This window comes from Vipera ursinii (genome assembly GCF_947247035.1).
Source record: "Vipera ursinii genome assembly, chromosome: 2".
NCBI lineage: Eukaryota > Metazoa > Chordata > Lepidosauria > Squamata > Viperidae > Vipera > Vipera ursinii.
The window spans coordinates 267,072,535-267,176,114 of NC_139513.1; the positions used below are offsets into that span (position 1 = coordinate 267,072,535).

Below are 103,580 nucleotides of genomic sequence, written 5' to 3' on the forward strand. Positions count from 1 at the left end.
CATCACAATTTTCAAACTGAGGAGAGACTTTGAGGCTTAATTTAATGCTTTATCCTCAGCTGTCCTGGAAAGAAGATATAAGTGCCATACGCTCTTTAATTATGTCCATATGATACAGTAGAAACTACTGTTCATTGGTTAATGTATTGTTGATTTTATAGGGACATTACAGCTGGTTAGAGCAGGCATCAAGGGAGATATCCATGAATCCCATGCTTGAAGCCTGTCTTAGAGCGCTTGTTTCTTTTCTGTTGGTCCAACTGTTCCATGTAAATTGTCAGCTATATATCATGTATGTACATAGATCAATGTTTCTGGATGAACAGTTATTTAGCATGATCTTCATATATTGATTAGACAGGCTAATGAATAGGCCAAAACTGCTCTTCTCTTAAAGGTCTTGACAGGAAGGCAAAACCCACTAATCCTACCAAGATGATGAACACAGTTTATTTAAGTACACACAGTTGCCCTGTGACACCAACAAAAGAGGAATTGCTTAATTATCAAAATTAATGTTGGCAGTCTTACACTCTGTACTATAGATGGCAGCTATTTCATCATTTCCATTTCAGCAATAGATGCTGAGGAACATACTCAAATTAATTACTCAATTAACTTTGTCCAGAGATGGAAAATCACAGGAAACCTTTAATAACCTCTCAGAATACTGCTCTGACAATAAAGTATAGAAATCTCAGGAGTGGAATCGGGCATGCTGAACCTATGGGCCTTAGAAGAAAACTATTGAAGACTGATGATTATTAAACTTGCATTGCTTAACCATGTATATAAAAAAATCTAAAGCATAGATTTCCATTGCTTCTTGGGCTTTTATTTATTGACTCTTGACAAGATATAATGAAAAACTTGTGAACTGTTTTAGAATGAAAGTTCTGCATTTAAAGTGGCATTGGGTTATATTCATTCTTTATTTCTATTTATATGGCATTAATTTCTTAAGCTAATTAGATTGATTAGGTTAAACAGTATGTTCATATATGTATACTTGTTCCTTCGAGTCAATGTTGACTTCATAAGTACCTACAGTTTTCTTGGTAAGATTTCAGTGGTTTTTCATTGCCTCCTTCCTAGGGCTAAGAGAGAGTGATTGGCCCAAAAGGTCACCCAGCTGACTTTGTGCCTATAGCAGAACTAGAAGTCATGGTCTCCCAGTTTCTTAGCCTGATATGCCTTAACCACTGCTCCCCACTGGCTCTCACCAAAGGTATAGTATTATAATATAGTGTTGTCATAAGGCACTCCAAGGCATTGCCTGAGGAACAAAAAGCAGAAAAGATGGTCAAAATCTTAAACTGGACTACCTACAGAAAATGTTTTTAAATTAGATATTTCAGCTTATCCCTAAATCAATTAATATTTTTTCTCTTAAAATTATCGCAACAGAATCAACTTCAATTTTGTATGCTCTTTTCCTGAAGATTGTATAATTGGAGATGATCCCTCTCTAAGACTGTTTAAAGCCTGTTTATGTAGTAACTGTGAGAGGGATCTTGGAATCCCAGTTGACAATTACTTCAACATGAGCCAGCAGAGTGCTGCAGCTGCCCAAAAAAAAAAAAAAAGCCAATGCAGATCCCTAGGCTGCATTAACAGAGAGATAGGATCAAGATCATGTGAAGTGTTAATACCACTTTATAATGGTTTGGTAAGATCATACTAGAAATATTGCATTCAGTTTTGGTCGCCACGATAGAAAAAAGATGTTGAGACTATAGAAAGAGAAGAGCAACAAAGATTATTAGGAGACTGGAGGCTAAAATATACAAAGAACAATTGCAGGAATGGGGTGTGTCTAGTTTAATGAAAAGAAGGACTAGGGATAATATGATAGCTGTGTTCCAATATCTAAGGGGCTGCCACAAAGAAGAAGGGGTTAATCTATTCTCCAAAGCATCTGAAGGCAGGACAAGAAGCAATGGATGGAAACTACAGTAATCAAGGAGTGAAGCAAGCTAGAACAAAGGAGAAATTTCCTGACAATTGGAACAATTAATCAGTGGAACAATTTGCCTCTAGAAGTTGTGGGTGCTTCAACAGTGGAGGTTTTTGAGAAGAGATTGAATAACAATTTGTCTAAAATGGTATAGGGTTTCCTGCTTGAGTAGGGGGTTGAACTAGAATATCTCCAAGGCCTTCTAATCCTGTTATTCTGTTATTGTATTTCACATACTGTATATCTCTGAAAAAAAGCTTTAAGTTCATTCATGTGAATTGAGATGGTTGAAAGAAAGGAAAAAGCAAATTTCTTCATACATGTTTTACCTCCAGTTTATTTTAGTTTACAGAAATTTGTCTAAAGTTACATTCAACTCATTATCCTGCAAGTAGATCAACCTTATCTCCAATTAACTTCATCATTCAATCAAAATCTCAGTCTGGTTCATTCTCATCTTAATTCTGTAACACGACCACTTCCAACTTTCTAATAAAGATAAAGGTAAAGGTTCCCCCGCACATGCATGCTAGTCGTTTCCAACTCTAGGGGCCGGTGCTCATCTCCGTTTCAAAGCCGAAGAGCCAGCGCTTGTCCGAGGATGTCTCCGTGGTCATGTGGCCGGCATGACTAGACGCCAAAGGCGCACGGAACACTGTTACCTTCCCACCGTAGTGGTCCTTATTTTTCTACTTGCATTTTGACGGGCTTTCGAACTGCTAGGTTGGCAGAAGCTGGGACGAGTAACAGGCGCTCACTCTGCTACGTGGCACTCGGGATTCAACCCGCCAAACTGCCGACCTTCTGATCGACAAGCTCAGTGTCCTAACCCACTGAGCCACCGCATCCCTTTCTAATACAATCCAACAAATGGACATTGAGCAGTTTTTTTTCTTATAAATTCTCTGGTAATAGTCAGTGATAAACACAGCATACTCCTGGAACTACTGCTAATTAAAAGAAAGAGGTAACTGAGTGGAAAGAGAAACTTGCCTCATTATCCTGAAACAACCACTACATAATTCTATCCCAATAAACCTTTGTTGATTATGATACCTAATCAACAGCTGAACTTAATTCTTGCTTTGTGATTATGAACACTGCTTAGTAGACATCTATTCTGCTTTCCACCAAATTATGATTTCTTTAGGAGGAGAACTGTATTAATCTTTGATGGCAAAAATCAGGACTCTGGTAGGATCTTTTTCAAGTAACACATTTTATTAAAAAGCATACACTTTCATGAAACTTAGTGAAGTTCACAGAAACTTATGCTTTTCATAAAATTCATTAGTTGAAAAAGCTGCTACTAGATTCCAGATTTAATGAATCTGTATATGCCTCACAGGATAGAAGCAGATATTTATTGTCAATTTTTACTGTGGGCACATTGGCACCCATTAAAAATGAAATTTAGTTGCTTGCTCTCAAAGTGTACACATACATAAGTCACATTTAAACATGCTATATACAACATATGTATAAACCTACAGTCTTACTTAGAAATAAGAGATAAATATTATTCACTGTCCATCTTGAATACATAATGGAAAGAGGAAGCTTTAGAGTTCACAAGGTTAACACTGTATGGAATGAAACTATGATTGAATATGGATGTTCTGCTTTGGATACCATGAAGCCTCCTCCTAAAAGGTTGTGAAGAGGGTGTGCAGTGTCCCAAACAATCTTGTGGACCCTGCTCAAGCATCACTTATATGCTACAGTATGTCCTGGATGGAAGGGAGGGAACTGCCAATAATTTTTTCTGCCATCCTCACCACTCTCTGCACCGCCTTTCTGTCCGAAGCAGTGATGCTTCCAAACCAGACAGTAAAGCCATATGATAGGATGCTCTCGATCGTCCCTCTGTAGAAAGTGGTAAGGACAGGGGAAGGAAGATGTACTTTTCTCATGTGACACAGAAATTGCAGGTGCTGCTGTGCCCTTTTTACCAGTGTCCTGCTGTTGAGCGACCAAGCCAGCCTACTCATTAACTGCACACACAGGAATCTGCTGCTTGTAACCATTTCCACAGGTGAGATGAGTCTGTCAGCTTTTACATCACTAGATTTTACCCAGGTGGCTTCAGAAAACGGATACCCTTGCCATTGCACTAAGTACTGTAGCTTCCCTTTAAAAAGTCTAGAATCAAGAAATTCTGTAGCCAAGATAATCTAGTCATGTCTGGTGAAACTCACACTTTGATAGTTTAACATAAAGTTTGGCATTCAGCAGTTTCTTTAGTACTTCTCTCACTAGTTTTACGTGGTCAGCCATATTTGTGCTGTATATCAGGATATCATCAAAATACACCAAAACCCCTTTGTATAAATGGTCATGTAGTACCTGACTGATCAGCTGCATGAAAACAGCCAGAGTTCCCTGTAGTCCAAACGGCATGACTTTAAATTGATAGCTCCCCATGGGACAGTTAAAAGCAATCTTCCACTCATCTCCCTCTTTTATCTTCACTGAGTAATATGCCTCTTTCAGATCCAATTTAGTGAAGACCCTCTTTGCCAGGTGGCTTAGTAAGTCCTTCAGGAGGGGGAGGGGGTATTTGTTTTCCATGCTCACAGCATTTAACCCTTTATGTCCATGCAGAGATGAAGCGACCCATTTTTTTTTCTTGAAATAATACCGGAGCTCCCACCTGAGATTTGGCTCATTCAATAAATCCTCTCGCTAGGTTCTTGTTCACATACTGCTGTAATTCCTACATCTCAATGGGGGTCATGGCGTACATCCTTGGTCATGGGAGTTTAGCTCTCACTAACCGTTCAATGGAGCAATCATTAAGCCGGTGGGGAGGCAGGGTGTCTCATTCTTTCTCACTAAACACCTCAGATAGGTCCGGGTACTTGCTGAGGATGGGTGGCTCACCTGGTTGAAACAGAGAAGCTATCTTTGCTAGCTCGTTAGATGGGTTACTAAACTCTCTGGTAATGTCAGTCGAGTTAAGGGGGGGCTTGGTCCTATAGGTAATCTCACAGTTCTCATTCCCTTCTCCCACCAGATAAACAGCTTACATTTGTCTAACCAGGCTAGTCCCAGGATCATGGCCTCAGTCATTTTCAGAGCCACCAAGAAATAAATGAACTCCCAGTGTTCACCTATTTCTAAGTGTATGGGTTCAGTTAATTGCGTGACTAAAGTTCCTCCCATTAGGGAGCCATTGGCTTGCTCAAACCTCATGGGTTTGGAGAACAGCCTTGCTCGTATGCCCATTTTCAGGCAAGCTAATAATGCACCGGGAGCATCCTGAGTCCCCTAGTACTTTCAGATCTACCTGTGGATGGGGAAGCCGCTTGCCCTGCACTTGTGGGACTGGGGCTTTCCCTTGGCAGGAGTTGGTGACTGCCCCATTGATCATCATGATTGCTTGTATGGTGAATGGGAAGGTTGTTCCCCACTTCTCATCTCTATCCCCTAGAATCTCTCCACCAACTTCTCCACTGATTGACTACCGACTGCGGACAGGTACTTCCATTCACCAGAGTCCTCAGCAGTAGTTGATTTTGCGACTCTCTATTGGTCCAGGGAACGTGACTTGCAAGAAGGCCCTCATTGCAGCTCAATTTCATCTGCCTTTGAAGCACTTGATTGTGGCAAAGCCGCCTCGAGGTGTCTGAAGTCTCTACTGAGTAGGGTCCAGTCCGATGACCAGATCAGTTGTCCTTGTGGCTAGGGTCTTGCCCCCATCTGGGAGACTTGAAAAGACTCCTGCCAGCATGCTGGCCTGTGGTCCCTCCTCTGAGGCAGCAGCCATGGCCAGGTTGCTGGTCTCAGGTGCCCCTTCCTTTTCCATGTTGAAATCATCTCCGAATCTTTGTCAGTCTATCCCTTAACTTTAGGGACAGTGACTGGAGCTCGGGACCCCAGGATGGATAGGTAAAAATTGTAGTTTTGGGGTTAATGTCATGGTTCTGACAGATGAAACCCTTCAAAAGAATTTTGAGGCATTGTTTACCTTAAAGAATCTTTTATTCGGGGGACAAAGTATTGGCACTGTTAGGCATATGATTAAGCCTACCTGGTTGGGTTGGAAATATATAAGCCATGATGTATGATATCACTTTAAATGTGATGATTGGCCAAGGGTGTGTTTGCCTCCCAATGGCCATAAGAGGGAGCTAGGGACGTAGTTTCTCTCTCTCTGCTCTCACTGTTTTTTCACTGTTACTCTGTTACTGCTATTGTTGGTTTGCTACTGTGTTAAACCTGAACAACTGTGCTTTGATCTTTGGACCGGTAAGAAGACTTTGTATTTGGAATACACCTTGGACTGTTACTATCGTTTAACTGTTCTTTACACGTGTATGACCTGGACTGTTTATTTTTGACTGTGCTTTGTATTACACCACAAAGTAAGGTATTCTGTTTTTCACACCTCAGTGTATCTGTGTGGTTACTGTGTGAACTTTGCTGCTCTCAGTACCCTTTTTTGTCTGTGCAACTTCTTGTTAGCTCAAGGAGAGCTCTGTACAATTCCTGACAGGCACTACATAGTTGAACCCCAAAATTAAACTCCCCTCCCCTGGACACAAAGTAACTAAGTACAATTCCCACCCCCAATAAACAGTCATAAATCACATTCCCCAATTAGCATGAAATGCGGGGTTTCTTCCCAGCTCTCCAGCCCACCAAATGTTATCAGCTCTGGACCCAGTTTCTCCTTGGTTACCCATGGCAGAGTTATTATTATTATGGCTAACTGAACTCTCATCCCAATCCCCCTCCTAGCACCAACTGATTCTTAAAGCACAGAGAAAATAGCTGCATTTTCATCTGTTGTCAAAGCAAGAACATCCAATGTTAGTAGCATTGACACAATGATCTCTTTGATTTTCCAGTATTTAAAATAGGCTGTTTTTCTTATACCAGTTCACCAAACCATTCCTTGCCCCAGTTCCTGCTCACCCAGCAATTTGAAAGCATGTAAATGTGAGTAGACTAATGGGTACCATTTCAGTGGGAAGATAACAGTGTTCCATGCAACTTGGGTGTATAGCCATGATGGCCACATGACCACAGAAAATTTCTTCAAACTATGCTTGTTCCCTTGGCCAAGAAACAGAGATGAGCACTGCGCCCTAGAGTTGGACACAACGGGGCAAGGAAAACTTCACCTTTTTTGTATCAATTGTATGCAATGAGTATCCAATAGATATTTGTCTTGAAAAGACAAGTTAGGATATACAATATGGTATTCTAAAGAAACTTTGTAGTTCTCCAATCAAATCCCAGTCAGCGTGACCAGTATCCACAGATTCCTAGTTGTGTCTCCAAAATCTTGGATGGCAATAATTTGCGCTTCCTGAATATAAACAATAACTTCATGCTATCTTGAAATTCAGCTAAAAGCATCTTATTAGGAGCTAGGGGAATTTGCAAGGGGAACTAACTGTGACTATGATCAAAACTCTAACCCATTTTTAATCCACATTGCAAGCTCCTGTTAGAATCTATCAAGTTCTTAATTCCTCCAAAAATGCTTTAAGTGAACTGGCATGTGATGACAAATGTACTACAAAAATACTAAAGTGAGAATTGAGGAATTAGATGATGGGGTGTATCAGAGGGAATATTTAAAAAATAAATACTTGTTTAAATATGGCTGAAGAAATAGAAAGATTTTAGTTTAAGAGGGATCAACCCTCCAAGTAAGACAGTATTTTTTCTTTTCTCTTTTTTCGTTTTTTGATATGAGAAATGTAAAAATGTTTGGGATGATCAATATAAAGAAATGTTTTAGATATTTAAATGCAATTGATTTTAAGAAAATTCCAATGGATAACTAAAAAGAGGAAAATGTTCTGAATAGAATTAAAAGATTAGATGATTGGATTTATTAAATGGGACATTTAAAAATTAAACATACGGTAGGTTTAATTATGGGTAAAAAAACAAAAAAATATGGAAATAATGGAAATAATGGAAACAACAACAATCATCATCATCATCATCATCATCTTTATTGTCACTTTGAATGTACACCAATTGGCATACATCAAAAGAAATTGCATACAGCTCTCAAAGGGTCACCTCCGATATATACTCCTTTGTGGCCAGCTCAAGTTTCAAATCGTCCATTTTAGTCTCTGGGGAACAAATGATGGCAAACAGGACACATAGAAATGGAGCTCCATGTGGATTAGCCCTCAAATTAGCTGGTATTCCTGCACAACAACCTTGCCTCCTTTGCTTTTTCTGATCCTGTCTTTTCCGCCTTTTCCTTAAAGATGCCTTGCTTCTTTTTGCCCCTGGAGAACACTGCTGCTGCTGCCACCGCCTCCAAAAGCCTCTCTCTCTTCTTCTGGGCCTGCTGACAGCCTCATCCAGTTCTTTTACTCCATAAGCCCCGGGAACTCTCCTCCTCTGCCTCCTTTGGAAATAGCCCTGATTTGCAATAGAATCCGTCACTGGGCCAGCAGTCAGATCTTGCTACCGGCAGCACAATTGCAAACAACACCAATGACTTTAAACAGTCTCACCAACAGTCCCGAAACAGTTAGAAACTCACCATGCCAGCAAAGATTGTCGGTCGTATGGTACCTTAGTTCCACCATGTTGCTCAAACACATTTAAACCTTCCCAATCATGTGGCCTATATCCCTTATATCCCTCCCAAAACTTTTCACCTTCGAGAGCCAATGCAGCCGCTGCCGATCCAGGTGCTGCCATCTTAGAACACTTAGAAATAAGTGTATACTAGTTCAAGAGGGAAATGTATTTTAAGTAGTATATTATTTTCTTTTTTTCTCCTTTTTTCTTTTTCTCTCTCACATCTTTTCTTTTTCTATGTTTTTCTTTTGTGTCTTTTTCCTACTTATTTTTTAAGACATGAAAATAGATTTAAATACTTTAAGTTAATTAACTCTGGGAAAATTTTAATCAGTAGAAATGTTTTGAACATTGTAGGGAAAATAAATTTAATTAAGAATTGTAAACAGGATTCATGATGAGGCAACCAAGATGACCAAATAGAAAAGAAGCATGATATTGATGTGATTATTATTGGTAGAAATTTTAGAAAAATCTTTATATTTAATTGTTACCTATCAAATTAATAAGAATTGTATTAATTTAAGGTTGCAAACAGAATATTATTAGAAGAAGAAAAAATCAAGCAAAGCTATTATGTTGACTTTGGAATATAGAAACTAACTGTTAGTGTTTACTTTGTAAACATAAACCCAGAAAACATGCTGTTTACCAAATATCAAGGTGTTTATGTTAAAAAATCAAAATATATTTTTTAAAAATGCTATCGGCTTTATCATATAAAAATATACAAACTAATGCAGTTACAAAATAGTAATAACTACTAGTAGTAACATGATCATCAACAAGCAAAACTGAATTATATGCTAGCTGGACAAGGGTATTCAAAATTCCAAAGAAGCTTGTCTGCTTTTGTTGTACATCATAGTCTCACACGTCTTTAATTGTTCAATGGCAGCTTAAGACCATTATATAGTTTTATAAAAACAGTTATATATTTTTAAAAGTAATAATAAATAAGATGCTTGAGAAGCTATATAACAATAATTTGCTCAGAATCACATCAGGACCTACTTCTTTCGGCCTTTTGTAGATAATCTATAATGGGGATGTCAAACTCGCAACATCATGTGATATTGCCAGCAATGTGGTGGGCACGGTTTCGCCATGACTCATCCGACCTGCGGGCTGGCAATTTGACACCCCTGATCTACAATATCTTTTTTCATCCTGACATTTTGAGGAAGTATTGCTGCCAAAGAATATTAAAAAATGATATATTTTAGAAACACTCAGCAATCATAATAGTAATTAAGACAAGTATAATGGAGTGTATGCTTCCACAAAGACATATAGTGAGTTGGCTACTCTAGCACCCTTAAGCAGGATATTAAGATTACAAGAATAAACAGGAATTGAAAATAACAGGAGAAAAAGAAAAGTTAATGAATCCTGCAACTTTATTCAGAGGCTACTCTTCTGGACATTATAGGTAGAAAAAAATAGATCACAATCTACAAGATCTATGATCTAATTAGTATCAGTACATATTTTTGTGGCTATTTTCTCCAGATTCTCCGATCCTTTTGCAGGTTGGTAGTGGAGTTGGTGGGTTGTATCCGATTGAAGCTTCTCTGTCATCTCCCTATGATTGAAGGCAAAGAGACAAAGGCCAATCAGTTTCCCCATCCACTTTATAAAGCCCACTCAAGTGTTGAATTTTCTTGCTACTGATTGGCTGTTCAGAGTTTGATTTTCCAGATAGTCACTGCCCATTATCTAGCTTGATAGGTTTAAGTCTGATTAGTTCTTTCATGTTTGAATCTTTTGGAGTGGAATTTTCCTCCATCCTTTACTACAGGAATTACAGTGATTGATACAGAAAAGGTCTCAGAATGTGGACAGAAGAAAGCAATCCTTGGAGGTAGAAACATACAAGCATAGCACTGAAAGAGGCTTTCCACTTTATTCTTTAGCGATCCACCCCAATTGCATACTGTTCCCATTCTAGGTTCTACACTTTAAGAAAGAAACTAAGTCCTGTGATGAGAAATTGAGAAAAAAAGATTGAATAAGAATATGAGAGCACTCTCAAAATATCTGAAAGGATGTCACATAAATTTCTTCTCTTACATGCTCTAATGGCTTTAAATTATAAGAAGACAAATTTTCCCTGAATGCTAGAAAGTTTCCTAACAGTTAGAAGGGTTTGACAATGCAATTAATTATCCAGGTAAGTTATAGTTTCTTATTTTTTAAGTTATATTCTAGTGGAGGCTAGACAGCCATCTCCATGGAATAACTTGTTTTATATTACTGCATAGTGCAGAAGATTGAATTTAAACGTGTGAAGTGACTTCCAGCTACATAATGTTGTATTATTTTAAACAAAAAGGCTAGAATTGCACAGCACACTAAGCTTTAAAAATATTTAGGAAAGGTTAAGACTGAAATTTCTGAAACATGGTGCCCTGATCCCAAAGCCCTTTGTTAGTTCCATGAGGATACGGCGATTGATGGGTGTTCAAAACCATTGAGAGGTCTCCAAGAAACATGGAGGATGCACTCCCTACATCCAGGTCTGAGAGGGGCCATCTACTGGAATGATCAATGCCATTTCTGCTTTTTGACTGGGACTGAATTTAGAGTAAAATCACTTCCTTGAAAGTGCTCTGTATCGGATAACACACTGCTTTCTCAACAAGAGTCAGTAATCCAAAACTTCTTCTTCTTAAGAAACCAGCCTTATTATGATGGTCTCAACATTAATGGAAAGTTCCAGCAAGGCATATCTCAGCAGTCCATTTTGATTTTCCTAATAGTTTGCTTCCATGCTTTCCTACAGCCATCACTGTTGCTATTGATATCCACCCATGCTTTTCTCCCTTTTCACTTCTGCCCAGATCACGCTCTGGTTCTTGTCTGAAACACTCTATATCAGGGCTTTTCAACCTTTTCACCCATTGTACCACTTTTAGGATATGGCAACATCCGAGTACCACTAGTCGCCTAGCAAGGTGTCAAAAACTTGATGACCAAAAAAAAAAAAATGAAAAGAAAAAAGTGATGAAATACAGGTAGTCCTCGACTTACAACAGTTCGCTTGGTGACTGTTTGAAGTTACAATGGCACTGAAAAAAGTGCCCAAGCCACAGCTGAGCAAGGCACCTTCCTGCCTGCCCAGCGGCGCTCTTCCTCCCCAGGTTTTCATTGTGAGCATTTCTGTTGAGGATTGGCAGTGGGGGTGGGGGGTGTTTGGTTTTTATTCCCCCCATCTGCTAGGTAGTTGCAGCAGGTTTTGGTCACTTCACCTGACCCTGGGACACTGTGACCATCATAAATATAAATCAGTTGCCAAGCATCTGATTGTAAATCAAAAGACCCTGGAGATGCTGCAACATTCCAGCTGATCAGCGCTTCTTCTGGGTTCAGCAGAAACGCCAGCATCAGCGTCGAGCTAAAGCTGGAGCCTGGCACTGATCCTAGCGCTTCCACTGAGCCCTGACAGCCCTGAAGAAGCGCTGATCCTGGTGCTTCCACTGAGCCCTGACAGCCCTGTAGCTCCAGCCATCTCTTGCCCAGGCTTGTGCGGTGCTGCCACTGGTTCAGCTAATTCCCCTCCTCCACTACTTTTCTAGGATGGTCGTGTACCACCTGCCAGGTGCCAATGCACAGGTGGTACCTGTACCACTGGTTGAAAAGCCCTGCTCTATATGTTATAGAATCAGTGTTTGTTGAAATAAGTGAATATGCCTTACAGAATAGCATCTATCTGTTATATGGAATTCAAAGCTGTGTGTATCAGTAGGAACATAAAAGGGTAAATAGAACAAAAAACTAAAATGAATAAGTGTAAAATAGATTTGCGTTCCTTCACTCCTAAGGTTTGCCCCTATTCAGACCTTGATATTTTTCTCCTTTTTTCATTTTAATATATTTAATTATTATTCACTTAAAAAGCATTATTTGTGGTGACTTGATTCATTATTCTCTTTCTACTCAATTGGAGCATTCAAGATGGCTAGAAAGCAATAAAATGCAAATACAAAATATAAAAATTCATGTACACACAAATTAATGCTGAATGCATTAGTTGCAGGATGAGTGCCTGGAGTTTAGCAAAAATAATAAACTTCCATAGAAAAAATAGCAACTACACTTATTGTTCTTAACCCACCTAGTGAATTTAGTGAGACCTATTTGGTCAAGAATTGAACACACATAGTCTGTGCTTTCAGTGTGTGGTATTTATTATCTAATCATATGAATTTCTCTAATTTAATGAAGAACATTAACTATAAAGTAGATATGGCATGGAATAAGTTTCAATAAATTACTTCACCAGTTAGCTTTCAGACCAATGGCAGCCACTTTCTCTCCATTGTACCCATTTTTTAAGAGCATCTATGTTATAGCCACTATGTTGAAGACTCAAAAATGTTGAAGACTCAAAATGTTGAAGACTCTCTAGATCAAAGAATGCACCTGTTTCTGTCCTACATTCATTCAATAGTAGTTTCTCACTGAAGCAATTTTCAGGATCAGAGATGTTCAGGTACATCAGTAGCAATCTTCAAATAGTTCTCTTAACAGACCGCAGGCTTTCTTCTCATGTGTTTTCCTCTAGTTTTCAGATGTATATTACAGTATTAACACTCTAAGGCATACAGTGAATTAATGACAAATTATGTTTCAAAATAGTTTAGACAGAAAAATTTTTCATTAGAAGCTGTGATTGTGCTAAATAACTTATTCAGTACAGACATTTCAGATAACACTGATATATTATCACTACATTGGCTTTTCTCCCTTTAGCATTTAAAAACGGTTAGAATCATTTTTCTGAAGTGGTTATCTATGCAGTCACAAATCAGGGTTGTATTTCTGTAAAGTAGAATTATTTTAGCCTTTTCTTAGTTGAAAGTAGTTGCATTTTCAATATGCATGACTGAAATATGTTCTTTAGCTTCTGAAAAGCATGCAGTGAACATCCCTAGTTAAAAGAAAGAAAAAGGAGATTGGCTGTATAACTATACTGACTACCACTAAAAACAAATCCTCTTCATGGACTCAACTTCAAGATAACAACAAGGGGAGGTGACTACATGTCAGAAACATAGAAATATCATCTATAGCTCCCTGCTTGTGTATTGGATAATACAACCCAGTCAATTTTTAGCACAGCAACAAAGCTGGGATGAGACTGGATGGCACTGCTTTGAACATTAGCAATATATGCAATATCTGAATATAAAAAAGGTAGGCCATTCAGTTAACACAAAAGAGAACCCAATCAACATTTAGAAAATGAATCATATTGATATACTCTAGAAGAACGATAATGCCATGATAAACTCAGAACTCAGACATCTTTTTTTTTAAAAAAATATCCAGTCCATGTACTGAGTAATATTTAGGTCTATACAGACAATACAAAGATTATTGATATCATCTGAAGCTATAATATTAAGGTCTGGTCTAAAATATTAGCAATATTTTAGATTTTATTGATTTGGAATACAATACATCATTATGGTCTTAATCCTGCAATATTTTCACAGACATATCCAAGGTGATGGGATTTGTAATACAAAATACTGAATGACAATTTTACTATTTAAATATGCATTGCACTGCCATTCTTTATATCTGCAACAAGTGTATTAAATGAAGCACTGATTCTCAATTACTGATATGCCCTTTGTGTGTTTAGAAAAGAACACAAAATGAATCAAAAGATATTTGTTTCTGGAAAATTTAATTGAAATGTTTAGTTTTATAATTTGAAAATGTTAGAATTTAGTATACTACTTAACCTGCAGTTTACAGATCTTCACTTCTTCAATAAGCAATCTTCAATTACTTATAGTTGTCATATTGTATTATACAATCTTATTAGTATTTTTTTAAATGTACCTTAAAAAATCCTTACAACGAAAGTTAGACAGGCATAAGAAGCCTTGCCTAAAAATAAAAAAGTGCCTCTCCTTAAAATAGGAAACATGAGAGAAACATGTGAAATGGGGCAGGGAACATATAGAAAGAGAAAGTTGCATATTTTATTCATTTTTATTTTATTTTTTTACAATATTTCAACTCAAAATCTTTTTCAACCTGCCTCATTGATCTGCAATCTTTATGTTCTTTTCTGAAATTTTTAATATTTTAGCTTTAGCATTATCCTAGAATAATTCAGTAAGACATAAAAATAGTACAGGTTCGCTATTCTTAACCTTTTGAAGAGAACATCTTTATACAATAAAAATTTTATTCAAATCATATTGTAAATTCATCTTGCAAAGAGATCAGAGATCAATTGGGTTATCAAAGGAAAAAAGCATTGATCAAAACAGTTCTTGGATCTAAAATCAAATCAAACCAAATTAATTTCTTGTAAATGGTTCAGCAAAGTAATTTTAAAACAACAGAATGACTTCATTACTTCTTTTCATGCAAAAGACTAGTATTCAACTCCCCATAGAGGAAATCACAGTAATACTTTCCACTATTTATACAGCTGAATTGCTTGTGGAGCATATGTCTGTTAGACTGCTTGACATCCTTTCCTACTACAAAATTTAATTTAAAATCTTACAATTTATTGCAGTTTTAACAGTTAGCAATAGTATAAGGCAACCTAAGTAAGCTAACATCCTTACAGAAAAATATGTGTAGATATTATTAAGAAGAATTCATAATTCTGAGTTCAAAGTCATCATCATTCCGCTAATGGTAAATTAAAAACCTAGTTTTAGAGAATCTGTTTTTGCAAGTTTTTAAATTATAGGTTACTGTATGTAGGAAAAAGACAGTAAAACTATCAGAAATAGTATATATTATCTCAACTGTGTTTTAATTTATAAAAGCTGAGCCATCTCTTAGTTTCAAACTCTCTAAGCGATTTTGTAATGAGGTGGAAAGCTGCTCAGTTTGCTTCTATGTTGAAGATACAGGCTTTGTCTCCACTTATTCAGAATCCTTGTAAGAAGTCTTGTAGTTGAGCAACTATTTCTGTATCTACAGTTTCCATAAGAGCTTGAAAGCTTTGTTCTCCCAGCAATTCCTGCTGTGCTTTTAGTTTCTCATATACAAATTGCTGCAGTGACACAGAGTGTACTGGATCCTTTAGTGCAAGCTGCAGGAAAAAGATAAGAAAAATATATAATTTAACAAAACAGGCAAACCTGTAATGATCAGTCTTACAATCTTAATGGCAGTGAAAAGGGCTTTTGTTTCCTGTACTGCTTACACTGAAAACATACTTTACCAGTTGAATCCTTGAAAAGGAAATTTCTGCTAGTTCATCAATTGAAATGAATACGCTTAGCTTCAGTGCCTATTGTGTAACGTAATTATGTACTGTGAACTTCATTTCTGTATTTTTTGTCATTAGTTATTCAAGGCAGATGTTAACAGTTTAACAGACCAATAAACATTTGCGATGTTTTTACTCATATACAAAAATATTTGTAACATTATCTTTAAGCTTTATGATACTATATATTTTATAGGAAATTCCTTCTTAGTAATGCTATTAAAAAATTAGGTTATAGGAGTCTTGTGCCCTTGGAGGCAGCAGTCCTCAAAGAGTTATCCATTCTTACTCTGTTTTAAAAACAACAAAAATTATAAGAGACGAAAATGATCTTTTTATTTAGCCCATGAACAAGTATACCTAGATAGCAAATTGAAAATTCTTGTATGCAGGTTATCATCCTTCCCTATAGTGATATGACGAATGTCAATTTAGCTTACTTTATTTCTTAAATTTGTCAGTAAAAGAGTGCCCCCTCTCTGTAATTACTCTTTTTTGATAACATACAAGTAAGCAATTTATTTGCTAATAACATCAAGACCTCAGCTATGTATCCAATTTTCTATGAAAAATGAACAAAAATGAGCTCCACAATTGTCAGAAAAGTATCTTTAACCCAAAGCAAAAAAACAAAACTAGGCAATACCTCACCCCCACAGTCTACTGCAAAAAGGTTTTCTGAGAAATTTATGGTGACATTTGTAGAATGAACAAAGAACTGAAACTGAAAATTAAAAATAGACAAGAGTTCCTGATAATAATATTGTAAGTGCTAATGTTGAGTTTTTTAAAGTTGCATCTTTAACAAAAGTATATATTTTACAAAAAATAAAATTATATACAGCTCAGGATGACATAAAAAAAACTAAAGCAGTAATTTATACCTACAAACAGAATCTCTATAAAGTGGCTAAGTACAGGTAGTCCTCAATTTAGCCTGCCCCTTACAGTTCTAAGTTGTGATGGTCATAAAACAGATCACTCATGTGACTAATCTGATTTTACAACTTTTTTGTGGCAGTCATTAAGTGAACATGTGACTGTTAAGGGAACCAATGGTTTGCTATTGGCTAGTTTTGTTGAGAACTGTAAGTAAATGCTGGTTTTTGGCAAAATGTTGAAAATGTGGTCAAACAACTGAAGGACACTGCAAACAGCCATAAATGTGGGCCAGTTGCTAAGCTCCCAATATGTAGCTAGGAGGGCCCAGTTCATTGGAACTTCAGAATCTGGTCATAAGTACCTCCAGAGAAATCCGTTGTAACTTTGACTAACTGCTAATAACTGGTCATTAAGTCAAGGGCTATCAGTATATTATTATATATCCAATTCCTGAGCTTAAAATAGTGAAAGAAAAGTCTTCTTTGCAAAGACATTAATTTCATATGTGGGAATTTCCTATTCAAATACTGTTTTTAATTTCAGGCTTTTTACCTTATTCTACCCTACCATTTAACTCAGTGCCTTCAGATATATTGATTTATACTCAAATTAGTATTGGCATATTGAAATAGTAAGCAGTCTTTGAACTTTTCTTCCATGAATCTTTATGGGTGAAAAAACCTGAATTATGTTCATCTCATTGTTAATTTATAGCTAATACGGTGTAAGAGTGAACTCTGTGATAATATGATTCTTGAAGAGCATTGAAGAATTACTGTACAACTTGCTAAATTCTCCACTTTTCTCCCTCAAATTACTTTAACAATTCAGTGCTGTATGCCTGCCATAGTATTGTTATTTGAACAAAGACATATAAAGGGATAACACATTACGTACTGTTTAACTGTCAAATTATTAATAGCATCAAATCTCCTTAGGCAACAATAAGAAGCCACTTTTTCTGTCAAATTAATTTATTCACTGTCAGCAATTTTGTAATTATCAGTTTCTCTAAAATATTTCTAGATTGCCATCACTTTTACAGAATATTTTAAAAGCATGTGGAATAGACGCTAATAATATGGATGTTTTTTTAAAAAAATATTGGTAGATATAAAAAGTCCCAAATTAAAGATCTGATTTAGCTAAAAGCAGTCATTTTTAATTATGCAAAGAAGTACATTGGATACATGAGTTTACACAATTTGTAAACTGAGAAGAAAGTAATACCACTGTCTCTGCAAGAACTATCTTGGCCCTCTCTCAACTGGTATCCAGCAACTACCACTTCATCAGTCTATTGAACGGCTTCCAACCCAGCTGGTTCTTATTGAATTCTCAGTATCTGTGCTGAGCTTGCTTTTATCTTCCCTTTACCATCACACTTGTTTTGCTATCTAATGAGTTTTAGATTGTAATCCTGGAGGCAAGTATTGTATTATCACAGATTTGTATAAGGTCCTATGAAAAATGCTTTAAGTAGCATTTTGAATAATTAGGAGAAAAAACAACCTTCTTTATGGGAGAGATTTTCTGTCATGGAGACAGCAGTAGAAAGCAACAGGGCACCTCAGAATTAAGGTAAAATAGTGTTCCACAGGTGTTTCAGATTACATTTCTCAATACCTTGACAATGACTAAGACTTGTAAGTCTGGGACATGGCAGAAATAGTCCAAAACATTTGGAAATCACGAAATTGCTTAGCTTTAAATCAATGGATTCCAATTGATAGACTGTATATGCTTTTCTGCCAAAGTAAGAGTTTATGGGTGAATAGAAAAGCTTATAGTAATTTTAACCTATTGCATTTGTGCGTGGTTTGCTTGCTGCAGAGTAGCAGATAGGAAAGTGCTCCAGAGGGTCATTATCATCACCCACAGAATTATTGGCTGCCCTCTCCTCCCCCCCCAGACGAACTGTACAGTTCCTGTTTTCTTAGGAAAGCTCAAAATATTCTTAAAGACTCATCACATCCCGGAGATTCTTTTTTGAAACTATTACCATCTGGCAGATGGTACAGGATAATAAAAACAAAGACAAATAGGCTGAAAAATAGTTTTCATTCTAGAGCTGTAACCATATTCAATAGCACAGTATAGTGCAACACTGAAGTGCAATATTAGGGGCAGTGCAATGGTGAATAGAATGTGAAGGATGTGTGTATATAATGTATGTATTTGTTTTCTGAGGTTTTCGCGGGTGCCTGTATGTGGATCCTTGGTTTTTCGGGTTTTTCCCCGCGTAGAATTAAAGGAATTCTAATTCATATAAAGAATTAGAAGCCACATGCTTCTCCCAGAAGAAGGAAGCAGAAGCCTGATGATGATGGATGGGATTCCGTCGAAACGTTGCGCCTACACCTTTAATTCTACGCGGGGAAAAACCCGAAAAACCAAGGATCCAATGTATGTATTTATTTGTGGTTTTTGCTTGTGTATAATATGCACTGTGGACAGCACTTAATTTTGTTGTGAGTTACACAATGACAATAAAGATATTCTATTCTATTCTATTCTATTCTATTCTATTCTATTCTATTCTATTCTATTCTATTCTATTCTATTCTATTCTATTCTATTCTATTCTATTCTATTCCATTCCATTCCATTCCATTCCATAGGAATTTGGAATGCTCAGGCATACATCTATAGGTACGTACAAAATATTTTAAGACTAAAATATTCTGATCCAAAACTGTTCCATTTTGACCTCATTGAAAGTGTTTTGCTGTTGGAAGTCAGCCATTCTGTGGTCAGAATGAAAAGGGACTTTTTGGATTGGAAAGCTTCAACTTTGGAATGATTTGCACCTCTCTTTATATTAGTACCAAAAAGTACTAAATAGCCTAGCATTATCAGATGAAATTAGTGTTGTTTCTCATTTGATTTTTCAAAATGAGATGAACCAGTAACTGCATATTATTGATCTACAGATGTAAAATACTTAAGAGAAGTACAATCTCAACAGAAACTTCTAGAACAATATGAAGAAACACTGCTCCCATCTATACTATTAAGTAATAATATTTTTGCATAGAAAACTAATGTGCATATCAGCGTATTTTTCCTTGGATTTTACAATAAAATATCTTTTACAACATATTTTTCTGCTTCCCAGTTTAGCTTATAGTCAGGTTTTCCCACTCAAAATAAAAGTCCAATCCTGCTTAGCTTCATCCTGATCCTGTCTCCTTCTGAAACTTTAAATATATACTTGTTAAATATGGAAATATTTTTTAAAAACCCACATAACTCTATACAGCTTATATAAATTAATGAAACACGATTTTATATTCTAACAACTTTACTGCTAAGTAGTAAAGTAGTATAACATCCTATAGTGTAAAGAAATTGAACTGATATTTTAATTGTTTCTGTTATATAATCGGTTAAAATCTTATGTGAAAATGTTGCCAACATTTTAGAATTTACCTTTCATAGTATCTGAATAGAGTTTTAGATTATAGTTGTACTGTGCAATGAGAGTCTATTGTTTTCCAGAGTGAAACCTGACCTTCTGGAGATCTGCTTCTGGTTGGGGATGGATAGAATTTTCCTATTTTTATTTTCATATAACTCTTTTATCACAACACAACTACAGATTAAGAGTCAGTTTAGTGTAGTAATTAAAAGACAGACTAGAATCCCTAGTCTCATCTTAGCCATAAGTCCAACTGAGTGATCTTGGGTCAGTCACTTCTTTCAGCTCTCAAGACAATGGCAAGCCACTTCTAAAAAATGCTGCCAAGAAAACTGCAGGAGAATTTACCAGGAGTAAAAATCAACTTAAAAGTACAAATTTGAATTTTGAACCACAGATTATTTTTCTCTTATTATTTTCCTTGCTGATTTTTTATTATTTTCCTTGTTTGATTTGCTTGTTGATTTTAATGTGCAATTATTATTTTGTCTATTTTAATATCTCCCCCTATCTCAAAATTCCATGTCCGCGGGGTTCAATATTTCATCAACTGTTTCTCTGAGAATAATTATACAACTGAGGGGAGGAAAAACTTAACTTACAAACTGCTGAAATTTAATTAAAATTATTTAATATAGTTGAATTTGACTGTACCATCTTTTTTCTTTTGTCCTGTTCTGTGGGTGGCTCTTCTTCTTCTATCACTTTTGGTTCTTCAAAACTAGACATCAACATGCAACTAAAAAAAAACCCCAAAATGCAAATATATTAACTTCCAATCATCCTAAGAAGGATTTTAAGGAATTGTATAACTGTATGTTGTTCAGAGCTAAAGACTTATACAGAAGTATGCATAGAGTATTTTGCAAAATGAACAATAATTAAAACTTGAAATAAAAAACTTGCAAATGCATTTAAAATATTATCTATCTTTATTAGCCAATCTAAGAATAATATATAATCACATTTACTATTTCCATATAAGAATATCAAAACACATCTACTCCCTCTAGTGACAAACTAGGCTAAAATGAGTTACTTATTCTGGTAGCTTCATTGCAGTATGCATATGCAAAGTAATATTCTACTTACTCTTTGAATGTTCTTGTTTCTATATCTTCAGTCATAACATCATGCAACCCTTCAACTGAAATATTTATGATACCACAAAATTTATCTTGGACAATACTAGAAAAGACATGGAAATTATTTAAATCATTTTGTTAAATACAAAACAAGTTTAGCATTGCTTTTACTATATCTTTTGAGTTTTCTTTTTTTTTTGTTTAATGCTTAGCTGATCACTCATGTTTATCCCAAAACTAAGAATATTCTGATTTCAAAATATTGTGTAACAACTAATGTTATATACTGTAGTTTCTACATGGAAGACAGTAGCAAATCAGAGAGAAAGAGAGGTAGAGCACACATGCTAGTTAGACTACAATCTAAGTATGCAATTGTTTCCTTGTTATACAAGTGTAATACAATCTATCTTGACAACCGAGTCACATTGGTGTTCGTATGTTTAATAACATTTTTTGTTTAACCAGTGAATGTGACCCTGTTCAATTCTTCCCTATGCAACCCATAAAGCTAAGGACTTCCCAAGTCTCAAATATATATTCCATTTTGACAGCATAACCTGACAATACTTAGGAATATTAAAATTTAAATCAGTGTATAAACACAGCAACAGACATTTACCAGAAGTTATTTGCCATCTCTCTATGACTCCTGAACGTCCTTTACCTTTACAATTTACCAATTTTTTTTGTTCTTGGAATAGGAGCACACTTTTAAATCATTAAGATGCAATATGAATCCTTTTATTTTCTAAAAATTTATAACTAGGACTATATAGAGCCAAGTCACTGTAGTATTTAAAGATGCTTGCTTTGCACCATGAAAGCTAGTTCTTTTGTTTTCTAAATTAAGCATCTTTTAAAAGGAGAAAAAATGAAACCTAGTGGCCTAAGGGAAGATTCCTTGGACATATTAGTGCTCTCCAAAAGAGCTAGTGAGGCGTGCAGCTTCAAAGTTAAATGTAACTCATCTGTTATATAACTAATATCAGAATGGATTCACAGGTTGGCAACACATTTCCAGCCAGAAACTATAATGCTTAGTTAGAAAGATCCTGGGTTTATGAAAAGCAAACTATGAATTGTACTTAATAACGTTAATAAAATGTGTGGCATTTTAAAATCTCTCACTCCAGTATTTACTAGCAATATTTCCTACAAAACAGGACACCAAAAGCAGAGGAAATACAATGTGGTTCATATACATTGTCCGGACTGTATATATTATGCATATATTAGTAGATGTATACACATTATTATACATTTTATTTTCAAAAAAGATATTAGTAGAGTTCCTAGAACATTATAATTATCCCATGTACCACATCTAGATTTCCCCCCACTTCTTTGAGTCAGATGCTTCTTTATGTGCTTTGAAAAAGGCTGAAATTCAAACTAAACCTATTTTCTCTTTCTGCTTTCTGCAGTTCTGATGCCATACATTACACTCCTATCACACCACACTGACAGGGCAAGTCACATGTATATAAAAAGATAACAAATCCCACTTCCTTCTAACTCTGATGTTGAGTAATAAAAAGTCTGCAAGAAAACAAGCTCAAAGAGCACCAAGAAGTCCACAACCCCCAGTCCATGGACCAGTACCAGGCTGTGGAATGCCAGCAACCGATCCGCACAAAAAAGCAAAGCTCCATCTGCGAGATACAGGCAGCACACAAAACTATGCACACTCTGGTCCACGGAAACACCTTTCTCCACAGAACTGGTCCCTAGTGCCCAAAAGGTTGGGAACCTCTGCCCAAAAGGCTGGCCTCCACCACCAGAGTGTTTTTTCAAAGGGCAAACCCCTACCCCTATATCAGAATAAATTGGTAAAATCTGCTTCTCTAGCAGAAGTGCTATGCACTATTGTTTTTGTTTTTTAAAAAAGCCTCCAAAATACAAAGTGCTTCCATTGGAACTTCTATCATGGGGAAATGGGGATTGAAACCAAATAAATTTTCTTGTAAATGCTCTCTTTAATTATTCTAGTTAATGTAATTATTATCTATGAATTAAAACCGATATGCAATCTCTTTAAAACTGTCCTTTGCTACAGTGCTAATGTTTTCATGCAATAATTTCATAATAAAAGCTGTTTTATCCAACAAATATTACAGAGCTTCATGATGGTGTCCAAAATAGCTGGTAGCATGAAAATAACAGAAATTATTTCTAGGAATTTATCAACAGTAATGAGCAGTTAAACAATCCTGTTCTTATTAATATAACATCAAATTTATGCAGAATACCAAACATAAAATAACATTAATGATATATAATTGCTACAGGCAAGTCAAATAAAATTGAATAATTATAGCTAAAATATAGTTAAAATCAATAAAATGCAGATATTAAAATTAGAACAAAATGTAAATGTTAAAAAAAAATATTAGCTGCATTTCAACCTCCCACCCCAACCTCAGTGGTTAAACTTGCATTTATAAGTCACATAGTGTTGCCTTTTATAGACATGAAAAGTGTGTTGAACGTATTACAGTGCTGAATGTTCAAATAAGATAACCTGTGCTTGGTTTTCAAGGGCTGTTGATTTAGAAAGTTCAGCAGGACCCAATTCAGAACTTCCCAGTGGGTTCTGAGGTACGGTAACATTGTAACTACCAGCCTGATAAAAGCCATAGTATTCTATTGTATTGTCAGAGTTCTTTTGTAGATTGTACTTCTGCTTCAATTTAATGATTTTGTAGAACAAAAAGAAGATCATAGCACAGGCCAAAATGAAAAAGGTTAATAAAATGTCAAAAGCCTGCTTTAGTTTCTCTACTTGCTGTGTACAAATTAGTGATGTTTTAAACGATACAGAAACAGCTTCCGGAGATAGTACTTTGTTTTCTTTCATGGTCAAATTAGCAGGTATCTTCTGTGTTCCTATTTGTTCCTGTTTTGAATTCCTACTAGAATTTTCATCACTGAGATTTTGATAAGCAGATGTATAAGATACTTTTACCAATGATGTAACTGTATTTGCATTAAAGTTCAACTGTTCTTTAACTGTATTACTTGTGAGGTACATATTCTGTGCCACTAATGAACTAGTAAAGCTCTGCTGGATTCCTGCAGATTTACTGTTCTTGAAAATTTCGGGACTTGTACTGTTGAAACAATTTTTGAACAAATGCAAGCTAGCATAATTCATATATCTTCCGTGCAGACTGGAAGGACTTTGGCAAAGGAGTTTCACGGAGACAGAAGAAGAAGCTAGCCAATTCATCAATCTGTGTAATTTGCAGCTACAATCCCAAGGATTGTAATTTGCCTGTAAGTGAGTTAAAAAAACCAAAGGCTTGAGCACAATAGGCTGTAAAAATGTAAGATTATTGAAAGATAGATCAAGTATTTTCAAAGCGGATCCCATTCCTTCAAAAGTATTACCTGCAATATCAATTATTTTGTTTCTGTCAAGATGCAAAAACTTTAAATGATCCAACAATGAGAAAGTATGGGAATTGATGTTCACTAAATTATTATCGCTCAAAACTAGCTTTTTAAGATTAACTAAACCTGAAAATCCGTTTGCATTAATAGTGTTTATTTTAGCACTTTTTAAAAATAGATATTCAAGCTTGCTAAGTCCTTTAAATGCAAAAGGAGGAATTGACCCAACAGGGTTTCGTGACAATGAAAGTTTTTGAAGTTTGCTCAGTACTAGAAACGCAGTGGATGGCACACATGTTAAATTATTTCCTTCGAGGTGCAAGCCTGTAAGATTATCAAGGTGCTGGAATGCTCTGTCTGATATTTGTGAAATCTTATTGTTTGCTAGGTTAAGAATTCGAAGATCAATCATGCCAAAGAAAACGCGGCTACCAAGGATCCTGAGGCGATTGTTTTGCAGCATTAGATAATGAACTGAAGTGAGGTTACCAAATAATCCTTCAGAAACAAAGTCAATTTCATTATTCTGAAGATATAAAGAATGAAGATTTGAAAGTCCTTCAAATGTTCCAGGATACAAATGTTTTATATGATTATTATTCAGCTGTAGATAGCATAATTTTTTCAATTCAGCAAATATATTTGGATATACATATAAAATGCCAGAATTGTCCAAGTGTAGTACAATAAGCTGCTGGAGACTTATCAGTGTATTTGGAGTTATGTGTGATATATTGTTGCCACTTAAGTAGAGAAATAAAGTATTCTGTGGAAAATTGTTTGGAATAAAAGAAAGACTTGAATTACGGCAGTCAACTTGTCTGCCTATACACTGCTGGCAAACTGATGGACAACAAAATATATCCTTTTGGATCATCATCAGCAGAAGACAATTAAAAATATGTTGAAATGACTCAAAGTGATGAAGTTGATACATATCCCAGGCTTTGACTGTCCAAGTCACCTTTGACTGCGCTATCAGGAAAAAAGTTAAAAAAAAAATGTTTATTCAAAATTCTTGTAGCTCACTATTTTTATCAGTATTACCTATACAGTTATTTAGAAGTGCTTTATAGATAGTCCTCAATTTACGACCACAAATGACCCAAAATTTCTGTTGCTAAGTGACACATTTATCAAGTGAGTTTTGCCACACTTTAACGACCTTTCTTGCTACATTTGTTAACTGAATCCCTGCAGTTAATAAATTAGTAACTTGGTTAAGTGAATTTGGCTTCCCCCATTGACTTTGCTTGTCAGAAGGTCGCAAAAGGGGATCACATGACCCTGGGACACTGCAGTCACTTTTTTCAGTTGCATTTTAACTTGGAACAGTCACTAAACAAACTGTTGTAGGTCAAGGAATACCTGTATCTATTTTATTCCAACATTTATAGTTAAAATTAAATTTACATTTACTATATTGGAAGATTGTTAACGATAAAAAATAAATGCTTACATTATTTAAACAGAATGTAAAAGTTCTGTTACAAAATTGCCAGGTAAATTATATTTTAAGCTATAAATTACATTCTTCAACCTTTAATGGCTCATCCTGTATAGCTGCACATAGCTTATATTAACAACATTTCTACTGTTCTAAGTTTAAAATATATTAAAATTGTTCTCACCCAGAACATGAAGCTCATTTTATCAGTTAAATGTTTTCCTTCTGTTGAAGTTTCTCACACTTTGCCTACCAGTTCTGCAACTGTTCCTACAGGAAACACTACTCTTCCCATCGGCTCCTCTACAATGACTGGCTGAAATCAAGTTACCATGGATACAGGAAACTGAGAGACAGGAAGTCATTTTATCTGCAGTTCTGAAATGCTGATGGAAAAAATCTCTCACTTGATTTAAACTAACCTTGATTTATTTTTCTTCTCTAACTACTGAATATGTTGAAGCAAATCTAAATATAAGAGCAATTTAATATGTAAGGTGCTTGTAAATGGTGAAAGCAATTGCTTATAAGCAGAGAAGGAAATATTTCACTGTATTCAAACTTAAAAATTCCCCAATCAAATTACCATTAAAATTAGTGTTATGGTCCATACAGAACGCCTGAGTGCACATAGAAGGAAGTTATAGGTGGCAAAAATGATAGTATATGGTTATAAAAGAATCAGTTGCTAATTTGTGGCCACTTCCATAATGCCCTTGTCTTTGCTTCACTGCCACCAGATTTTTTTTGTAAAGCTGGCTTTTTTTCCCCCTTCAGCCAGCCAGCACACCTTCTATTTGGCCACTATGACAGCATTATAAACCACAGAGGCTTTCCACTTTTCCTTATTCTTTGTTTGCTGCATTTGCTTTTTCACAGCAAGGGAGAATGAAGTAAAAATAAATAAGTGTCCACTTTCTGGAGGCACAGCAAAGCACTTCCCCAAGGCATCCAGAAAATAATTACACTGCTTTAGAAGAAGGCAGAATTTTCCACTAAGAAAAGCATGCCAACATAACTATAAACGATCAGAGCTGTCTCCAATGTGTTTCCTCTGGAGCAACAGAACTAAATAACTTCAGAAGTTAACTGCTTGAAGTTCCACAAGACTAGTGGTACTGATCTCAGACTGGTGCTATTTTTGAATATGAAGTAGTCCTAACAAATGCTACTGAATAGATAAGACATCTGATTTCTCAAAGTTCTCTTTTAAGAGAAAACGTTGTGCTTCAATAGGAAAAAAGGGTCCTCTAATTGGCCTGATCTAGTCAATTATCACTCAATGTATTAACATTTATTTTATATATAAAGAGTCCCATCTTCTGAAAGGAGGTGCTTCCAAGACCCTTGCTTAAGAAGTCATCTTTGGTTGGACAATTTTAACAAATGCTCTGATGCCAATAATTTATTTTCATTTCATTTTCATTGAAACTTATCATAATGGTTGCCTTTCCAAATTCTTTTGATATCTATACTGGGTATAAAACAAAAAATGGCTGTGGCTGTTCTGACAAGATGCTTATTACCAAGAGAAAGACAAGGGAAATAAAATCTTCCTGATATTCCTGGATGTAGTGATATTGTTGACCATGGTATCTTGATGGTATTAAACCACCTATCATGTTTAATATCATTTAGCATGTTGTTTTAATTAGAAGATTTAGATCTGGATTTGGTTTATAGGTACCACTTTAAAATATTTCCACTCCCCTTTTCCTGCACCATTATTAAAGATCTTGAGAGGCATCTATTAAACCTTCTAGGAGTTTTCCTAAGGAGTCTAGCAAGGCTTTTCTTCACTCTTCTTTGTGTTATTTTCTATCTATATGAAGGTTCATTCACAGATTAGGAACATGTTACCAATATGTTGAATAGAATCCTTTCCTTGAAGTTGGGTAAATTCAGGGTTTCTAAATGGGTCCAAACAGTAAAGAATGGAAATAGATATGGAAGAACAATCTAAAACTAAATATGGGCAAAATATTACTGATTCCAGGACAGGATTTTAGGATTCAGGAAATATAAATGTTCTGGTTGGGGGTGTACTTAGACAATAGAGAGACACAGAAAGATGACCAATGAGGCATTAAATCCAGGATTAAATCTAATCAGAACAGGAATCCAAATTAAAGCGCAGACAGAGCTGTTTACACTTCATTTGAATGCATCCCATCACTTCATGGAGGGGGAAAGTGAAACACTCTTTTTTTTCTAGCGTTTAGTCAGACTTTACCTCCTATGGTTAAGTTAATTATTCCATTGATTCTGGAATAAGAGAGAACATACCTTTATTTCATTTTCTTGACATGTTTTCTAATATTTGAAAAGTGCTATTGTATTTCTTTTCAGCTGACTTTTTAAAAGGCTAAATATAACTAGATCAGTCATTCTCTTTTCGCTGATAATTTCCTAATCTGCTGATCATCCTTGTTGCTGTTCTCTGAAGTTGTTCCAATTTCTCTGACTTCTTCTTGTAGCGTGGCCTTCAGAACTGGATTTAGTAATTGAAATGGGGTGTGGCCAAAATAGAGTACGAACAATTATTTCCTGTGATTTGTCAATTATGATGTTGATGCAGTCCAAAACTTCATTTGCCTTTCTGGCAGTAATATTATGCTGATGGCTCATATTCAGTTTGCAATCAACTGCTATTCTGAGTGGTTTTTTTTCCTCAAGCGTCATTACCAACCAGATATTCCCACCCCTACCCATACATTTGATTTTTGCTTCCTAAGTAACTTCTCTATTAAATTTTATTTTGTTACTTTCAGTGCAGTTCTGCACCATACCAACATATTTTGAATGTTATTTCCCTCTTTTAGGATATTAGTTATCTAATTATAGGGATTCATGATGATGATCTTGGAGAAAGTAAAGCAACAACAGGCAGAGAAGCATGCATTAAGCTCAGGGAGATGAGAGAATATTTAATACTTAATATTAACTCTTTTTAATGTTTCTTGTTTTTTATGAAGCTTTAATTTTTTACTGTATTTTTCTAAGTTACCCAGAGCTGTTAATTAAGTTGGAAGCACATTTTCTAAATTTTTAAAAAATGAAATTAGACATTTACTAAACTTTTTTGGAGGGTTGATCAGTTTTCTTATTTGTACCAATTGCCATTATTTATATAAATCCAGTAAATTAAACTTTGGGTTTAACTGACCAAATCTCATAACTACTATTCAATCTGTAAAATCTGAGAATATGAAGAGGATCCTTAAATAGCTGCCCATATGGGACTATTCTGCCTGCCAGCCCTGGAATGCAGTCGTCTTCTCCAGTTGGGTCTAAGATTTGTTCTGAAGGCCTTCTCAGAAAAAATATTAAATCTATTAACCTTTAAATCATGAAATTTTTATTTATTTTTGATTTACATTAATTTTTTTTCCAGGTTTGCCTCTTCCTCAGTAGCTGCTTAAGCCCTCCAACATTTTATTTATTTATTTCAATTTATATACCGCCCTTTTCCTGAGGGACTCAGGGCGGTTTACAGGGCAAATTAAAACAGTACAATATATACAGGTTAAAATAAAATTTAATTAAACAGCCCCAAAATAATTAAAATTAAAACCTTAACCCAAAACCCTCAGTCCAGGCTGGCAAGCTCGAATAGCCAAGTTTTTAGGTCCCGGCGAAACGAGCAAAGGTCGGGGGTCATCCGGAGTTCCACAGGCAGCTGATTCCAAAGGGCAGGCGCACCCACCGAGAACACTCTCCCCCTGGGGGCCACCAGCCGGCACTCCCTGACTGGCGGCACCCTGAGGAGGCCCTCCCTGTGGGAGCGCACAGGACGATGGGAAGTTGATGCTGGCAGCAGGTGCTCCCGAAGATAGTCCAGACCCATGTCATTTAGGGCTCTATAGGTCATCACCAGCACCTTGAATCTCACCCGGAGGGCAACTGGAAGCCAATGCAGCTCACAGAGAAGAGGCGTTACATGGGAGTATCGGGAAACCCCCATCACAACTCGCGTGGCCGCATTCTGCACCAGCTGAAGCCTCCGAGTGGTCCTCAAGGGCAGCCCCATGTAGAGAGCATTGCAGTAGTCTATCCGGGAGGTCACAAGTGCATGAGTGACTGTATGTAGGGCGTCTCGGTCCAGATAGGGGCGCAACTGGCGCACCAGGCGAACTTGGGCAAAAGCCCCCCTGGCCACGGCTCCTATATTATCTTCCAAACTGAGCCGTGAGTCCAGGAGGACGCCCAAGTTGCGGGCCCTATCTACGGGAGGTAACACCTCACCCCCCCATAATTAACGATGGAATAGACTGGTTAATCCGAGATGCCGGTATGCACAGCCACTCAGTCTTGGCGGGATTAAGTCGAAGCCTGTTTCTCCCCATCCAGACCCGGACCGCCTCCAGGCAACGGGACATCACGTCGAGGGCATCACTGGGTTGGTTCGGGGTGGAGAGAAAAAGCTGGGTATCATCAGCGTACTGATGATAACCCACCCGAAAACCACGGCTTCATATAGATGTTGAACAAGTGGGGAGAAAGGACTGACCCCTGAGGAACTCCACAAACGAGAGGACTCGGGGCCAACCTCTGCCCTCCTGCCAACACCAAGTGCGAGCGGCCCAGGAGGTAGGAGAACCACGCCCCCCCACTCCCAACCCCGAGACGCTGCAGCAAGATACCATGGTCGATGGTATCGAAAGCCGCTGAGAGGTCTAATAGGACTAGGACAGAGGAACAACCCCTGTCCCGAGCCTGCCAGAGATCATTCACCAGCGTGACCAATGCCATCTCTGTGCTGTACCCAGGCCTGAAGCCTGATTGGTACGGGTCCAGATAGTCAGTTTCCTCCAGGAACAGAGGGAGCTGATGTGCCACCACGTTCTCAACAACCTTCGCTACAAAGCAAAGGTTGGAGACAGGACGATAGTTGTTCAAAACAGCTGGATCCAGGGCAGGCTTCTTGAGGAGGGGCCTCACCACCGCCTCCTTCAAGGGGGCAGGGAAGCTACCCTCCCTCAAGGAAGCAGTTATTACTGCATGGATCCAGCCTCGTGTCCCCTCCCAAGCTGCATACACCAGCCAGGAGGGGCACAGGTCCAACAAACACGTGGTGGAACTCAGCCTCCCCATGATCCTGTCCACCTCTTCCGGAGTCACAGGATCAAATTCATCCCAGATAATATTTCCAAGACCGCTCGTCTCCCCCCCGTCCAACTCTGCCCAGTCGGAGTCCAGACCGGCCCAGATCTGAGCGATTTTATCCGTCAGATGCTGACTAAGCTCCTTAGCCCGCCCCCTGCAAGGGCTTCTCCCTCACCTCCTGATTAAGGAGGGAGCGAGTCACACTAAACAGGGCGGCCGGGCGATTATCTGCAGAAGCGATGAGGGCAGCGAAGTAGTTAGACCGCCGCCTCCATTGTGGCGAGATAAGACCTCGTTGAGGTTCTTAACCGCAATCGATCAGATTCAGACCGGCTGGATCTCCAACAGCTCTCCAGACCCCATCTCCGGCGCTTCATCTCCCGGAGCTCCACAGAAAACCATGGAGCCCAATGGGATCTGTGCTGGGTCAGAGGTCGCAAGGGTACAACACGGTCGAGCCCCTCGGTGGCCGCCCTTTCCCAGGCATCCACCAAGGTGTCGGCCAGGCTGTGAGTGAGATAGGTATAGACCCAAGCGCCGTCTGGAACCGTTCCAGATCCATTAGGTGCCTGGGGCGGAACCACCTGGTCGGCTCCGCAGCCCAGCGGCGAAGGGTGGCAAAGCGGAAGACCAACCACAGGAGATAATGATCGGTCCATGACGGGGACAATAGTTGGCGAACCCCCTCCCAGATCATCAAACCACTGTCCAGATAAGAAGACAAGGTAGAGTGTGTGACCCCCTCCATGAGTCGGACCCTGAATTACTTGGGTCAGGTCCATGGCCGTCATGAACTCCCGAGCCAACTCTGATGCCCCCCCCAGGGAAGGCAGGTTAAAGTCCCCCAGAACTATAAGTCTGGGAAACGCAACCGCCAACCCTGAGAGGGCGTCAAGAAGCTCGGGCAAGGCTGTTGCCATGCAGCTGGGCGCCTGGTACGTTAGCAACAGGCCCAACTGAGCCCCAGGGCCGCACCTCAGGAGTGACTCACACCCAACTATCTGTACGACAGTGGCCTCCCGCGGACATAAGGTCTCCCGTATAACCACCGCCACACCCCCGCCCCTGCCCTGAGCCCGAGGCCGGTGAAGCACACGGAAACCTTGAGGGCAAAGTTCAGTCAGAGGGACACCTCCCTCTGGGCCCAACCAGGTTTCCGTAATGCATGCCAGGTCCGCACATTCCTCCTCGATCAGATCCCGAACAAGGGGAGCCTTATTCACAACGGACCTGGCATTAAAGTACACTAGCCTGAGCTCAGGGGCCTTGATCTGGAAGGATGGGTATATCTCTTGAGCAAAAGTATATCTCCTTTATTTCCACCAGAATGTCTGTACTAGATGAAACATCTTTATGGATGAAAAAATGATGTATCTGGGTTCAACGCTATTGCTGGTATCCAATACTACAATAATCAAACTGACTTTCATAGTTAAGAAGTTGTTTTCCTTAAGCTCAACAGAAGCATCCATAATGTCAATGAATTCAGTAGTTTTCATTTTGTTTTGTATTATCTTGTTTAACTGTTTATTCCTATGGCCAACAAATAAAAGATGAAACTAAAACATTCACATATTATCAGTCAGGAGCCAGAATCCAAAGCACTGTGCAAATAACTATACGTAGAGGATGTATATTTAAATTCATAGAACAAATTTGTGAGGATTTGAATCAAAGAAAATTCAAAAATGAAAGTTGCACTTTGACAAGGCTAACTGCTCACTGTATTTTGTAGCCAATAAATCTAAAGTGTTGCTTACCTATTGTCTGATGGCAGTAATGAAAGCAAAGCCAAAGCTGAAAGCTTTCTTCTCTCTGGCTGTGTTATATTATCCATGCGATCAACCCACATTTCAATTATGTGTCCAAGGAGATGGTCTGGCTAGATAAAAACAATGTTAGTTAAAATCTCATTCATAAACATGATAAACAACCTAGCTATTTGCAGCACAAAATTTTTTTTTACATGTTATAGGTTTTGTTATTCTGCCAATAGAATAATCAATTAATTTGGACTCCAAAATACAAAACAATAATTTTGAACACTATAAAGAAAACATGCATATGGCTGCGGACAAAACTATGTATGGCATATGTGAAAATAAACTACATAAGAGATCTAAATTCAAGATAAAAATGAATGTGTCAACATACATTTCATGAAGCTACATATTACCGTAATCCTTTCTAAAATTATTTGTGAAATCTCTTAAAAACAAAGCCTGATATCTGATGCTGTTTCTTTAATCATAATTGCTAAGCAGGATTTATCTTCTAAAGTATCCTTGCTGAATAAAGTGAATTTCCCTTGATAGAAACATTAAATAAATTAAATAGTTTGTTATTATTTAATGACTGAACATTATACAGAAAATGACTGCTTTGAGACAATTTTTTATGTATTCAATTAATTTAAGCCCACTGGGAAATACAAACTGGAAGGTGGATAATTAAAAGATAGCTCAATGAATATTTGAGGCAGAATAAACAAATTGTAATTACTTATGAACATATAAAAGAATGAATACAGATACCAATATTACTAGCAAATGTAAGACCTCAAAACATAGTAAATGATAAGAAACTCAGATAACAATAGCAAATATAGCAGCTGATATGAACTACAGATAACATAGAAGACGTAATAACAACAAAAACCCAGCAAAAGGGGCAACACCAAGAAATTATAGGCCAATGACAAGCTTATCTATGTTTAAATTACACATGGGAATAATAGCAGACTATATCCAAGACTATTTATAAGAAAAACCATCCTTCCAGCAGAACAGAAAGGAAATAAAAGGAAAATCAGAGGTACAAAATATCAACATCTAATTGACAAAGGAGTTCTGAAGAATTACAAACATCAATCTTCATATAGTTTTGATTGACTATAAAAAAGGTGTTTGATTCAATACTGCATAGTTGGATCATCAAATATTTGGAAACAACTGCTGTCAGTAAAAACATTTCACTGTTTATAGAAAAAAATAATGAAACAGTGAAAGACAGAATTAATGATAGGAAATAAAAAATATTGGCTTGTCAGCATTAGGAGAGGGTGACTCATTGTCATCCTTATCATTTGTCATTGCTATGATTCCACTTTCAGTGATTTTGAAGAAACAACATCTTTACTACCAAACAGCAAAAAGTTGCTAATAAAATCTCACATTTGCTTTATAGTGATGATCTGAAGCTTTTGGAAAATCAGAAATCGAATTACAGACATTGACAAAAAATGTAAGAATTTATAGCACATATATACAACTGGAGTTTGGCCTACAGAAACGTCCTATATTAGCAATCAACCAACCAATCAATTTGGTCAAACAATAATGAAATTTAAATACAAATGGCCAAATCATCAGGAATATAGGATGAAGCCTATGAATATATTTTTACAGTTGGATAATATCAAGCATGGACAAGTTAAAAATATGATTAGTAAAAATACATCCAAAGAGTGACAAAATTGTTAAAAACAAAATTGATCTGTGGAAATGCCATCAATACCTGGGCTACAGCTGTGATACGATACATTGCTGAAATTAACTGGACACAAGTTGAAATGGACCAAAAAATTTAAAAAAGTGATGTATAAATCAAAAAATAAAAAAGTGATTAATGTTCACTATGCATTACATCCTCATAGAGATATTGATAGATTATACTCTGCCCAAATAGAAGCAGGGGTTTATTGTTTAAGAAAAGCATATGTTGGCTGATTGTGTAAAAGACAGCCAAGGACAAGCACTGATTCAATTACAAATTGGAATTTACTAAATGTAAAGGAAAAACAAAGTAAATATCAAAAATAATGTAGTAAAAACACAGAAAGAATGCTGACAAGGAAAAACATTACACGGTAAATTTCTACCAAAGACTAAGGGGAAAGTGGATAAAGATAAAATGGCGTACAACATTAAAACTATGGATTGACTTTGGGTATGAAGGAGCAAGTTATCTGAACTAATGCAATCAAGAGCATTATTGAAAAAAATCATCAAATGATTCAAAGTTCAGATTTGTGCAAAGGAGCAGAAAAAACAGCACATCATAGATTCAGTTCATGCAAGATCACACAAATTGATTATAAGTGAAATAATACAGTGGCTTAAATGATTTATCATGAGCCAGTAATGAAAAATTAATGAAAGATTTTTGAAATGAGATACTGAAGTTGTTCATTAACAAATCAGCTGAGGCAAATGGTCTTCAATCTGGACCAATGCCAGAACTGCAACTACTGTGACAATATTTTTTTAAAAAATGTGCTGATTCAGTTCCTCACTAATTTCCTCTGGCCCTAAATAAATAGATAATTAGCTAATAGGTCATGCTATCCAAGATCAACACCATGCCTTTTTATGAATTGAATGAAAAGCCAATGAATAAAGCAAAGAAGTCAAAAATCCTCTGAAAAGGTATACACACGGATACACACACACACATACACATTTTTAAAAAAATATTATAGTAGTAATATCTAATATAAACTAAACTTAAAAAAGAATAAAAGTGAAAAGTGCAAAAGAAAAAAAGAGAAGGCAATGTATCATATGTATGACTAAGACAACAAACATTAAAGTGAACAAAAAAGAAAATGAATCAGTGAAGATAATAAATTGATCTGCTCGAAACTGCTACTATAATTTCAACTAACAAGCTAAATGTTAGCTCAAATGCACTATAATGAAGAAAAAGATTTCCAGTGACAAAAAATTTGCTCTGACAGGAATATTTTAAATGTTGGTCAATTTATGTCTTTCATAAACAAAAGGCGTAAAATATAAATCACTTACTTCTTGGTTAAATTCACAAGCCATCTGGTTTAGAAGCAATGAGAAAAAACTTTTATTTTGCAACAAGACTCTACCAATGACTCCCAAGTAAGTTGACATTACAACTGGGTATCTCTGAAATGAAAAAGGTCATTTTAGCTTTTTATCAGAGGGAGCATGACAAAAGCATGCTGGACTGATTAAATTAGGTTATTCCATATGTCCTACTGTATTACCAATTTTGCAGTACTATATATTTACTATATGTGGGCATTTGGAAGGTGTACTTATAAGAATATCAAGAAGAAATGAATCTTATTTTTTCTCTGGCTCCCATTCTTTCCAAGGATTTACAGTAATAATTCTATGAATGTCTGCTCAAAATAAGTGCCACTGAGTTCAATTTGCGAGCAAAGGAGCCAAAGATTGTACAACAATTCTTAAAAAGCAAGTTAATACATATAAGGTTACATGACGTGGAGGGATTTGCTTTAAAATGTGCTATTAATCTAGAAACAAGTAGCTCATTGTTGTAATTCCCAATGGCAACACTCTTCAGTGCAAAGATTTAATGGTACATTATTGTGAAATGATACAAGTGGATGAATAAGTGTTAAATATTGTTATTGTAACACTTCGCATTATAAAACACCAGCTATTTGAAGTAAAAAAAACTTTTAAAAGATCTATGAAATTTAATAAAATAATGAATTCTTCTACATTCAAAATAAAATAAATGCTAGAACATAATCTCTGGGATGCTCTAATCAGTTTCTGCACCTGAGGCAAACAGGAGAAACCAATGAATTTGGAATTGATCTTGTCTCCCACAAGGCAGAGGTGTATTTTGAAAGTGTCAATTTTCACTATCCTACTCCACAGCAAAAAACATATGTGGTTAATTGAAAATCTTGGGTTCAGGATATCATTTTATCAAGATATTAATATTGTATCTCATGCATCCCCCAGTGTCTTAAGTAGGTGATTTGAAACTGAAGAATTTGAGAGGGATTGAAAGATAATAGTCAATTTCTAGGGGGAAAATATTAAAATTTCCAACAATAAAACTGTATAATTAATTATCTAAATAATTCACTATTCTGAGAAGTAATATAGAAATGGCAATATACTCGTTCTATAAATGTGCACTACATATTTAACTCTGATTTTAAAAGTCATAAAAAAGTATTATAATACCAGTATACAGAGCCATTCTATAAACTGCATTAACTCACTTTGTCATAGTATTAGAAAAGAAAAAAAATGGAGCTAGCAGTAATTAACACTGAAGACAAATTTATACAGGAAGCATTTAAAATTTTTCAGTAGTTCCCTATTAAGGTTTTTTTAATTCCTGACTAAGTAACACATTATGGCTAAGAAGCCCTTACTTCCCCCTGTACAATTCCACGAACCACAGATGGCAAAAGAGATTGAAACATTTCAGGACCCAGCACTGGATTCACTTTGAAAACATTTTCAACAACCTGAAAGATATTAATCAGATTAATTATTCAAACAGTCTCTTTGTTTCAATCAGCAGAGAAGTGTACTATAATATATATGGCATAAAACAATACTGATACACTTGAGTTAAGCTTGACTTCTGGTGACTAGATAAACTTGCTGTATTCTTGGCAACACTACTATCTATCTATCTATCTATCTATCTATCTATCTATCTATCTATCTATCTATCTATCTATCTATCTATTTATTTTTGGGACTTATATGCCGCCCTATCTCCCGAAGGACTCAGGGTAGCTAACAACAATAAAAATAAAATAATACAAAAGTTAAAAAAGAATTAAACTAGCAGCCCCAATAATAAGTTAAAAACATTTTAAAAATCCCTGTCAGTCCAGGTCAGCCTGATGGAAAAGGAATGTTTTAAGGCCGCGGCGAAAGGACCGGAGATCCAGGGCCATCTGGAGCTCAAGGGGAAGTTGGTTCCACAGGGCTGGTGCTCCCACAGAGAATGCCCTCCCCCTGGGGGTCGCCAGCCGACATTGTCTAGCCGACGGCACCCTAAGGAGGCCCTCCCTGTGTGAGCGCACTGGGCGATGGGAAGTCGTTCCCGGCAGTAGACGGTCCTGCAAATATCCCGGGCCTAGGCCATGTAGGGCTTTAAAGGTAAGAACCAACACCTTAAATCTCACCCGGAGGGCAACCGGTAACCAATGCAGCTCACGCAGGAGGGGTGTAATATGGGAGTATCGGGATGCTCCCATCACTACCCGCGTGGCCGCATTCTGCACCAGCTGGAGCCTCCGGGTGGTCTTCAAGGGCAGCACCATGTAGAGAGCATTGCAGTAATCTATACGGGAGGTAACGAGTGTGTGAGTGACCATACGTCGGGCATCTCGGTCCAGATAGGGGCGCAACTGGCGCACCAGGCGAACCTGGGCAAATGCCCCCCTGGCCACAACTCCTATATGATCTTCAAAACTGAGTTGTGTATCCAGGAGGACGCCTAAGTTGCGCGCCCTATCAACGGGAGGTAACACCTCTCCTCCCATAACCAAAGATGGAACCTCTTGGTCTAAACGAGATGCCGGTACGTAAAACCACTCAGTCTTGGCCGGGTTGAGCTGGAGCCTGTTCTTCTCCATCCAGATCCGTACCACTTCCAAGGCAACAAGACATCACGTCGAGGGCATCGCTGGAGTAATTGCCATTACTTTCCTTGATCATTCTTTTCATTTCCCTGTGTAGCCTACAAATTTGGTATTCTCTAATGTTCTATATCAGGGGTGTCAAACTGCCAGCCAGAGGGCAGGATGCGTCATGAAGAAACTGCCTACTCCATTGCCAGCAATAGGGAAAAAGCTCTGATATGTCGTGCGACGCCACAAGACATCACGAGTTTGACATGTCTGTTCTATATTATGCTTTTATTCATTTGAACATATTGGTATTTTTTCAACTACTGTGTTGAGCTTTGTCTCTTGTTCCCATTTACCAAGTTTAATGCTGTTATGTTAGAATTAGAACCAAAAAATCCGGCTTTCTTATAAAGTGGAGAGACATTACAGCAATACTCATTTTCGATGCCTTGAACCAAAAGATGGATTGATTGAATGTCATTGATGTTATATATTCTTTATGATCACTTCATGGGAAGCAATTCTCTCTCACAACAAATATTATAAAGATTTTTTAAAAAAACAGATTGCTGAAATGATATCAGTAAGGTTATAACAAGTGGTGTGTGGCATTATTCAAACAAAACGTTTAGTTCAGGTAACTGAATGTTAAATGATAATTTGTCTCTCCTTCAATTTTCAAAAGTAAGAATAAAGAAAGATTCAAAAAAATGTTTGACAACAATTCCTGAAAACTGCTTACTGATATAATTGTTTCTACTGCAATGCTCTCTACATGGGGCTGCCCTTGAGGACCACTCGGAGGCTTCAGCTGGTGCAGAATGCGGCCGCGCGAGTTGTGATGGGGGTTTCCCGATACTCCCATGTAACGCCTCTTCTCCGTGAGCTGCATTGGCTTCCAGTTGCCCTCCGGGTGAGATTCAAGGTGCTGGTGATGACCTATAGAGCCCTAAATGGCATGGGTCTGGACTATCTTCGGGAGCACCTGCTGCCAGCATCAACTTCCCATCGTCCTGTGCGCTCCCACAGGGAGGGCCTCCTCAGGGTGCCGCCGGTCAGGGAGCGCCAGCTGGCGGCCCCCAGGGGAACAGCGTTCTTGGTGGGCGCGCCTGCCCTTTGGAATAAGCTGCCTGTGGAACTCTGGATGGCCCCCAACCTTCACTCGTTTCGCCGGGACCTAAAAACTTGGCTATTTGAGCTTGCCAGCCTGGACCGAGGGTTTTGGGTTAAGGTTTTAATTTTTAATTATTTTGGGGCTATTTAATTTTATTTTATTTTAACCTGTATATATTGTACTGTTTTAATTTGCCCTGTAAACCGCCCTGAGTCCCTCGGGAAAAGGGCGGTATATAAATCTACATAGATAGATAGATAGATAGATAGATAGATAGATAGATAGATAGATAGATAGATAGATAGATAAATATCATCAATTCCCTTATGTATTTTATGAAGGGCATTTTAAATGATATGGTTAATCTAAGATATATAACTACAATTTTCTAAATTTTTGCTTTCTTATTCAAAATGCCAACTTCCTAAAAAAACAAGCTTGTCTATACGTTTTATATACTCTTTTCATCTATTTCTCTTCAACTTCATCTCTTCCTATTATTCAATCGCACATTTGTTTCTCTGGAATTTTCTTCAAAAGTTCCACTCTTCAATAAATCTTTTCCTACTACCCTTGATTTGAAATTAAATTGTTTCAGTACACAAACTATTTCAAACTATCATATATTATTTTAAAGGACAGATAAAAATAGTAAAATGCCTTTTAAGTGCTTTATTTATAAACTATATTTAATAAAATAAATTTGATTGGAAGTGAAGAGAGTGTAATATTTATCAGCAATGTTTATTTATTTTCAATTTCACAGTACAACAACACTTTGGAGATTATGAGTTCTAGTTCTGCTTTAGGCATGAAAGCCAGGTGGATGACTTTGGGATAGTAATTCTCAGCCCAACCAATTTCACAGATTTGTTGTTGGAGGGAAAATAGAAGGAGGAAGATTATGTATGTTTGCCACCTGAGTTATTTATGAAAATAATAAAGCCAGGATACAAATAAATAAATATAATCTAGTAATAATAATAATTTGACTAAGTAGTTAATTGAATAAGGAGTGTTAGTACCATTTTACAAAATCTGCAATGCTTGTTTGATAACAGACAATGAAATGCAAGCAAGTTTATAACTGCATTTAATTTAAAAATCTAGACATTAATAAATTAAATTAACAATAAATTAAAGATCAATTCTTTACCTTCAGAACTTGAACTTGACCTTCAGTAGTTACATCTTTTAAGATCTGGCAAAATGATCTGCAGAGATCAGATGAATAGATCTAGAATAAAAATTAATGTATAATTCCATTGTCAATTTGCTTATAAAAATTTATTGAAAGTCATGACATAATTTGCAAAGATGTGCATTAAACCAATAATTATAATTTTTAATATCATTCTATATAGCTGAAGCTGTTTTGTTTTCTAGCTTTAATGTCCAATATAAGCTTATAATATAATCTTTACTTTCATTAGCTTTAAAAGAATTATTTTTAAATTGTTCCTCCTCCAACATTTCTCTGCCTGTAACAGGTGGATACAATAAAACTAGGCTTATGCATTGCTGCATATGAACTCATTGAAAGACCATTCATTCATTATCACTTCAACTGCATCCAGAAACAACTTTTCCAAAAAGGCAAAAGCCCAGGGAAGAAACAGGGACATAAAATTCATAGTCAAAATTCTAATTTGTCTCATCTATTCTAATAATGCTAACAGGACAGGCAATGAGGCATACATAAGCAAAAATAAGATAGTAAGAAGTTCTATTATAACTGTTAAAATGACTTTCAGTTTTTACTTTGGAGGTGAGTACATGAGATTGTCATTAGCACTTACAGTAATTTGCATACAAAAATTAAGTAGGTTAAAAGCCTTATATTTCACTTTTAATTTTGCTAAATGAAGCTAGTTTATGAACCTGAAAGGTGTCACCCATAAAACCAAAACATTTAACTGATTCTTAGCCACAGTGTACTATAATAAAAGAAACAAATCCAAATACTAAGAATGCTGAAACTGAAGGTACAGAGACCTTAATAATAAAAAAATCCACTTTCAAGTTAACACAGTAATAACACAAAAAAAGATATTAACTATAATCAGTGCCCAGAAATTTAATTATATAATTGACTAAACTGTACAGTGCTATCCTTTTTTACTGACTTCGTTTTTTTAAATCACATGTATATCTCAAGGACTGTATTCAAAATGTATCTACACATAATCCTTGTAAGGCATGTAAGCAGCTGTGAGGTTCGTCATAATTTAACAGTTACTAAGAAACTAGTCATAAGCTGAAGACTACTTGTGCTTTGAATCAAGAACTGTTGAGGGAAGCAGATGCAATAAAACAATTTTGATCACATTTGATTTGCTTTTTCCAATATACTCTCCAATATATAGGACTGGCTACAAATTTGCTAAGTAAGCCATTTATCCATGCAAAGTAGAACTGTAAAAAAACTTGCTGCTCTAATTAACCACCAATAGGTAGAATTTGAGGAAGATAGCAATTGGCTATCATAATGGATAAATTTATTTATTTATTTTTGATGTTTATTCTTTATCATATTTCTACAATAAAATATTGGCACAAAGTTATTTCTCATCCTGTTACCGTAAAGCACACAAAGAAAAAAGTAGAGCCAATTAATTATTACAATGCTACATGAACTAATTATTCATAGAATGGACAAAAGATTAACTCAAGAAAATTCAAGCTTCATGAAATATATAATATTGAATTTGATTTGATACATACCTGAAGAAATTCAGATGAAGATAAAAAAAGATAAGCGTTGATGATCTTAAAGCAAGTTCGCAGGTTTTCTGAACTTAATTCTAGAAAATGAGCATCAGATGATTTTAGCTTTTTTGCTACAGTTTAATACCACTTAAGTAAACCGAATTCTAGGTAATATTCTGTAACACAGATAGTTCTTGACGTACAACCACAAGGAAGCCCAAAATTTCTGTTGCTAAGTGAGACACTTGTTAAGTGAGCTTGCCCAATTTTATAAAATTTCTTGCCATAGTTATTAAGTGAATCACACTGCAATTGTTAAGTTAGTAACATGTTTGTTAAATGAATCTGGCTTCCCCATTGACTTTGCTTGTCAGGTCACAAAAGGTGATCACATGACCCCAGGAGACTGCAAAGATCATAAATATGAGTCAGTTGTCAAGCACTGAATTTTGGTTATGTGAACATGGGGTTGCTGCAATAGCCATAAGTGTGAAAAGCAGTCATAAGTCCCTTTTTTCAGTCCTTTTCAGTTCAGTGTAAGTTTGAACAGTCACTAAATGAACTATTTTAAGTCAAGTACTACCTGTATATCCATTTTTTTCTTATAAATTATTGTAAAATCATCTAAATATCCATTTATACTATCTGGAAATTACTCCTGAAAACCATGGTTTTAATTTCTGATTACTGATTATTGAGAAGGCTATTACAATGTCATTAGAAGTACAATGGAATCTGTATGTTTGCATATATAATTCATTCAAACATTTATATACTGCCCATTTCAAAAGTCAGTTACTTCTCATTTTAGATAAAACCACCTCCATAGCAAAATATTGGTTCGCTTAATGACTGTAGCATTCATTTTATAACCATGGTGTTCACTCAATGACTGCCATAAAAAAAAATAATGTAAAATCGACTGTTGGGTTCAGATTGGAATTGGATTTGTTGAGATTCAGTGTTTTGTTTTTAATTTAAAATAAAACTTTTTTTTCATTTTTGGGACACTCTTATACTAGAAACTTCCTCATATAGTTCTACACAGACAAAGATTGCAGTATGATTCACAGATGGGGAAGAAATGGAGGTAGTGACAGATTTTATTTTCCTGGGTTCCAAGATCACCACAGACGGGGACTGCAGCCAAGAAATTAAAAGACTCTTGCTCCTAGGGAGGAAAGCCATGGCAAACCTAGACAGCACACTAAAAAGCAGAGACATCACCCTGCCAACAAAAGTGCAGGCTATGGTCTTCCCAGTTGCAATGTATGGCTGTGAAAGTTGGACCATAAGAAAGGCTGAGCGCCAAAGAATTGAGGCCTTTGAACTATAGTGCTGGAGAAGACTCCTGCGAGTCCTTTGGACTGCAAGGCGATCAAACCGTTCAGTCCTGGTAAATGTAAAAACAGTGAATTTCTTTCGGCTTTCGATAAAGAATATTATAAGAATAAAGTATATTAAAAATAAAAGAATTGAGGCCTTTGAACTCTGGTGCTGGAGAAGATTCCTGCGAGTCCCTTGGACTGCAAGGCGTTCAAACCGGTCAGTCCTAGAGGAGATCAACCCTGACTGCTCTTTAGAAGGCCAGATCCTGAAGTTGAAACTCAGATACTTTGGCCACCTAATGAGAAGGACGGACTCACTGTAGATGAGCCTAATGCTGGGAAAGATTGAGGGCAATAGAAGAAGGGGACGACGGAGAATGAGGTGGCTGGATGGAGTCACTGAAGCAGTAGACATGAGCTTAAATGGACTTCTAGAAGATGGTAGAGAACAGGAAGGCCTGGAGGAACGTTGTCCATGGGGTCGCGATGGGTCGGACACGACTTCACAATTAACAACAACAATTACAAAATCAACGTTCCAAAGTTGTCACTGTTCAATCACATTTTGCACCCTAAAGTGTCTTAATCACATACAATTACACAAGAAAATAATTTTCCTTTCAATTTGAGATTTGATAGAAAAGGACTACAGGTAGTCCTTGATTTATGACTACAACTGAGTCCACCATTTTCTGTTGTTAAGCAAGGTAGTTGTTACATGAACTTTGCTCCATTTTATGACTTTCCTGCCACAGTTGTTAAGTGAATCACTGCAATTGCAGTTGTTAAGTTAGTAGCACAGTCATTAAGTGAATCTGGCTTCACCTTGACTTTGTCAGAAATTCGCAAAAGGTGATCATATGACTCCAGGATGCTGCACCTGTCATAAATACATGCCAGTTGCCAAAAGTCCATATTTTAATCACATGACCATGGGGATGCTGCAATGGTCATAAGTATGAAAACTCGTAAGTCATTTTTTCAGTGTTGTTGTAAATCGAGTGATTGCTAAATGAATGGTTGTAAGTCGAGGATTATTGTGTAAAGATACAATATTGAATTGTAGTAATCAGAAGCCAAAATAAAAAATATTATGCTAATCTCCTGGCAAACCCTGCTTTATCTGCAGGAACTTGTGATGAAAGCAAATCACATTTCTCCTTAACTAGAAACATGGAACCCAAATAATCTAGCTATAACTGCATATACAAGTAGAGTGGTTTTTAAAATATTATCTATGAAAGAAGATAAATTACACACAAGACTAAAAAAATGACATCTTAAAAAGGTCAAAGATATACATACATTCTGGAAAAAAATCTCCAAAATACTTTTTATTTAATATTTATAAGATAAGAACAGAGATCACAGCTCAATAATGCTTATAGAACAAGTGATCACATTTAAGGTAACTTATCAACAACTCTACCTGGTAAATATAAAAACAGTGAATATACCACTCCTCTTGATAAATCTACATATTGTAGTGAATGGAGTATTTATTGTACAATTAGACACTCTGCAATAACAGATGCAATGGAACATGCAACATAAACAGAATTTAAATTTTTCAGAAGGATTGGTTTACAATATCTTATATCATTCATTCTTCAGTTATTTAGATGAATTTTTTTTAAAAAACCCAATTTTGTATAGAAGAAAAATATTATACAATTTTTGAATCCGAATACATTAAATTCAAATACTGATGGCTTACCAAGAAGAGCTGACATGTTCTGGAATATTCGCAACAGCTCTGCAGTTAGGCAAGGACTATTCTCTAACGTTACTAGCCTAGACAAACAAATAAAATAACATTAAATAATAGAATATTTCCTAGAAACTAGAGTATGTCACAATATTTTGAACAGTTTTTAAGTTCACATACTAATGTGGTAATGTGAATAGATAAAAGGAAGTGAGATATTTTCTTTTACAAATATAGTGTTTTAGTAATTTGGTAACATATTACTTTATACTGTAACTTAAAATTTTTTATATAGGTAGTCCTTGAATTGTGACCATTCATTCAGTGACCATTCAAAGTTACTATGGCACTGAATGAATGTGGTTAAGACTAGCCCCTGGAGTTCTGACCATCCCAGAACCAGTGGTCATGTAATGGCAATCTGGGTGCTTGGCAACCCATTTCCACTGACAACTGCTTGACATGTAATCATGATCACCATTTGCAATCTTCCAGGCTAGCTTCCCCACTCAGTCAAAGGGAAGCTAGAAGGAAAGATTGAAGTTGCAGTGCTCTTCTCCACCCACATACCTCCCCCCAGCCATTGCACTCATGTCTTGTCAGCCACTCATGCATTACTGCATACTCTGCCTGACCCTCTTCCATTCTCCACCCATCTCTTCACTGCTTTCCTCACTCAGCAGCAGTAGCTACTTACCTGACTGTGTGCATGGGAATTACAACTTCCTGCCGGCTTCCCCACTGATTGGTTGCAAAAAGACAGCAGGAAGTTGCCTTTTCTAACAGCCAGGGGATTCAGTTAACAACAATATCCCCAGACTGCAGAAATTGCTGTTGTAAGAGATGTGATAATGTTTTAAGATTGCATTGCTTTGTTATGCAAATTCTGTAAAACAAGATGTATATGGTAGTAATGAAGAGAGAAACTAATAATAGAATGAGATGCAGAAACCATAGAAAGTAAAGGTATATCTATAGTTTCTGTCTCTCATTCTAATATTAGTATCCCTTTTCACTGCTACCATATACATCTTAAGAAAACTGTGAGACTTTGGATCTGTATATCAATTTACAAAAACAGATATTGAATAGTACAGTTGCAAGAAAAAGTATGTGAACCCTTTGGGATTACGTGGAGTTTTGCATGAATTGGCCATAAAATGCGCTCTAAATGTCATGTAAGTCACAACAATAGAAAAACAGTCTGCTTAAAATAATACTACACAAACATTAGCTGTTGTCATGTTTTAATTGAACATAACATGTAAACATTCACAGTGCAGGATGGAAAAAGTATGTGAACCCCTAGCCTAATGACTTCTCCAAGAGCTAATTGGAGCCAGGAGTGAGCCAACCTTGACTCCAATCAGTGTGATGATATTGGATGTGTTGCTGACAGCTGTCCTGGACCTGATCTTTCTGGACCTGACTGTGTATGTGTATATATATGTGTGTGTGTGTGTATATATATATGTATATGTACATATATATGTATGTATATGTATATATATATGTATGTATGTATGTATATATGTATATATGTGTATATATGTATATATGTATATATGTATATATGTATATATGTATATATGTATGTATGTATGTATATATATATAAGCATATATCATATATACATGAAATCAAGTATATGCAAGGATATAAATGATCTAAAACCTCAACATAGATTCATATCACTCAGTTTTGTCCCCAAATACAAATAACCTTCAAGTTACATGCTTACTACTGTGGGTTGTATAAAAACACTTTTCACACAGGCTTGTAGCACAGTGTTTCTGCTGCCTCCTTGTGCCTCCTTCTTTTATTAATCTGACTGTACATGACAGAGGGTACCTTTTATACTCAAGACCGGAACAGGTTAGCTCCAAGCTCTTCTACCCAAAGGTTACTCAAATGTAGTCTGTGCTGTGGTTTCTAAATTAATCCATCACTCTGGATTTTTCTATACCCATTTCTTTATGCTCTAGCTGGGCAGCTCACTGAGCAGTGATACATTGTTTCTGTCCCCTTTGGTTTCCTGCTGTATTTCCCTTATGGCCATATCCTTCTCATTTCATTTTGCTCTTGTTCTCAGCTGCTAAACTTCCTGTTTATTCCTTTTCATGCAAAAGCAAGGAAGGAAAGAGCTAGGCAGACTTTTTAATGGCAAACAGGTTATACTGGAACAATGAGTGTCATACCAGCCAAATCCCAATATAAAACAATCTGGTTTTTTTTCCTGGTAATAACACAAAAGGAAGATAGACCTGCACATGTTCTTACGTGGAAAACAATAAGTTGTTTTAAAAATACTAAAATCAGTAAGTAAAAACAATATTAAGTTCTTGATTCTCTCCCACTGAACCCAAATGGTGATTGCATCAAATTATTTATAAACTTTAAGACTACTACTGGTACATCAAATATTTTCTCCTTAAAACTGTACTCTAGGTCAGGGGTCCCCAACCCCTGGGGTGTGCAAGCAACAGGCAAGCGTGCGGAACTCCATTTATGCAAATGAAGCTTTGTGGGCTCGGCTGCTTTTGCAGAACCATCCCCTGCCCACTGCTGTTGCTAGCCCACAGAACCAGAAAGGTTGAGGACCGCTGCTCTACGCATCCAAGCTCTCCAGGTTGACTCAGCCTTCCATCCTTCCGAGGTAGGTAAAATGAGGACCCAGATTGTTGGGGGCAATTAAGCTGACTTTGTAATAATGCCGCTTGGTGTGTGTGTGAAAGCCCTAATAAGCAGGCATATACATAGAATGAAGGCTACTGCTAAGCTTGTAAGCCGCCCTGAGTCTTTGGAAAAGGGCGGGATATAAATGGAATTAAAATAAAAAATAAAAATAAAAACATTTATTCTGGGTATATACTGTTAATTTGCCATTGCTGCGTATTCCCCAAACGACTGATATAGGCCATTAACTATCACTTTTCTATTATTGGGCCAAATTTGTCCTTGTAACGATTAGCATATATCTTAATAGATTATGATATTTTTATTTACTTGTTTTGAAAAGATTTCTAATAGAAAAAACAGATTTCAATTTAAGTTTTGTTTATAGTGACAGTGGTGGTATCAATATAAATAGTAATGTTTAGAATTTCACAGTGTTATAATTTCCCAAAATGATGTTTAGTTTTATATATTCAATTAATTATTTAATCAATGAAAAATGAAATAGCGAATTTTATACTTTATGGCAATTGTATGTTCTTTTTATTTACTGATATTTTGTATTGCATCTACTACATCTTTTCTCATTTTCTTCTTTTTATTTAATCATTTATGGCACGAGTGCCAAACTCGCGACATCATGTGACCTGTCGTGATGTATCGTGACTTTTTTCCCACTGCTGGCAATGGGGTGGGCGCAGTTTTGGCATGACACATCCGGTCCGCGAGCTGGCAGTTTGACACCCGATTTATGCTCTTCATGTATTATATTCTGTAAATGTTTTGAAAAGGAATAAAACTTACCATAATTCTAATCCATCTTCTAGGAGATACACATGAGGAGGCTGGCTAACATCAGTACTTAGCTGAATAACTGGCAGCAGAAAACTGTAAAGATTCTTGCTTTCTGCTCCTAGACCCTGCATAAAAAAATAATCAAAAGAAACAAAAAACTCCTATGGTCAAATTATGCATGTAATTGTTCCTATTTCGTTTGTAACAATGTGAAGTGATGGACTACCTACACCAGACATGTCAAACTCGCGACGTCACATGATGTTGCGCGATGTATCGGAACTTTTTCCCCATTGCCGGCAATGGGGTGGGTGCGTTTTCTTGTGACGTGTCCATTCTGTGGGCCGGCAGTTTGACACCCCTGACCTACGCTATATGGCTCTTCTTATGTTTTGGTGTCTGAACTTTAGCATGGGCAAGCTTCTGTCTCAGTGTGTTAGTGCAGCAGTCCCCAATCTTTGCGGCTTGATGGCCCGGATTGGGGGGGGGGAGGAGAGGGAAAGTGGCCACATGAACAGCAGCTCAACACATGCACATGCATGCATGTGCATGCAGCTCTACTCATGCAGGAGAGAAGAAAATCCTTTGGGGCACGGTTGAGGAGTGTTCAGAACTCTACACTGGAGAAACCAAGCAGAGAAACTTTACACAAAAGGAGGGCCCAGCACAGGAAAAGCAGCACTACAGGACCAGAATCAGGATATAGAGTACCTTCATTTTAAAGAAAAAGGACACTGTTTTGAGGACAATAATGTTCATATTTTGGACAGGCAGATGCTTTGAGAGAGGAGTAAAGTATCCACTTATGCCAAATAAATAATGATAAATAATAAAATGTGTTAGCAAGTTATTGGAGAAGAATCAACTAATAGGCTGATTCTAATGGAATACAAGTTCCATTAAAATGCTCCCAATTAAATTGTTATCAAATGAATTAACTATTATTAAGGGATGCAGCATCATTACCTTTAAACTTTAGATAGCAGAACATATCTTCCACTGATCAAGAACTAGAAATATTAAGTAGTTCAGATTTTATTCTGTTTATAATGATCTACATTTTTCCATAATAGAGATCAACTCTTCTACTTCAGAATAAAAAAGGCAGCCTTTTCTATCAAGATTATATCAAATATGCATTGAGATAAATGTAGAAAGCTTAGCAATGGAGGATTTATGAAAGAATTCAAAATTGCTCTCATCTTGCAGGATGAACCTTGTTGAGATTAAGAAGAGTTGAAATACAAGGCATAAGAATGTGAAGTGAAAGCAAAAGAAAAAAACCCTACAGAATAAGAAAAAAGGTGAAGTAGTTTGCAGAATCCTCCAAAATATGTATATAAAGAGGGAAGTAAGACTAGGGAGGAAATAAGAGGTGAAGTTAAAACAAATTCCCTTCTCTGAATTATAAACAACATTTTAAGAGCAACAAAAGGGAATCTTTCCACCATTTCTTTTTTCAAAACAAAGGTTTTAGCCATGATTTGGCCAGTAAAGATATTCTAGACATGTTGTATTGCTTTTTTGTTTCTTGTTAAAGTAATCTGTATAGTCTTGAGGAATTCCTGAGTTTTCATCTTGAACAAGGGTGCACAATCTGCATGTGATCCGAGAGATTCTTTTCTCTGCCTTTGTGGCCTTCTATCATGTATGCTAAAATTCACAGCACGTTTTCCTAGGATTTTAGTGTGGGAAACTCATAAACTATAGTGCACTCCCTAGGAGATTATCACAATTAAAAACAATTCAAATGTCTCTTTAAATGCCAATCACTACCCATATATGAACTAACCTTACCTACTTAATGACCTTCTGACCTTATCCACTCATTACTTATGTTCCTTTGCCACAGAAATGTTGCCTGTGCCTATTATAATGTAATAAAATGTGCATAGTAATATTTAATATGGTATTAAATTTTACTAGGATACAATATTATGTGAGTTAAAAATTCATGGAGAAAAAAAGAGAAGAATTTACCTGAATAAGATGAATTAGGGTAGTAAGAATAGCACATCTCAGCATATTGTGTTTTTCACTTTGTTTCCAAAGTAGAGGTAAATACTGAACCAAGCATGCTACATAAGGTTTTATCTGTAATCAAAAGCAATGTAATATTATTTTTAAGAGTGAAGTAAATCTCAACAGTTACATCTATAAAAATAAGAAATGAGCTAACTTATTGTATTAACATATCTATGTCTTAATTCCATGACTGCATATGTTCACAAAAATAAACACATTCATACTTTTTTTAAAAAAAATTACAAAATCAAGTGATAACAAAATATAGATGCAAACAGCTTTGATGAAGAATTAGCACCATTATTACAACAAGCCTTGGTGGAGCAGTGGGCTAATGCCTCCTTAAGTAACACCAGCTGCCTGCAATTAGTGCAGGTTCACACCCCACCAGGCTCAAGGTTGACTCAGCCTTCCATCCTTCCGAGGTGGGTAAAATGAGGACCCAGATTGTTGGGGGCAATAAGCTGACTTTGTAATAATGCCGCTTGGGGGGCCCCCGAAAGCCCTAATAAGCAGGCATATACATAGAATGAAGGCTATTGCTAAGCACATTGGTTTGTGCTTAAATTGTAAGCCGCCCTGAGTCTTCAGAGAAGGGCGGGATATAAATGGGATTAAAAAAACCAAACTACAGTATAAGAGAAGTTCTAGAAAAAAAAATCATATTTTCTTTCAGGTTCTAAATTATGTTATAAATACTATACGTGAATTATGTATAAAACAAATCAGTGCTGGATTTTATTACTGAGAATTAAGTACTGTTTTGAGGATGGTTAACAGGCATAGGAGGGACGCGGTGGCTCAGTGGGTTAGGACGCTGAGCTTGTCAATCAGAAGGTCGGCAGTTTGGCGGGTCGAATCCCAAGTGAGCGCCTGTTACTCATCCCAGCTTCTGCCAACCTAGCAGTTCGAAAGCACATAAAAATGCAAGTAGAAAAATAGGGACCACTATGGTGGGAAGGTAACAGCGTTCCGTGCGCCTTTGGCGTCTAGTCATGCCGGCCACATGACCACGGAGACGTCCTCGGACAAGCGCTGGCTCTTCGGCTTTGAAACGGAGATGAGCACTGGCCCCTAGAGTTGGAAACGACTAGCACGCATGTGCGGGGGAACCTTTACCTTTTACCTAACAGGCATAGATATCTATTAGGAAATATTTCAGGCAAGGCAATTATTTCCAGTGGTACTTTCTTCAGACAACAACAGCAAGGTAGAGGGTGTTCCTGACAGAAAACATTTAAACCAATTATCTATCATAACTCCTATTCAACAGCTCTTTAAAGAACAGGAAAGGAGTTCCGGATAAATCCACAGGAAGCATATGATATTATAAAGCATGTATTCAATCCTTAGACTAGAAGTTTCTTATCCTAAGTTATGTACTGTATTTGTAAGACAGAATTGTATCCTTTTAACTTGAGGCTGGCAGATCTTGGAAATGGTACTTGGAAATGGTTCTGCCATGAAAGCTGGGTAAAATACCTGGAGATTTGGACTGGAATGCCATTAAAGTTTTGCAGATATTCCAGGATCTTATTCTATGTTTTGTCAGAGGTTAAGGGAGCAATGAAAATTCAGTCTATGGAACTCGAGCTCATGAACATCCAAATACAGGTTTTCAACCCAAATAGGAATAGCATATCCTTTAGGATATTTGAATATTTTTAATGTAGTGTGGCTACTAATATATAGTAATCCTTTGGTTCCCCAATTTGCTAATATATTTTTGAAGAAATTTATTTTTATTGCATTTTATTTTTAATGTATTAGCTTAGCAATTTTATAAAGCAGGCTAAAATAGAAAGTGGCATACTATTTTAGTGAAAAAAACACACAAACCAAATTCGGCATTAGCATTAATGTGCTCAAATAAGTTGTAAACCTCAAACTTATTTTTTGGAAATCACTCAAAACCTGGCTTTGTCATCAGACCTAGGAATCTTAGAGGACCAGTGAGATCCATTGGTGATGTGGTTCCATTGCTGATCGAATCTCCTGCATATGTTCCATTTTAAAAAATGACTGTTTGACATCTTGTTTTTATACATTTTTGCTGTACTATTTTCTCATTCAATAACTTTTTGTGAAATGGGCAGTCATATAAACTTGATAAATAAATAAATAGCTTGATATAACTTCTTTTGTTTACTTATTTAGGAAAGAGAACAGAAGTCATAATTATGAAAAAATTCTAACAGTTACAGAACTTTAATGGCTGGATAATGCTTTTTTATTTAAAAATTCAACAAATTAAAATAATATGTAGTTCAACATGTTCAAGGAAATGTACTCCAATTTCTTTTTTAAAGTTTTATATGAATTTAAAAGTGAGATAAAAATGAAATTTACCTGCATATTGACTCTTTCAATTACACAGGAGAGAACATGGAGGACATGCATCTTTGTATCACATTCTCTAACTTCTTGAAGAAGTTTAAAGAGCAATGTAAACATAGATTCCAAGTACTACAGGAAAAAAAAGGTGTTAATAAGAATTGTTTTGGTTACTGATCCAAAATATTTAATAAGAGTAAATTTTACATCTGAAATATCTGGTCTATCTTTGCCTCGAACCCATTCCAATAAATCTTATTAAGCACTACTAAGATTCATTCAGTCCCTTCCTATTTCCAAATGAGTTTTTCTCCTTTTCTTTTTTATTCTCTATCCCTCATACATTTTCTATGAATCATATTTCCTCATACTCAGTTTTAAGATACCTGAAATGATAACAGCTCATTAAATATACTATATCTTATCAGAAATAACACAGGCCTGGCCTGATGGGATGGGGTGGGTTTGTTATTATGACTTTAATTTTAAATTTGTACTATGGGCATTGTTTAATCATGTTTTAATAATTTTAACTTTTGTATCTGTCTTTTACGTATTGCCCTGTTAACCGCCCTGAGTCTCTTGAGAGAAGGGCGGTATATAAATTAAATAAATAAATAAAATAAATAAACTAAAATATGTTTCTTTTATGAATCAGCAAGATAGAAACTCTAAAAAACATAGAAGTTGAGGACAACAAAAGGACTTTTAAATATTCCAAATGACAATTTTGCTAACATTTCATAATAATTACATAGTGATAATGAATTAATACAGTTTGCTGCAAGTTAATCTGCAGTTTGTTGCAGAATAAGAGCACTCTTTGGAGAATAATTGGATTGTTCACTGAACAATCTGGAAGATAATTATCATAAATAGCTTGCGAAATATTAAATACTAATTTTAACTTATTTCTTTTATAAAGCACTCTTTACATTTTAACTATGCCATAAGGAAGGATTGTTTTCCAAATTACATTTTTTCCCCTTGCTTTTCATTTATACACATTGCATACTACTACATCAACTTTTATAATTAAAATACCCCCACATTTCAACTGAAACATTACATATAAAATACTTACTGGTAAGAACTGGTCAGTCCTAAATTCAAAATCATCCACTGGTAAAATTGAGTTAAGAAAAACCAAACCCTGTATCTTATGATTTAAAACAAAACCCAAACCCAATCCAATCATTTTCAGCATTCTGTTATATCACAATGATTTACACAAAGAAAAGGATATCAAGTTTTAATGTTGTTGCTGTTTCAATACGGACCTGAGTGAAAACAATTGAATCAAAACATGTATTGCCCTGAGTGTTTATAAAATAATTTTAAAACATTATATTCCAATTCTTCTACTTAAGTTGATGCTAAACAACAGATTATAAATACAAATCATTTATTTATAGTCCCAGGCCAATAATACACAAATATAAATTTTAAAATGCAGGAAAACCAAACATGAAACATTTAAAAATGAGAAGAAATATCAAGGAATTTTTGAAAGCTATAGCTATTCCTAGAAACTTGCCAACCTTTATATACTGGCTACTCAAGATGGGTCTTACAGAAGCAAGACTGTAGTTTCTTGATCATAGAGGAATTAATGTTCCTAACATTTGGGATTATGAATGCCAGGTGAAATGGATGGTACAATGGGAAGCCTTAATAATACATAGTTAACTGACAATGTCTATAACTGATCAGACTTACTCATTTGTCTATAATTTCCATAAAAGGTACTGTGCCAATTCAAGACAACATTTCCTATACAGGGAGTGCAGAATTATTAGGCAAATGAGTATTTTGACCACATCATCCTCTTTATGCATGTTGTCTTACTCCAAGCTGTATAGGCTCGAAAGCCTACTACCAATTAAGCATATTAGGTGATGTGCATCTCTGTAATGAGAAGGGGTGTGGTCTAATGACATCAACACCCTGTATCAGGTGTGCATAATTATTAGGCAACTTCCTTTCCTTTGGCAAAATGGGTCAAAAGAAGGACTTGACAGGCTCAGAAAAGTCAAAAATAGTGAGATATCTTGCAGAGGGATGCAGCACTCTTAAAATTGCAAAGCTTCTGAAGCGTGATCATCGAACAATCAAGCGTTTCATTCAAAATAGTCAACAGGGTCGCAAGAAGCGTGTGGAGAAACCAAGGCGCAAAATAACTGCCCATGAACTGAGAAAAGTCAAGCGTGCAGCTGCCAAGATGCCACTTGCCACCAGTTTGGCCATATTTCAGAGCTGCAACATCACTGGAGTGCCCAAAAGCACAAGGTGTGCAATACTCAGAGACATGGCCAAGGTAAGAAAGGCTGAAAGACGACCACCACTGAACAAGACACACAAGCTGAAACGGCAAGACTGGGCCAAGAAATATCTCAAGACTGATTTTTCTAAGGTTTTATGGACTGATGAAATGAGAGTGAGTCTTGATGGGCCAGATGGATGGGCCCGTGGCTGGATTGGTAAAGGGCAGAGAGCTCCAGTCCGACTCAGACGCCAGCAAGGTGGAGGTGGAGTACTGGTTTGGGCTGGAATCATCAAAGATGAGCTTGTGGGGCCTTTTCGGGTTGAGGATGGAGTCAAGCTCAACTCCCAGTCCTACTGCCAGTTTCTGGAAGACACCTTCTTCAAGCAGTGGTACAGGAAGACGTCTGCATCCTTCAAGAAAAACATGATTTTTATGCAGGACAATGCTCCATCACACGCGTCCAAGTACTCCACAGCGTGGCTGGCAAGAAAGGGTATAAAAGCAGGAAATCTAATGACATGGCCTCCTTGTTCACCTGATCTGAACCCCATTGAGAACCTGTGGTCCATCATCAAATGTGAGATTTACAAGATGGGAAAACAGTACACCTCTCTGAACAGTGTCTGGGAGGCTGTGGTTGCTGCTGCACGCAATGTTGATGGTGAACAGATCAAAACACTGACAGAATCCATGGATGGCAGGCTTTTGAGTGTCCTTGCAAAGAAAGGTGGCTGATTTGTTTTTGTTGGTCACTGATTTGTTTTTGTTATGTTTTTGAATGTCAGAAATGTATATTTGTGAATGTTGAGATGTTATATTGGTTTCACTGGTAACAATAAATAATTGAAATGGGTATATATTTGTTTTTTGTTAAGTTGCCTAATAATTATGCACAGTAATAGTCACCTGCACACACAGATATCCCCCTAAAATAGCTATAACTAAAAACAAACTAAAAACTACTTCCAAAAATATTCAGCTTTGATATTAATGAGTTTTTTGGGTTCATTGAGAACATGGTTGTTGTTCAATAATAAAATTAATCCTCAAAAATACAACTTGCCTAATAATTCTGCACTCCCTGTATGAAATATACAGAATCTTATAAAGATATATAGGAATCATTCATGGCATATGCAGCTATGCCATAATTGGGATGGATAATTTTGGCGTTCTCACTTTGAGGTTCTAAATCCCAAATATTTTGTGTAAGTTTGATTAAGATTTTAACCAGGTCAAGTGATAATATTTCCGCAAGGTGAATCAGAGAGGGACAGGAAATATGACTTTAAGAAATTTAGACTGAAGAGCTTCTAAAGCAGGGCTATCCTTATAAACAGAGTTGTGCACTAGAACCTTAGTTGTTGCATAACTGAGGGAACTTAAAGAACTAAGAATTTCTCTAGAACAACAGGGCAATAAAAAAGAAGGGCCTTCTCCATGGTAGCTCCCTCCCTGTGGAACATCATCCATTTCAAAAGGCCCTGAAGGTATGATTTTGCTAGCTGGCCTCAGGACCCCAGGGCGATACAGGGCCCATCAAGTGGTTTCTTTGATTATCACTGGGGGGGAGATTTGGTTTGTTATTTGGAGGGTTTTTTTTTCCTCTAAGCCACTTGGAGTTGCGATGAGTTGCATAACTACTTAAATTTTCTTAATAAATGAAGTAAAATTAAAAAATTAAAAATTGAAATTAACTCTGAATAGTTGGCACGATTTTGCTATCACCTTTCTTGTGTATGGGGAAAGTGACAGAATTAAGCCACTCTTTCAGAAATGACAGTCTTATTAATCATAGTAGTATCTAACACAGAAGTCTGGCAATAAGGATTTATTTTCAGTAATTCTGACAAAATCATCTTTACCTGAGGTTTTGCCACTTTTAAATGAGAAATTAGTTTTTTGACTTCTAATTCTAAAATTGGGACCAAGCAGGGTAAGGATCAAAATCATCATCATCATTATTATATTCCCTTTTTTAGTAAATAGAAAATTTCACAAAAGAGAGATTCATTATAAAAATGAGAACAGCAGATTTAAATGTCATGATTACTTTAAAAATTGTATATTTAAAAAAATCTACAGAACAGTTTTCAATAAATATTTTATAAGAAAGTAAAAGTCTTTGAAAAAATCCTCCTAGGCTAATATATTTTTCGTACTTGCAAGGATCTGAAATGATACAATATAAATTAATAACATTCACATTTGAGAATAACTTTTGAGGTTGAAGACAAGAGGAAAGAGTGTACAAACTTTATTTTCTTTCTTTGTTATTGACAATATTCTCAATGAGAATATATAAAAAAATAATATTCTGCAAGGAGTCTGAACTAGAAACTACTATATGGAATATTGGTTTGCTGCAGACTGGCATGCCTGACACTGTCTTATCTTTTTTATTAAAAATGTTAGCTTTCTGCAAGGTTTTTCTTCCTGCTACCTGAATTCTCTGCCAGTCAGAATTATCAATGAATCTGAATTATACTCCATTAAGAGAAAAAAACACGTGAAGGTAGGATGCCCACACATAAATCCTATTGAATATTGAATAAATAAATCAATAACTACAGTCTAAAAATGATGGATAACTAGTGCAAATACATCTTCAGACTTTCTCTGTGATAGATACACTGTTCCATTACCCACAGCAAATTTTTGGATCAAAGACTTCCTTGATATCGTACAAAGCAAACACACCTTTGGGACATACAAAGTCGACCTCCTTAAGGTTTTCTATGATAGGTTTGCTGTATTTTGCAGCATATCCGTACTGAGGTTTTTGACAATCAAAGAGGAATGTAGTTCACATGAGATGTACTCAGGGCAAAGAAGCTGCATTTTAATTTAGGTAAGAGAGAGGCACTCCCAGAAAGAGAACCAGATAAAATTGACAAAGGCTTACAAATGAGTTACAACTGTTATAGTTAGGAGTACTTTGCATGAAATCCTAACTAAAACTGGGGAAAGAGATTTTGCTTAGTCAATGACATTCTGTTTAAACTACCATAATATGGGATAGTTAGAGCCACCTTAATGATTATTAAAAACAACTGAAGCAAAAAAACCCAGATGTCTGTATATAGATGGAACCAGAAGACAGAGCATTTGATTTTTATAGCTTAGCAGCTGCTGTTATTAATGCAAGCAGTACTTGTCTAGCGACCACAATTAGTACTGGCACACTGGCTGTTAAGTGGAGTACTCAGTAAATGAAATCAAGGCTATACTTATATCTTACTACACCTTTGCTTTGCTTTAGATTTGCAAAAGTCATATATATAAGGATTGGTTTCAAAGTTACTTTTTTATCAGTCGCAACTTAGAACTACTTACTAAATGAAGTAGTCATTAAATGAAGACTATATATACAGTCATGTGAAAAAGTAAGTATGTATCAATGTTTTATCTTTATTAAAACAGTATATGAAGATAAAGATGATATACAGATATCTATCCCATTAACGCAATACTAAAACTAGACAACTGGATTAAGAGAACTGTCGGTGACTCACTTAGAAAGGCCAAACTACCAAAGATAAACAGTGGCAGATAAGAAGCAGCGGATCCATCCTTCCACAATTCTACCGACGCCCCCAAATGCCTGAGATACCTCTCTGTCAAATCATATCATTATCAAGGACCCTTACCTACAACTTCGCAAAAGAATTAACAAAAAAGCTTGGCACTTCACAAGATGAAGCAAATACTCCATCAACTCTTCAATATAGGGTTTTCAAACAATCAGAGACCTGACTACAGAGGACGAAATCATGGTCTCATTTGATGCCACAGCTGTGTTCACATCCATAGATCTGGAGTTAGCCAAGGAATCCATGACCACATTGCTCCCCTCAGGACTATGGATTTCACCATACGCTTCCATTTTGATGGACAAACTTACCAAAAAATTAAAGGCACACCTATGGGATCACCACTTTCAGGACTTATAGTGGAGGTTGTTATGCAACGTCTAGAGACATAACACTTCCACAGTTACAACCCAAAAGCGATATGCAGACAACACCTTTACCATAATAAACAAGGAACAATTAGAAAACACCCACAGAACCATCAACAACATTTTCAAAGGAATCCAGTTTACCAGAAAAGAAGAAAAAAAACAACTCATTACTCATCGTGGACATCCTGATAAGCAGAGACCACAATGGCAAACTAAAAATACAAGTATATAGGAAAATCACCCACACCTATCAAGTGTTCCAATACCAAAGCAGCAACCAGCCTCCAACAAGGAGAGCTGCATAAGAACGTTATTATGCAAGGACAAACTCACTGCAGGAAGCCTGGCACTCTGATAAATTAGCCATCAGTAGACACATAGACATAAACAATATCTATATACTATGCAAAAAAGATAACCAACAAGACAAAAAGGGAACAAAAAGATCAAAGCACCTCCCCATCAGCATCCAGATGAGCACCGATTTAACTCCAAGACTAACATCAGACAAACAGTGAAGTAAACAATACCCCAATCAAGGAACTGCCAAACAAGTTAACAGTAAACAGCCCAACCTCTAAGACCACTCCCACCAATACTGACAGGGAAAGCCACTAGAATATAAACTGAGAGCAAACTCCATTCTTTCCTAGCACTGATAATGTTACCTAGTTTGGGTAATGAAACATCTGCAAGAAAACAACTAAGCTCAGAGAACAAGAAGAATGTCTCACAGATATCTTTGGCATTTGATCAATTGCTTAATGACCATTTGAAACTATGACGGGTCCAAAACAGGGGCTTTATAATCTGTAAAGCACATCTGGGCATCATAACATGTTGTGCCACCTTTCCCCTGATCATGTGACTTCATTTCTGGTTATTGGCAACCATGTTGCCTTTAAGATTGGTTGCAATGATTTGTGATCATATGACTGTGATTTGTGACTTTTTTACCGGATTGTGGCACTTTTTGCCAGTTTCCAGAAAAATGTTCCCATTTGGGAAAAATGGGTTTGCATTTAAGACTGTGAGTTTGCTTAATGACTGTGATTCTCTTAATGACTGCCACAAAAAGATGTAACATTGGGTCCAGTCATGTGAATGCCTTGATTTATGACCGTAAAGATTTATGGCCTGAAATCCAGTCCCAATTGCAGCTGAAAGTCAAGGGCTATCTGTAACTGAACAACAAAGGAAAGGGTATTAAAAACTGACTTTGAAATCTTTTTAATTAAATAGATATGCTACTTCCTTCTGTGGAAAAAATAAGTATGCTGTCAGCTTGAAAAAATTCTGGGGGTTTTAGAGACCTCTTTCACCATCTTGTGTCCTGCTCTGAGGCTGAACTTGCTGGGACAGCCTAGCCTAGGCTAGTTGACAGTTGTTTGAAATTCTTTTCACTTGTAGACGATCTTTCCAGACTCTATCAACCATCATTCTAAATGCCTCAGAGAGCTCTTTTAATCTAGGCATCATGATACACACAGTTTAAAAACAAAGAGCAAATCAAACTAAAATCTGAGATTTAAAATAGACAGGTGCCTTCCAGATACTCCTTAATGATGTTCTAATCATTTGAACCTGATTTGGTGCACCTGATTCTAATTTTAGGTATATCTAGAGTGGCAAATGAGGGGTATGCTTACTTTTTCCACATGCAAAATTTACATTTATGTTTATTTAAATTACACAATGGAGAACAAAATGTAAATGGTGCATGATTACTCTGAGATCAAACCACTGATCTGGCTTGGATCTAAAATAGATTATTTTAATTGGCTTAGCATAGATATGTTGTTCTGAACACTGAATACATCTTCACTTAGATATGATACTGGGGGGAAAAACTTTTTCAGATTTTCTGAATTATATAAAGAACATTTCAAAATCCATAGAGACATCCCTAACAAAAGAATGTGACAAGAAGCAAATATCAGTAAACTGAACATGAAAGGCTAGAAATATGACAAAGAAAAGCTACTTGTTAAAAAAAATCTAGACATACCACTAAATCTTCATCTTGAAGCAAATTACAGATTGTTTCATACAATATAGGTCTCAAATCAGACTTGAATTTCACAGAAATCCATTGTCCAATTAGCCAGATCACTCGCCGCCGTATTGGTTTATACCTATAAACAGAAAAAATATTTTTTGAAGTCACGGTTATTAAAATTGGTTACTAAAAGGCTCAATATCAAAACATTTTCAGTAATTTTATTCTGCCTACAATGTCTGAACATTTGCAGGGTTTTTTTAAACAATATTTGAATCTGGTGTTAGTTGATTGCAATTACTGTGTTTCCCCGAAAATAAGACCCGGTCTTATAATTTTTTTGCCTCCAAAAGAGGCATCAGTCTTATTTTCAGGGGATGTCTTTTGCACTGTCTCATCTTGTGGCGGCAGCACCAACAGGCCCATCCAGAAGGAGCCCGCATGGCCACCAGCCCACTTCTTCTGCAACTGCTTGCCACTGCTCGTGTGCGTCGTACCCCCAGCCTCCGTTTTGCCAGCACAGGCCTTCAGGAAAGACCTCTGCAGCTGAAAATGGAGCTCTGGGATGATGCCCACCCCTCTGTTCTAGCTTGATTTTTATGCGTATGCCTCGGCTTACCTCATGCAACCAGATGGTGGGACTGAGTGAGTGGGGTCTTAACTAGGGCTTATTTTGGGGGTAGGGCTTATATTAGGCACAAACGTAAAAATCAAGCTAGGGCTTATTTTCGGGATAGATCTTATTTTCGGGGAAACACTTTATTTAATTTTCTATAAAAATAAATAAAAATGAGTTGACAGTAATTTCAAAGAAAAAGGATTACAATAAAATATTTAATATTGAATACAGACATTCAAGGAGTAAAGTTAATTGACTTTTTTCTTTTTACAACCCTGAAATCCCTTTTATTGGGGTGGAATCAGAGTGATTGGAGCTGAGCGTTTACTGGTCAGATGCCCTTCCTGATACCTACACAGAGTTCACAGCAAGATATTTTCTCTTTGTGCTCTGATAGAGAAATATCTGTCACTGCCTAGGATTATACTTTCAACTTTCCAAGTGGGAGGCTCAGTAAAGTTAACTATTTCAGCGATATATCTTTTTTGTAATCTCTGTATCTCCAGTGCATTTGGAATCTACAAGAACCACAATTCATAATATTTATTATTTCCAATGAATACCATTCTGACTGGGAACAGACAATTTTTTTCCAGATACTGATAAATTATAATTTTCAGTAGGAAGACTAGAGGTTTCATGAAGAATGTCATTGCTTTTCTGACAGTTTTTTTAAATTCAAAACATATCTATGATATGACTGGTTCCAATAATGTTTCAAGAATTATATTAAAGAAAAATGAAGTCTTCCTTCAGTTCAGTTCAAATTCTAGTAAAAATACTGAAGTGATTTGCTATCATCTTTTTCTGGGTTCTGTCTAGGTTGCACCCTGAGATTTCCCACTAATCACTTACCATTTGCTTTTTTCCCCCTCAAGATCAACTATGGTTGCTAAGTGTTCTCACAACATGTTAAGGCAAACTACCTTATAATGCAAAATACAAACTATACAAAATATTTAGTGTCCTGTATTACTATAATCCAAAGAGTATTAAGATCCAAATTGCAGCCTATGTATGGAGTTGCCACTGTAGCAATTCTTTATTTTCTAATGTTATCAAAACTTTATGTAGCTATTGTAGAAGTATGGAAAAAAGTAACAGTGGCTTGACCAGTCCAATGCCAGCAATTGTGTCAGATTCCAAGTTTAGTACAAGGGAAGAAAGCAACAGAGATTGATAAAATTCAACATCTGCATACTTATATTTGCCAATAATCTATAGTACCTACAATATTTTTAATTGAATGCAGAGAGAACAACTTTGCAAAAATTGCATTATTTATACTGAATTTGCATGAACAGCTAGCTAAAAATAGTACATACCTGTTATGAGTAACTTGCAATTCTGCTAGTAGCTGGGTTTTAAACCACTGATCAAAATCCACACTATCAAAGAGTTCATATGCCGCTAGTCCAACTGCATTGTACACTGAACAAAAAAAATTTAAATGTGGGAATTTAAAAAAAGCTATAAAATGTACTGGTTTACAAGGAATACAATTTACAAAACATATTAACATGTAAGATTATTAAAATGGTCATTTTGAGCTGTAACACAAAAGGGACACTGCTGGGTCACATCAAAGATTTACCTAATCTATTATTCTGCACACAAAGTAAGAGATTGTGGAATGCCTTTGGGATCCCCACAGAATGATACAAGCAATCCAACTCTCCATATAAAAAAGTGTAAGTAGATCTATCATTATCTTTCATGGATGTCTAAAGATAAAAAGATAATCTAGCTCTTTCTAGGAAACTTAAAATTTCTTGCTTTACATATATATCTATATCTGCCTATCAATCTAATACATGCCTAATTATAATTCTTCTGAATTCAATGTAAGCTCATTTGTCCTTTATGGTCTGTGTATATACAGCATTTATTAGAGAAGCTGTTTAAATGCAAAACTGTGCATGTCCATGTCAGAGATTTCCATTTAATTTTTCCTTTTATCTGATATGGATATTTCTTAAAAAAATATCCTCCTGGCCACTTTTTTTGTATGTTGTATGGTAGTCTGGCTTTGGCATCAAATAATCTTTTTCTCTGACCCTAGGACTTAAATGAATGAAGGGATTTTGTTTCCCATGACATTCCAAAATTTCAAAAATGTTCTGCTGGAAATATCTAAATCAAGAAGAATTGGAAATGTTCCATATCAAGTTCAGAATACATTTTTAATTCATTCCTGTGCAGAACCTAATTTTTTAAACTCTATATTAATTACCCGCATTGTTTATTCTGATAATTGTTTTTAAAACTTCTGACAATGTTATACTGTCATTTATTAAAAGACATTAGAAAACAAGCAACATCCCACATGTTAATTTAAGGTATATATATATTTAAAAAACTGAATTTACCAGCATCTTTAATCAGAAGAGCATGAGTATCATCCACGTTGGTGGGCCCTGAAGTAATAAATGTAACAGAAAAACAAGAGTTAGAAATTCTTCTTATTCGTTGACATATGAAGAAATAAATTGTTTTTGTGTGAAGTAGAGAAATATTGAGTTATTTATAAAAAAATAATAAAGGCAGGATAGAAATAAATATGCATTTGTTTGACAGTTATAATCCCATCTAAATTGGAAGTAGCCGTAATGAAGGGAAAGCATTTAGGGAAAGTAGATATTTATGCATGGTAACTGCTTATCAACATTATAATGAAATTGTCTTATATGAAGGCAATTCATATAAGGCAATTGCAGAATATCCTAGAACTTAGGAAAACATTGTGGTTCTCATCATTTTCCTCAACCGCTTATAAAAATTGAAACCTATAAATAACATCTATACAGTTAAGAGTGAAGTTTTTATATATTTCTAGATTACCATTGAAAAACTAGATCTACTGGTGAATAATTAGTTCTTTTTCTTTGTGGCTATTAATTGGTAACAATTCAAAAAGTTAAGTACATCAGGATTCTTCTATCTGGATGGAGCACTGCATCAAGATCAAACACTTGGTGTATACTATTTTATGAACTGGAAGACTGGGCTTAAATCAAAGCAGTACTTGAATATTCTGAATATTTTGCAACAGGGAAGACTGGCCAGTTGGCAGGGAAGACTGACACTCCAAATTGGAATAATATGTTTAACAGGAGGGTATGAGAGCAGAAACTCTTCAAGAAGTGTTTCCAATGTATAGCTTATCCAATATATCTTCTGGTTTTTATTCCAATTATTTTACAGTTCCTGAGCGGTATGGGGGAATCAGGGATACATTAGATTTGGTGGGAGTAAATTCCTATTTTGCTTTCCCTGGGTTTTGTGTATGGTTACTTTTCAAATCATTCAGACTCTACCCTACTTGTTCACAGCCATAAATTTGAAGGTGCATATTTCTAACATTGCTATCGTTATTTATCATCATTGTTCCTTCTGTTTCTGCATAGGATATAATAACTTGCATTCAGAGCCTTGTACCTTGGCCCACTTAAAGCTCATTAGGTTTTAATGCTTGATAGCTATAGTAGAACTATTGCATCTTATAGGGATGCCAGTATAGCTATCAATATAACAGTATATGACCTCCTCTAAAACTATCCCACTTATGATACCTTTTTTACTCTGGGTGTCAAACCCTGTGATGAGAGCATGATTGAGGAAACAATCAAGAAACACACAGAAGAAGCACACGGAATTCGGGATATGCACCAAAACATCACTAATTGCTATCTACGTATCTAGGTTTCTTCTGATCCTCCAAATTCTGATTTCAAAAGCTCAAGATATATAGTACCTTCCCAAAGTGAGAGAAAACAAGCTAAGTAACCCTTATTACAAAATACAAGAAGTCCTCATTTAGCGAATGAATAAATAATAATAATAATAATAATAATAATAATAATAATAATAATAATAATAATAATAATAATAATAATAATAATAAAGTTGGAAGGGACCTTGGAGGTCATCTAGTCCAACCCCCTGCTCAGGCAGGAAACCTTATACCATTTCAGGCAAATGACTGTCCAGTCTCTTCTTAAAAACCTCCAGTGTTGGAGCATTCACCACCTCTGGAGGCAGGTTGTTCCACTGGTTAATTGTTCTGTCAGGAAGTTTCTCCTTAATTCTAGGTTGCTTCTCTCCTTGACTAGTTTCCATCCGTTGCTTCTTGTCCTGCTTTCAGGTGCTTTGGAGAATAGCTTGACTCCCTCTTCTTTGTGGTAGCCCCTGAGATATTGGAACACTGCTATCATGTCACCCGTCACCCTTCTCTTCATTAAACTACACATACCCAATTCCAGCAACTGTTCCCTATATGTTTTAGCCTCCAGCCCCCTAATCATCTTTGTTGCTTTTCTCTGTACCCTTTCTAGAGTCTCAACATCTTTTTTACATCGTGGTGACCAATACTGGATGCAGTATTCCAGGTGTGGCCTTACCAAAGCATTGTAAAGTGGTATTAGTACTTCACTTGATCTTGATTCTATCCCTCTGTTAATACAGCCTAGCCCTGTGTTGGCTTTTTTGGCAGCTGCAGCACACTGCTGGTTCATATTGAAGTGATTGTCTACTAAGACTCCGAGATCCCTCTCATAGTTACTACTATTGAGCAAGGTACCACCTATACTATACCTATGCATTTGATTTTTCCTGCCTAAATGTAGAACCTTACTTTTTTCACCATTGAATTACATTTTGTTAGATAGTGCCCAGTGTTCCAGTCTGTCCAGATCCTTCTGTATCTTAAGCCTATCTTCTGGCGTATTGGCTATTCCTGCCAGCTTGGTGTAGTCTGCAAATTTGATGAGTTCCCCATCTATCCCCTCATCCAAATCATTAATGAAGATATTGAAGAGCACTGGGTACAGGGACCCTTCGAAACTGTGATGGTGCTGGACATGAAGACTTACAACCAACCCTCATAGTTGCAGCATTATAGCATCCCCACGGTCAGGCAATCGCAATTCAGACACTTGGAAACCGGCTCACAATTACAGTGGTTGCAGTGTCCCGCAGTCACATGACCATAATTTGCAACCTTCGCCACCACTTCTAATAAGCAAAGTCAAGTCCTGCCAGCAGGTCACAAATAGTGATGACATGATGCTATGCTGAACAACCATGTGGAATTTGCTTAACTGTGGCAACTGGAACTGCATTTGTAAGTCAACATGTTCACATGACATTGTCCTTTACAACCATGTCATTTAGCAACAGAGTTGCCGGTCACAATTACCATTAAGTGAGGACTACTTGTACATATGAAGTTTGCATTGTTTACATTTAATATAAAATTTCTGCTTTTGTAAAAAAAACTTCCCAGGAAACACAAAACAACAATATTACAGCTTTTAGCAGAATGTTAACACGGATGAAAGTTGCTGACCTGAGCTGAATCTGAATTTTCAGGCCAACTTCTCTAGTGTTATTTCAACTATAGTAAAAATCCCAACATACTATGCACTTAAGATGTTTAAGAGGTCTTTCAACTAACACGAGACAGGACAATTCAACATATGTTAGGATCAACACTGGGTATGAATGAACTTCAATAATTCATTTAACAAAAGCAAAACAAACTTTCCATCTCAACTCTAATCTTATTCATAAATTTTAACTACCCCTAAATAATCCCATGTTAAAAGTTCATTAAGCCAATAAATATCCTAGTGTTCTATTAGTTCCTAAAGTTCTGGTAGTTTTAATTAGAACCCAACAGTACCTGGTAAAAATATTTATATTACTTAATGAAATATATATTCTAGTATTGTATACTATTAAACATATTTTATTAAAAATACCTTGTAAGGAATGAACCATTTCTAGAAGAACTGGAGTAAGCGTTTGATTATATTCATGAAAAACATCAATGAAAAGCACTTCCGTGCATGGCTGAAAATAAATTAAAATGGCTTATTATAGAAACCAAACAACAATGAAACAAATTAGCTTCAAGTACTAAGAGACCTAACTAGGACATGAAAGCAGATGCGCAAAGTGGTTAGATTAGTTCTATAACTTACAGACATTATAATTAGTGAATTTGTCCAATTACATTATCACCTGCCTTAAGCATATATTCCTGTCTGCAACACTGTTTTATCCCTGTATTACAGTTTTTCCCATTACTTTTGACTCCTCCATTTGTTATTTTCTTATTACAGTGCTTGCCATTTCAGAAGCATCACTTCACTGCCCAGTATACTAAACTCTACTTTTACAACCGAGTTCTGAAATGCAGGAAAATGCATTTAAATATAGCTTAGGCTAGCACTACTTCACATTCCCAGTTAAATTATTGTTTTAGATACCCCCATGTAAACTATATGTTATTGTTGCTAAGTGTGAAGCAATTACTCCAACAGTAATTTATAAGCAAGGTTTTATTCAAGTTGGAAAATCTTCAAACTGCTGTCAACATTAATGAAGTTCTATACTATGTAAAAAGTAAACAAATAACAATCCCCCCCTCCCCGCCAACAGACATTGCAGTCTTTAGATTCGGGGCAATTTTCAACATACAAATATAATGGAACCTGGAATCATGGTCGTAAATTGTGGGGGGTCATTAAGTGGGAAACCATGCTACCGTAACCAATTTTACCCTTTTTAAAGTGGTCATTAGTGAATTCTGCAGTCATTAAATGAATCCATTATACCCAATGAGCATTTTTTGGCCAGAAACCAAAAATAAACATTGGAAACTGGCAAAAAATGCAGCCAGGTAATTGTAGGATGCTGCAAATGGTCATAAAGCCAGCTACTAAGTACCCAAAATGTGATTACTTGGGGCACTGGAACTTCAAAAAAGGTCATCAATAGCTCTATGGAGATCCACTATAACCTCAACGATTGCTAAGTGATTGTTATACACAAAACTCCGCTCTCCTGGTTTTGTCAGAACGTGGACTTTAGCATGTAGTCAGAAAGTTTTCACTAATTTTCATATTTAAAAAAGTTTTAAGTTAAATTACATGCCATATACTTACCCGAATACTGTATTTCCAAGAATCACCTCCTGTTTCTTCAACAGCTATATAATATGAAAAAAAATATATTAAATTTTTACTTATCTAATATTTATCCTTTTGGTGTCACATCTTGAGTACAAGTATGAAATTTATATTTAAACAATAGCTTTTTATAAGCAAAATCTTATGGAAATCATAATTATATATCAATATACACTGTTTACTATTTATATTATTTGTGGGTAATTGGAAAACCAGAATGCTATTCATTGAAGTAAAATTAAACTGAAAGAATAAAATTTCTTACTAAAGCCTTCAGGATCCTCTTCCCACATTGTTAGTTCTTCCTCAGTTAACAAGAAGTACTGAGTAACTAGCCTCCTGCATATCTCCATTAATGTTGGAAATGTAAAGAATAATGCCTTTATTTTATGAGCTTCAAGAGTTTCAGGACTGCTATCTGCAGCAAAATAGTTCACAAAAAAGAAAATATGTATTCTACTCATATATTAGAGAGGGCCAAGCAATTATGAATAGCACTGAACTAAAAAAAACAAATTACCTTCTATATTTTTGGAAGGCTTATAAGCATAATTTTTGACAATCAACTTAATCAGATTCATGCACTGGACAATGAAACGCTCAAAAGCAACTCCTTCGCCAGCCTCTGTAAAAACGTAGCTTACAGAAAATTCCAATGATCTCTGAATTAGAGACGTGAATGAAAATGGATGTTGGTCCAAGAAGTCTAAAAGCTAAAAATTGAAAATATATATGTATGCATGAGAATACCAATACAAAAATAATGATAATAATAATAATAATAATAATAATAATAATAATAATAATAATAACAACAACAGTAGTAGTAGTAGTAGTAGTAGTAGTAGTAGGTCAAAGTAATATAGGTAACTCTCAGAATAACAAATGGTTTATTTTAAAATACACTAGGCATATTTGGCATTTAATGTTTAACAGATTATTAAGATTTAACAGAATTATTAAACTTAATAATTTCAATTTCCAATTTTCATTTGAAAGTTTCTGCAGCTTATACAAAGATTCACCCATTTTAGATCAAGGATGGTTTTCCATGTATTCTTTTTCCAGACTATGAAGAAAACCAAGTAATACCCTGAGTATTCTTTGTTGGGTGGCATATGCAACTTTCCTAATAAGATATTTATGGATTGCTGATCTGCAGTTTCTCTTCCTTAAGTGGTTTGGGTGATAAGACAAAGTAATTCTGAAGGATTCTGGAGAATTCTACATTGGAGATTTGACCCAGAATTCATGAAATTCATGATGTAGGCCTAAGTATATCAGTGCTGTTTGTATTCAACCTCCCTTTCTGGGCTTTAGGCAAATATTAACACTCAAAAAGCTAAGCAAGATAAGGAAGCAAGAACTATAGACTTCAGTAAGATATTTCTAATATTAGTCTTGTGGTAGATACAGAATCTGGGGACCTGCAAGGGAATTCACAAACTTCATTTGTAATGAATTCACTGGAGTCTCTAATTTTAATTATTCCCCAATTACTTTCTCTTCAATGAACCTTTATGTTATTTATGCAAACCACATTTTGTAAGACAGCATTTTCTACTAATACTGATTATTATTAATATAATAGCATAATTGTTACATTAGAAGTTGCTAAAAATCTTAAGAATTTATTTAGGTAAAAAAATTCAAAAGATTAACAGCTACAGAGACTTACCACTTTAGTGAAAAGAATTATAGTCTTTTCTAGCCGATCCTTACAGGCATTATCTGTTCCTATGTTTTTACCTGATAAATAAAATTAATTTATACTATTAAGCACAAGAATATCAGTCATGCTTAGACAGACCTATGAGTTTAATTCAAATGAATCAGTATTTGTTAAAGGCTGCTGCCAAAAAAATTCAGATTTATGTAATATAGCAAAATCCATAATTAAGAAACAAAGAAACAGGAGAATGATATACCGTATTTTTCGGACCATAAGACGCACTTTGTTTCCCCAAAAGGGGGGGGGGAACGAGGGTGCGTCTTATGGTCTGAAGGTGATCCTGAGAAACGCCGATCTCACACTCCTGCAATCTGCCTCACTCGGTTTCAGCTTCCCTTGCTACAACAGAAAGCAGGCTGAAACGGAGTGAGGGAGATTGCCAGGAATGTGAATCGGCTGATCTCGCGCTGCTGCAATCTCCCTCATTTCAGCCTGCTTTCTGTTGTAGCAAGAGAAGCTGAAACCGAGCGAGGGAGTTTGCAGGAGCGCGAGATCGGCCGATTCGCATTTCTGGCAATCTCCCTCGCTCCGTTTCAGCTTGCTTTCTGCAAGAGAAAGCCGGGCCGCAGGGCCGCCTCCGTGGGTACTGCTCTAATGCAGAGAGGGAAGGACAAAGAGGGAGGGAAGAAAGGAAGGAAGGAAGGGACAATGGGAGAGGGAGGGAGAGAGAGAGAGAGAGAGAGAGAGAGAAGGAGAAAGAAATAGGGAGGGAGAGAAAGAGGGAGAGAGGAGAAAGAAAGGGAGAGAAATAGAGGGAGAGAAAGAGGGAGAGGGAAAGAGAGGGAGAGAAAGAAAGGGAGAGAGAAAGGGAGAGAGAGAAGGAGAAGGAAAGAGGGAGGGAAATAGAGGGAGAGAGAGAAAGGGAGAAATAGAGGGAAAGAGAAAAACAGAGAGGGAGAGAAAGAGGGAGAGAGAAGGAGAAAGAAAGGGAGGGAAATAAGAGGGAGAGAGAGAAAGGGAGAGATAAAGAGAAAAATAGGGAGAGAAAGAGGGAGATGGAGAGAAAGGGAGAGAGAGAGAGGAGAGAGAAAGAAAGAGGGAGGGGGAGAGAGGGAGAGAAAGAGGAGAGAGAGAAATTAAATTAGTAACATGATTGTTAAGTGAATCTGGTTTCCCCACTAACTTTGCTTCTCAGAAGGTTGCAAAAGGCGATCACATGACCCTGGAACAATGTGACCATCATAAATATGAATCGATTGCCAAGCATCCAAATGTAAATCACATGACCCTGGGGATGCTGCAACAGTCATAAGTGTGAAAAATGGTCATAAGTCACTTTTTCCAGTGCCGTCGTAACTTTGAACAGTCACTAAGTGAATCATTGTAAGTCAAGGACTACCTTTACTATCATTTTTTTCCCTTTTTTGGTGGGGGGTCAAGTTTTTGACACCTTGCTGGGCGACTGGTGGTACTCGGACATTGCCTTGTCCTAAAAGTGGTACAATGGATGAAAAGGTTGAAAAGCCCTGTTTTAGTACTATTTGGTTCAGAATTTTTTTTTCTTGTTTGCCTGCTCTAAAAACTGGGTGCGTCTTATGGTCAGGTGCATCTTATGGTCCGAAAAATATGGTACTTAGAGCTAACATCAACTCCTCAGGATCCTGGATGAGAAAGATTATCTGGACCTCTTCTAATCAGGTTTCAGGACTTCTTCCAGTCATGTGTCAGGTCCAGATATGGGACAGAAACAGCATTGGTCACACTTTTGGATGACCTCTGATAGGATAACCAATTCAAAGTGTTAGTTATCATCTTTAAAGTCCTTCATGGCATGTGACCAGGTTACCTGAGGAACTGTTTCACCTCAATCACATTGTCTCATCCCATCCAGTCAGTCAGAGGGTATACTGAGGAATCCTGTCAGTGAAAGAAGAAAGTCTTCTCTGCCATTGCCCCCCATGGTCTAGAACACCATATCCTCAGAGATGAGGCAGGATCCCTCCTTCCAGCCTTGCAAAAGAGTATTAAGACTTGACTTGGTCAATTAGAATGGGGGTTGAAGAGTGGGAAGCGACCTTGGGGGGGAGGTCGGTGACATGAGGAGTCTCCCTCTGTCTTTGACTACTTTTAACTTTGTTCTTAACTTTTGTTTTAACTCTGTTCTTATTAATGCTTTTAGATTATTTTTATGTTTCTATTGTAAACTGTCCAGAATCACTGAGGTGAGATAGGCAACATAGAAATGTGATAAATACATAAATAAAATCAATAAATCATCTGTATTATTTAAGACCTAAGTGAAATTGCCAGGAGTGAATTTTCAATTAAATCTTAATTTAAACTTAGGATTTAAAGCCACCATTCTTCAAATATTAATGGAAGGCAAGGAAGTATAAATACAACCAGAAAATAAAATGCACTTATGTTTAACAAGAAATTCCCAGATTTATTTATTTTAATATATAGTAGGATTATATCTGAATTATTGTATCTTTTTTACAACATGAAAACAAACCAGTTAAATTATGTCACAACTTTTGCCAATAATAAAGTATTTCATTAAGAGATGGTTTGTACAAAAAGTTTAATCAAATCTGTAAAATCAACAAACTGACTGTTCCTAACATACACACACAGAATTTTATCCCGGTCTTAAAATACTTACTACATTCCAAAAATTGTTTTAATCGTACAAATACTGCATGAAGAAATTCCTTGAGGAGGCAAAAGCAAAAAATGCAAATTGTGTTACATTTGCTTTAAAGAATAATTGTATTTGTCACACTAAAGCATCTAAAGCAAGAGGTAAGGGAACAAGAACAGGATATCTTGAACAAAGCACATATAGATCATTCTTAAAATTATCAGCTAGATATTCTCATCCTTTTCTACAGCATAACACTCCCAAATATCTTGAATGTTACTGGTTCCAATTTTGTTACACTAATAAGGCATAATTGTTTATAATTTTAGCTGTCAAACAAATGAATAAGCCTATGTCTCTTTATAGTAGGAGTACACAAAGTACAAACCAAATATTTGAGTGAAGTGCAGGAGCCCTTCCTAGACAATGTAGAAGGAGAGTCACATTAATCTATGGTAACAACAAATCAAGAGTCTGGTAAAATGTTTTCCAACTACGGTAACACATCTTATTAAAAGCATAAGCTTTTCTGAGCTGCAGCTTACTTGATCAGTTGCAGAGTGACTCTTAGTCTACAATACATCTGATGAATACTGCTCAGGAGTTTGTCTTTTTTATTAAATGCGTTACTTGGAAAAGGTGTTACTGACACACTCTTTTAGATTTTTTAAAAGCCCCTCATGAAATTGTTATCAAAGTAATATTTTTAATGTGACAAAAGGAGAACATTATTAACTATACAATGTATATTTCTTTTCCCTGTCCCTGTCTATCTTTGGAGTGCAATTCTAGCACAATGTTCAAAGGCCAAAGGCCCAAGAAAGATTGCACCTGAAGAAGGATCTCTTTCTTTTCTTCTAACAAGACAGAATTTGAATTCTACCATATTGTTGTACAAGCCATAGGAGGAAAAATTCTTCCAGTTTTAACCTCTCGTGCAGCAAGAAAATACAAGCAGAAGCTCTTTATCAGTATGAGTTTGGTGTTATCATTATGCTAAAACACAGCTTTAGACATCTAAGAATATTCAGTATTTTACACTTTTTGAATAGCTACTTTATTTACAAAAAATAAAACACTTACCATCACTTCTATGTTTTTATGAGGCTCCACAAACCCATGAACTGTCAATTTGCGAAGCACTGAAAATTAAAACATTTTTTAAAACATCACAAAAGTTATTCATTGGCCTAGTTTTATTTTTAATATACTTTATCAAATTTCTTTCAGCTTTCGATCAAGTATATTAAAAATAAAAGAATTGAGGCCTTTGAACTATGGTGCTGGAGAGGATTCCTGCGAGTCCCTTGGACTGCAAGGCGTTCAAACCGGTCAGTCCTAGAGATCAACCCTGACTGCTCTTTAGAAGGCCAGCTCCTGAAGTTGAAACACTTTGGCCACCTAATGAGAAGGAAGGACTCACTGGAGAAGAGCCTAATGCTGGGAAAGATTGAGGGCAATAGAAGAATGGGATGACAGAGAATGAGGTGGCTGGATGGAGTCACTGAAGCAGTAGGCGTGAGCTTAAATGGACTCCAGAAGATGGTAGAGGACAGGAAGGCCTGGAGGAACGTTGTCTATGGGGTCGCGACGGGTCGGACACGACTTCGCAACTAAGAACAACAATCGAATTTCCATAAGAATTAAAATATAAAAAGCAACAACAAAAAATAATTTAAAAGGAAAAAATGGGAAGGGAAAGATGAAAAAATAAGGAAAAAATAAGAAAAGGATAACTTTCAATTTTTGATACACTTACAAATATAAAATGCATTAGCTTTTTGATCTAAAATTCAATAGTACAAAATATTTCTATAATAATAAACAATGCTAATCATCAAATCCCAATTATTGGCTTGTAATGAAGCATTCTTTAGCCGTGATGGCACAGTAGTTAGAATGCAGTATTGCAGGCTAATTCTGCTGACTGCCAGCAGCTTGGCAGTTTGAATCTCACTGGTCAAGGTTGACTCAACCTTCCATCCTTCCAAGGTTGGTAAAATGAGGCCCCAGATCTTTGGGGGCAACATGATGACTCTGTAAACCGCTTAGAGAGGGCTGTAAAGCACTGTGAAGCTATTGCTATTACTATGTCTTATTCTGAACAAGGAAAGGAAGCAGCTAGTAATCTCACTCAAACACTAACTTTAGCTTTTCCTCTGAGAGGAGAAACTTAGCAACCATGAAGCATACCCAAGAATAAGAATACTGCTTATTCACATTAGGAAAGTTTTTGGAAGGATAACTTTAATATCTAAATATGATCATCATTCACAACATTCTCTTACAACTTTAGTTTTTCAGTATCAAATAACTTCAAAGCTTTTGACATTTATCAGGACAATTTTAGCACTGTAGTTTATATATAAAGAACTAGTAAAAAATAAAATCCGTTAATCTTAATAATTCAGGAGGTTTTTAATGTCATTGTTATGAGAGTACAGAATTCTTTCACAAATTTATCCTTGTCTGACAACTCAACAGGACTAATCAAAGCATTTGGAAAAAATATTGTTATTATTATTAAGTTTCTACAGTCCTCAACTTGTAACTGGACCAGAATTTCCATTGTGAAGTGATGGGGTTGCAAAGCAAGAGAACATGTGACTGCATTACTTAGTGACCACAATCGCAGCACTCTCCATTGCCAGTTAACTGAGAATCATGGGTTATTAAGTGAGTGCCCACCAATTCAAGCCATTCCGGCCTTGGTCTCTCTCAGCCCAAGGGACTGCCAAACCCACCTGTCTCCCCCCATCTCTGTCCTTTGCAATATACTCTTTCAAATACTCTAGAAAGCGGCAGGCTTTAAAATGTATCAGCTATATATCAGTTCCAGCCAAAATACGTAAGTAAGTTAGAACAAAGAATACTAGTAATTTGGTGGATAAACAATTTGAAACAGAGCTTGGATATATTGCAGATATAAATCTTGAAAAATCATAACACTATATTATACTTATTTTGTTTAAATGAGAAGTTTACATAATGCCATTAAAAATCTGAGTGATCATGTCAAGTTTAAAAAGAAGTTCAGTATAATTTTAGCAATAGACTTATATACCACTCCATAGTGTTTTACAGCACTCTCTGGGCAATTTACAATAATCTGGGTCTTCATTTTACCAACACCAGAAGGATGGAAGGCTCAGTTCACCCTGAGAGCCTTCAGGATCAAACTCCAGACTGCGGGCAGTTAGCCTGCAATACTCTATTCTAACTATTGTGCCACCAGGGCTCCTATTTTGAGATAACTTTGATGATCAAATGATAATTTAAGAGAAATGGAAGATGCTTTTTTTTAACCTGAGAAACTGATCAGTTCTTTAAACTAATCTCCTCCAAGAAAGTATATGTCTTATGCTAAAGATAAAAACCTGAGACTGTATTTCACATGATACTATATTTTAAATATAACATTTTTGTCAATTACCTTTCAATGATAAGAGAGTTCTTTCTAATGAATTACTCATAGATGTTTCATCTCTAACACAAATCTGTTGAAGGAATGTATCTGTATGATGATTCCACAAGGAACAGGTAAAACTATAAATTCCAGAAGCTAACTGCAGAAATATAATTAAAAAACCTTCAGTTAAAATAAATATAGATGCAACAGGTTTCAGTAAGTTAACTATAATCCAACTGTTCCTAAATTATAAACTTAGCTTTGTAATTTGATCTGTTTGTCAGGACACATAAGCATATTTACCCAGAGCAAGTCTTATTTAGTAAGCTGTTCATGTTTTAAATAAGTGCAATCAGGACTGCAATTTTATTAATGAGTAAAATTAAATTGGATACAACCAAGCATCAAAACAGCTACATGAGCTCTTACACAAGAGCTCTTACAAAAAAACCAATGCATGGCACTGATTTTTCATATTGTATCTCTCACAACTGATTTTCTCTGCCACATCTTTTTATATTCTCTCAGCATCCAAAAATATTTGCCAAGTTAGACAAATCAGAAATCTGAAATGCTAGTAAGTATAAAATACCAAATTTTTCATTCCCCTCAAAAAGGAAGATTCTTAAACCAACCTAAAATCATAGCCTTAAAAATTGTCATTTACTGAGCATTGTCTACAGTTTAGAATTACTGATATCTCTGGAATATATCATCATGATCTCTAAATTCCACCTTTAGATGAAAAGTGTAGTGCATAAATCAAATAAGTAAATAAATAAATAAATCATCCTCAGAATGACAGATTTTGTCAATGTGCCTCATCAGCTATAATTAAAGGTTTTTTAAAAATATTTTAAATTTGAAGATTTGAGCACTAAGTTTTTGTTCTTTTTTGAGGACCAGAAAAAATAAGCAGGAATAAGTAAAATGTTTTGAATTTGAATTATTTTTAGCTTGAAATTACAATCTTCGATTTTGAAGCAAGCTGCTCTGACCTCACCAGAAGCATTTTCAGATTAAAATGGCCAAATAGAATTAGAAACAGAACCATTTCAAGGTAAAAACTAACCCTAAGAGGCCAAGTCATCTTATTCCAGAGGGGCATTTTGAATTCAAAATTATTCAACTTTGAATTATGTCCACCTTTAGCAATCAAACAATATACCTGATAAAGCAAAGTTTCATACTTACATCATAGAAAAGTTTTCTATCTGCAGCAAGCCGTTTAGATGCTAAAGTCTTTGTAACATGATAGAAGGTAAGTAAAGCTCTATGCTGGCGAAGGTCATCTTGAATTTTAACAGATTCTACAAGGGTAGGAATAAGTTCTGGCCATTGTCTAGGACAATCCAGCCTAGCAACTTTTGCAATCAGTACAGAAATTTGTGTGGCAATCTGCAAAGACAATCAAACAAAATATTCAACATTAAGCTAGCAGGCATACTGAGCTATAATCAAAAGAGAGTCACATCTAGTGAAAATTCAGCAATACTGTCACACATTGCAGAAAAAATGACATTAATTGTCCCAGGGCTGGGGAGAGAGCATATAAAATGCACACTATGCAGCTAAAATATTTTTCTGATTTTTACTCTGACAGTGAAATTTATGATCTACATATCAAAAATAAAAGAAGACACAACTACAAAATATACTGTATATGTAGTAAAAGAAAGAGAAGGATAATGTACATTTCTGTATTTGGCACACAGAAATCTTATCCTACTTTTTATGAAGTACTATTATTGTTGATGAAATTGAGTTTGATGATAGGATGTTACTGCAACATTTTAATGATCAATGTTTCTTCATATATATTTATTTTTTTTATTTTTTTTATTTTATTGCATTTATATACCGCCCTTTCCCTGAGGACTCAGGGCGGTTTACAGGGAGTGAAATATAAATGGGTTTTTTTCTCCAAATAATTATAGGACTTGAGTAACTGATACAGTTGGTGGCATAGGAGTGACAAATCTCAGAATTAGAAAGTTTCAAGATTAATTTACAGATTTTTTTCAGATTGAGTTAGATATGTTTAGCACTAAATCCCTGAAAAGTTCCTTCCAGTTAATACTGATATTATTACTGGGCTAGATGGGCCTATTCAATGATTAAACATAAAGTAATTTCCTTGCCTATCTTTTTCCAAATAAAGCCTTATTACTATTTTTTTAAAAAAAAAAATTTCAATATGCTATAAACACATAATGCAAAGTGGAAGTATACTTTTGTTCTAGAGATTTTTTTTATACTATCAATAATTTTTAAAGTGCCTCAAGATTGTGTGTTTTGTTATAAATAATCCTGTTTTGAGCTCTAAACAGTTATTTTTTGAGTTTGAAATGGTTATACTCAAAATCTATTGCGTGCTTCAAAATATCTTCTCACAACAGCTAATTCCAAAATGGCAAAGTAGGGCTCAATATGCCCTTATCTAGTGTGATCATATTTTGTGGAAAAAACATAAAGGAAAAACCTAAAAAAGGAATAAATCGGTTTATAAAGATTAAAAAGTGCTCATGCTTTACAAGGGAAAATTCAAGAGCAAACCCAAAGAAAAATAATTAAATAAACCTGAAATAATTGACTGTCCTTTATAATAAAGGATTTATGATTACGAATGACGGTAAATGGTCACTCTACCAATGTCACACTTTTCTTTCAAAAGTGCATACATAATTACAATCAAAGCCCAGAAGATTAGAGTTTATATACCCTCTAGAAATGACACATAAAACTTACATTAAAAGTGTACATTATGACTTGACTTTGATTCAGGAACACTGGATCTGATAACAATATGGGGTAACCTTCTCTGGGCTGACCTAGTGCCTCTACATTATATTCTAGACTCCAAGCCTATCCTGATACCAGAACTTCTACTACCTTTCTTGTACCCATATGCTGACTATACACAACATGAAAAAAATAACCTGAGTTTTGTTAGTTGTTTCCTTCCCCTACATAGTCATCAGGAAGTCACAATTCACCCACTCTGCCCAGAATGCACTTCAGCATCATTTATACAGGAAGAATATCACTGTCCCAAACATAGTATTACTGACTGTTTTTAATCTGATTTATAAAGATGGAAATTGTGTATCGCCCTGCTTCAATTGGAGCAACTTATAACACTTACAAAATAATAGTTTTCAAATAATGCCATGAATCAGACAGAGTAAAATGTTTGATGATTATGCTAATAAACTTTTAAATCTATTCTTAGAAACACATAAAACTGAACCCATTTAATTTAAAAAAAAATTCACAAAAAGAATGCAGCCTCAGAGAAAGCATCAATAGATCCAATTTTCATATTAGCACTAACCTGATTTACTGGTTCATTGAAATTAGCAATAAGTCCTGCACGCAGAGTAGATTTCTCTTCTTCTGACAGAGCACTGTTTATAGGAAAATTAAAACCTATATTAGAAATGACCATGCAAATTTTAGAGACGTTTCTATGATGAGCAAGAATAATGCAATACTGTAGAATATTTTACAGTAAAGCATTTCTAACTATAAAGGTAATCCTCAAGTTACAATCCTCATTCAGTGACCGTTCAAAATTATGATGGTGCTGAACTAGGGGGCCTTACAACAACTTTAATATATGCAAAGAGCATGTAGTATATTTAGACCCAAATATATAAATTCAAAAGAGAAATATCTTAATCAACCTTAGCTCATTAAATTCCAAATAAGAACAAAAAATAGTAGCTGAAAACTTTAAATTTTAACAATATCTATAGTACAGGGGAATCTAATTAAAAGTTCTTTTACTAAGAACACAGATCTGGATTCAAAAACTATTTGCTCCTTCTTAGTACAATACTTGTCTCTGTTTTATTAATACTTCAAATGAACTTGGAAACAAGATAACAAGTACCTCTTAGTGTATGTTGTTGTAAAAACAAATTTCCCTTCTAGATTATATTTTTCAGGATTTCACACAACTGCTATATTTGTGAAAAATCTTCAAAGACTTGTCACTTTTTAAGCAAAGAGAACATTTGCTCGACAAAATGTGTAACAAGATAAAAATAGTGAAAAAAGATGAATTAATATTACAAATATAAGCAGGGATAAAGTTTTCTCCCCTTCATGGATTACTGCCTTGTCGTGGCGAAGGGGCTTGCGTAATTCAATGAAGCTATGGGCTATGCCGTGCAGGGCCACCCAAGACGGACAGGTCATAGCAGAGAGTTCTGACAAAACGTGATCCACTGGAGAAGGAAATGGCAACCCACTCCAGTATCTTTGCCATGAAAACCCTATGGACAGTACCAAAAGGCAAAACGATATGACGCTGGAAGATGAGCCCCTCAGGTCGGAAGGCGTCCAACATGCTACTGGGGAAGAGCAGAGGGCTAGTACTAGTAGCGCCAGAAAGAATGAAGCGACTGGGCCAAAGCCGAAAGGACGCTCAGCTGTGGATATGTCTGGTGGTGAAAGGAAAGTCCGATGCTGTAAAGATTTTTTCTCCATAGGAACCTGGAATGTAAGATCCATGAATCAAGGAAAGCTGGACGTGGTCAAACAAGAGATGATAAGACTAAACATTGACATCTTAGGTATCAGCGAACTAAAATGGACAAGAATGGGTGAATTTAATTCAGATGACCATCAGGTATACTACTGTGGGCAAGAATCCCTCAGAAGAAATGGAGTAGCCTTCATAGTCAATAAAAAAATAGGAAAAGCAATACTTGGATACAATCCTCAAAATGACAGAATGATCTCAGTTCGAATCCAAGGCAAACCATTCAATATCACAGTAGTCCAAGTCTATGCCCCAACCACCAGTGCTGAAGAGGATGAAATTGACCGGTTCTATGAAGCCCTACAGCACCTTATAGAACTAACACCCAGAAATGATGTCCTTATCATCATGGGGGATTGGAATGCTAAAGTAGGAAGCCAAAAGATAACTGGAATAACAGGCAAGTTTGGCCTTGGAGTACAAAATGAAGCAGGGCACAGGCTGATAGAATTTTGTCAACAGAATACGATGGTCATAGCAAACACTCTTTTCCAACAACCCAAGAGACGGCTTTACACATGGACATCACCAGACGGTCAACACAGAAATCAGATTGACTATATGCTCTGCAGCCAAAGATGGAGAAGCTCTATACAGTCAGTAAAAACAAGACCAGGAGCTGACTGTGGCTCAGACCATGAGCTTCTTGTTGCAAAGTTTAGGCTTAAATTAAAGAAAGTAGGGAAAAGCGCTAGGCCAGTCAGGTATGAATTAAATCATATTCCTGTTGAATATACAGTAGAGGTGACAAATAGATTTAAGGAATTAGATCTGATAGACAGAGTGCCTGAAGAACTATGGACAGAGGTTCGCAACATTGTACAACAGGTAACAACCAAAACCATCCCAAAGAAAAAGAAATGCAAGAAAGCAAAATGGCTGTCTGAGGAAGCTTTGCAAATAGCTGAGGAAAGGAGGGAAGCGAAAGGCAAGGGAGAAAAAGAAAGATATGCCCAATTGAATGCAGAATTCCAAACAATAGCTAGAAGAGATAAGAATGCCTTCTTAAATGAACAATGCAAAGAAATAGAAGAAAACAATAGAATAGGGAGGACCAGAGATCTTTTCAAGAAAATTGGAGAGATGAAAGGAACGTTTCATGCAAAAATGGGCATGATAAAGGACCAAAATGGCAGGGACCTAACAGAGGCAGAAGAGATTAAGAAGAGGTGGCAAAATTACACAGAAGAATTATACAAGAATGAGCTTAACGTCCCTGATAATCACAATGAGGTGGTCACTGACCTCGAGCCAGACATCCTAGAATGTGAAGTGAAGTGGGCCTTAGAAAAGCTGAGCAACAACAAAGCTAGTGGAGGTGACAGTATTCCAGCTGAGCTATTCAAAATCTTAAAAGACGATGCAGTAAAAGTGCTACACTCAATTTGCCAGCAAATTTGGAAAACTCAACAGTGGCCACAGGATTGGAAAAGATCAGTTTACATTCCAATTCCAAAGAAAGGCAGTGCCAAAGAATGTTCAAACTATCGCACCATTGCACTCATTTCTCATGCTAGTAAAGTTATGCTTAAAATTCTACAAGCTAGACTCCAGCAGTATGTGGATCGAGAACTACCAGAAGTACAGGCAAGATTTCGAAGAGGCAGAGGAACTAGAGATCAAATTGCTAACATACGCTGGATCATGGAGAAAGCTAGAGAGTTCCAGAAAAACATCTACTTCTGCTTCATTGACTATGCTAAAGCCTTTGATTGTGTGGATCATAACAAACTGTGGCAAGTCCTTAAAGAGATGGGCATACCAGACCATCTTATTTGTCTCTTGAGAAATCTATATGCGGGCCAAGAAGCAACAGTGAGAACTGGACACGGAACCACTGATTGGTTCAAAATTGGGAAAGGAGTCCGGCAAGGCTGTATACTGTCACCTTGCCTATTTAACTTATATGCAGAGCACATCATGAGAAAGGCAGCGCTAGATGAATCAAAAGTTGGAATTAAGATTGCCGGAAGAAACATCAACAACCTAAGATATGCAGATGATACCACTCTAATGGCAGAAAGTGAAGAAGAACTAAAGAGCCTGGTGTTGCGGGTGAAGAAGGAGAGTGCAAAACTTGGGTTGAAACTAAACATTAAGAAAACCAAGATCATGGCATCTGGCCCTCTCAATTCCTGGCAAATAGATGGGGAAGAAATGGAGGTAGTGACAGATTTTATTTTCCTTGGCTCCAAGATCACTGCAGATGGGGACTGTAGCCAAGAAATTAAAAGACGCTTGCTCCTTGGGAGGAAAGCCATGGCAAATCTAGACAGCACACTAAAAAGCAGAGACATCACCCTGTCAACAAAAATCCGTATAGTCAAGGCTATGGTCTTCCCAGTTGCAATGTATGGCAGTGAAAGCTGGACCATAAGAAAGGCTGAGCGCCAAAGAATTGAAGCCTTTGAACTATGGTGCTGGAGAAGACTCCTGCGAGTTCCTTGGACTGCAAGGCGATCAAACCGGTCAGTCCTAGAGGAGATCAACCCTGACTGCTCTTTAGAAGGCCAGATCCTGAAGCTAAAACTCAAATACTTTGGCCACCTAATGAGAAGGAAGGACTCACTGGAGAAGAGCCTAATGCTGGGAAAGATTGAGGGCAATAGAAGAAGGGGACGACAGAGAATGAGGTGGCTGGATGGAGTCACTGAAGCAGTAGGCGTGAGCTTAGATGGACTCCAGAAGATGGTAGAGGACAGGAAGGCCTGGAGGAACATTGTCCATAGGGTCGCGATGGGTCGGACACGACTTCGCAACTAACAACAACAACAAAGTTTTCTAATGTGATTTAAACATATGAATATAGTGAATATTAAAAATGAATAAGACCTTTTATAAAATTCATATGTTGCAACACTGACATCTACAGGATAATAGAAATTACATTCAATAATTCTGTACATTCAATGGCAATCTTATTATTTAACTATTTTCCTTATTACTATTATTTAACTATTTCCTTTTGAAATTTTGGGTGTCTGTGAAGTTCATTAAAACTTGAAGTAAACTAATTTAAAAATACTAATCAGAATCAAAATAAACTAAATTAAAAAGAAAAACAAACAGCTAATATTTACAGAAATTATAATTTTTACTATATTATTTTTTAATTTCACTTGTATATATCAAAGAGTTTAAGAGTAGAAAATGAGAGTTGAAGCTTTCAGGGGCAGAAAAAAGTGATAAAGCAGATGAGAAGAAAAGACAATATATCTCTGAAATACAGATGATGAACTGGGCAAAACTACAAGAAAAGAAGAGAGTTAATTTGTGACTTTCTGCCATGAGGAGCTGAAATAAATTTACAGACATTAGTTAGGAAGTCTGCTGTTTGCTAAATGCAGGGATCAGGATAACCCAAACATTTATCCCTTTCTGCTTATATATGTGGAGACAGATGTAACTGAAAACAACTACTATCATATTATAATAACCTTGAAGATCTAAGAAAGAAGCTCAGAGCTTCTTTGTTCAGTGGAAAAAAGAAGACAACTGCAAGTGAACTACTGACTGCAGGATCTAATCTGAGTCAGTCTCCGGGACAAGAGGTTTGTTCTTCCAAGCTTTTGGACTCGTGCTGAAGTCATCTTCAGGAAATTTCTCAATCTACAAGATGGGTGCACTGGGTTATTCTCACATCCTGGAGATGAGATGTTCCCTGAGGATGGGCTCCAGCATGAGTCTGAAAGCTTGGAAGAACCTCTGGTCCCAGTGACTGATTCAGATTGGATCCTGCAATATTATCCTGGGACACGTATATTCACCTTCATTCATGAACTACTGACTGCACAAATTATGTTTAAGGAAGAGATCTGGTTTCCGAGATCATAGTTATCTGGGTTATCAATTGCTAGCACTGCTTGCTTCAAATCAGAAAATCAATGTTATTTTTAAAAGTACAACTGCAGGGATGACAGAGAAGATTAGAAAGGTATTTCTTACTGTATTGCCGTTCGTCTCCAATAGCGGTCAATTCCATTTTTGAAGTACAGAACAGCCAACCACCTCACATTTATGTCCAAACTGTGGTTGGTGAATATATTCTGTAAGAAATGAATAACAGTTTAGTATAACTATATATATATGGTGTGTCTTAGAATTAGGCATTGTACAAAGTTGCAAGAATCTATATCAAAAATTTTGTGGTAGCAGATGACGTACAAAGAAAAATTGTAGTTTAGCAAATCCTATAATTGTTGGCTAATAAAATATATAGCATAGGTTTAAGGGTCACATTACTACTGAGTAATGTTCTGACTTTGATTCCCAAAAATATGTTGACATATCCAAGGCACAAACATCTGTTCTGTAATACGGGTCTATTGAGGAACTACGATAGATACAAAAAATATATTTCTTATAGGAAAATAGCGAAAGTGTGAGAAAAAAAAGTAAGATAGATTAAGAGGTACTTGAAAAAATGTAACTTCATTGTTTTAACTTACCAACAAAACTGAATAGAAACCTGGTTGTGTCTCCCACTGTTTCAGTTGTTCCTCTGCTGGTTTTAATACAGAAGTATCTTGACTAGTAGCTTGGGTCAAGACTTGAAGAACAACATTACTGGCACTATGGAGATCCATGAAAATCTATTCAAAACATAAAAAAGGTCCTATTACTTATTTTGTACTGATTCCAGTATTTACTAAATGAAAATTGGAAACATACAAATTTACAAATGTTTCAATTTGTTTCTACAATTATTAGCAATAAACCTCATAAAGAAGTACAGATCACAATAAAGAATTTGCATATTACTGAACTTATCTCACATAATAAAGTACTGAAATACTATGTTTGACCATGTATAATGCAGTGTAATCTGGCATTATATAAAAACTTTATCCTTTCTTCTAATACTATACTCACACACTAAATATCAGTGACTTCAAGTACTGAAAATATAAACATGTGTAACTGTAATCATAATGGTTACTGATTTTTAAAAAATACATTTTAAGTTATGCTCAAGGTGCAGCAGAAAGTACTAATTTACTTTGTTTCATATTAGTTCCCATATCAGACAAATGTGAAAGCTAATAGTTGAGAATATATTGAAAATATTGAAATACTTTAAGAGAGTGGACATTAATGCACTACTTTCCCAAAATAGAAATAAAAGATGCCCAATGATTCATTAGCATAATTGTCCAAGAGCAACTTACAGTAGCCAAATTAAAAAAAAACACCTTCAATATAATTCCAATTTACAGGAAGCAAATAAAACTGTCCTATAAAGCTCAGACTTACACAAGAGGCACACATTTACAGAGTTAATTTTTCTGAAAATGTATGCAATCGTTCATGCATGCTTAAACTGCAAGTAGAAGGAAGATTTTTATAATTGAAATGGCATGGGGGGAAAAACCTGAATAATAAAAGTGACACTACATTGACTCTACCTTGCATTTTGCTAATTTTCAGACTGCACTCTTTGTTCCTAAAACAATACTAAGATCAAAAACAACTCATAAGAATATTAAAGACCAGGCTAGGTCAGGTCAAGAACTACTTTAGTTCAACATCTTGTCTCTCTTAAAGGCCAACCAAATGTCTATGAAGTGCCTGAAAGCTGGAGACAGAGACAGAGACAGAGACATACCATTCTTTCACCATTATTACTCTGCAGCTGATATTTGGAGGCCTGCTGCTCTAGGTTGAAGGCAACACTGCCAGGGCTCTCCTTCATGCATTTATACAACCCTCTTTTAAAGCCATTCAAATTAGTGGCCATCATGCCAGTTTTAGCAATGAATTCGACAGATTAATTACATGTTGGGAAAAGAACTTTCTTTTGTCTGTTCCTTGCATTCAGCTTTATTAGATGCCTGGAAGCAAGCTTCATATTAGAAGTGCCAACGTAACTTGTTTGCAGGGTAGTTTTGTGAGAAAAAAAATCTAGATCAGTACATATTTGACCTTTGTACTGAGAAGACTTACTGAGCCTTCTAGAAATAAAACCTTCCAGAAAATCAACATCAGCTGAACAATGAAACAACAGAAGAGGGCAGAAAAAGAGTGCACAGACAAGAGGTTCTGGTGAGCATACAAATTAATAGTTTTATATATTCTTAGGCATATCTGAGTGCACAAAAATAGATCCCCAATCATCACACTTTAAAGCAGTGCCTCTCAATAAGTAATAATCATCCCACTAATGGTACATAGCAGCCTTCTAACTGGATACTAGGATACTAGGTGAGTCCATTTAAATTTCCTCCTGATAGCACTTCTTAACACATATGAAAAAGTGATATACAGCTGTTCCAATATCACAAAGATCTGCTAAACCTGCCTTCTGCTTCCCATAGATCTCATCCTTTCTATGTTCTGTTGGTTTAGTGCAGGGGTCAGCAACCTGAAACAGTGAAAGAGCCACTCGGAACCGGTTCCCTCACAAAAGGAAAAACTGGGAGCCGCAAAAAATGTGTGCGCCTGTTACATACATGCGCGCATGCGCAGAACAGGGTTTGACTGAAGAGTGGAGCCAAGGCGAGATATGCACCTACCCTGCATATTTGAATTGATTGGTTCAACTTTTTTAGTTCCTTTTTTTTTGGACTGCACATGGCAGAGGACTGGGAGCCGCAGGAGACGGCTGAAAGAGCCACATGTGGCTCCGGAGCCACAGGTTGCAGACCTGTGGTTTAGTGGATGCTTCCCTCCTGGGCTTTTATACATGCCACCTCAGGAGCCAGGTATAGCAGTTGAAGTTTATCTTGGTGAAGCCAGGAATTCCTATCCATAATGGATCAAGGAAATGCTGGGAGAGCACCTTTCGAAGAGGAAAAAGTTGCAGCAGCAACTGACACATCGTTAGATTCCTCACCAAATTTATCACTTGGCACTATCAAGAATGACCCAAGGGCTCCTCCTTTCCCCCAATGTTTCAGAAGCTACCTCATCCACCTCATTTTTCTTTATTCAAGCAGAAGGGCATTATGTTATTTTTCTAGCAAACACATACAAAATAGGGGGAGTTCTGGAATACTTTAGAACAGAGGGTCCCCAACCTTTTGGGCACCAGGAACTGGTTTTGTGGAGAGAGGTTTTTCCGCAGACTGGAGGGTGTGTGGTTTTGCATGCTGCCTGCATCTCGCGGGTGGGGCTTTGTTTGTGCGGCCCGATTTCTGGCATGCCATGGCCCGATACTGGTCCACGGGCCGGGGGTTAGGGACCCCTGCTTTAGAACCCACTCAAATTTCAGCTCAAACCTGGATATAAAAGTACTTTCTGGAAAGGAGAGTTGTTGTTTCCAGACACTTTTAAAGAATAAGGTGAAAGGTTGGAAATATATTGTACTAAAATATGTGCTCTGTACTAAAACAGCAGAATCCATAAGCATCACCCTTAACTTACTCTCAGTGATGCATTATTATTCTGCATAATTATTTTTCTCCTTGTAAGATTACATTTTTATACTGTTCCAAAACATGGATGCCTGCCTGTTGGTTTTAGTCTCCTAAACTTAAAAGAGAAGATGACTGGGGTTCTTAATAGTGAATTATATGAATTAAGTTACTTGACTGAGCGGAGTACACTATTGCAATTGCCTTTACCATTATAACTTAATGTTCATGTATTCCTCCTTTTAATAAATCAGGTGCAACAATTAATTAGGCTATCGTTACCAAGAAAGAGTTCCACCCGTGACAACTTTTCTTCGTATTCCAGGAGAAGCGACCTTTGTGGGTGCTACACTTTGGCGAGACGTTCAGTAATCGGGCAGTTACGTGTTCGTTAGCCAAGGCTTCGGGTCACGAGAAAGAAAAATAGCGTCGATTAAGGCAAAGCATCTCCCGTGAGAAAGGCAAGCCTCCACAGGCCGCCGGTCCTCCCTCAGCAGTGCCCAAGCAAGCGCATCCACATTTCAGGGCTCCAGCCCTTTCGCAACTAGCGGCCGAACATTGCTCCCTCGGCTTATTTCGGTCCCGACAGGCCGCCCTACCGCCTCAGGGTGCGGGGCCTTCGCTGGCTCGCAGCCTCATCCGACGGGAAGGAGGGACGGGGCGGACACAGCCAGGCGCGTTCTCGTCCTCTCCCCTCCCTCACTTACCGGTCAAGTTGGATCTCCTTCTCGGACGTCGTCAGCCTGGCGCACGCGCCTCCCGCCGCTTCCGAAGCTCGCGCCACCAGCCTCGGCTCACCCGCCACCGTGCCGCGGCAGTTCGGCGCTCTACCAACGTCATCGCTCGGCGCTCCTCTTCCTCCAATTGCCCTCTTTCCCTCCTCCCGCCGTCTTTCGTCCTGCGGGCCCTCCCGTTTCTCTTTTCGGGACGATTCCAGCGCCTGAGGAGGGGAGAAGACAAGTTTTTTCTCCCCCCCAACAGAAAAACAGGCTAAAATCGTATTGAAAAGGAAAGGTGGGCAGGAACTTTTGTTGTTGTTGGCTGATGAGGGAGAAGAACGCATTTTCCACCTTTTTGTGGCTCTCAATCTGCTTCCCTCCCGATTCTTCCTTTTCCAATAGTGATCCTTAGTTATAAAAGGGTCACGACCGACAGCGTTGCTCAACTCCCCTTTGCGCCCTCACGAAGTACTAAAACACTTTCCGAAACTCACTACTCTGACTCGTCCCTTGGGTCGAGGTGCTTTGCGGAAAATTGAGTCCTCGAGCGTTTTCGCCGCGCGCGCTGCCGAAGGAACGGCGGAACTACTCGTCCCAGCAGCACCCGCGCGTGCGATTGACCTTCGCCGCCTTTCTCTTCCGAACTTCGCGTGCTGGAAGGCCGGTAGAGCCATGCCGAAGGTGAAGACGAAATCGCGCTCTCGACAGCAGCGTGGAGAAGGGAAAAACCCTGGTGAGAGGAAGTTCTCGGGCTAGGGAGGACAGGCTGCAACGGACGGCAGCTTTGCATCATTTGCCATACAGCGGGTGTGTGGGGGGAGGGGGAAAGATTGGGTTGCAATGGTAATAGTAATTTGAAGGGGTACCAAGTACTTGGGCTTCGCTTTAGAAGTGGTTTCGGATCTTTCCCCTAGAAGCAGTGCTCTTTTTTTGTGGGGGAAAAAGGTACCGGAATTCACACACGTCATACAACCCACCTTGCCTACCCTACAAGGTTTACCTTTATACTTGGGGAAAAAAAACCTTCAATTTTTAGTGTATCTAAAAGACTAGGATTTTGTTCAAGGCAACTCTGAAAATCCGTCGAAAAAAGGTGCCGGAACTCTGTTCCGGTGCGTTCTAGGATAAAAAAAGCCCTGTCTAGAAGTTCAGCGGCTGAAAAGTTTAGCTGATTCTGTAGTAGTTGTCCATAATAAAGCCTAGGTTATAGATCGGTGATTTTCATGGGACGTTTATCAGGAAAAACACCCTTTCCTCCGACCTCATCGCAAAGAATCATAATCTAAAGTACGCAAAACAAAATCTTGTACTTCATATGAGGAAACAAAACTAGAACAATTTGATCACAACCAAGTAAGCTACATTTAAAGAAAGAATAGTAAAGCTTTTGAAGAAAGAGCATTGCAGACCACTAAATATGGAGATGTCCTGAATTCTTTAGGGATTGCAGTTAGTAGTTCAGAAAACATTGAGCAGGTGGGAGAAAACAAATTCAACTAAATATTAATATATATTAAAAACTAATGTTCCAGAGATTGAATTTGAAAAGAGATTGGCTATTTCAACAAGACAATCACTTAATCGGAGCATGATTGAAAGTTTGTAGAAAGATTTCTAATGTGTAAGCCATGACCCGTCCAATGTGGAAGCATATTTCTGAGTTAGAAGAACTTTATAAGGAAAAATGAGAAAATATTTTTTAAAAAATAGTACAGAAGAATGCTTAACTGGCTACACAGCTGTTTTTTTTCTGCCAAAGGAGGTTTTTTACACATTATTGATTGAAACAATATCCGATTTTTTTCACTGCAATATTCACTGTTTTCTTATTTTGAATCTAAAACAACTGCACTTAAATAATAAGTACAAATTTAAAATTTGAAAAAACTTGTTACGTTTAGCTTCCTACTGTACTACAGTATGTAGAGGTTTGTTCAGCTTCTGTTTATATAGGAATTCTTTGCAATATATAATTTGACTAGAGATGTATACAACAGTGTATCACTCCAATGATTTCTAATCTGTAGTCTGCCAGCCTTTGATGGTTCATGGAAGATGGCAAGTATTCTGTAGGATGAATGGCAAAATAAAAATGAAAATATTTTTAAATGAGCAAACTCTTGTGAACTAAAACTTGTTAAATTTGTGAACCTCATGATAAGATTGTTACTTGTCATAAGATTTTGGTTGTTATCATTTTTTTTTAGTTGAGAATTTTTAGTGGTGTAAGGCCTTACATGGCCTTGTCCCTGCAGATGCTGCACTGCTTGTCTTTCATCTGCAGAACATTTTTACAATAATGTAATGAACTATATAAAGATAAAGCTTGGAAACTTCAACCATACCTCATTGTTTTGATGTGACGTTTTGTGATAAGGGTACCAGATTCTGAATTGGGTGCTTTATTAGAGAAGGCATCATCCCATTATTTAAGACTTGTATAAAGAACTATTGGAGAGTTTGATACAGAACTAAGGAGAGTTCGATACAAAATAAGTTGTTATAACTGTGTTTCTTAAAATTTATTTGTATTAGTAGGCATTAGGTTCAATACTGGACTTGGTCAGCATATTTTGAAAAATCCCCTGATTGTTAACAGCATTATAGAAAAGGTAAGTGATAATCACAATCATCCAGTATAAGAAAATAATCTGTCATTCACATACAATATTGTTAAACTGGTGGTATTTGAAACTACTAATGTATACCTGTTTAATTAGAAAGCCTCATTAAAATCAATGGATCTGTTTCTTACTAAACAAACAGGATTTTGTCAGAAAATATGATAGTTGATTAGGAAATAAAATGTGAAATTTTGAAAAAAGTTCAATACCTATACACAATACAGATTTCCTTGTACAATTTTTAAAATATAAAAAGTATCAGAATGGTTGTATCTGGTGCTCAGCTATTACATCAGAGAAAAATAAGTTAAATAGTTTGTACACATTTAATAGATGGATCTTTTTGACTTGATAGAATTCTGCTTTAGTAAGTCATTTCTCAGTATATTTCAGCCTTTCCAGGTAGGCTACACTAGGAAACCAAATAATTCAATATTATTTTGTGAAGCTATAGTAACAGAATCTTGCAAGTCTGAATGCATTTCCCCCCACCCCTAGACTTTATTTTCATGAGAACCAGGGAGGGTCTTATTGGAGATGTTTATTCATGCTATATTCTCGTTCTGGACTCTAACCATTGCTTTGGTACAGCTCTTTTTCCTGTCCCTCAAGGCCATTCCCTTTCTCCTGTACATAATGTTGTAAATCAATAAAGTTTGTTTATATGCAGAGCTATCAAGACTAGGTTTTTGTGTAATTACATTTTATTCATTCTTTCAGGCTTCCTTATACCCTACAGATGTTGTTTTAGAAATTGGTCCTGGAACTGGCAACATGACAGTGAAAATGTTAGAAAAGGTGAAAAAGGTAAATCTAAAAGTAAAGAAATGCTTTTCTTTTCTTTTGCTGCTTGGCCACAATGAGATAACACAAAATAGGAAAAGGTAATCAAACAAAAATGGATTTATCATGTAAAAGAACTAAGAGAAAGAATCGAAGCCTAACAACAGGCTATGTTTTATCTCTCCCTGTTCAACCCTCTCTCTTTTTTTTTTATTGAAAAGTTTTAACATACAATTTTTCTTTAAGAATCCCCCCTCCCCCTCCCTCCTCCCTCCCCCCTCAGTATCCAATTACAAAGCTTAAAAAAAGAACCTTAATACTTACAGTTAAACCACAAGTTTGTTTAAAATTCTATAATAATATAAAGCAATTTTGGGATTTGTTATGTATGATATGTCCACAAAGACATATTATATATGATTCTCTTTCAGGTAATTGCTTGTGAACTTGATGTAAAGCTTGCTGGTGAACTTCAGAAAAGAGTCCAGGGAACGTAAGTGCTCTGTGCGGTGGAAAAGTCATAGTGGTTTTTAAACTAGAACCCTCTTGGAAATGTATTAACGATACATTATTATTTTCATTCCAGACATTTGGCTAACAAACTTGAAATAAAAATTGGAGATGTATTGAAAAGCGACCTCCCTTTTTTTGATGCTTGTGTGGCTAATTTGCCTTACCAAGTAAGTATAAAACAAGACTTTTGAAAAATACGGCAAAGACATTGTTTTATATTACTCTTGTAGTAATCATTCTTTTTTATTTAATCTCTCCACCTTCAGATTTCTTCTCCCTTTGTTTTTAAGCTATTGCTGCATCGGCCTTTCTTTAGGTATGTGGAAAAATGTTTAGTTGTTTAATGTAATTTAAATGCTCTTGGAGATAATATCTAACTTATTATGATTAACTTTACAGATTAGGATTAGCACATTTATCTAGAAAAGAATTAGCAGTGTGTAAAAACTAAACCTTATAAGAAATCAAGTACTATATATCTACTTTTCAGTGGAAGTATCTATGCTTGAATCACATCACCACACCAAACTGGCTGTCTCTCTAAACCTATTGTTAGAGTCCCTAGACAAACTCTGAAATGCCTATAAATATTGTCAGATAAGATTAAAGAAATATTCATCCTGGAATGGGTTGAAACAAAATATGTTGTTTATCAGTCTTTGATCTGTAAACATCAGTCCTCTCAAAGTGTGACCATTAGTCTCTTGTAAGAATAACATCTTATTTTAAGAGCATTGTGTGGTTCAAAATATTTGAAATCTTTGAATAATAATAATAATATAATAATAATAATAAAATAATAATAATAATAATAATAATAATAATAATAATAATAATAATAATAATAATAATAATAATAATAATACTGCATTTAACAGCTAGGTCCTCACAATATCTACAACTCATTTACTAAGCTACCCAGTAGTGGTGCATGACTTAATCTAGCCTATAGCATTTACTGGATATTCATGGAGTTCAAAACAGTAAGCGGGCTTAAAACCTATAAAACAGTATACATATTTATTTATTTATTTATTTTTATTCCATTTATATCCCGCCCTTCTCCGAAGACTCAGGGCGGCTTACAAGCTTAGCAGTAGCCTTCATTCTATGTATATGCCTGCATATTAGGGCTTTCACACACACACACCCCAAGCGGCATTATTACAAAGTCAGCTTAATTGCCCCCAACAATCTGGGTCCTCATTTTACCTACCTCGGAAGGATGGAAGGCTGAGTCAACCTTGAACATATAAACATATAAACATTGTTGAACAAATGTCAAGGTTTTAATCTTTTCCAGGACAGCGCTAATTCAGAGTAATATTAAATTTGCATCTCATGTTTATTTTTCAGGTGTGCAGTACTCATGTTTCAAAGAGAATTTGCTCTTCGCCTAGTTGCAAAACCAGGCTCTCATCTATATTGTAGGCTGTCTGTTAATACTCAGCTGTTAGCTCGTGTTGATCATCTAATGAAAGTAAGCAAAATAATAGGTAATTTTATCTTGAGTTTTTGACATTTTAGATATTAGGCAGGTAGCGTGTAAAGTTGTGGCAGTTTTAATGTGATGAAAATAAGTTTATTTGTTTTATTATTAAATGACCTGGCAGTTCACGTCACTCAAAATAAAGAAATTACAACAAAATAAATTAAAAGGCAGAAAGATAAAAATATTCTTTCTTTGACAGTTGACTTTATTATGTTTAACAGGTAGGAAAAAATAATTTTAAACCACCACCAAAAGTTGAATCCAGTGTTGTAAGGATAGAACCAAAGAACCCTCCACCTCCAATTAACTTTCAGGTGAGATTTATTAGCATTATCTGAAATCCATGAAAACAACCTAATATCCCCTAGTTGTATATTACCTTTAGATATTTGGACAACTGTGCTTGAGTGCCATATTTTGTTGGAATCTTTCTAATGCTTCATATTTGTTGTTCACTGATGATAACTAAGTATATAGGATAAGAAGTGGAAACAACCATAGCTTGATTTGGGGGAGATAGCTTCAGGAAATCAATATATTACTCATTAGTAAGGAAAAAGATGAAATAATATTGTCAATCATATTAGTAAATAGGCTTTTAATCAAAATGTTCTATATATTACCCTTTAAAACTATGTTTAGTTTTACAACTAAAACTTGTAATGAGATTCAAAGGAATACAGTTTTTTCATGTCTATGCCAATATCTACCCTAACTTTGAAAATGAATGTTTCATGTAACCTCATCAGTGCAAAAATTTATCAAATTATCCTTATCACGCTTTCCATGGAATTGCCACTCATAGAACCACAGCATGTTTTCAGCTAAGATTAAAGTACAAATGAGAAAAAAGGGAAGACAATGAAAGATGTCAGAGGATACCTTAATAGTGACCAACAGAAACAGCCTTCATGTGTGACACAAGATATACAGTACTTGCAATGACACATGCAATAGGACAATATGTTTAATCTCTAACATATTTGTTTAGGAGTGGGATGGTCTACTAAGGATAGTGTTTGTCAGGAAAAACAAGACACTTGCTGCAGTTTTCAAGTAAGTTACATTTTTTAAATGTTGAATTGCTTGCAGCTTTGAACTTTCCTCTTCCCAGATTGCTGATTGACCCTTCAGTGTTTTGCTTCTTGTAATTTATTGTTGCTAAGAGATGAAATATTGTTTTCTTGGACCACAGAAATCTTAGAGTGTGTATTTCTATGTGAATACCAGGCAAAAGTGTATACTGCTTAGATTTTGTGTTGGCCATTAAATAAGAGCGGAGATTAGAAGAATGTGGTTGATTTGATTTATACCCGGTTCTGTCTGGTAATTCTTGAGAAAGAGAACTAAGCCTTTATTCAGGAATCACCAAAACAAACGGCAAAGCAAACACCAAGACTCCCATGAACTACTAAGCTAGAAAAGCTCCAGAGATATAATATCAGATTGTTTATCTATAATTGCTGTTGATCATGAAAGGAAATGAGGAACAGCACCATGTAGGTGCCTAAAGATGACCTTGTATTCTTGTTTCCCTCTTGTCTTTTGGTTATTCTTACAGACTCTTTTAGATTTGTGTTCTTGTTAACATAATTTAACTTAACAGGATATGAATAATGAATATGTAGCTAAAATTTCCTTGTTCCTTTAGTACTTACATTTGTTAACTAGGCTCATCTCGTCTTGCTTTTCTTTTGCATATTATTCTGCCTAATAATCTGACAATTATTTTGACAATGGTAATAGCAAAATGGCAAACATTCCTTTCCATTAGTTTTCGATCCTGCATGTGTCCAGGGTAATTTTAACACAACTTCTCCTTTCCATTCTGTATCAATTGTGTAAACAATTTTTCCCTAACCTTTAGTTTTTTTAAAAAAAGTCTCCCAAAGTAATTTATAAAAATCAGTATAGTTCTTGCCCTATCAAAGATACATTGATGAATGAAAGGAACTGAGGAGAAGGAGAAAAAGTATAACAGTGGTTGATCAATCTGTCCAGATAATCTTTTTCTGCTTTTTATTACTCTCAGAGCCTTCTAAGTATGTATCATTTCATTGAATGTATATTCCTATGTGTGCGATGCAAACAATAGTATGTTAAATTCAACACAATCTCTAAGCTTTAGAGACCTCACTTGCATAGAATAATGTGAGCAGTTAAAGTGAGTTTTTTTTAAAAAAAACTGAAGCTATGTTTGGACATGGTATAAGCAAGGTTAGTTCATAAGGATATTAAAGTCTTAAGAGATGTGCATGTTGGTGCAAATTAATGTTAAAGAAATAATTGAAAAGAAAGACATTTGCAAAGGAACAATTTCCAATTCAAACTTTTCGAAAAAGAATTTCTATAACTATGCGTCTCCCTTTTTCATTATTGCAGTTCAAATGTTGTGAAACAGCTGCTGGAACAGAATTACCGAATTCACTGTTCGCAAAATAATTTGGTAAGTCTTTTGGATCTATTTACAGTCTTTTAAAAAGCATCTTTGTCTTGAACTATGTTACATAATTTTCTATTTTACCAACAGCAAATTCCTGAAAATTTCAATATTGCTGAACTTATACATGAAATCCTAAAAAATACAGGTTATTCAGAAAAACGTGCTCGAATAATGGATATTGATGATTTTATAAGGTAAAAAATTTATTTACATCAAGATTACGCTTCATGTTTTAAATAGATATTACTGGAATGAAAGCAAAAATAAATGTGCGATTTATGAGATTTTTATCCAACTTAATGTTTTTGTTGTTGCTGCTGCAGCATCAGGAAAAGTAATGGTTTATGCCAGCAAAATTATGCCTGCATAGTAATGTTCTCTTTGATTATGTTGTGGTATATTGTACCTGGAATATTGTAGGATAGCATTACACCTGCTAAATATTGTTTCGAACATCTTAATACGACCCTCTGGCCATTAGTATGTAAAATGGGGCCTCCCATAGATTAATCCTGCTGAAATGTTGCCTTTGACAGAAGAACGATGACCCTCCCTTAAAGAGACAGTCCAGGGGATATGGCCACCTTTTTCAGCCTAAACCTGTATAGGACCTTAGAGCAGGGTTAGAGCATAGCTGGTTGAGGAATTCTAGAAGTCCACAAGTCATAAAAGGGCCAAGTTTGAAGACCCCTGCCTTAGAGGGACATTCCAGAAACCATGATTACAGTGAGCAGGACCAGAATTTTTAAAAAGCGGGTGGAGACTGGAGACTGGACAGCCATTTGTCTGAAATGGTATAAGGTTTCCTGCCTGAGCAGGGGGTTGGACTAGATGACCTCCAAGGTCCCTTCCAACTTTATTATTATTATTATAAATATTGGATTTTATTTAAATTTAGAATTATAATTAGATTTTAATTAAAATGTATTGTAATGTGTATAATTTCCTCTTAAAAATTAAGTTCACCAGCAACTTCCGTATGTCCCCAAAAGTGGCAAAGCACAAGTTGTATACCTTAATCTTTTTTGCTACTATTTTGTTTAATTAACATTGTCACTTTAAACAGTGGCACTAATGATTCTATCTAGTGATTTTGCTCAGAACAAAACTATAGGAAAAGAATGCTCCATGGTAAAAACAGAGGTAGAGGTGTGAACATTATCTGAGTGGAAGAAACTAGTAAATATACCGCCCGGGAGAAGGGCGGTATACAAATTAAATTAATAATAATAATAATAATAATAATAATAATAATAATAATAATAATAATAATAAATATAATATTATTGTCTTCAAGATGAAGTGTAATGTGAAGCACAGGAAATCAGGTTCAAAGCAGTTCAAATGAATACAGGTTTATTGTATGCCAACAATCTTTACAGTGATTAAAGCAAATTAGCAGTAAATAAGAGTCAACGGAATTCAAGGTGGGCTAGATAGACTGAGACATCTTGTGGGTGCAAAGGGACTTGAGACTGATGACACGCTTGACAGTTCCTGTGGGCTCAGCCTGGTCATCTACATGTAGAGAGAAAGGACATTGTTCCTCCTGCATGGGAGATTAAACGGTGTGACCATTTGGAAGTAACATCCATTATGCTTCATAAAGACTAAGACCACAATATTTTCATTTTTCAGTGTTCTTCATGGCTTCAATGCAAAAGGAATTCACTTTTCCTGAAGGGATTACACGAAAGCTGCTGCAAAGATTGAACTAATTTATAATAAATAAATGTTACAATTGATTTTATTCACAATGAATGTAAATTTTTGTCTTTTTAAGGGCTAAATGTTCTTTATATTGTGGATTGCAATAATTAAGTATCAAAGTGATGGCTTCTAGTAATATCTGTATTTACAAGACTACAATGTATTTAATATTGTACAATAATTTTCTCCATACTCTGTATTTTATGTCATGGTTGTATTTGTGTGTATATGCACATACAGTATGCATGTGTATTGGGTCAGTTTTTGACTACAGGCAATTCTCTGGACTAGTCCATGGATTTTTTTGGCAAAGTTTTTTGAAAGTGGATTGCTATTGCCTCCTTCCTAGGGCTGAGACAATGACTGACCCAAGGCCATCCAGGCGGGCTAGGATTCATGGTCACCTGGTGGTTTCTAATCTGATGCCTTAATTGCTACATCAAAATTCTTCAGATGAGTGCAGTGAATCCATACCTTTGCTTAAAAGAGCAAAGTCTCTAATTCTTAAATTATACATAACACTCTTATCCCCATTATTAAGATACTGTGTACCTAATCCTTTTGTAATTTAAATTATTAAGCAGATGACAACACACTAGTCACAATGCAGCAGCATAATTAGGATAATTGGCAACAAATGTAGACATTCGTTCTAATTTCAATTTGTTCATCTAAATTCAGTCACTTGGAAAAGAAAGGTTTTAATTTTTTTTAATTACAAACTACAGTATTTCCTCTGGCAGCAATAAACCTTGAGGGCAGACAACTGTGCCTGGTTGGGTAGAAGATAAAGTGCTGATTTTGTACGTTTGCCCAGTGAAAGAAATGTCCAGCCTATAATTTTAATGGTAGGCTTATTTTAACAGCGAGAGGCAGAATAAAAAAGAAAAAGCATTTCAAAAGAGTTATAAATCAATTTGCATTTTAATAAGTGAAATAAGTAATCCCCTATTTCTGACTCCCAGGTTAACAATATGAGATTAGGAGCACTCTCTTAAAGGGAGCGCTCCTAATGTCAGCTTGTTGCCTGTATAAAAGACACCTGTCCACAGAAGCAATCAATCTGTCAAATTCCAAACTCTCCACCATGGCCAAGACCAAACAGCTGTCCAAGGATGTCAGGGACAAGATCGTAAACCTACACAAGGCTGGAATGGGCTACAAGACTATTGCCAAGCAGCCTGATAATGAGAAGGTGACAACGGTGTGATTATTTGCAAATGGAAGAAACACAAAATAACACTCAATCTCCCTCATTCTGAGGCTCCATGCAAGATCTCACCTCATGGAGTTTCAATGATCATAAGAACGGTGAGGTATCAGCCCAGAGCTACACTGGAGAATCTTGTCAATGATCTCGAGCTGGGACCATAGTCACCAAGAAAACAATTGGTAACACTACACCATGAAGGACTGAAATCCTGCAGTGCCCACAAGGTCCCCTTGCTCAAGAAAGCACATGTACAGGCCCGTCTGAAGTTTGCCAATGAACATCTGAATGATTCGGAGAACTGGGTGAAAGTGTCGTGGTCAGATGAGACCAAAGTTGAGTTGTTAGGCATCAACTCAACTTGCCGTTTTAGGAGGAGGAGGAATGCTGCCTGTAACCCCAATAACACCATCCCCACCATCAAACATGGAGGTGGAAACATCATGCTTTTGGGGTGTTTTTCTCCTAAGGGTACAGGACAACTTCACCATATCAAGGAGACTATGGCCATGTACCATCAAATCTTGGGTGAAAACCACCTTCCCTCAGCCAGGGCATTGAAAATGGGTCATGGATGGGTATTCCAGCATGACAATTACCCAAAACACAAGCCGAGGCAACAAAGGAGTGGCTCAAGAAGAAGCACATTAAGATTCTTGGAGTGACCTACCCAGTCTTCAGACCTTAATCCCATAGAAAATCTGTGGAGGGAGCTGAAGGTTCGAGCTGCCAAACATCATCCTAGAAACCTTAATGATTTGGAGAGGATCTGCAAAGAGGAGTGGGACAAAATCCCTCCTGAGATATGAGCAAACATGGTGGCCAACTACAAGAAATGTCTGACCTCTGTGATTGCCAACAAGAGTTTTGCCACCAAGTACTAAGTCATGTTTTGCAAAGCGGTCAAATACTTATTTCACTCATTAAAATTCAAATCAATTTATAACTTTTTTGAAATGCGTTTTTCTGGATTATTATTTTTTGGTTGTTATTCTGTCTCTCACTGTTAAAATAAACCTACCATTAAAATTATAGACTGATCACTTGTTTGTGGGCAAACGTACAAAATCAGCAAGGGATCAAATACTTTCCCCCCCCCACACTGTATATTACTCTGAGGCAGATCCTTTATAAAGAAGCAGTGCAACAGAACAAAGGCTTGGGCTTCAAATTCATCAGCTTCTCATGGGCAGAAGCTTCCATTGAACAGTGTTTTTATATCTGTCTTAAAGAATTATTGAAAGGAGCATTAGAACACATGAAGGTTGATAGTGTGATAATTTATGATGTTGAGCCAAGTGGGGATCATGTAACCAATGTCCAGCTAACATGCTAGCAAACAGTACACCTTTCTCGCATGCTCATGTGTATAAGACGGATTCGATATTTTCCCCACCCAGCCATATCCCATTCTTTCAGCCACTGGGAGGAAATATACACTGCTGCAGTTTCTGTTCTACCTTCAGTTTCCAAGGAGCATGGAAAGAAGCTGCTAATTGGTTCAGACGTTGGGAATGAAGAATTCACCTTAGTGAAATATTAAATGCAGTCATTCACACTCCAATTTCAACCTTTTTAGGCCCATCAATAAATGGAATGCACTGGAATCACAATTCTTGGAAGTTTCCTCATAAACATTGACCAAGTCCCATCTCAGCTGGAATGCTCCTTTCATATGGAAAGGGATAAAAAATAAAAACTGAAATGCTTCTTTGGGCCATTTGGGCTACATGTAGAACAGGAGTCCCCAATCCCGGGTCTGTGGACCAGTACCGGGCCATGCCGTGCCAGCAACCAGTCTGCACAAACAAGGAAAGCCCCATCTGCGGGATGCAGGTAGCACACACACATACACACCCTATTCCACGGAAAAACCTCTTCACGGGACCCGTCCCTGGTGCCCAAAAGGTTCAAGACCTCTGATGTAGAAGACAGGCTTTCCAATACTCAGATGAGGAGTATCAGCCATCATAAAATTTACCCACCTGCTCAAGCTTATGCCCTCTAATAATCCTGTTAATTATTCTGACCTTTGTTGTGTATAGTTCCTTGAAGAAGAAAAAGATCAAAGTGTTTCACTGTTACCAAACAGCATTAGTAACAGGATTACAGCATCATCTGCATACAATATCACTGTGCTATATGCCTACCAGTAATATTTGAGGTATGGAATTTGTCCTGAAATAATTAGCCATGCAGATAATAGGGCAATAATGCAGCCTTATTTTATTCCTTCTCATAGTCTATAAGCTGAACTGCTTTTTAGAAGCGTTTGTCAAGTTTTTGACACCTTGCTAGGCAACTGGTGCTACTCGGATGTTGCCATATCCTAAAAGTGATATAATGAGTGAAAAGGTTGAAAAGCCCTGGCTTAGGTTACACTACAGCAATGGAGGTCCCCCCATCTAATCTTGGGATAACAATATATATTTTCTTTTCAGGTGAATCAAATGGACATTACTTAGCATACAAAAGAAGACTGTGTATGTTGTTATGTATACAATTAAAAAGAAAATATGGCTTCTCATAGCCCTTATAAGATGTGCCCTCTAGAAGGGAAGATATCCTGCAGATTTCCTGTTTCCATGCAGATGACATATAACCAACAGAATCAAAAGTGACAGTGACCCATTTTTGTATATCAGTTTTACCTTCCTGGTTGATGTACTTCAGCCAAAATTAATTCAAATATTCCTTAATTCAAAGCTCTGCCACAGAATAAATTATGTCAAAAATAGCAAATGGGCTGTTAATTGGTCTATGTCCACCATATGTCAGTGATACAGCTTTGTCAAGAAAACATGTAATTATTTCACTCAGCAAAAAATGGTTCTTATTAGAAAAGAGTGCATCATTTCTCAGTCTCAGACTTACAGTTCTTTTATAGAAGCAAGATTCTCATTTCTAATTTCTATTTCATAATTAAATTTATTAAACACAATTGTGTAAAATCTACATTGCTATTTCAGGTTCATGTTTACAGGTGCTTTGTCATCAAGATAATGCCAAGGGATTTCCACAGCCTACCTTCTTATGGGAATTACCTATGCTGAATACTGAAAACATTGGGTTATTTACACTCTCTTGTCATTGCTTTCCCTGTATTTCCCTCAGCCACAGCACAGATGGATTATGTTCCAGAAACAAAACATGAAAGTTTCAAGTAATATTTGTTGCTGAAGTGAATGCCTGGAATATAACTTGGGAACAGAGTTAACTCCTAGAGAGTCTGAATAAACCCTGACTTTAAAGAAAACACAATTCTTTTGGACAGCAATTTGGAAAAAATTATTAAAGTGACACCACCTTAAAAGTACTGGACACACAGTGCCATTTATGAAGGCTTTAGGCTTCATGGATTTTTTTTCAGCATGTGGAGTATATATTGTGCCAATCCTCAAATGATACTAATTCACTCCACCTTTCAGATGATGGCACAACTGGAG

At 36.4% G+C, this 103,580-nt stretch overlaps 2 protein-coding genes across 6 annotated transcripts; one reads left to right on the plus strand and one right to left on the minus strand.

Annotated features, from left to right (window-relative positions):
• Positions 1 to 14,501: 14,501 nt before the first annotated feature.
• IPO11 (importin 11) lies at positions 14,502 to 89,478 on the minus strand. Of its 4 annotated transcripts, none has more exons than XM_083354587.1 (30): positions 89,348 to 89,478; positions 85,737 to 85,880; positions 85,234 to 85,334; positions 80,074 to 80,146; positions 77,934 to 78,137; positions 76,764 to 76,827; positions 74,414 to 74,472; positions 73,352 to 73,400; positions 70,693 to 70,763; positions 69,535 to 69,727; positions 69,280 to 69,432; positions 68,991 to 69,034; positions 67,803 to 67,893; positions 64,410 to 64,457; positions 63,366 to 63,471; positions 61,431 to 61,557; positions 54,439 to 54,472; positions 54,277 to 54,317; positions 53,208 to 53,324; positions 50,814 to 50,927; positions 48,843 to 48,958; positions 45,372 to 45,448; positions 42,342 to 42,421; positions 40,774 to 40,854; positions 37,289 to 37,384; positions 35,919 to 36,032; positions 32,874 to 32,995; positions 21,172 to 21,267; positions 20,734 to 20,818; positions 14,502 to 15,596 (listed from the first exon to the last, which is right to left on the minus strand). In XM_083354587.1, exons 2-30 carry the CDS (start codon positions 85,872 to 85,874, stop codon positions 15,432 to 15,434), a joined length of 2,859 nt encoding a protein of 952 aa, XP_083210713.1. In that variant the 5' UTR covers positions 85,875 to 85,880; positions 89,348 to 89,478; the 3' UTR covers positions 14,502 to 15,431. The 4 variants fall into 4 exon arrangements, 3 of the variants coding, with proteins under 3 accessions (XP_083210713.1, XP_083210712.1, XP_083210714.1); XM_083354586.1 differs by having other exon boundaries at positions 76,764 to 76,896; XM_083354588.1 differs by having other exon boundaries at positions 76,764 to 76,896; positions 80,074 to 80,168; positions 89,348 to 89,441.
• A 512-nt stretch (positions 89,479 to 89,990) lies between these two features.
• On the plus strand, positions 89,991 to 99,123 carry DIMT1 (DIM1 rRNA methyltransferase and ribosome maturation factor). Of its 2 annotated transcripts, none has more exons than XM_083351971.1 (12): positions 89,991 to 90,092; positions 91,898 to 91,971; positions 92,704 to 92,790; positions 93,198 to 93,259; positions 93,353 to 93,446; positions 93,546 to 93,595; positions 94,636 to 94,759; positions 94,993 to 95,085; positions 95,763 to 95,827; positions 97,154 to 97,217; positions 97,302 to 97,408; positions 98,853 to 99,123. In XM_083351971.1, the coding sequence occupies exons 1-12, from the start codon at positions 90,032 to 90,034 to the stop codon at positions 98,893 to 98,895; spliced, it is 924 nt and encodes a 307-aa protein (XP_083208097.1). In that variant the 5' UTR covers positions 89,991 to 90,031; the 3' UTR covers positions 98,896 to 99,123. The 2 variants fall into 2 exon arrangements, with proteins under 2 accessions (XP_083208097.1, XP_083208096.1); XM_083351970.1 differs by having other exon boundaries at positions 90,013 to 90,092; positions 91,895 to 91,971.
• The last annotated feature ends 4,457 nt before the right edge of the window (positions 99,124 to 103,580 follow it).

Excerpts from the sequence above, each read along its gene's own strand:
- IPO11 (XM_083354586.1), bottom strand. The coding sequence starts at position 85,874 with ATGGATCTCCATAGTGCCAGTAATGTTGTTCTTCAAGTCTTGACCCAA. Across the intron at positions 76,897-77,933 it reads ATAGAAAACTTTTCTATGAT|TTAGCTTCTGGAATTTATAG; the intron begins GTAAGTATGAAA and ends ATATTTCTGCAG. Across the intron at positions 15,597-20,733 it reads AGGACAAAAGAAAAAAGATG|CTTGCACTAAAGGATCCAGT; the intron begins GTACAGTCAAAT and ends TTTTTCCTGCAG.
- DIMT1 (XM_083351970.1), top strand. The coding sequence starts at position 90,032 with ATGCCGAAGGTGAAGACGAAATCGCGCTCTCGACAGCAGCGTGGAGAA. Across the intron at positions 92,791-93,197 it reads TGTTAGAAAAGGTGAAAAAG|GTAATTGCTTGTGAACTTGA; the intron begins GTAAATCTAAAA and ends ATTCTCTTTCAG. Across the intron at positions 95,086-95,762 it reads CACCTCCAATTAACTTTCAG|GAGTGGGATGGTCTACTAAG; the intron begins GTGAGATTTATT and ends ATATTTGTTTAG.